The following is a 144,179-nucleotide window of genomic DNA, read 5'->3' on the forward strand; positions in this document are numbered from 1 at the left end:
TAAAAACCTCCCTGGAAACTTCACTTACACACCAAGGTGTGGCATGGATACACCTAAGTAATTGACAATGAGGATTCACCACAGGAAGGGAAAGCAGACCCTGAATAGCATAGGAGGAGGCTATGGAGACTTGATGGATGAGACAAATAAGGGCTTTTCCAGCTCCTCAGCTTCCAGTGCCTGGTCTCTGATACATGAAGAGTCTACACATCACCTTACATCTCTGTGTGTCCTCTGTTTTGAAATTTGTCTGAGACCAGCTTTACTCAGTTGAGGACACAGGGTGCTCCTTTGTCATCTTTCCTCTCAGCCATCCACTGTCTCTCCTGGATGAAATAAAGGCTTACCCCTCACCTGATCTAACTCTGACGATCTTACTATCAAAGTTCTCTAAGTCAGAAAAGAACTATGGACATTAAATAAAAAGGACAATATTGGTGTCTCATTAATCAAGACAGTACACATTATTTATTTATTATTGTCATGGTTTTGTTTTGTTTTTTGAGGTATAATCTCACAAATTAGCAAGGTTTGTCATTGAACTCTTGATCCTTTTGCTTCGGTATCCCAAGTCCTGGGAGTTCAGCGGTGCGGTACCACACATGCCTAGAGTAGTATACCTGTAGTTCAGTTTCTCTTTCTATGTTTACTCATTATTTGTTAAATTCATATTATATTCACGATGTCCTTGGTAATCAGTAACCACTAATGATTATAATCATGCCATCCTAAAGGGAACTGATATGTTTAGACCCTTATGGCCATAAGAAAAAAAATTAAAGTTAATGTATTATTCATATATTTCAGTTCACATAATAGATGTGGAGGTGAACAAAGGAATTAAATTTCAGAAACATCAAAGTAAGATATAATTTTGTTGGGAGCTAAGCAAGAATGCTTTGAAGTTGTAAAACAAATGCTAACCTTAGTTTTCCTTGTTGCTGTAACAAAGCACTCTAATAAAGGCAACTTAAGGCTTATAGTTCACACTGTGGGGAAGTTAAGGCAGAGGGATTTAAATCAACTGTTACATGACATCCTCAGTTAAAAGCAAAGAGCAACGAAACCAGCATCCCCAATATAGGGAATGGTGCCACCCACATTAGGTAAATCTTCTCACCTCAGTTAACACAATCAAAACAATCCTTACACACATACCAACAAGGCTAACCTAGTTGAGATTTGTTTTTATTGTGATTTCCTTCTGGAGTGATTTTACATTGTCTCAAGCTTACAAAAGTAACCAGCACAGGACACAATGTACATTTTTTAACTGCTAAAGGGAAACATGTTTGCTTTTTAAAAACCTATTGAGTGGTTTTGCATTTTCATAATATTTATATCCTACTGGATACATTTAAAAAATCAGTTTGATAGTTTTATATATGCATACTAGTATTTATAATATATCCTGAAATATTTTTATTTGTGATTGCGGAAACTATTTCAGATACTGATTTAAAACTGATTAAGACAACTTTTTTTTTTTTTTTTGGTTCTTTTTTTCGGAGCTGGGGACCGAACCCAGGGCCTTGCGCTTCCTAGGCAAGCGCTCTACCACTGAGCTAAATCCCCAACCCCAAGACAACTTTTTTTTAAAAAGAATTTTCTTGGGGTTTCGTTGGGTAGAGCTCAACAGCTAAGAGCACCCAGCACCTCCATGGTGGCTTACTTTCCAGGAGATCAGATGCTCTCTTCTGGTCACCTAAGGTACCACAGGTGTGTGGTACACATATGTAGACAAAACACTCATACACAGAAAAAAGCATTTTAAATATTTAAACACAGATTTTGGGGGATACCAGAAAAGTTTGAAACCCCTATGTAAGTGGAGCTCTGTGGGTCTGGTGTGCTCCTTGGAGCCACATCTCTCCAGTTCACTGGGCTGGAGTTTTGTGTTGTTTCTCGTGCCTCCTCCTCCATTATGAAGTGGCTACTAGTTATAAATACTTGAGTGGGAAGATGTGGTCTCCTCTGGTCATTAATGTTTCACGAACACCCACCATGCTGCTGGCTGGAGTTGGTAGCACTCAACCAGCTGAATGGATGCTTGGGCTCTCTCTGTGTGTTCCACACACTGTGCTGAGGGCTATTCAGACTAATTCTCACTGCTACCCAGCAGGCTGTTCAACGGATATACACATTTCAGAGCCAGGAGAAACAAAGTGAGGAAAGCCTGTTTAACCCTCCAGAGCTCAGTAATCAAATACCAGACTGGGGTCCCAGCATCTGGTGAGGTTTCTTACGTGCCATAAATCACTGATTCTGTGGCTCAAGCCAGAGCCTTTGGGTTCTGAAGCTCCAAAGCCAATGAGCTAGGGCAGCAGCCCATAAATTCCACCTCTCCACAGCCACCTTAGTTTTCTGCCATGTGTTTCTCCTCCCGAGTGGGTCTCCATCTCCCTCCCTGTTTAATATTTAAGTTACACACATTCTGAGATATCAGAGACCCGTGTCACTGACCTACTTTTCCCATCTACACATCTTTTATCACGGGGGTGGGGGGGATGGTGGGAAGCGCAGGGGGGCGGGTGTCTCTCTCTAAAGAGAAGAGAATTGGAGAATCAGGGAGGAGCGCACACCGCAAGGCTGCTCCTAGCAGGCTCCTGCTGACACCAGGCAAGCATTAATAAAACAAGGCCAGACCCCTCTGCTGAGAGCCTGTGACAGTCACAGGGATGTTAAGTGGCTAAGAACCTTCTGGCTAAGAACAGCTCTGACCCCTCTGACCCCACAGAAGGGCCTCAGAAAGCACTCCCCCTCCTTTTGTGTGTGTGTGGGGTGGTGGTGGTGGTGGTGTGTGGTGTGTGTGTGTGTGTGTGTGTGTGTGTGTGTGGGGTGTGTGTGTGTGTGTGTGTGTGTGTGTGTGTGTGTGTGTGTGTGTGTTTCTCTACTGTCTATCACAGGAACATTCCTTTTTTTTCTTTTTCTTTTTCTTTTTTTTCGGAGCTGGGGACCGAACCCAGGGCCTTGCGCTTGCTAGGCAAGCGCTCTACCACTGAGCTAAATCCCCAACCCCCACAGGAACATTCCTAACGGACGATATTATGCAGAGAAGATCGGTTGCAGAAGGTGGGCTGCTCAGGTGCACTGCCACACTTAACTAGCTCGTTCACTCCCCAGACATAGCACGGAGAGCAGAAAGCTCCTTTAACAAGGCATCATGGACACTTTGCCACACACTCGCCTAGTTCCAGGCTCTCCTGCCTACCCACAGGTGCTCTCAGAGCCTGCAGTCAGTCCCAAGCAGGCTGCTCTCAACTCTGAGAGTCTTCACTCCCCTGTTTCATCTTTGTCCTTCTCTCCCGTTGTTTGTTTCCTTCTCACCCGAAGGTGTCCAGCCTCCTAGGTGCATTCTGACCCTGGATCAGTCTATAGAGTGGGAAAGGGGATCGTGGTGAGATGCGACTGTCTGCCCTGGTTTTCCTGGGGCACACTCCCGCAGCCTCCATTCATGTCTTCTTGGGCCACTTTATGAACATGACAGCTCAGAGACCCACACAATTTCTTCTTAACACTCTGGCCACGCCTGAGCATAGAAGAAAGCCGGAGTGCCTGCACACCCTTGGCCTTGATTCTTGTCAGGACCTTTGACTCCTTGCACTGGGCTCCTGCGGCTGTGTTCTAGAGCCCCTGCGGCTTCCTTCTCAACTCCCCTTCGCCCTCCTCCCCTGCAGACATCCCCAGAGTCCAATTGGGTGGGCGCGTGACGGCAGCCCAGGCTGGGGACCAGAGGCGGCTCTGGGTGGGCGGAGGCCAGTGTCCCAGCTCTCCCCTCCGCCCCCTCTCAGTGCTATCCGTGACGTCAGAGCCGGACTGGGTAAACTGAGCAGGGCTCTGGGGCGCTGGGGCGGAGAAGGCGACCTGGAGCAGCGGGGACGCACGGACAGAGACCCAGGCTGTGTGGCGCTATAACCGCGCAGTCACAGGCGAGCCAGAGGTACGCGAGGTTTGGGAGGACAGAGACCCCTTGGGGATCCTCTAAGGCAGCGGGCGGGCTTCGGGGATCCCGGGATTCAGGGCGCGGCTGGGAGGGGCAATGTCCTCGGGTCCCAGGTTTGGTCCCCGACGGCAATGGAGGCGCGCTTGTGGGGACGCTGGAACGCTATTCCGGCGCCTGAGGGGAGCGTGACACTCTCTGTCGTCCCGGGCCACCTCTGGTGGACAAGACTCCTTGTGCTCCGGGTGGCGCGGGACTCCTGGCCGTCCCAGCCACTGACCGCACCCGCTCCCTCAGTGCAGCAGAGCCATGGCCCTGAGCGATCTGGTGCTGCTGCGATGGCTGCGGGACAGCCGCCACTCGCGCAAACTGATCCTGTTCATCGTGTTCCTTGCGCTGCTGCTGGACAACATGCTGCTCACCGTCGTGGGTACGTATGGCTCGGGAGTGCCAGCCTTCCCATCCGATCACCGTCTGGTCACTGGGTCACTAGCACCTCATCCTTAGCACCAGCCACAGGTCCTCAGGAGCCCGTCCCTGGCATTGGGTCCCCGCCCAACACCTTGTGCTCATCTAGAGTCCAGGTGCCAGTATCTCCTGCCCACCATCAGGACCACATAAAACCTGTCCTCCGCACCCCACTTACCCTACTTTATCTGAACAGCTCTGTCCGCCCAAAAAGTTGAAGAACCGCGCTGTACAGAGAACAAAACAAAAACCCATCTTTGAACACAAGCCTGCCTTGCCCCTACTCCTGGGAGCTGCAACTTGTGGGTTCGTTTTCCTGGAGGTCAGGTCAAACCCCATGACATCCGATAAGCCCCAGAAGTCGTGTTTCCTCCCGATAATTGCCTGCTCCCCTTTATCCACTTTCACTGAGATGAAAAAGATTTCTGTCAGAATGGACCAGTGTGCTGAGTTGCTGCTGTCCTTTAGGACTTTAAATCTCCCAAAAAAAAGTTAGACCAAATGGCTCAAAACAGGCCCCTTAGTCCCACAAACTGAAAGGTATTTCATGTGCTCTTTTTGGAAACCAGTTTTCCATGAACAACCACACACACACACACACACACACACACACACACACACACACACACAGATACTGGTTTTCCTCAGACCCCCAAAGTGGTGAGTCACTTCCTCCTCCTCACTTGCAGCGTCTGAGAGCCTCTTACTGTTGTTTTGAGCACTGGAGAATCAGCTGTGGGGCTCACGGGCAGCTGGGGGCCCCAGTTGGCCTTCCTGTTTCTCGTGTGCCCAATCGTCTATAATATTGCCACTTTGCTGTGATAGAAGTCTACGGGATCCCATGAAATCTGCAGGACACATTCACATAGAGTTGCTCTGTTGAGAATGTCCAGTTTGTCACAGGCTGCGAGGGTTGGATTTTTTCTGTTTTTCCCCCCAAAGAGCATAGTGGAACTTAGATGTCAGTTTCCTTGCTTTTATCCATTTAGAAGGCAGTTGAGCCTCTCCGACCCTGGGTCAGCACTGACTTACTTCAGGCAGTGTTTTGACTTGTATAGTATTCCTCTGAGAGAATGCTCTAATGAGAAACCATATAAATGACAGACATCTCTGTGGCCAGTCACATGGGCACAGCTGCTACTCCATGGGCATGGTAGGCAGGACCTTGGCCTCCTCCCCCCACCCCTCTCTCTCTCCCTCCCTCACTCCCCCCCCCAACCCTCCCCCTCTCACACACACAGCAGTGTGAAACTGTTGCAGCATGTTTCAGCTTCTGGGTCTCATTTGGTTTTTCACATAACCTTACTTTTGATGGCATTCCTCTTCTCTCCCTGCCCTTGTCCCCAGTTCCCATCATCCCCAGCTATCTGTACAGCATTAAGCATGAGAAAAACTCTACGGAAATCCAGACCACCAGACCAGAGCTCGTGGTCTCCACCTCCGAAAGCATCTTCTCTTACTATAACAACTCTACTGTGTTGATCACCGGGAATGCCACTGGGACTCTTCCAGGAGGGCAGTCACACAAGGCTACCAGCACACAGCACACTGTGGCTAACACCACTGTCCCTTCGGACTGTCCCAGTGAAGACAGAGACCTTCTGAATGAGAATGTGCAAGTTGGGCTGCTGTTTGCCTCCAAAGCCACTGTCCAGCTCCTCACTAACCCATTCATAGGACTTCTGACCAACAGGTAGGCTATGTGCCTCCTCAGATGGAGAGTTCACACCCCCATATGCTGATGTCTGCTCATCTGTCTTAGTGTGGAGAATTGGTGGGCAGTTGGCCAGGGAAACCAGTCACCTGAGCCTGATATCTTCATCCTCAGTAACAGATTTGCACATTTAATCCATCTGTCTTTCCCTCTATTGTTCTAACAGTCTAAGATAGGAAACATGACAGGAGAAGGAAGAAAGCATAGGTTCTTCTAAATGTATGGCTTATACGTATTTGAAATGGTCACTCTTGGGTAACAGAAGCTCTTCAGTGATCCCAGCCATCAAGATCGGGTAGCTTTCTACCTTAGCTATTGCTTAGAGAAAATTAAGGTTAGGGCTGGGGCTGTGTGTGTGTGTGTGTGTGTGTGTGTGTGTGTGTTTCTTTATATATGTGTGTATATGTGTGTGTGTATATGTGTATGTGTTTGTGAGTGCATGTGTGTATGTGTGTATGTGTGTGTATATGTGTGTATGTGTGTATGTATGTGTATATGTGTGGGTGTATATACGTGTGTGTGTGTGTGTGTGTGTGTGTGTATGTGTGTGCTCGCTTGGCATATATGAAGATGCCCTGGGTTCAGTATTCAATGCCACAGAAACTGGGCACTACGATTATAATCTCAGCACTCAGGAGAGAGAGGCAGGAAGATAATAAATTCCAGGTCATCTTTGCTACATAGCGTGGGCTACAATGTGACCCCCATCTCAAAACAAAAAAGCATAAACAAACACACATCAGACAAGAAAAAGTAAGTAAAAGGGAAGATACTTTGTTTAGGACTAGCATGATGAAGGTCCCAAGTATGGACAGAGTGTGGGAGAGATCACTGCCGAGTGGATTCAACTCTGAGCTGATGTGGAGATTCAGGGCTAGGACCTCTCCCCACTCTTGGTCACTCCATTTTTTTCCCACATGCTCCAAGGGAAGAGAATGGAGACTGTTGTCTGAGAGCTCAAGAGGCTGACCTTAGTTTGAGTTAAGCTAGAGGCTGTGAATTGCTTGGCATCGTTGTCTCTATTGCTGGCTGCTGTCCAGCAGGTGATCTCCAGCAAAGGTGGCCTGGGTCTGTCTTGTGCTTGAAGACTCCAGGCCCAGGGTACTGGGTTTATGGGCAATTCCTGAAGATGTCAGCTGTGAGGAGTGCGAGCTAGTAGAGTTAGGTCGTAATTCCACCATTTAGAAGACTGATCCAGGAGGAGATGAAGACAAGTCAAGGATACACAGGAAATAGTAGTCCAGGCTAAGCTACATAAGCAAGATCGTCTCTTTTTTAAAATGGTAGACAGGGGAGTGGCCATCATTTCAGACCCATAGCTGTAACACAAACCAGGAAAGGCAAGGAGAAGAGCTTGGAAAATGAGGTGATGCTAAGAGCAGGGCCAGGGATATGGTCGGAAGGGGTCCCAAGGTGAAGCTATGAGGTCCCAAGGCTAGGCCAGAGACAACTGGGTTTCACTGTGGGGCCAGTGAGTTATTTCAGATCCCAGAGCCACAATGAAGAGTCTGAAAGCCCAGCGGTATGGAGCAGGTGTGGCTAGATAGTTTGTGGGATACTTTGTAAGTGGAAAGTGTGGGCCACTTGCTGAAATGTTACAAAATATCTAAGATATGAACTGTAGCATGACGCTAAGCAAGGCACAGAGACAGAAGAGCCCTGTGCTTTTCCAGGGTTCAGAGATCGTGCACTAAGGAGCCCTAGGGTGACCTCAGAACAATCAGGGAGGGTATAGGAAGTCTAGTGACCCCCCCCAAACACCAGCTGCTCTTGGGCATGTAGGCGGGTGCTGGTCTACTCACAGGAAGGCACAGGGTGCTCACTCCCTGTGGACTGGGTACTTCCACTGAGCCTGTGTTAACAACAGGCTTCAGACAGTCCTTCTGTCTTCTGAGCAATATTGCATGGCTTCCATACAAAGCGTGGTAAGCAAATGAACCAGGCATGGCTGATTGTGCACCCACAGAGAAGCCCCATTATGGAGGTGACATTCTGCTGCTCCTCTGTTCTCCAGCACAAAACCAAACAGAGCTCAGGAGTCAGAGGCTTGTTTCTTTTCCTTTTTCAAGAACGAGAGCACTTCTTTAAATGCATCTGGTATAATTACGGAAAAACGGCTTGGGGTTTTGTGCTCTGACAGAGAAAACAGCTCGAATGCTATATGGGAAAATTGAGGACATTATCGTAATAATGCCTTGCCAATCACTTGGGCGCGAATGTGACTAGTCACTGGGTAATACTTAGCCAACTTGCTGAAATGAGGTGACTATTCCAACCTTCCAAATGGGAGCCACAGACAAGCCGCTCTTTCAAAATTCCAATCTTGTTTTTAATGTTTTACTTGCATCTCTAAGAAGCAGCTTGTTAATCAGCGAGACCTTTCCCTCTTAAATATTCCCTAGGGCTGTACAGCTGAGGCTTTTTAGGCTTGTGACTCTCCCTCCCACCAAAAAAAAAAAAAAAATCCTAATTTTGCTTTGGAGATTGTGAACTGTAGCCTATTATCTTAGGGTGAGAGGTCCAGTTTGGAAATTAACTAGAACAAAACCCCCGTTTGCCCTAGCTATGCATTACATTTAAAGAGCGATTATTTATTTATTTGTTTTTGTTTCTGGTGTTGCCTGGGGAACATGGAAATGCAAACATTTTTAATATTGACTCGGGGCAGTCAGGTGAACTCTGTTCTCCCTTCGAAATGATTGCGGTTTGTACATTTTTTGAGTGCTGTCTAAGCCCAGGAGGTGCAGATTTAGAGACTTGCTGCTCCTCAGGTCACCCTCACAGGTTCTGCTCTCCTCCATGGTTCTGACTAACAAAGAAGGGCAAGTTCATTTGGTGACTCTCCCAGTCTCCCTGGAAGGCTTGCTGCAAACAGTTTTGATGTAATTTGTTCAGATTTCAGTTACCAGCAAGAGGAATGAGTCACATTTTGGGCCCTATAAACAAATGTGTCTAAACCTGCATTTTTAATATTGACAGACATGTTTCTGACTAAATGTCATCAGTAACTGGCCTTTTGTGTTGTAAGCACCCACGCCTAAATGGCATTGAATGGCAGCTGCTAGATTCCTGGTTAGAAGGCCATTAGAACAGTTTGCAGGCTTTATCGGAAGCCTTTGTGCTCCTCCTAGGATTTTAGAGGTAAGGGGGCTTATGACACAGCAGGGAACAGCACTCACACACAACCATGGCATGAACAGCGTGCTGGTCAGGCACAGAGAGGTTTCGTTTCTAAGATGCCCTTTCTTCCCTTCAATTCTTTCCTGCTTGCTATGATACAGTGTGTAGTTTTAGCTACTAAAAAGACAGAACACGGGTATAAAAGTGTTGCTCTTAATCAGTAAAGGCTCTTTTTTTTTTTTTTACATCTGTGAGTGGAGAACTTAAAAACTAAGACAACCTGAGTCTTTTCCACCTAGGCCTTCCCCAGCTCTGAAAAATAGCCCCCTTTCAGCTTCCAGTGGTCCAGGCTTAGACATTCTTAAAGATGTGGGGACCCTCTCCAGCCTGGCTGGTAGGAGCCCTCCTCTTTAATACCTACCTGTGTTAGCTTAAGAGGGACCCACTGTGAGCCCAGGTACCATGTTGCACAGAGTCCACTCACACTTCTGTACTCATGATCAAAATGCAGCAAGCACAGTGGCTTTTATGTGCTGAGACCAGATAACAGGCTGCTTGTCTATTGCTTGAAGTTGTGGGATTACTGTCTCATACTGAACTTTAAGAACACTTTAAGAACCATTTTGGGCAAGCCTTGGCTACACTTTTTTTTCTCTTTTTGCTTATACTTTGGGCTATTGTATATTCGCCGCCACTTTGTGACAGGATAGTAAAGGAAGGATGCTTCATTTTGGAACATGTACGTGCTTTTGCATATCCGGTAACATTGTCCAGCATCTCAGGGGCTTGGTCCATTTCTCTCATGGAGGCTTATCTGACTTATTTTATAATTCTAGTTGAACTGTTCGTCCCACAGTAGTAGCTGTGTATCAAAGGAGACAGCAGGATTCTTTGAGTGAGTTCTGTCATTGTTTGCACTGAGTAATTACGCATGTGTGCACATGACAAACAGCATGAAAACATTACATTTCCCTCACAAATCAGGAAAGGTATGTTTTTTGTTTGCCTCTCTCTCTCTCTCTCTCTCTCTCTCTCTCTCTCTCTCTCTCTCTCTCTCTCTCTCTCTCTCCTCCCCTCTCCTTTTATGAGAGAATGTTTAAGTTCAGATGCTAAGCACAAGTGGCCACTCAGCTTCATCCTCAGTCCAAGTGTACATGGTCTGACTTCACATGTTCAGCATCCAGTTTAAATAGTAGTTGCATCTTTAGAACCAAGCACTGTTTCAAGCCAGCAGATGGCCTGGGAGCAGCAACTCCGTGCCTGGGAGGGGCTCCCTTCACTTCCTTCTCAGCCTGTCATTGTCTGGGTGGTCTGCTTTTTATCAAGCTAGGATTTCCATAGTTACCTAGTATATTTGAAAGCGGTTGCTTTTCCTCCCAGATCTTAGCTAACCCTGAATGACAAGCAGGAAGCCACGGGGCATAAGAGGCTTCTGAAATCTTCTCGTTTCTCTCTCTCTCTCTCTCTCTCTCTCTCTCTCTCTCTCTCTCTCTCTCTCTCTCTCTCTCTCTCTCTCTCTCTCTCTGCCACTAGCTTCAGCCACTTGGGCTGAAGTAGGCTTTGTAGAAATCGCTGACCTTTTCAGCTCATCTGCAGACAGGGAAACCAGCTGTTTTGGAAAGGGATCTCCCATCCTAGACATCACTGGCGTGGGTCACACAGAAACCAGAAGGAGCCAGGAATTAGAGCATTCTCCCGTGAGCACAGAGACTCACGCACAGGCAGCGTGTGTGGTGTCCACATGGGTCCTTGCACACATCTAGCCCAAACTCCAGCTGATGCAAGGGCTAGACTTAAGAATTACATTTCATTTCCTAAATACTGAGTAAACTTCCCGTTTATAGCAGAGTGAATTTGAGATATTCCTGTTTCTTGACATTAATTTCCTGTTGCGCCTGTTAGGGGTGTGCAGAGATTGTTATAAGGGAGGCTGCGCTGCTGCTGGTGACAGATTGAACTCTATGGGATTCTTATTTATATCTCTCCTCTATGTCATTTACAGTGACTGAGGGGACCACACTATCATCTCAGCGAACCGAGTAGTTTTTCTGGTAAAAAAAAAAAAAAAAAAAAAAAAGGAGTTGAGTAGCATTACGGAATACACATCAATTGTCAGAGGGATGTGCTCATTACTTTCTGTCACTTTGACACAAACTGGGGTTACCTTGGAAAGGGGAACCTAGGTAGAATTGTCTCCATCAAAGCAGTCTGTGATCATCTCTGTGGGGGTATTTTCTTAATAAATGATCAATGTGGGAGGACCCAGCTTATGATGGTCCTGGGTTGGATATGAAAGCAGGCTGAGCAAGCCAAGGACAGCAAATCAGTGAGCAATGTTCCTTCATGGTTTCTGTCTCTGTTCCTGCTTGAGTGCCTGCCCTGACTTCTGTCCATGATGGAAGATTAATGAGACCTGTAAGCCAAATGAGCCCTCCCTTCCCCACTCTGCTTTTCATCATGGTGTCACATGCCCCTAGAAAGCAAACTGGGGCGTTGGGGTTTCTCTATTCAACAGCTCTGACAGCCAGGATCACATATAAATGAGTTCTGAGGGAATCAATATATGGTTTTTAGTCACATTCAAATTGGATTAATTGTTCCCTGGTGCTGTGTAGAGGATGACTGTGGTACGGTGTGACTCACAAGGGGTTGATAGGGGGCCTCTAGGCTTGCTGAATCAGATCTAGTCCTGCTAGCGATACCTTAATTGGGATGGCATTGAGTTGAGACAAGAGAGCCAACTCAGCCAGTTGTGACTAATGTCACTTGAGTCCCTATCTATATCAGAGACGTTGTGGGGAAGGAGGAAGGATCTTGTGTCACCTTCTCTGCTCAGTGCTATGAATTCAGAACAGCTCTTCCCCTGAGGGCGGGCGTGTGTGTGGACAGAAGGCCGAGAAAGTCTGAGGGCAGAGGCCCACGAGGTGCTCATTCAATCATTCAATCTTCTTGAACTTGGGACTGAGCACCAGTAAAGAATGTTGCCAAGGCGACCAGTTGGCCACTCTGCCAGCAGCCTGGCCAGTGTAGAGTGTGGAGCACACGTGTATTGGGCAAAGAAAAGAGAGCACCCCAGCTCAGGCATGTACACAGCTTTTGGAGTGTACAACTGGCTTTTGTGGTTCCTTGCTGCTTGACCATTCTGTCACCCACTACTGCTTAGCTAAAATCCCAGAGGAATTTTAAATGGACAGTAGCTGCAATGTTGCTGAAAGCAAGCAAACAAACATAACAACACAGTAGCTCCAAGCTTGGAGAAAAGACTAAGGTATAGGCACGCAGCCCTGAGTGAGGTTTGTTATGAGACCCTCTACCTGCCATCCAGGCAGCCATTGAGAGTCACTGTCCCTCGGACTCCAGTGCACAGCAGTGAGGCTGTCAGCAGCAGTGGGATGAGTGCAGACAACATCACTCTGTATTGTCCCAGCATCCTGGGCAAGAGCTGCCCAGACATTTACTCAGGAAGAGTTGGGATTTTTGACTTGGACACACAAAAGAATTTCAGAATGAGCTGGTATACATCAGAACTGGGATTTATTAAGAAGAATTCGTAACATAGATTTAAGCTCAATAGAAAGAGAGGTGGTCAGGGAAAAGATAAGATACACCTAAGTAGGGGGTGATAAGTTGGTTCTTCAGGTACCCTGGCTAGGGTAAGAGCTCACCAGTGTTGCACAAGAAGGTGAGATGTTTATACTGGGAACGTAAGTTTATCACCTTTCATGTGTGTGAGGTTCCTAGACAATGTCAGGCCTATGTCTGGAAAACAAGTAAGACCACTGCTGCTTTTGAATTCTTGTTTGAGATTCCTTTGTATAGAAAGAACATTTTCTCTATGAGAGCAACCTTCAGGGCAATTGTGGTGGAAGTGACTCTCAGCTGGTGAGAGACTTCAACTGGACTTGCAACTGGACTCTGCAATTAAGGGTTTCTTTCCCTTCTCAAGTCTGTGTCATCTCCCCGGTCTTCCTATCTTGCCTGTGTATACCCACCATGTCAGTGTAGGCCTGTTTCTTAGCTTCTCTGAACTGGTGTTGGCTATCTAAGAAGTACACATATAAATCAGCTACTTGAATGCACCAAGAACTTCAGGCCACCAGGTTTGTAGTTCCCTGGGTGCAGTCACCAGAAGAAGGATCTCACAGGTTCCCATCCCCTGAAAGGTGACCTGGGTGGCTGGATAGACTGTGTAGTCTGGTGTGATAGCACTCGTGGTCTAATGGCCACAGAAAAGGCTGTTGTTTTCTCAGGTTTTGACCTGATATTACCGAGAACAACTACTGCAATCAGCAGAGGCCACAGATGTCTTAAGTGGTTGCAGGGATGCTTATGGGGACACACGGGCTCCATAAAAAGGGCAGGTAGATCCTAGGAGCTCACTGGAAGACCAGGTTAACAGAGATGTGGAGAATTAACTTTTGCGAGAGACTCTGTCTCAGGGGAATATGATAGAACAGGATGCATGACATCTTCCTCTGGGCCCTCTGTGGACACACACATGCACACACCACACACACACACACACACACACACACACACACACACACACACACACGTGAGGGAGCAATTGAAGCATTTGAAGCTTTTTTTTATTTTTCACGTTCCCTGGTAGACATTTACACATAGATATCTTTCTATATTCAGGCTCAAGGTGTAGCCTTTGTCTCTCTTTGGAGACCAAAGGAGACTTGCCTGGGGCTCAGGGGGTTGGGAAGGGTAGGTGTCTAACCAGACTCATGCCATCCTGATACAACATGTCCTGGTACCAGAATCCTCAGTGGACACTGGTCCTACAAAGCCACTTGGACTTAGACTTTTGGTCTAAGGCACAAGACCTTCTAGGCTGGCTTCAGCATGGTCAACAGGAAGGTACGCTTTAACCTTTTGATTTCTAACTTGTCTTAGAAATGGTGCTGCTGTGTTTCTTGCTCGGTGACTCACTTGGTGGCCTTTTATCAAAGCTATTTGACTGCAATTGTCCCTTTGGGGAAGTTCTAGCAAATACTACAATAATGATAATAACAATATCGGCAGAAATGGGGCCTTTGTCTTTTAAGATTTACGTTTGGGGTTACTTGCCAATATTGTGTTAACATTTATTCCAAAGAAATTTCCATTCAGAGTGGCGGCCCGTAAGTGTATTCATCCTCTAAGATGGTCAAACACAAAAAGGTCACGTAGGAAGCACTGAGTATATGAATTTTCAAGCAGGTCGACAGAACACTCATCCAGCTGATCCCACATGGATAACGGCTGGTAAATCAATATAAAGCCTTAGAAAAACAGCCGGCCACCACCAGACTCTCTTTGTGTCTGTCTTCCAGAATTGGCTATCCAATTCCCATGTTTGCCGGCTTCTGCATCATGTTTATCTCAACAGTTAGTAAGTATCTGCTGTTCACCCTCTGCGTGCGGGTCTTGGAAGGAGCCCTGTCTCCAGTGAGCTGGGAGTCAGGCTAGACCTGGGGGAAGAGGGGGTTGTGCTGGCAATAGTACAGGAAGGGTGGGGGGAGCTTCAGGGATCAGCCCATAACTTTAAGTATGGATACACTCATGGTTTAAGGGAGGGTTCCAGAATCACACAGCTGGGGCATCCCTGTCCTGTGGGCAGGGACACGGCCTTGATATGAGGGCCTGGGCCTGCTCTCTTGGCAGTGTTTGCCTTCTCCAGCAGCTATGCCTTCCTGCTGATCGCCAGGTCCCTTCAGGGAATTGGCTCCTCCTGCTCATCCGTGGCTGGTAGGCATGAGGACATCAGTGGGTGGGAGCACAGCTGGGCACTTGTGTGGACTGGTGGTCGATGGGGGGGATGGAAAGAAGGGGTAGGGGACGGAGGGAGATTTTTGCAGACTGTGCTCACCCTTCCTGTTGGGTTCTACTTTACTTCATATTTCAGTTAGTTTGGCTGGCTCGGGAAGATAGTTAGCCTGCTTGGGGCATAGGGGAGGATATCTTGGATGGCGTTCTTGAGGCTCCCCAGAGCATGGGCACTAACTGGATCTTCTTCTGTTGAGGGATGGGTATGCTGGCCAGCGTGTACACAGATGATGAGGAGAGGGGGAACGCCATGGGCATTGCTTTGGGTGGCCTGGCCATGGGAGTCTTAGGTACGTACTAGTCACTGTGCAGGTGAGACCTGGCTGGCATTGGGTTACAATGGTCCTTGCCCATTAGTCCTGGCCACACTGTGCCCATGTCCACGTTCCTGTGAACACACACTCAGCCCTCCTCTCTGTGGTTTTTGTCCCCATGGAGCCTTTGGGAAATGGTGGGCAGAGTCCCCTGCAGGGAGGATCTAGTCTCCAAACTTCCTAGGCTCCAGTGTAAAACACTGGAATGGGTAGAATGATCTGCCAGACCTCTTCCTCTAAAAATTCTGAGTTATAATAGACAAGTGTATAGCTTTCTGTATCTGCCATGACACCTGTCCTAGTTGACATCCCAGGCCGGGGACAGGGACTTTTCCCGAAGGAGATTTGGGTCTCTTGTCCCATCTTTCACATTTTCCTTTGTTCTGGAGTCAATGGTTCCTATGTCTGCTGGTAGCCAAGAAATGGATCTGTAGACCCTCCTGTACAGAACGCAGCTGTTTGGCTTCAGGCCCTTGGTCTTTGAGGATACTTTTGTGTGCTCTGCCCATGTCTTAGCTGAAAACATCCCTCAGGAGAAGCTCAGCATGATATTAAGATGAATGTAGGGTGGGTACCCCAGATCTTTTAGGGAACAAAACTTAAGAATCAAGTGATTGATCTCCTATGGGGAGAGGCACCCATCTAATGTGGGTGTCTTGCTGATCTTTCTCTTCCTGCAGTGGGACCCCCCTTCGGGAGTGTGCTCTATGAGTTTGTGGGGAAGACAGCTCCCTTCCTGGTGCTAGCTGCCTTGGTGCTCTTGGATGGGGGTAAGTGGCTATGGCCTTGGCCTCCACAGGGGCATGTGCTTGACCATATCTGCTCCCAAGAAGGATCATCTGTGTTTCTCCCTTGTAGCTATTCAGCTCTTTGTGCTCCAGCCGTCCCGAGTACAGCCAGAGGTAAGCAGCTGGGAGGTGAGGGTCCAAGATTGGTCCAGGTAACTCTTTCTAACCCATTTTTTACCTGGCAGAGTCAGAAGGGGACACCTCTAACGACCTTGCTGAAGGATCCATACATCCTCATCGCTGCAGGTGGGGCTCCTGAGTCCTGGAAGTGAAGGGAAATTCTAAGGGGATGGGTGGAAATCCATGGTCAGAGACCTGGGATGTCCTGCACCATTCTCTTTTGTTTCTTGACCTTGCATTAAAGGCCATCACTGCTTGGCCTTGAACTTTCTGGAAGGGCTTGATAGCCTCACATCAGGTATCTCAGGTGGGTGTAGGAGTAGGAACTGAGAAACGAGACCTAGAAGACATCTCTACTTGCAGAGTGAGAAGTCATGACTTTGGATCTGGGGTCTAGATAGAGTAAAAGAAAACTCTGGGGTTCCATGGTTCTGTCCCAGAGGACACAGTTCACTTCTCTGTTGGGCCTGGCCCTCTTTTCCCAGTGCCTAGACACAAGGCTGAGAGTAGTAAGTAGCTGTGTTGCCAGGCAGGGAAAAGTCCTGGCTGCCTGTCATGGGGCCAAGCCTACAGTGTAGCTCAACCTTGGAAGGGAAGATTTATCTAAGCAGTGCTCCCAGACTACGGGAAAGCTGTAAAAGTATTTGAGGCAACTGGGTCTTGTCTTCTGTGCATTTATATTCAGCCCTTTTCAATGCTCCAAGTTTGCGGCTGCTGATGCAGCTCAGTGGATAGAGCTTGCCTACCCCACACAAAACCTGGGTTCGTTCCCGAACACCACATAAACTGAGATTCGTGATCCACACCTGTAATCCCAGTATAAGGTCATCCTTGACTATGTAGAAAAAAAAAGCCTAGGCTACACAACACTGTATCTAAAATAAAATAAATCAAAGCTCTGGGCTGTTCTTGTTGAATCCTTCTGCTGTGGGATTTAGCCCGGGCAGCACACAGGCTAAGGTGTGGGGAGCTAGTGCCCCATCCTCTTTATGCACTGGACTCTATAGATGCAAGGAAAAGTCTAGAACCAAGGTGAGGTGGAAAATAGGAGTGTAGGAGCGTGGTGTCCTAGAGTTGTGACTCCCTGAACTCTGAGCACTTATGGGTGCAACTTAGGCCCTTCCTGCTTCTTGGAACCTTCCTGATGTGAAGAAAATCAAAGAGGCACCCAATGCTATTAGAACAGCCACAGTTTCTGGGTCACTGGTAGTGGTGGAGGGAGTTAGGAGTAAGGCGAGTGGGAAGAGGGTCTAATCGTTCCTATGTTCTGCCGTTAAATGTCACCAGGAATGAAGTGCATACACTGTCGTCATCATCATCATAGCTTTCTTTGAATTTGTTCTAGAAAATTGCAGGCTCCATAGAGCCTAGCACAGGAAGTTCCTAGAATGATGGAGGGCCGTTCTGTGTATCCACTTTTCAGATGGCTCTATATTTACAAAGAGCTTGGTTAGCAGATCAACGATGAAGACTTGTATGGATACTCAATGCACATGGCTAGAAAAACACCTGCCCTAGCACGTTTGTACACAGTTCACCATGGCACCTTAGGAACCTTAAAAAAATATCCATCCACTGCACAATAAAGCCCACCTATAAGAGTTTCAGGGTATCCTGAGTTGCATGTGGTCTGATGGCTGCTGGCTGCTGGCTGCTGGCTGCTGGCTGCTGGCTGCTGGCTGCTGGCTGCTGGCTGCTGGCTGGCTTGCTGGCTGCCACATGTAGCCTTCTTCCTTAGTGAACTGGAATGGTTTTTTCTTCATTTGTAAGGTGGATAGGATTAAGCCAAAAGAGATTGATAGCGCCCTCCAGTAACTGACTGGATGACTTGAGACTGATCTTGTATAAAGCCAAAGTAACACTCCTTGCCATCCAAGTACCCTGACAGTCTTCCTTCTACACAGGCTCCATCTGCTTTGCAAACATGGGGATAGCCATGCTGGAGCCCGCCCTGCCCATCTGGATGATGGAGACCATGTGTTCCCGAAAGTGGCAGCTGGGTAAGGACTGGGGTCCCCTCTGTGTGTCTGCCCACAAAACCACCCACAGCAAGGTGATGAAGAGACCACTTCTGTTTGCCTCTTCATGGAGTCCGTGCCTGAAGTGGACTTGGAGTCAGTTTCAGCTCCAGGTTTTCTTTCTTTTTTTTTAAAATCATTCCTGACAGTCGCTTCAAGCGAAAGGGGAAAGTAAAATTAGATCTTGTGGAGGGAGGGGAAATACATTGATCTTGCTACAAGGCATTGTTAGAATTGTTACATTTCATTGTTACTGTTAACCTCTTAGGCTCTGCTTTATAAACTATGTTATCGTTGGTACAAGGGTATAGAGTTTGGTGCTATCTCCAGCCTTCTGCATCCACTGAGATCTTGGAATGTATCTTCCACATTCACCAGGAGAATCACACTGCCATTCTTCACTGGGCTGGCATTTATTGATATTTCTGTGATTGCAGATATTGCCCTCAAGCTGAACTCTGTTTTGAATGATGACTGATTACCTCTTTTCCTTGAGTTGCCATTGTCTTTCTCGTTTCTCATTTTCCTGTGTAGCATTGTGAATATATTCCTTGGGTCTCTGGCAGAGATGTATGGTGCTCCAGGTGGTGCTCCTGTCTGTCGTCTGTCATCTGAACTGAATTTTTTTTTTTTTTTTTGCTCATTGTGGACATTTGTCCTAACTCTCCAGTCTAAACATGGCACATTCTAGGTCTCCTCCCCATCATCTGGGCATCTTCTTTGACTCTCTCCCTTTGCCCTTCTTCCCTGTGCAGATATTTGAACACATGTGTGCATGTGAAGGCAAGAGGTCAATGCCATGGTGATAAAGCTTCTCACTAAGCCCAGAGCTCATTGGGTCAGTTAGGCTGGCTCTGCCCTCCCAGTGCTAGGGTTACAGGTGTAGCCCACCATGCTCGACTTCATATGTGGTTACTGAATTCAGCCCCTCATGCTTGTGCCCCAAGCACCCTATGGCTTGATCCATGATCCCATCCCAGTGATACGTATTTTTCAAGCAGTCCCTATTGAAGGATGTGATAGTTCATTTTGCCACTGATCTGGACAAAATGTGCATGCCTTCCCCTCATGTTTAGACAGATATCTGTAGAGTGCATTCCCAAAGCCAAGCTACTGTTTTAATACCTGGTAGGTTTTTTTTTTTTCAGAATCAAATAGGTAAGCATGGAGCCTCTTTTATTATTATTATTATTATTATTATTATTATTATTATTATTATTAACTTGAGTATTTCTTATTTACATTTCGAGTGTTATTCCCTTTCCTGGTTTCCGGGCAAACATCCCCTTAATCCCTCTCCCTCCCCTCCGTTATGGGTGTTCCCCTCCCCATCCTCCCCCCATTGCCGCCCTCTCCCCAACAATCTAGTTCACTGGGGTTCAGTCTTAGCAGGACCCAGGGCTTCCCCTTCCACTGGTGCTCTTACTAAGCTATTCATTGCTACCTATGAGGTCAGAGTCCAGGGTCAGTCCATGTATAGTCTTTAGGTAATGGCTTAGTCCCTGGAAGCTCTGATTGCTTGGCATTGTTGTTCATATGGGGTCTCGAGCCCCTTCAAGCTCTTCCAGTTCTTTCTCTGATTCCTTCAACGGGGGTCCTATTCTCAGTTCAGTGGTTTGCTGCTGGCATTTGCCTATGTATTTGCTGTATTCTGGCTGTGTCTCTCAGGAGCGAGCTACATCCGGCTCCTGTCGGCCTGCACTTCTTTGCTTCATCCATCTTGTCTAATTGGATGGCTGTATATGTATGGGCCACATGGGGGGGCAGGCTCTGAATGGGTGTGGAGCCTCTTTTCATTGATTTAATTTGTGCGTGCGTGTGTGTGTGTGTGTGTGTGTGTGTGTGTGTGTGTGTGTGTGTGACAGAGAGAGAGACAGAGATAGAGAGAGACAGAGATAGGGAGAAACAGAGAGAGACAGAGACAGAGAGACAGAGAGACAGAGACAGAGGGAGAAGGAGAAACAGAGGGAGAGGGAGAGAGAGTTCTTACTAGGTAACACAAGCTGGCTTCAAATTCTTGATCCTCCTGCCTCCTGCTGAGTACCAGGATCACAGGAGTATACCACATTTGGCTCCTGTGAAATTCCTGCTAATATTCCCTATTAATTTTTGTATTGAATTGTTTACACTTTTCTTACTGATAGTGTTCTTTGTATATCAAGTATTGATCTCATATGGGAAGTTTTGCAAATAGTGCCCTCACTTTGCTGTGTCCTTTTACTTTACAGATGATGTTTCATCTCTCAGGACGTTTAAAATGCTGCTTGTCAGATTTAGCATGCTTCCATTTGTATGCTGTTGCCTACCTCAGAGAGGTGGCTTCTTTGCCAAGATCATTTAGAAATTAAGTAGCCAGTTTTCCTTTAATGAATTTATGTTTTTTTCCCTTAGAATGTTAGGTTTGCATGGAATTAATTTCACTGTGATTTTTAGACAGGGTTGTGGCGGCTTTTTTCTACGTGGCCAGCCATCACCCAGGGCCATGTCTCTAGGGATGTCTCTGAGACTCCCATCTCCATTGTCTCTGAATGGCCTTGTGTTCTTGGGCCCCTTTCTGGATTCTCTCTTCTCTTTCACAGATCTGCCATTGTCCCTGCATCATGATCCCTTCTCCAATCACTGCAACTTTACAGTATTCTGGAAAGCTTGTCCCCATACATATACAGTTTGTTTAATAATTTATTATCATTTGCCTCAGGACACTTGTCTCAATAAAGTACACTGCAGCCCCTTCAGGTTCTGCACTGATTGCTTGTGTCTGTTCATCAAGCAGTCCCTAAAAGTCTTCAAACAACCCACAGTGGGGTAAGGGTACAGAGGGACTTGTAGCAGGTGGGAGGTTTCTTTTTGGGGAAAGGAGACCTGGATTCTGCTCATGATGAAGGTTGCATAGCCTTGGGAATATACTGAAGGCCACCCAACTAGAAACACGAGACACAGACAGCACGTGGTTTTAGTGGAGGGATTCTTGGAGTTAAACTCAGGGTGTTTCTTACATAGAAGCTGTAGTTCTGACCTTCCTGGTCAGGACAGAAGAGAAAGTCCAAGGGAGCTTCTGTGCTCCTGGAGAAAGCCACTGTGAGGTGTTCTTTTACCCACTTTATAGTGAACAGGCAAAAGACGGTGACACTCCTGCCTCCTGTGGAGAATACAGCTGACCCTTTGGGGAAGTTCTGGCTTCTCCTTTTTGGCACCTTGCATCTCAGGTGTCCTCAGAAACACTTGTCCCACGTGGTCAAGCCCCACGCATTTCCTTCCCGGCTCATCTTGGAAGCTTTCCAATGATGCCAGTGTCTCCATTTATCTGCCTTATGACCCTAATCGAATGTGTCCTGGCCATGTGTTGGGCACTCAGGTGGTTCTGCACATGGCCTCTCCAGACAGAGCCTCAGGCTTCCTTTTTAAAAAGTCTTTAAGGTCAGCCAGGAGCCCCAGGGCCACATCAGATAGAGCTCAGGCTCCCTTGATGTCAGTGAAAGATCGTTTCAGGCGGGCTTGTCATTTGCCTAGTGTTTAGCTGACCCACACTGCACATTTCTGCCTAAGGCTTTGCCTGCCATTCACATCAAAGGTAGGTTTGTCTGTCTGGAGGGAATTTAATTTTACCTCTTGACTCAGCTTCAGTACTAGAAAAACAGATCCTGTTAGTGGTTTCCATAGCTCCTGCAACCACCATGACCTTGAACAAGGTACCATGGATGAGCCAGTGGCCCTTGTCCTGGAGCTGCCTCAAAAATCTGGCCTCTGGTGGCCAAGGATTTGTGCTATTTCCATGTCATCTTTGGAGAAAGACTTTGTCTTAGTTAAGGCTTCATTGCTGAGAAGGGACAAAGTGACCAAGGTAACTCTTATAAAAAAGAACATTTAATTGGGACTGGCTTGTAGTTTCAGTGGTTTAGTCCATTATCATCATAGAAGGAAGCATGGCAACAGGAGGAGCCTAGAGTTCTACATCTTGATCCGAAGGCAACCAGGAGAGGCTACCTATTCTGCACTGGGTGGGCCTTAATCATAGGACCCCAAAAATTCACCCCTACGGTGATATGCATCCTCCAACAAGGCCACACCTCCCAATAGTGCCACTCCTTGGGCCAAGCATATTCTAATCACCACAGACTGGAAGTCAGAGCCAAGCAGTCCTTTCAGCTATGTGAGTGACATGTGATTGCTTTCATGAAAAGGCTTTGCCTGTTGCTTTAGGGAAGGAAGAGAGGGCAGATGCTTCTGTTCCAGAGGCATTGCTTTGCATCTGTTCCCAGCACCTCCTCTATCACACGTCGAACGGGTCTTGAGTTGAGCTATAGAGGAATCTATCTGTTGTGTCCTTTTCACATCAAATTCAAAGGCAAATGATTCTCTCGGACAGCTTCGTGCTTAGGGACAGAGTCTAAGGCGAGGCCCGTAACCACCAAAGGGAAACAGGCCCTGGTTAACAGAAAGACAAGGCTGGAGCTGAACTCTTCTTGCTGGTTATTCTGACATGTCTGTTTGAATACGATATGACGGTACAGAAGGGAGGAAGTGACATGGCTTTGCCAGGCAGGGAGCCCATCCTCTCCTAGTCAGTTGTGACTTCATGGGACATCCTATGCTAGCCTGGCAAAAAGATAAGGGACACATGGATTGCTGACCGCTGGTGTTTCTCAGATGCCAGGACTTGAGCCAGCAGGCTTCTCTTAGGTCTGGGCAACAAGGGCTGACTGTCTCACTCCAGTTCCAGGAACAATCAGACAAGGATCACCTCTCAGTCCCTACTACTGGCTCCTCAGACCAAATGTCCAGCATCAACTTCTGTGGTGCCTCCTGGTATCACAAGCCCGTCCCTGTTTTGCTGCTCAGGGGGGAGGTGGGCCAGTCCCTGTGGTGAATTTTTCTGGTGTGATGGGAGATGGGAGCATGTGGGGACTCCTGTCAGAGTGACATGCATGACATTGGATGCTGTGTATAGGCCAGGAGAAACCAATACTTTCCATTCAGGTGAGGAGAGTCCTGGAATGAGTTACTGTCACTTTTGCTGATGATAGAAAAGCCACCTGCCACCCATGATGTCCTGGTGGAAACCCTGCTTTTGAGGAACAATGGTCTCTCCAGACGCCTAGAGCAGACTCACCACGCTGCCCCTTCCTTTGTCTACAGAGTAGTGGGATTACAGGCATTCACCACCACATCCACCTCAAACCCTTTTCTTTTGGTGTTCAGCCATGCTTTGGGGCACCTCCTGCTTGCCACAATGGAGCTAGGCTATGGAGAAGCTGAGGTGGGTCCTGCTTGCTGGCTACTTATTGTATGTGGTGTGGAGAAGGCCAGGAGGTCAGGGCAGAGATGGGGACACTGGATTTGCATGGAACCATGTCCCTGAAATCAGTCTGGAAAAGCTGTTCTCAGCCATATGATACAATGTGTCATCGGAGCCTCACATCCACTCAGTGTGCAGAATGAGAGCAATGGCTTTTCACGGTGCTTTAAAGGGGCTGGAATCTTGCTACATTTAGCTAGCAAGTTTTAAATTCAAGTAAACACCTCGTTTCATGCTTTCTAATCTGGTGCATTTTTACTTGAAAATCATGATGGAATTTGCCAGGGTAGAGGCTTTGCTCCCATGGGCTACCATGTCACCAAGTTTCTCAGGCCTGTGTGAGAATGGCACCCCCTTTCAGGTTGAGAAGGTAAGACTGCTCACTGGCTTTTGAAGAGTCTGTGTGTGTGTTCTACTTGGGGTTCTAGATGGAGGCAGGATATAGCAGAATCCTTGGATCCTAGCTGGGCCCTCTGAGATACTTTCTTTGGCTTCTTCAAGGGCTGTCTGTGGGCCAAGGTCAAGTGGATTATTTGGTTGGCTGGTGTAGTCAGCAATGATATTCATGAGGGTTTTGGTTTTGCTCTTTAATATTTAACATTTCATATTCATGGAATATTACTCAAAAATTTCATGCAAAAATCTGTTTTATCTTTTCTACAGAATATTTCCTGTAACATTGGGACTGCAGTCCTTCAGGGCAGTGGTGTTAGGTGGCAGCTATCTTGTCATATGGGATGTGGTCCTCGGTCGCCATAGAACCTTTCAGTTTTGTTTCTATGACCCGGAGGCCATACGTCGGTGGCTGTTTGCCCTGCTGCTATTTTTCTCACAGTTCGTGTTTATATCTCCATGGCCCTTGATTCCCCCCTGATAGTGCCAAAAGAGTCAACACTATTTCTATTTCCCAATCCAACCTTGATCTGCAGGGCACAGGCCACGTTTGAATACCATCTGCTTTGGAGAGTATGACCAGCTGTAGGTTCAGGGTTCTCGGAATGGTATCTTATGTTCTCAGCAAGCCACGTCACAAATCAAACACCACCTGATTCTTTCCTCCAGCAACACTGTGATGAGAGGACCCATGCTGTCATTCTTTGCTGCAGGCTGGCGTTGTACTGGGCATACGGCTGTCAGTAAATGTTTGCTAGATCAGATTATACCGAATGATTGTTTGGCCTCTGCCTATTGCTAGGTGTGCTGGGAATAACCCTAGTTCTGGCATGATTCTGTTTTGTGTTTTGATCATAGAACCCATTAACATGAAATCCCCCTTATATTAGATGCTTGTGGTTCTGATGGCTTCTTCCACGGTTGATGGGCTTAGTGTCTCATTTTTTTTTTTAAATCTTTATTAACTTGAGTATTTCTTATTTACATTTCGATTGTTATTCCCCTTTCCGGTTTCCGGGCCAACATCCTCCTAGCCCCTCCCCCTCCCCTTCTATATGGGTGTTCCCCTCCCCATCCTCCCCCCATTGCCGCCCTCCCCCCAACAATCACGTTCACTGGGAGTTCAGTCTTGGCAGGACCAAGGGCTTCCCCTTCCACTGGTGCTCTTACTAGGCTATTCAACTACCTATGAGGTTGGAGCCCAGGGTCAGTCCATGTATAGTCTTTGGGTAGTGGCTTAGTCCCTGGAAGCTCTGGTTGCTTGGCATTGTTGTACATATGGGGTCTCAAGCCCCTTCAAGCTCTTCCAGTCCTTTCTCTGACTCCTTCAATGGAGGTCCCGTTCTCAGTTCAGTGGTTTGCTGCTGGCATTCGACTCTGTATTTGCTGTATTCTGGCTGTGTCTCTCAGGAGAGATCTACATCCGGCTCCTGTCGGTCTGCACTTCTTTGCTTCATCCATCTTATCTAATTGGGTGACTGTATATGTATGGGCTACATGTGGGGCAGGCTCTGAATGGGTGTTTCTTCTGCCTCTGTTCTAAACTTTGCCTTCCTATTCCCTGCCAAGGGTATTCTTGTTCCCCTTTTAAATAAGGAGTGAAGCATTCACATTTTGGTCATCCTTCTTGAGTTTCATGTGTTCTGTGCATCTAGGGTAATTCAAGCATTTGGGCTAATAGCCACTTATCAATGAGTGCATACCATGTGTGTTTTTCTGTGATTGGGTTACCTCACTCAGGATGATATTTTCCAGTTCCATCCACTTGCCTATGAATTTCATAAAGTCATTGTTTTATAGCAGAGTAGTATTCCATTGTGTAGATATACCACATTTTCTGTATCCATTCCTCTGTTTAAGGGCATCTGGGTTCTTTCCAGCTTCTGGCTATTATAAATAAGGCTGCTATGAACATAGTGGAGCACGTGTCTTTGTTATATGTTGGGGCATCTTTTGGGTATATGCCCAAGAGAGGTATAACTGGGTCCTCAGGTAGTTCAATGTCCAATTTTCTGAGGAACCTCCAGACTGATTTCCAGAATGGTTGTACCAGTCTGCAATCCAAAAAGATAAAACCATGCTTGTCTAGTCCAGCACTTGTTGAGCATCCACCATGCATCGCTAGTATACACAGAGCTGGTAGAGAACAACATGGCTCTTAATATTTGAGAGCAAAGCTTGGAATCGAGTCAAGTGCATCTAATTTCAAGGAAAAAATTTACTGAAATTGCGAAATTGAAAAATAGACTTTTGTCAAGAGATCATCCCAGCTTAGACATATAGATGCATTACCCCTGTGTACACATATAGCTTGCCCCGATGGGCCTTTTGTTCAGTGCTGGCCATGTTCAAGCAACTTCTGTCCTTGCCAGCTGAAAGTGGTTCCTACTGCCTCTTCTCCTCTTGGAGAGCCATTAATTCCTGGACATGAAATATCCATCAGTTGTAATTTTACCATGAAGAATGAAGAAGTAGTTTTCTTTTCTTTTTTTTTTTAAGGACAGGAAGATGCTCACAGTTAATTGAGAAAAGCAGGGTATGGAGCAGTAGGCGTAATGCAGTCCAGCTTGTATGACAAAGGCTTGTGTGCAAACTTACAAGGAAAAGTAACTGTGGGCCCTAGATAGTTTCAGTGGCATTTCTTTCTTTGGGTTCCAGTTTCTCCTCATTCTTTGTTTCAACAGCCGTGCCGTGTGCTGAAAGTTGCACACGTGATGGGGACACATGTAAATGCCCAGAGCACACGGGTGATCATTGCTCGGCTGCCATAGTTGGGGGCTGTTTGTCTGGGTCCACATGCAATGGTGCCGTCAGACGCAGATGGGAGATGCAGCCACTGATAGAGAAATGGTTTCCATTTCTGGAACATCTAGGCAGCTTTCTGGGACGGATAAGCCATGTGGGGTCCAGACTGAAACCGGATATTAGCTGCTCGGGTGCAGGCCCCAGACTTCCTTTCATCTTTTTGAATCAGCACCGTGGTGTCTGCGATTATTAGTTTTTCTGTCGTGCGGCTCCCACAGCACTGATAAGGTGTCCTTTTCATAAACCCACAGGCGTTGCTTTCCTCCCGGCGAGCATCTCTTATCTCATTGGAACCAATATTTTTGGGATACTTGCACACAAAATGGGAAGGTAAGATTAAACAGAAGCATTCGATTGTTATGAGACTGATGTGGTTCTCTGAAGAAAGTCAGTGTTTTTTTTTTGTCTTAGCTGTTACAAGTAACTGTTGTGGTTTTCACTGAAGATGTGTCTTGGGAAACACGGTGTAAGTGTTTGTTAACTGATGAGCCCTTTCTTTGATAGGTGGCTATGTGCTCTTCTGGGAATGGTAATTGTTGGAATCAGCATTTTATGCGTGAGTAAAAGATTGCACCTGACAGGCAGTTGTGGGGTGAGAGAGCATGTGGGACTGAAGCTCTTGTCTTGGGTGAGACTCAACAGGCCATATTTTTAACAGTTCGAGTTTCTTAATATTTGGTTTTATTGTGTCCTTCATTTTACTCCAGTTTTTAAAAGTCATTTTAAACATTTCTGGACTCAAGTGGGTATATTTAAGATGTTTTATTAAGTAGTTTACCAAGTTATTTTTCTCACTGTTATTTCTAAAAGTTTTACTTTAAAAACTTTTTTTCTTAAGGCCTCATTATGGAACTCGGGCTGACCTAGAACTCACAATTCTCTTTGCCTCTTTCTCGCAAGTGCATGAACTATGAAACATTATAGTGCCTTAAAAACTTAATGGCAACTATGCTGAAAAGCAGCAAAATGTTACCCCAGAATATACATTGTTTCTTGGCCAATGTCTCCTCAAATATGGCTGCCAAAGCTGAGGGTGGATGAAGCAGTCTTTATGGCAGGGAGCCATTTAATTAAGTACTCACAGCAGCCAGAGTTTACATCACAGGCTTTAACATACATTTACTGACTGGCTACCCTGAACATCAAACCCAGGGTCTCATGTATGGCAGGCAAGTACTTGCCACTGAATTACACTCTCAGTCTAGGTTTTGGCCTTTAAAGATTAGGGGGGCAACCCTTCCTGTCTCTGCTCCCATTTCTTTCAAAGGAGAACAAATCGATTAGGCCCAGATAAAAGATATTTTAAAGCTTTTCAAAGATGATTTTTTTTAGGGTCTGCATCTTTTATTTTAGCACATTAACTTCCTCTTACAGATCCCCTTTGCAAAAAATATCTATGGACTCATCGCTCCCAACTTTGGAGTTGGTTTTGCAATTGGTAAGTCACAGGGGCCTGGTACCTCAATCTGGAACTGCCCTCTCTCTGGTGGAGATTCTCTTTGTGAAGAGGGAACAGACTATAGATAGGTACAGAGACCAGATTTCCACAAGCTGCCATGGAGGCCGCCATGAGAACAGCCCAGGGACACCCCATAGTCCAAGTCCACGAAGATGCTTGCTGAAAATCAGGTCCTGCTGACTACACTACCAAGCTTCAGCAAACACACAGCTTCCTCATACATAGCACATTTGATGGATTGAGCAGACCTTTCCAAGTGAGACTGGGGACAGACTTCCCACGGTTTTTTGTTTTGTTTAGTTTTTTTGGGTTTTGATGAGGCTTGGTAAAGAACACACGGCCGGTGAGGTACCATGCTGTGCACTCATGCCTTGACGGGATTTTCACAGGCAAAGGAAAATAAAACATTAGAGAAAATTCTGTACTGAGGCTAGGCTTTTGTCTCTCACTTAGAAATACTGATTGATCGTGACGAAAGGAAAGGCCAAATCCATTACACCATATTATGAGGAAATTAGTCTTTGAGTAGTATAGCAGAAAGAATGGATGGACCCTCCAGGGGAGGTTAGGTGGCCCTGGCATCTGATGTCTCCTCATGGACCTTCACAATACCAGTCCTGTGTGATTCCTTCTTCAACTGTCTGCTTCATATCCACCTCTTACATTTCACTCCATCTATTCTTTCTCTGCAGAAGGCTGCACAAACCAGAGGATTAGCCAATACTAGAAAAAAAAGCCATTTCTCCTACTGCTGCTATGTACCAATGGTTTACTATGTTCAGCCACCAAAACCACTTTCAAATCACTCCATTTAGACAGGGCAAACAGTGCTCAGGCAAGACCATGCTCATTCAATTGGGATTCGCACCCAGAACACATGTGTTCTTTCTGGTCCTTGTCCTTTCCTAGTCGAGGCACCACAGCTTGTCATACTGATCTTAGCTGTCAGTTCAGCTAACTAGTGAGCCACACTCTTCAGGTTTTAGTTTTCTGAGCAGGAATAGACACCCTTACCCTTCTTTGAATTTGAATACTCTGGCCCTCTTAGGCACTTTTCTGCTTAGTAACTCTCATGGTCTACATCCTGATGTTGGGGTGAGTGGGAAAGAGGGTGGCTGAGATGTGTGTGTGTGCGTGTGCTAAGTGGCAAGGGAAAAGCAATCAAGTAAACAGTGGATTAAGAAGGCATCACCTAGTAGGCCAGGTTCCAGTGGCCCGTAGTCTACTAGATCTGAAGAATGGTAGGTGAGTTGCCAGAGGATTGGGTACCATTTTGTTCCCTTACCCCAAAGATAGGACAAGGTGAGGCCAGGCAACCTACACATGGTGGTCTAACAAGGACTCAAGAGTCCTGAATTCAGGGCCTGTCTGAATCCTTCTGCTGACTATCCACAATGAAAGGTTTGCTGTTGGGAGTTTTGTTAGGGAAGGACAGAGGGAAAGAGCTGGCAGTGTACTGAGTTTAGGACAGAGTCGCTGACATCCAGCCTACGTCTGGTTCATACCACTTTTCCACACACTGACCCTTGACTATTCACAGGGATGGTGGACTCCTCTATGATGCCTATCATGGGCTACCTGGTTGACCTGCGGCATGTGTCTGTCTATGGGAGTGTTTATGCCATTGCAGACGTGGCCTTTTGTATGGGCTATGCTATCGGTAAGAATGCTGGCTTTCAAGAAAACCTTTACCTTAATGAAGTACAGATAAAACCTCCTAGGAATACAGAATCTTTACATTTTCTGGCGATAAGATGTTTGGAGAAAGGGCTGATTTTCTGTTTCCCCAAAGGTCCCTCTGCTGGTGGTGCCATCGCAAAGGCAATTGGCTTTCCTTGGCTTATGACAATTATTGGGATAATTGATATCGCTTTTGCTCCACTCTGCTTTTTCCTTCGAAGTCCACCTGCTAAGGAGGAAAAAATGGTAAGAACACCTCTTTTTTTTATCTTTTTTCATATGGCCATCTGGATATTTCCTGCATAGTTCAGCTCTTCAATAGAAACCGCCAAACAAAAGCAGCAATATGTCCTTTTTAGTCACTAACACAAGACAGCAACTTCTTATTGTTACTTACACAGCCATTTCTTTCAAGCCTCACATTCATAAATTTGAAGAATAAAATTATTCTTGTACATAGATTGTATAACTCTTGTCAATCAAAGAGAACCCTGGAACAATTCAATCTAATTGTCTATGATTCTGGAAAGTTGTCCTGACTCCCAGTGCCAGTTCCCAGGATATGGTGCCAGTTACTTCTAGCCTCACATTGTTCAGTGATAGCTTCTGTCTTGGTCCTACAGACCTAAGATTCTGGAGATACTTGTAAGGGTCTTTGTGAAAGATCATATTTACACCCTGGGGCACACCGGTGTGCAAATAGAACTATTTATTTTCATGTCTAGAAACACAGCTGTAGGTAAGCTATAAAGAGTAAAGTGCTTCGTTTTTGAACACGTTCAAATCATTGGCTCTAAATTTGAAGTGAGAGCTGTATGAGTCCTGTGCCCTTTTTAGGTGTTTACCTTACTCAACAAAAGAGCTCCCTGCTTCTGCTTGTAGTCTGTCCTGGTAGCAGTGCCCCAGACTGAAAGATCAGGTGCTGATATTGTTTAGCTGAAAGGAGACAGTCTGGACTGAGAATGGAGAACCCAGGGGATGTGGTCGTCTTGTGTTCAGGGACAGATCTGAGAGCTTCTTTGTTATGTTCTGTTGGAGTAGATCAGAAGTGATTTCTGAAGGGTTTTCCATCTTCTGATAATGTGGCTTGTGTGCACCAGTCAAAGCTCTCCGCTTTCATTTCCTGCCTTCTTTTTACCTTTAAAAATGTTTTATTTTGAAACAAGTTCTCATTAAGTTGCCCAGGTGGGCCTTGTATTTACTCTGTAAGAAGCCAGACAGGCCTTGAAGTTAAGATCTTCCTCCTTCAGCCTCAGAAGCAGCAGGCATTACAGGCTTGTGCCACAAGCCCAGCACAATGGTGCTTTCTGACACTGAGCAGGTCTTAATACTTGATCATTTCTTGAACTGCTCTTTGATGGTTTTCCCGTAAAGTGAATTTAAACACAGGACCAAAATTTAGATTGTATAACTTAGGTTTGGCTGAAGCACTTTACATTCACCTACCCATTTACTGCAATTTAGAAACACATTGATCTCTGGCCATTGACTTTGTGCCCTGAACTATACAGGATAATGACTAGAGACTTCAGAGTTTCTCATGGTTGGGCTCCTAGGAAAGGAGGCAGGTGGTTGGAAGTCCTTGGCTGGAAGCACCTCTCCTTCCTCCTCTGACTTCCTGCTTTAACCTGGTTGTGTGCATCCTGGCTGCACTACTGTTTGGCTGACCCGGGCCCACATCCTTCAGAGGAGGATAGAAGACTCTCAGCACAGCACTGGAAAGTTGTCCTTCTGTGGCCATATTATCAATAATTTGATTAAGACTGAATGAAGGTTATTCCCAAACCTTTTTGACCAAAGAAATTGAATTAGCAGTAAATGTTTCTGCCACCCAGGAGACCGTTACAGACTCTTAGGGATGGTGAACGGCTGGCATGGGCCTGGGGGCAGCTACACTGTCTCCCCACAGAGGACTATGCAATTCTGTTTTCTCCATTGCACTGGGAAAAGATAACACTTCACAGGAGTACTGTGAGAGTTAAAACAGACTCCAAGCAGCAACTCGTAATGATTCGCCCACATCCTTCCTGCTTTTTCTTAAGTACTGGACTAGTCTGTCCATCCAGTAGGCCCCAAGCATCTCCACTCTTTAAGGCAAGAGATTCCTTTTGCTAAGCAGACTCTGCTGGGTGGGCATTGCTCACCCAGACAGCGGATGCTAGTGGCTGTTGTGTTATCTATCTGCTGGGTGGTAGCATCGGGTAGTAGAGGAAATGAAAGTTTTCAGATGACTAGCTGAGGAGATGGTGGAGGTAGGAAGCTGTTTTGAAAAATGAGGGTAGAAAACCAGCCTTTCTTCGTCATTTAAGCCACTGCTTTAGCTCATTAAAAAAAAAAAAATCAAGTAACCCAAAAGATGAATGAAGTGGAGGAAACTGTGGAAGGCAAAGAATGACAGGTTTCCAGAAAGCCACTTCACTATGAAATCCTTAAATTAGTAAATCTTGAGATGTGCATTTCTCTGCCTATAATTGATGCCCATAATTGGAGAAATGCCATTTAAGCTGGCATAGTGGTGACGTCCAAGGTGTTGCCCAGCAGCTGATGCCTGTTTACTGTGCAAGCAGAACAGAGATTTGTGTGGAAGCCAACGGCCTCTCATGATAAAGGTGCATGTGGCAGGATGTGTGCAGTAAGGATCGATCAGCACACATGTGAGAAACCTCAGAACATACAAGAGCTGAGGTGGGAGTTCATCAGCCACCATGTGTGGAGACATGTGGGACAGCAGAGGATTCTTTAAGTCATTCCTGGTGAGAGGGTCCTCACCCTGCTGCTGTGTGAAGGAGACTGGCCTACGCTTTCACAGCTGGCAGTGGCTGTTTGTGACCTTTGCAACAGTGTTTTCTGGATTTTTAAGTCACAGCTGGCTGTAAACTGCTTGTGAGCACTACAGCTTTTCTTCCGGTCAGATTTCCTTTTCAAATAATGTTACTGATAAAGGCAAAGGAAAGATTCCCAGTGTAAGGCATATCGACACTGCCATTTGAGGAACAATGCTCCCTAAGACAATGAATGACACAGCACCCTGACCTCTCAAAACATGCAGGTGAGAACAGAAGCATTCTAAGATAGGTTTTGCTTTTTCTTTCTCTTTTTTTTCTTTTTTTTTTTTTCGGGGCTGGGGATCGAACCCAGGACCTTGCACTTCCTAGGCAAGCGCTCTACCACTGAGCCAAATCCCCAACCCCAGGTTTTGCTTTTTAAAGGTTTAGATAATTATGTTTTTAAAGCTAGGGCATGCTTCTTGGTTTTATTCTGTAAGTATCTGTTATCAAGGCAGGGAAGGAGGTGATCTGTGGATAGCAGACTCCTATAAGTGTGGCTATATAAAGTCCTTTCTATCTTAGACCCCAGTTCAGTGATGAGATAGTTCAATAAAGAAAGAATTTGTCACAAGAGGAGCCACATTCAGATACCAGCACCCATGTAAACTTCAAGCAGGTTTGGTGGTCACCTGTAATCCCAGCAAGCAAGGGAGGGACAGAGCAAGCTGACTGGCTATACTAGACAAATTGGCAAGCTCTGGGTTCAAATGAAAGACCCTTCAATACCTCAATATATAACGTATTGGTCAACCTCTGACCTGTACACACACACACACTTACACACACACACGTGCATGTCCACCCCTTCATCACACATAAAACACATTTTAAAAGGACTTGTACTCTTGGGTGCCGTGGCTGGGTAAAGATGGAGCGGCTAGCGACAGATGAGAACATACGTGAGGTGAGCGCTATAATCTACCTGTAGACACCTGTCCCCTTTCTGGGTACCTACGTAGTAGATTGCTGGTTTTGTGGGTGTTTTTTCTAGTTAACAAGAGCAGAGCTTTTCTACTAGGATGCATGTCTTCTCACGTCTGAGATTGCCGAGCCTACTCTCTGTGCATTTACTGTCTCACCAACCCAGCACTGATTTATTATTACTATTATTGTTGTTATTGTTATTATTATTTTACTTTCTGAGATCATCTGGTCAGGTGGTTTTACTAGCCTGGAGACTCCAGCTTTGCTCTGTGTCCTGTGATGAGAGCTAGGTATTTAGCAGGGGACTGGCTGTGACTTTGGGGCCAGTGCCTCCTCTTTTCAGTTCTGCTCTACAGCTGTATACAGAGAGAACATAAATCCCTGCCTGCTTCATGAGCCTTATCTGCTGTGCTGTATGTCTCTTTTCATGGCATACCGTCTGACTTAACCATTTATAACTTTTTTAAAAAGTAAAACTGCCTAGTAAAGCTTTTGGGAGAGGACAGAGAGCTGGGTTGTAGAAGCCATGAACTATCTTATGGGAGAAAGCTGCCTGAAACACTCAGACTATTGACTGTATTGAAGAATTTTGATCACTCTTGTCTTTATGATAGAGATAATCAGTTGAAATGAACTCTGTAGTGCAAGGTTCTGCGGGCGCTCGTGCTGTGTGTGTGTGTGTGTGTGTGTGTGTGTGTGCACACGCGCGCATGCAGCCCAGCAGTTAAAATTAGCTATAGAAGTGTTAATGGTAGATGGAGAGATGAAGGTGGTTATAAGGCAATGACCACCCCTCAAAGTGGCCTTGCTGCCTGTGGGCCAAGTACAGGTCAAGGCTCATGCCTGTCCCTGGCTTTGGTAGTGCTGTCCATCTGCCATCTCCATTGCCTCCTAATATGACTCTGGCAGCTGGGTTGGTTTAGTGTTTACCTGCTGCTCACCTTCATCTATGATCCACTTGTTCAAACCTGTCTTCTTCAAACCCTCCCATCTTTCTGGGTTCACTTAAGCTCTCATTTCATCTGCAGACTTTTGCTAACCCTTAAACTCAACTGAGTCTTCCACCTGTGGCCCTGGGGGACCACACCTTTGGAGTTAAAACTTGCAGGTATAGGACCTTCAGGATAAGATCATGTACATAGCAAGTGCCCAAGAAACCCATGGTTGATGGCTGCTCTAGTCTCACATAATGTAACGTTAACTAAGGCAGTGTTTCTGGAAGTTGTTGATAGCACCGTCACTGGGATTTCACTTTTAACCTGCTCTACTCTACCCCTAGCCCATCTCCACGGTGTCCTCTGGGCACATTTCCTTAAGAATCACTAATCTGGGGAGATTACCTTTAGCTACCAATGGCAAATCTCTGTATATCACAGGGAGAATGGTTCAAGTGTATAATCTGTTGCCTCAACTATTTTACTAATCAAACCTTTTAAGTACAACTATCAATTCACTCAACAAGCAGCATAATTGGAAAGGAGTTTGAAGCTGGCAGTTTGAGATGACATCCTGACTTGGGTCACAGAGTTCTTGGGTCACATAGCAGATCATTTGAGAATCTCTTGGAAATGATAAAAGGGTTGAGTCCTATCACATCTGGAGGACAAGAGCTGAGAATAAGTAGCAGACATCAAGACAGCCAGCCACAGGCAGTATCAGAACATTTTAATTTGCTCAGATTTGCAGACTGCACAGAGAGGGAAAAAGTCTTGCTGGGAATGGTTCCTATGAAGGAGAAAAACTGCAAGGCATACCTGATTCTTTTGGCTTGCACATGCCTCACACTGCACTTCTCCACCCGCTGTGAGATGTGCAGAAAGGAGAGTCTGTCCTGAGGCTGCCTGGATTTCCTCCTCTGCACATGATGGCTGCACCGTTGCTCTCTACTGGCTCTGTAGACTCAGCCAGTATGAATCCAAAACAACCAAGTATCTGTGCTAATTTGTAGATCTTTATCACCCCCTAGCTACACTGAACATTTACAGTATGTTCAGTGCTGCAAGTGACCTAAAGCTGATTTGAAATATACCTGGATATACGTTCTATGCCAACAGAATATTCTACTTGAAGGACTTAACCACCTGCAGGTCAGGGAATATATCCCTTGGTTCTGTTTTCTTTTTAAATTCTTATTTCCCTACCCGTGTCTGTGTTGGACTGTCAAGTTCCTTAGAACTGGAGTTACCTGATGGTTGTGAGCTGCTATATGGATGTTGAGAATTGAACCTGGGTCCTTTGGAAGGGGAGCCAAAGCTCTTAACTGCTGATTCAGGTTCACAGCTCTCCTTGATTAAGTTCTTTAAGCCTCTACCCGGTCTCTCAAAACGCCATCTAGACTCACTTTGAAAGCTAAAGCTTTAGTGACTTGCAGCCACGTTCCTGAGGGGTCAGCTGAACTTCCAGACGACTGGAGGGTTGGACGCTGTCAGCAGGAACAACTGCAAGTACTTCTTAAAGATGCTCTGAAATGAAAGCATCATTTTTGATGCTTTTTCTTTTGCAGTTACTTATTTCTTGTTTAATTTTCAGAAAGAGAAGAGGGCAGAGGAACTTTATGCATGTACTTGTGCTAAAGTAGGATCTAGAGAGATGTCTGAAATTCACATTTGTGAACAAAGCCCCGGGATGTTTGACCTAACAAACTAAGGGGCCATGGCAGAATGTGATCTTAACATACTGTAAAACAGTCTGTGTAGATGGCTAGCACCAGAGCAAGGTCCATGACTGGAATTAATGGTGGATTCTAGTTCAGACGCCCCTATACTTCCAACAAGAGCTCCCTTCAAACACCTTCATGAAGTCCCCTGTCGTGGTACTCTATAAAACGGAAGTTTGACGCAATGAGGTCCTCAGTTCCACCCCGTACAAAACTCTCAGGTTAACTTCTGTAAAACCTAACCTACCTTTGGATCATGGACCTCGGCTTCTATCTCCAACAAGGACAATGAAAACATCCTAGATGTTTCACTTCTTGCCTATTGCCTGAAACTTTTCACCGCATGACAGACCTTCAAGGTCAAGGGATGGCAACTGCTAGGAATGACTGTTTAATAGACTATACAGCTTTCAGAGAAGTGATCCGTAAAAGCAGCAGGTGAAAGCCATCTTATCTTTATAAAACAAGAAGTTAATGTGCTTGCATTTTGCTTTCAGGCTATCCTCATGGACCACAACTGTCCCATTAAAACAAAGATGTACACTCAGAATAATGTCCAGTCATATCCCATCGGTGATGATGAAGAATCTGAAAGTGACTGAGACCCTCTAACGTCGCCAAATGTTTAACTGTGTAGAAGTGTTTCCAGTGAGATGACTTATGCAGAGCTGTCTTAGTCCCACCATCCATTGCTGGCAAAGAGTAAAAACAACCAAAGGTGATACTTTCTTTTCCATGGTTATGATTGACTGCCAACAGCCTTATAAAGAAAAAGCAGCTTTTCTAGGGGTTTGTATAAATAGTGTTGAAAACTTTATTTTATGTATTTGATTTTATTAATATTATACAATATATTTTGACGAAATAGGTATACTGTAAATGTATAAATATTTGAATCCAAATTAAATATAATTTTTAAACTTACATTCATTAACACTTGGACAAAAAAATCTTATTTTTTTTCTGAATACTGGTAATGAGTGTTTAAAGCACACATTATCTTGAGACTCTCCAACAAAAAACTAGCAGTCTGAGAAACAGAACCATGTAAGACAGCGCGTTATGTACCAACACTGAATGTGTTGTTATTTAACTTGTAACTAGTACCAATGTGTTTAGGAATTTACAACTCGTCATCTTAAGTGCAGAGGGAAGAGACTTTATCAGCCATCTTTCAGACTTATTCATAAACCTTTGCTGGCACTAGTTTTCTGTTGTAACCACCCACCTGAATGGTTGTAAATGATTTTCTGGGTTATGTCATCGGCAGCAGTCACTAAAGCCGACAAGGGGTGAAACATGAATGTTCTGAAGGCAGAGGAGAGAATCCAAATGCTGCTTTCTTTTATATAAATGCTTGATGGTCTTCTTGGGTGAGAACAAAACGTTATGCACTTTAAACAGTCAAGGTTAAGTATGATGTGGTTTATCAAATCCGGCTCATGTTCTAGAAAACAAGGCTATCAAGCTGCTATAATGTGAAAAATCAAACTATCACATCTCCCACCTGCTTCAGGTCATCTGAGTGTTTTTTCTAGAGATTTGTTAATTTTGAGTTGCTGTTATTTTTTAGACTCCTAAAAGGTTGTTCATATCAATGTAGAAATGAGTTTCACGCAAAGATGGATGCAATGAAACTGCCCGTGTCTAGCACAGTAATGTTCAAGGTAATGGAGTGGTCGGGACACCTTCCCTTTCTGAAGCAGAGAAAACCATCTACAAGCGTGTGTGTGTTACTGCATCATCTGTGCGCTGGTAGAACAATGTTCCTAAGCACGACAACACTGATCGATCTTTTCAGTATGCCAGCTAATACTGCTAGTGAACACTATCTATAATTGCTTTGTATGAGATTACAATCTTCTGGAATACAAACACAGTATGGGATCTGTCTTAAATAGTATCAATTCTGCAGTTCTGTAATCAAAAAAAAAAAACTGTCAATTTTGTTAAGCTGAACTGTGTGATGTTGGACATGAAGAGAACTTTAGGATAACAACCCCTCACATCTTATTGGCTATTACACATCCTTCAGAAGGGTGGCAGACATTTCGTTTGCTTTATGGAGCTCTCTGTGGGACCTTGGTGATCTGAAGTCTGGTATGTTTGGGGGCTATCGGGTTCCTACTCACTAAACCCTTGGGCAGTCGCAGGTCTGCAACTCTGAGAGATGGCTGCTCTCACATGGCTGAAAGGCAGGCTTAACCCTTCCCAGGACGCCTTTAGATGTGATATAAGAGAGGGCTTGTAGTTGTCCCTGCCCATAATACCACATACAAGAACTGACTCCTGTCATTTCTGCTTTTGAGGCTTCAGCTTCAGTAAAAACGACCAGCAAAGGCATACCTGTTACTGCTCTCCAGGGAAGAGAAAAAAGAAAAATTGCACAACTATTTGGAGAGGAAAGGACAAGTTGTTTGTGAGGGGAAAGGAAAGACGATTAATATCCTGGGTACACAAGACTGAAAATAGTGATAAAAAATACTGTGCATGTACCAGAACAAAGAACTTACAGCTGTCTCAATGTTTATGTTTAAAGTAGAGGTGGCTTTTGTTTGTACTTGGTAATTCAGACACAAAAATCTTAGTGAGGTAGTAATACTCAACTCCCGCTTGGCTGCTAAGTGTATCTGTGCTGGTTGCACTTTAGTGAGATTACTTAATAAATCTTCTTCAACACTGCCGTGCCTGCCTGTATTCTTTTATAAACCATTTCATCAACACTGTGGCTAGAATAAAATATGTAACGCTGTTTTGGCTGTAGATATTTAATCAAAAAGCATTCTCTGTGTTTGCAGGCATCAAGCAAGTCACTTCAGGCTAGGGTGAACCGTCCTCTTTGGCCTCCCATTGCTTCCTTTAAATGAAATATAAGACTTGTTATACCCTATCAGTGTAGAAAGACAGTGACTTGCCCTGGACTTTAACTCAGATGAATTGTTCTAATTGCTGTGAACAGGTAACCGTCTGATGAAGAGAACGGTAATACTTAGCCACAGGACAGAACAGGCTCTGAAAGACCTAGAAATAAGGATCGTTTTGAATGTGATATGCATGGCAGTTTCCAGGATTAGGGTGGCCTGCTGGTTTACTCAGACCTTAAGGAACATTAAGGGATCAAAAAGGATGAAAGTAACCCCCCTTTCCACCCTTGTTTGCTAAAGAAAGCCATCACTTCAATTTAAAAGTCAAAGTAATACATTTCTTTAAAAATTGAAGCAATTTCAAAACTTTAGGGGACTTAAAAATTTAAACTCTGTCTTATTAGAACCAAATATGTTTAAAATGCTTAATATTTTTAAGTTAGACTTTACTCTCAAAGTTTTAGGCTGTTCTTAGAATGAGAAAGTATCTACACTGTAAGTTCTAGCATTACTGAACAAAGTCGGATGCTAAGAAATACAGTAAGTACAGCTAGGCATGGTGGGAAATGCCTTTAACCCCAGCACTCCAGAAGAGAGGCAGGCAGAGCTCTATTGAGTTCGAGGCCGGAGAGATTCTGTCTCAAAAAAAGCAACACAATAAATAATTTAAAAAAAATAGCATATTATGATTGCAAAATAATACTAAAATGTTATTCATTTTGCCTAACCCAGTCTTTCAACTTAATACCAATGAAAAGAGTACACTTTAAATAGTTTAATTTTTCTTTTCTGAGACAGGTCTCACAATGAGTAATAATCTATTATTACTATATAGCAGTAGAAGAAAATGCATATATCTGTTTCAAACAGTAAGGAATCAACAGTAAAATCTGAATGCTTTCACATATTTGTTTAGTAAAAGTGGACTGTTAGCTTGTCTGCATGGCCAAATTATACGAGGTAATAATGCCAGAGAAGAACCAGTCACCTGTTTTAAATGTCATCAAATGAAGATATTCTTATTTTTCGTGGTAGTCTTTATTATTATTTTAGCTATTGATAACATAGCATGGCAGCAAGATTACATGAGTAATGTAATATAACACAATCTTTTAAATTGAAGCCTTACACCTTACTATGCTTAAGGGTATTTGGAGCTCCCAACTGTGATGCCTCTCCTGTCTCTCCCAATAGAAAAATATTGCACTACATCAAAGGTATATTTTACAAACATAATCAGCAGCACTGTTGAGCTTTCCATGATTGTGGTTCCACGGAGATAAATACCTTAAAGCATGAGTAGATTCTCAGAACGAAAGCTTTGCATTACTTCTATAGCTCTTTCAAACGCATCAGTGCAGGAGCATGCTTGGGCACCACTAAAACTTCCATGGCGTGATCCGTGAACACACCAGCCACTTACAGCCGTGCGCCTTCAGGGTAGCAATGGCAGGCTTACAAAATGGCAGGTTACTGTTTACAAGATGAAGTATGCCTATACTTTGGGCAGACCATTTGTTTCAAGCATATAAAATGTGGAACACTTTAGCTTCTGGGATTTGTAGTGGGAAGTCCTTCTCTGTGGTGTTCTTTTAAGTTGTGAACATGCTTAAATAAACAGTAAGAGTGGGGGTGGGGTGGGGTTACACAGATGTAGCCTTGCTGTAAGCCTGACAAAGGTAGGTCTGCGCCCCAATATTTCACTTAATAATGAGAGTGAGAGTTAGCTATTAAGTTTAAGATTGAAATAACTTTTTTTATACTCAACAATGTTTTCTCATATAAGTAATACCTCTTATTTTTACAGCATTTTACTGTTCAAAGCGCCTTTGCAGTTATGCTCCTGTTTTCCTCATAACAGTCCTGTGAGGAAGAATGAGTACCTTTGGAGCTGGGGAAGCTGCATGACCCTTTGTGACCTGCCTATGGCTGCACAGATCACTAAAGAGCTTGACCTTAAACTCCTGCTGGAGTCTGGGCTACAGACTGGGTCAGTGTATTATACTATGCATTTTTCTGCAGCCAAAGAGCTGTTTCATATATTTTTAAATTTAGTTGGTTTATGTTAAAGTAGTACCTGTAGTTACCTGTAAAGGGGGAAGACACTCTTCTATTCTATAGGTATAACAAGCTTAGACTTTTAAGATATAGCAATTCAGGCCGAGCTCATCTATTTGTCTCGGTGGTTTGTTACCAGCATCCACTAGATGGTCCAATAGCACACAGGCCTTCCCTTTAGCAAACTATGCACACTGTCTGTTTTTACTTTTCTTTACAATGAATGAAGATGGTCTGAACTACTGAAGTACTCAGAATGACCGACATTCCGTTAAGGCCACAAGACACCAGTAGTGATGTAGTAAACATAATCTGTGTAGTTGCCCTCCACATCATACAAACAAAGCCAGTTATGAATACAGTCATCTTCAGAATAAGTCCTGTGAGATTTTAAATGTCCTTGCACATGCTTTATCTCCTATGGGAGAACCAAAGGTGAAAAGTCATTATGAGTGTCCACAACCTCCACTTAAAAGGAAAGCATCAACATCTGAAAGGTATTTCAAAATTCTACTGGTTACTGTTCTTCAGTAATAAAATCTTGTTATCCTCTCTACAAAATTCTTGACCAACTGGACTTTGCATTTATTCTCTATTCAATGCAACCTCTTCTAGTTAATCACTGTAATTTTACTACACTTTCACTGCATAAAAGCTTTAAAAATATCACAGAAGCATAAGAAGCAAGCAATATATGTAAAAAAATTAAACTATATAAGCATAACAGATTAAAGCTGTGGGGTAAGCTTTCATTTACATTTGGCAATAACAAAAGCAAAATAAAACAAAAGTCCCCCAAGCCCCATTAACAAAAGCATCAGGAACTACAGCTGACAAACCTCAAAACAGAGAAGGGAGAAGACTCAAACCTGTCCCCTCAATGATTACTGTGGTCAATTGAGGCATGCAACAAATCTGTTGTTATAACCGTGATGAAAATGAAAGAGAATATTTCAGGAATCTGGACAGGATCTTATTCAACACTAATTAAAAACCCGGAGGAAAGAAAAAAGTGACAGTGAGACATCACACATACACAAACACAAAGTTAGCTTACATAATTAGAAAAGGTTAAAAATAAATTAATAAAACCCAATTCCCAGTATAAATCCAAAAAACTCATAGCTATAAGCACAACCCGAAACAACCAATTTGATGAGCTGGTCATGTTTCTGCTGAAAACTGCCTTTTCTTTCTCATACAAGCAAGTAACTACAGAACAGGCCAAAGTGCACCATGAGAGAACTGAACGTGACTGTACCCGTGGCACTTTAGATACATCTTGTCCCCAACCACGTGAAAGCTGAAATGGCCTGTTGGTTACACTGACTCAGATGGGCCGAACAAGTCATCAGAGATGTTGCTGAATGGCTGAGAGTCTATCAACTGGCTTATCTCACTGTCGAGGTCTTCTTCTGTGTCTTCTGTGTATTTGTTCATCTTTTTCGAATGCTGGTCTAGGGACAGGTTTTCTAAGGTTTCAATATCTTCAATGCCTGCTTTGTAGTGGATCATCAGAAGTGTCAGAGCTTGTAGTCTTTCTCCTGATTTAGCCAAAGAAGCGGAAAGAACTGATTTCTTCCTTGTATCATTTGTTTCTTTTTCTTCTCTAACGAGGGAATTGTTGTGTTCCAGCTCTTGATCGATTTCATTCTGCAGCTTATCCAACATGAACTCTAGCTTCTGAATCCTCTCTTCGGTGGGCAAGCCTCTGTATAGATCACGGCCAATTTCTTTAACTGCAATAAAAACACTGTCATCCAGCCCTCCTTCCTTTCTCGTTAACTTTATTCCTGCACTGTTTCCTCGTTTGGAAGGACTGTTTGGACCACAGACCTCTGTGTCACTGCCTTCATTGTCTGACGTATTGGGTGTGTGTTTTGGTGATGGTTCTACAAGATCTGTTCCTGGTTCAGCAAGGCGGGTTTTAGAGACTTGACGCAGATTCAGTAAGCGAGAGCTAGTGTTAATGATATGCCTTGTCAACCCTGTTGTTTTATTGACTGACTTGTTAGCTTCCATCTCCACACGAGGAGGAAGGCCCAAGAGTGGGTCCTGTCCTTCCAGCCTGAGGCTTTTCAGGGTCCGGTCTACTCGCCTCTCAGTCGCTCCACAAAGAGGCGTCTCAGCTAGACACTTTTCCTGACATTTTTTATGACAGACATAAGCACAGAACATACATTGGGAAGCAGCTTTTGTCCACACCTTTTTCTTACAGTAATCACACCAAGTTGGGTTTTGGAACTGAGTATCTTGAAAACTATGTTTATTTTCTGACAAACTCATCTGTCCCACAAAATGGTCCTCTTTAGGGAGTGTAGAAACTTCCTCAACCACATGGAGTTCTCTTTCTTTCTCTACACTAGGAACTATCTGGTGGTCTGGTTCTCCTTCCTTCAAATACTTGAAATGAATAGTAATGTCACCAAAACAAAACTTGTCATTGAAGCCCTTCTGCATACTCAGATTACGCAGTGCAGTTCTCGTGACCATGGCCTTAGGTGCAGGAGGCTCCAGTCTGAACTTTGAAAGGTATTCCATGTTTGATGTAGCTAGGCATCCTAAAGCCACCTCCTCCAGTTTTAAACTAGCATGCCCCAAACAGATGAGACCTCCTAACTTGAACGGATCCCTGCACCACAGTGCAATGTTCAGGTACCTGTGGCAGGCTTCTATGTCGAACACACAAGATGCTCTGGCTCTTGACCACTTTCCTACCTTATTACGATACAGAACCTCTGACGATTCCCACATCTGATGGTCATCTGAAGGGTCTTTAGTGGGAGCAGAACTCTCTGAAGGAGCATCTTTCACTACTTCCTGCTTTGCTGGAGGCTGCTTACCTGCTGCCACATCTTCTCCGTGATCCACACTCTTCACTTGCTTCTCAGCGGGTTTATCTGCAGGAGGAGGAGGGAGCAGCACCTTCTCTGGCTTTTCTGTGGTTTCCGGGTCTGCCTGAGCTGAGGTGTCAGTGGGAGGCAGAGGCACTCTCCCCTGTGGTCGTGGGGGCACAGGTGGTTTGAAAGTGGGTACTTGGGGTTTGGACACTTGTGCTGCTTCTGTGGCCTCTGAAGTTTTTAGAGTTGATGGTTTATTTCCTTCTTTGGATGGAAGTTTTTGTGGTGGTGGGTGGATTCCTGAAATTAATTTACGATTTAAAACTGGGGATATAGCGCCAAGGGGTTTAATAGAAAGTGTTGTTGGAGTACGTTTGGGACTGTGACTCAACGGTTGTGTCTCCTCTTTCAACTCTGTTTGTACTCTGACATCACCTGCCAAGTCTTCAAATTCGGAATCTAGATCTCTAGTCTCACTATCCACTGGCAATCCAGCAGCTTCCTCTTCATAACCTGGCTGGCAGGAGCTTGACAAAAAGTTTTCTTCCAGCTGGCCCAGACTATCTTGCAGCATGGCCCCTTGGTTACTCTGCCCAACAGGCCTCTGGTAGTACACCAGCACGCGGTCGCCGGCCTGCTTGATGAGTTTTAACACTTGCAGTGTCGATGTGATTTTCACACCTGGTTAAGATTCAAAAGGGGCACAACGTAAACTACAGCAATGAAACTCGTCTATTGTCATCACCTCATGATTATTTAATTAAAAAAAGAGTAATAGGAAGCCTCAAAAAATATTTAAATTTCAAATTAATCAGCGCATGGTACCCTGGAAATACTGCTACAAAACCCTGAGCAGCTTCTAATTCTAATGGCCTCCCACTCCCTCTTGACATAAACAACCTCATGTCCAGCAAGTACGGAAGTGAGCAGAGACTATTTAAACAGGTTCATGAATGGATAAACCATTCTGAATGGTGGAAAGCTGACATTTTACTGAATGAAGGAAGTTCTCAAAAAAGTCCAGTGCTGGCAAACAACTGATTTACATTTAGAAACCAATGTCAGACCCTTTCACAGATCCTGTTTATAAATGATCAACTGTTTTAAGAATGAAAAGTGTAAGAGGTAAGTTGCTTTAAAGTTACAAATTGATTACAATACACATTGTCTTGTCCTGACTGTAAATCAACTTGCTACCTCTTAATGCAATTCTGGAGACAGCTGACTTCTTGTTCCCACAGGTGTCAGTCATAACTTTCTCTGTTCCTTTGATCTTTGATGTTCTGATCTTCCTCCTGACCACTGGTCTTTAACTTCAGTCACAAAATACCTTTAACCATCTCTCATCAGACCTTTGCAGCTTTGATGCCCACATTTTCCAGTTTCAGCTCAAAACATCAGTGGAATTCTGAGCTTCTTCATAGGGATCTTCCTGACTGATGTGGCTTAACAACTTCTACTGCTTCTGTCTAAGAGTACTATGACCCAGGAGCACAGTAGCATGACATATACACTGATAAAATATCATCTGCTGAGCTCTAATACATGGGCAAAAGCCTCACCCCAACTCTACCTCTTTATTTGTGCTTTGGGAAACTTGCCCTCATCTCAGGTACTCTGGAGGTGGTCATGATAACTAGCATCTGTGGGGATCTGGATTTTTCTTTCAGAATATTTTAAACATGCTCAGAGATTTAGAAAACAGCAAAATTAACTTTATTATTGAAACTGAACATATTTTGCCAATCTTCTTTCTACTACTACCAATCTATTACTAAAACTTTTGTAAATCCAAATGAACTATTACTATAATTTAAGAAATACCTATGAACATAAGGAAAATTTATTTAAAAAATGAATTACTAAAAATATATCATAGGACTTGAATTTATGTCCCAGAGTTGGGACAAGGGATATATTTATTTATATAGGAGGAGGGCATGAGGAAACAAAGCTTTCTGTGGTGCTGAGAAGACAGCTTTAGCAGTTAGGAGCACTGCTTCTCTTTTAGAGAATGGGATTCTATTTCTAGCATCCACATGGTGGCTCATAGTCCTGTGTACCTCCTGTTCCAGGAAAGGTTATTGCTTCTGGCCTCTGCAGACACTGCGTGCATGTGGTACATGCAAACTCATGGAAAGAAAACATGCATACTTAAGTTTTTCTGTTATATTTGAAACTTTTAACAACAAATGTCTACAATATCTGAATTTTTAATCAATAAAACTTGGTGGTACTTTTATAAACATTGGATATCTTTTTTTTTTTTTTTTCGGAGCTGGGGACCGAACCCAGGGCCTTGCGCTTGCTAGGTAAGCGCTCTACCACTGAGCTAAATCCCCAACCCCAACATTGGATATCTTGAACAGGTTGACTTTTGCTTTTTTCTCTATAAAGATTTGTATAATTTGGACTTTTATTTATTTTGCATATTAGGTATTTGCTACTTATATAACTGAAAACAGAACTTAAAAGTCATATTAAAAGTCAAAATAATAATAAAAAAATAACTTACATGTAAGACCAAAATAGGCTATGTACTACTGCAAAAACATTTATACTGAACCATGGTTTGGGTGAAGAAGACAAACTTTTTATATTTATATACAGAGGTGTGTAATGGATGAGGTTTACTTTAATTCCTCCTCTGTGTTCATGAACCAGGAAAACTAGCATGACCTGGGGAACTTGTTAGAAATGCAGGGTCTTGGCTGGTGGTGGTGGTCTACAGAGTGCGTTCCAGAACAGCTAGGGCTACACAGAGAAACCCTGTCTTGATAAAATCAAAATAAATAAATGAATAAATAAAAGTAAATAATAAAGACTCCACCCCAGTTTTTCCGAATCAGAATGAGTTTTGAACATTATTGCAGGGTAAATATGGAATGTGTGGTCCTTTGTATACCACAATCAGAGAGATTTCCACATGAAATGCTAATTTAACTCCAGGTGCTTAACTAAATTGTTTTTATTATCTTAATATCAAGATGGATTTGAACCAAAAGCAGAGTCTAATATATCCAGCGACAACTCCTTTTTTGGAAACTGCTTTACCTTACTTTCTCAGCTGTAAAAGAATACACTATACTATTCTGAAAAGATTAAGATTAATTATAGCCAATTTCATGTGTTCTTGGGTTACTACTGTACTGCTGTGTACAGTGGATTCCTGTTATTATATGCATATACTCAAGCAGATAACTCAGTTTTATTTTTATTATTTACAACAAACAATCCAGTTTAGGAAGGTATGCCGTATTCACCACACCATAGAGATTGGGGTTGGATTCGGAATAACAGCATACTGACAAACCACAGGTCTTTCATATAATATGAAGCCTCAGAATAGGATTAGGTGGATCCTCCCTCTCAGGCAAGGAATATTCATCTCCTGTTCATTTCTAGTGCTACAAAATGATGAGAGTAGTGCTAACACAAGCAGCACATTTAGGGTCATGGGTAATGGACATACAGGAAGGAACTATTATCTGGCTCTTAATTTTGTATTTAAAATACATAGAGGAGAAGGTGGGAAGGGAAAGGAAATTAGAAAATTCTGGTAAAGTGGTTTAAAGCTGAAATATATTTAAAGACCAGGGCTAAACTGGCACTTGTTTTTTACAAACATGTTAAGGCCTCTTTTACAATTTTCTTTAGAATCAAAGATTTTTCCATTATAAAACTAACAGACGCTTGTTTCAGAAATAGGGAAAAGAGAGAGGGAAAAAAAAAACCCTCTTCAACCAATTTTGTAGTTCCTCTGTACACATAAGTTATGCTGCACAGCATGTAATTACCTCCAATAGCAATGAGCCGATCTCCCCGCTGAAGATCTGCAATGGCAGCAGGTGAGTTTGGGGCCACGGTTTCAATTATGACATGCCCAGCATAGCCATCAGTTGACTGAACAAGACGAAGTGTAAGTCCGACACTTTGTAAATTCCCTTTTATTAATTCAACCTTTGATAAAGGATTAAAAACAAAGAAAACATTGAGATAAAGTAATACACAAGAACACGAATACATGACTTTTAAATCACTGTGACTATAATATAATTACAGACATATGAGAAATGAAGCCATTACTAACAATATAAATGAACATACTTTCAGATTATGATGACTTAAATGTAGTCATAAAAACATCAAAAAAGGTATCTGCCTATGCTCCTGTCCTATGCTGTGTGTGTGGCGCATACCCATGAACATGCAGGCAACACCAACTGGACATGTGCTATTCTTTACAAGGAAGAGGAAGAGGAGCTGATGACGCAGTAAGGAGAGAAGCGTGCTCTGGGGGCAGTCTGGCTGAGGAGCTATGGCTGCTGGGGGAAGAGAGAGTTACTTCTCTCTGGGTATGTGGCCACCATTGGAAGTCTGCCCATGCTCCAGGGGATAGCCCGGGCCCACATTTATGTAAGCACTAGTTAGACTCAGTGAGCTATGGAAGATTGGGAAAGATGACATGAAATTGGGAGCAAGGATGTGCTGGGGAGGGTCTGGGAGACTAGAGGGAGTGGGGAGAGGATGTGATCAAAAGTAAAGTACAAGTATAAAATTTTCAAAGAATCAAGTCTATCAAGAAATTAGAGAACATGAGAATGTGAGAGGTAAGGGAGTATGAAGGTCCTGGGGAAGTGAGGGAGAGGGTCAAAATATACACATCAAACATAAAAATATATACATACATGTATGAAAACATTAAATACAGTGCATTCAACATGGTTTTTAAAGGGATCACAGCTATAGTACGAATTTTGGAATTAAAGAAACAAATTAAAAGAAAACCATTCCTAATCATTCTATCTAGAACTACTGTTATAATTTGCATTTGCTTATACTTTAATATGAAATTAAGAATTGAGGGGCCTGAAGATGGCTCAGTGGTTAAGAGCACTGACTGCTCTTTCAGAGGTTCTGAGTTCAATTCCCAGCAACCAGATGGTGGCTCACAACCATCTGTAAGGGGATCAATGCAGGCTGCTTCCCTAGAGGACCATGGTTTGACTCCTCATACCCATACGGTGGCTCACAATTGTCTGTAACTAGTCTCAGGAGACCTAATGTCCCCTTCTGGTCTCTGCAGACAATGTAGAAATGTTGTATACAGACCTATATGCAGGCAAAAACACCTACACACATAAAATAAAACCTTTAAAGATACTTAAAGCTGGGCATGATGATGCACACCTTTAGTCCCAGTGCTGGGAGGCAGAGGCAGGTGGACCTCTCTGATTTTGAGGCCAGCCTAGTGTAAACAGTGAGCTCCAGCACAGCTAGGGCTACATAGAGATAGCCTGTTTCAGGAGGGGGGGATGAAGAAACTTAAAAGATATTAAAAAAAAACCCAAACACTGCATCTGTGCTGATGGTATGCATAGTTACTTTCTCATCATTATTCCTTAAACAACACACTATAATGATCACTTTAACATATAAAAGTTAAAGTATATGAAGGAATATGTATAGCTTGAACACCTAGAGGGGTGAGAAGTTAGAGGCAAAAACTAATTTGCTGCGGAGTGATGAGTGTATTGGATTTCCTTTTCTGTGAGGATTATAAAGGGAGTTTACAAATATATTTTACTAAGACTTATTGATAAATGAAATGCCATTTATCTCATTTAGAGCATTTTGTTAACTAAACCTGTCACTTATTCAATTTGTCAGGAATAAATACAGCAGATTAACACTTATGAATTAAAATAACAGCAATATTCAACTTGTTCCCATTCAACTTGTTTATTAAAAAATAAAAAGGAAGAGCGCATAAGGCGCCACACCCTTCCAGATGGCAGTCCCTCAAGTGTGCTCAGTTAGAAATCAGAATGCTTGTGTTGTTCTTTAGCTAGCGTCTCTCACTCCTGCTTTTTAAGGATATGTTTCTAAAATTTCTGCTAATATACAAGCATTTCTGTTTTTAGAGCTTTAACATATAAAGTCTGCTCAGTTAGACATTCACTTTTCCTAGCTGGTGACTGGTAGCTGGTAAAATAGACCTTATTAAAACTGATCTTTAGTTTTTGTGCTGATAGGTTTTGTAAAGTTTTGGAAATTTTTTTATTTTTGAGATAGGATCTCTTACAACACAAGCTGATCAAACCATATAGAGACAGCAGGCCAAGAACACCTGACTACAGGTATGCACATACTAGCTAATGGTAGTTCTTTATTAAGAGATAAAAACATGCTTACCTAAATCAGATATTAATCCCAAATACAGAAAAAGACAAATCAAGTAAACCAAACTATTAATCTGTAATATTCAAACATGGATAAAGAGATTAATCCCACATCAGTAATATAACTGTACATTACAGTTCTAACTGTATATAATATAAAAGTATAACAATCATAAATGGAATTTGAGACTGGTTACCATTCAGGAATCAATTAGTTTACTACAGTAACAAAATAATGGGAAAAGCCATAAATACTTAAACAACTACAAAAGAAATCCCAGCTCTCTCACTCTCTTCTCTCTGTTTCCACGTGTTCCAGGCCAACCTTTCTCTTCCCTCTTCTTTGTCCCCTCTTCTCTGCCCTCATGGCTCTGCTTGTCTGTCTGTCTGTCCTCACAGGTCCTCATGCTCCTCCCTTCCTCCAAATAAACCTCCCTTATATAAAAAAAAAAAAGTAAAGAAAGAAAAGAAACCCCACTTACTCCAACATCTACTCATAATAAAAACTCCCAGCCAGCTAGAACTACAAGAGAACCTCATTATGAGAAACTATAAGAATCTATCAACAACACCAAGCTCAGAGACGGGAGAATTCACATTTCCTGCCTGAATGACAAAACAATCCTATGACCCTCAACACAGTGTGGGAGAGCTGCACATCACAAAGAGAAAGGGGAATGCACATCTTGAGGAGGAAAAAGAGAAACTTGTCATGTGCAGGTAGCAAGGTCTTACACATGAATAATTCCTCAAATGTACCAATTCCTCAATTGTACCCAATTCACAGAGCACTATTTTGGATGAGCCCTAGGTTTTTAATTTACTTCTTTAATTTATACTGGATTAAATCAGATATAGCTTTAAAAAAAAATACTGTACCCAAGGCAAAAAATCCACAAAAATACATTCCAAGTATTTATTTTATTACTTTGAAAATAATTGAACTGAACTTCCAAATTTCTAAGAATTTATTTTAACTTATGTGTGCATAAGACATCTACATGTGGTTAACATACATATTTCATACTCGCTCACATGCACGCACCTGTGAGGCTGAGAGTGAGCTCAACTATGGTGCTCACTCTGTAAACACAATCACCTGAGTTCAGTCCCCAAAACATTACCCCCCCAAAAAAAGAAGAAAGAAAGAAAGAAAGAAAGAGCGAACAAACGAACAAGATGAAGCATGGTGGTGTGGCTTGTGATTCCAGTCCCGGGGAGGCAAGGGACATTCTAACCCAATTGGTGAGTTTTAGGACAGACAAGGGATGGACAAGAGATAAAACTATAAATAAGGCAGCAAGGCAGTTAGCTCACCATCCCTTTGGACTGTGCAAGTTTGCCTTTTACTTTTCTCTTAGAAAACTATGACAGCCTAGTTTCCTCTGCCCCAAGCAAGTACCAGGACACACGCAGCAGGAGGTGATAAGTGAGGCCCCACAGCCTGTCCTGACTAGAATGCTGTATCATGGAATTTGTCTGGAAATTTTGGGTCAAACCCCTCAACATCAATTCTGTGATGACAGAAGACATAAAAACTCTAGGGCCTCGGGCCTCAAATGTCTGTCAGAGTTGGCAGCATGAAAGCCAAAACCTAAACAGTGGTTCCTTGCTTTAGAGACTAAGCTGCACCTCAACAATGAAGCAGATGTGGCACAGACATGTGCGGGTGACAGGGATGGGAAGGCAGGGGAGGAAGGACTGCCTCTGGGTGGGTGGTCTAGGGAAGGCATCACACGAGGCACAACACTTGGCTATTCATGTTGTAAAAGCATAAGCAGCTGGAACGGCTAGGACTGCTACTGAGGATTACAGCTGATGGCATTACTGGAGGGAAGAGACGGTGACAGAGGTGCAATGTGAAATGAGAATCGTCCAGCTGACATCAGCTGACTTAACTAAAACTATAATCCTGACTATAAGAGTTGGACTAGAGAACAGCTGTAGCACACTTCATGGACATTCTGTTTATCTAAGACCAGATCCTATAATATATTATCATTTAATAAATATATGGAATATACAAAATATACCTATTTACTCTAAGCATGTTTTTGAATATTAATTTATGATTTTTTAAAATAAAAATAAACGTTCTCTATATGCCTACTGTGGATACTAGTGCTTTCCAACCCTCCGTACCTGGGGAGTCATCACATGTGAATTAAAAGGAGCCAGAACCAGACTAGATTGGCAAGTAACGGGCATTGGTCTGGGTATTAGCAGCCGTGGAGGGTTAGAAATCTGCCCAGCTTGGGTTTGCAGTTTGTTAATAAACTTAACAGGTCCTTCTATCAGTTATTTGTGAACAGATGAGGCTTTCCTCCTTAAAATACTACTGTGGCTTCTAACTGAATCACATTTCTTGTATCTCTTACATCTGTGCACTGGGGGTACAGAACATGAACACAAACAAGAACATGCTTCTTTATGATCTGTACTGACAGTTAGTGTGTTCATCAATTATGGTTGTGACTTTTAAAAGCCGTGGATGATTAAAAAAATCATCAATCATGTAGATCTTTCAGCAGGCATGCTGCTTTCTATATGGATAGACAGTAAGCAGGTAGTTCTTAGCCTGGAAGCAATCTGAGCTCTCTAATCATAACCAAGTTGAACCGACAATTCAGTAAAATAGTTACACTTCTAACACGTTTATCTGCCAAGTACGTACGTGTTGCAAACAGTTAAAATTTATGTAATATAAAAGTATTCTAGTTTTTAAAATCTTAAATTATACTTTTACTGCATTTATTCATATGTGTGTGGAGGAAATACACAGGTGGAAGTCTCCCTCACTTCTACAAGGAGAGTTGGTTCTCTGCACCACGTAGGTTCTGGGATCAAACTTGGATTTTAGTCACAAATCCATCTTGTCTGCCCTCATCTTAGAAATCCTGACCTCTCAATTATAATTCACAGCTTGGAGATGAGTATTTAATATACTAATGATAACTGTCTGAGTCTGATATCCAGAATTAAATTACCCATGGAAGCTTCAAAACCTGTCATTACAGTTTAACCTATTTATAAATTTTTATGTCCTGTCTCAATGATGGTGATAATCTGTCTCCTCTCTCCTGACCTCCCTTTCTAAGAGTTAGAGTCTCAGTCTCTCATTCTCGATGTCTCTGTCACACACACACACACACACACACACACACACACACACATCATGGTGCTTAAGTGGGTAGATCTGTACAGGATCAAGAATGAATTCTAAATTAAGTTTTTGCACACGGACTCTACAGGCACATATTTTCCTTACAGGAATGATGCTTACCTATTTAGCAGTTAACTTCCAGTGAACAGGTGAAAACCTACCAAATAGTTATGGCATATTGAAAAAAAATTTTTGAAGGACAATTGTTAGCTGGGATACTTTTGTACACAGTGGGGTTTGAATTTCTGTCTCTACATATTAGTTTTACCAAATTTGAAAAGTGATTTAGCCCTAGAGGACTTTTTTTTTTCCCTTCCTCCCTTCAGCAGGGTGTCACTATATTGCCCTGGCTGCCCAGGAACTCACTTATGTAAACCAAGCTGCCTACACAGAGATCTACCTGCTTCTGCCTCCAGTGCTAGGACTAAATGCATATGCTATCACATTTGGCTTGTAAGATTTATTTATAAAGAGAATATATTAGTTCATATTTGTTACAGCCAAAAAATGCCTGGAGCAGAATGTTTGTGAAGAAAAGAGTTTACTTAGATGTTTTGGAGGTTCGCTGGTACAGCTCAGCCCTCCTGAGGATCTCATAATAAGTAGCCTTGCTTACTTTCTATAGTGCGGAGGGTATAAAAGAAAGTACACAGTATTGCAGGAAGGCAGAGGGACTCAGCTGGGCTCCTTCATAATATCCTTTAGAAAGCTCCAGGGTTCCTATGAGAGCTACTTTAACTTTTCTGAGAATAGCTCTGTGACTCAAGGACTTCCCTCAAGGCTTCAATGGCTTTATGGATCTACCATCTTCTATATTGCCAAAATGGGACAAGTTTTCAACACATTAACCTTTAGGAGAAACAAACCATATCCAAGTTGCAGAGAAGAGACCACTATCTTAGCACACTGGGTAGTTGTCATGATTAAATGAAACTGGGCATAAATGTCAAATATAAATTAGGCACCTCCAAAATCTTTCCTCAGAAAGACTTCCTTTTGATTGAAAATCAAGGCCTCTCAAAACAGAACCCTAGCTTGGCCATCAGATAACTTAGTTTCTAAAGTAACTGAATGATAAATTAGGACTGCATCTTTCAGTTACAGAGACAACAAAGGCATAGACATACACAGAAAACAAAAATTTCATTATATAAATGCAAATGACTTAAGAGATCTAAGGAATAAAAAATGGTCCTCTGCTTAGATTCAAGGATGTTAAAATAATTCCATCAATACACTTACGTTTTCTTCTTTTTAAATTTGATTAAAGCCTTTGTTAATGCTTTGATTCGAAACAAATCTAAGTCTAATATAACCATTCTAGTGAAATAAAAGGTAAGGAAAGTAGGCAAAGGCTGAGGTTGTTATGGAAACAACAGCAAAGAACACTGTCGTCCTTTTAAATTCTTGTCAAAGAAAAACAGCTCTTAATTGGAGTCACCAAATTAACCTCCCTTCACCTTCACATAGTAACAATGAACTTCTGCAAAGTGATGCATACATTACAAAGTCTGTGGGAGAGCATAGAGAAAGATATTTTTAAATATACTTTTCTAAAAATAGCTTTTTATCTTGAAATAATTTCAGTAATAACAGAAGAGTTACAACTTTTCCTACTTATCCCGAGCATATTTCCTGACTACTTTCCTCCTGCATATTTTCTCCTGGTTCTTTTTTTTTTTTTTTTTTTTTCCGGAGCTGGGGACCGAACCCAGGGCCTTGCGCTTCCTAGGTAAGCGCTCTACCACTGAGCTAAATCCCCAGCCCCTGCATATTTTCTCCTGAATCATCTGAAAATAAGGCACAGACACGAGTCCCCTTTTCACTAGCTATCTACATATTCCCTAACAGAGTCATTCTCTCAAATAAACCATCCTCCTTATAGTAAACCTGCTTATCTGCTTATGTTAGAGCGACCACTTGGCTTTCTTATCTTTTGTTTGTTTTGTTTTTTGAGAGAGGGCTTCTATGTGTAGCCCTAGCTTGTCCTGGAACTCACTTTGTAGACCAGGCTATCCCTGAACTCAGGCATCCAACTGGCTCTGCCTACTGAGTGCTGGGATTAAAGGTATGCGCCACCACACCCTGCGTGGCTTTCTCATCTTTAAAAATAGTTTTTAAAATTTAAATTCATGTTTAACATTTTATTTTATGAATATTTTGCCTGCATATATGTATGTGAGCAATGTATATATCTGTTGCCTTCAGAAAGCAGAACAGGGTGTCTGACATACATAGCTGGAACTGGAAATGGAGTTACGGATAGTTTTAAGCCATCATATGGCTATCAGGTGGTGGGAACTGAACCCAGATTCTCTCCAAAAATAGCAAGTGCTCTTAACCACTGAGTCATCTCTCCAGCCCTAGGTCTCATATCTCAAAAACAGACAAAAGCACCCCTGTTGCAGTAAATATTAAAAAAAACAAAAACAAACAAACAAACAAAAAAAAGGTAACCTTTTATCCCACGCTACTGCCGGGACCAGTGGGGCCGTATGGCACCATGGGGTACTTTAATCTCAGCAGCTCCATGCTGACCCCAAGTACTCTCAGACTCAGGTGGTTCGAGAGCCTTCTGCCATGCTCGTCTCTTGAGTTAGTTCCAGCACCCTGGGACCATATGGAACTAACCATAATTTGTCTCTGGTTAGTATCTCTCCTGGCAGCTCTCTGCTAGCCTCACACTCTCTGGTTCCAGCTACCCAGTGAAATCAAGACTCAACAACTGCAGCCCACCAATCAGATTTATATGTTAGATTCTCAATCCACAATACATCCACACAGTAAACTCACAACAAACTGATAAGGATATAAGCCGCCCACCTACTGACCTACAGAGATCCATCCCTTAAGAAATATACATAACTACCCAGGGCCATTCAAGACCACCCAGATCTGGGTCGTCCTTCTCCATCTCCATCTTGATTCTCTTCTCCTCCTTCTCGTCCCCTTACAAAAGCTTTGTCCCCCCCTTATTTTTTTACTGTCCAATCATGGCCTTGACCTAACTTGTGCCAGCCCTCACCTGCACATAGACATCAACCGACACTTTACCCTTTCTGTCTAATTAAAAACAAAAACAAAACAAAAAAAAAAGCTTTTCTCTCAAATGTAAGCTGAGCACAACTATTATCATTTGTAATTTATAAAGCATAAAATACACCTAACACCCAGTCCAACATTTTATCAGTTAAACAGAACATTTAGTTATCTATTCTAGCTTAAGAAAGGCTTAACATCTATGTTATGTCCTGGCTAGCTTGTATACACTCTGATAATTATCCAAATAAATATGTCTTCTCAAAGTTAAACAGCCTGGGTAGGCTATGAGACTATAACTAGTTTCAACCCTGTCAGAAATCTGAGAATGACCAATATTGTCTGATAATATAGAAAGCCTAACACAGCTTCCCGAACTGAGGCAGGTTGAAGAGACAATTGTCTACTTGCACAGTCCCCAGTTAGCAACACGTGAGAGCAAGTCTTCAGCCTTGGGCCTGGGATCACCTGACAGACTTTTGAAAAGCAGAATTATGAAGGGCTGATCATTCTGGCTCAGCAGAAATTATCAGTCAACTATTCTGCAATGTGTCCTTTTCTGGACAGTATTTTGTCTGTAGATAAAATAGGCAATTTCTGCAAAGTGGCTACCTGAGGTAGTGATGTTCAATTTCTTCATTGAATTCACCAAATGGGAGCTGTTAGGAGCAGACAGCTATCAACAAATGATTAAAAAAAATAATAAATGTCACTTTTTGTGAATTTCTGATGTTGCTGAAAACCATCTAACTATGTAAGCAATCTGAACTGTTAATTATATTAATAAATTATCTTGAAAGCACTCTAACAATAAATTTTCAGCCATGAATTTGCTATCTGATCCTTAACTCTTATGGTTAATCATCTCGGATTAGTTTTCTAATAGCAGTAAAGGACTGGGTATAAGCCTTGTATTCTTCAATGTGTTGTATAGACACAATGCCTATAAGAAAATAACAGTATCAATCCCACTTTATATCAATAAGAAATTTGTACCAATGAAAACCACTTTCTGTCATGCCCAGGAAACATTTGGCTTGCCCTCCTGACCTTGTAATAGGAAGAACTAGAAGGCATGGCTGAGGGACTAAGGGAGAGGCTTCCACAGCCTCAGCCTTTGCCTGCTTTTCTTTCCTTTTATTTCACTAGAATGGTTATATAAAACTTAAATTTATTTCAGATCAAAGCATCAACAAAGGCTTTAATCAAATGTAAAAAGAAGAAAACTTCATTATTGATTATTCAGATGGCGTTATTTTAACAGCCTTTTGATCTAGGCAGACCATTGTTTACTTCTCTTCTCTAGGAGATGAAGTTCACCATCACACAACTAGAGTGGAAGAATTTGGACTTGAACCCAGGCACACTGGATACCATCAGTGGAGAAGATATAATAGGTGAAATTATGTTCTCTGAAGATGCTGTATCCATGTTACATATCCCACAGAGGACTTGCTTGACTAACCTAACTATGGAGATGAAATGCCGCAGGTGTTTAACTAAAAATCCATGGATGTTACAAGCCCCTTTCAGCCAACTGTCTTAATGTCTATATCTGGCTTAATAGTCTCCCAATTTTACAAAATTACACCAATTTTAAACTTCTCAGAATGTTTACATTTAGTAGAGCTCTAGCCTCAACCAACCCAAAAGCCAAGTATACTATAACACCAAAAATCTACAGAGGAAATTTCCCCCCAACTTGTTGTGGTCTACTTGCCTGGTGTTTCCTACCAATGTAAATGGTATCTATGCTAACTTATGACTTTCCTTTTTCATCCTGGAGCTGTAAAAGTTTGTGTAACCACTTCCAAAACAAAATACATTCAGAGTAACTTGAACCCATGTTTCCTGGTCATGGTCATTCATATTTGATCCAGAATAACCTGAAGCAGAGTGGTTATAGCAAAACAGAGCAGCAGCCAAGAGACACTCAATCTGGGTTTGTAGAATGCCTCTGGTACCTGCTAATTGGGCATTATTTTATCTTTTTGTACCTTGTTTTCTTTATATACATAATGATGATGATATGCCTATTCTTACGGGATTAACAAGAATTATATGGTTAATGTATGTTCCATGGCAGCCACCCATGATAATACCTTGTGAGTGTTGATTACCTTTGACTGAGAACATGTGGGCAGTGAGGTGGATTCCACCTACTGCACAAGGCCTGGCAGTATCTTCAACACATTCCTGAATCATCTGTGATCAGCTCTGCATTCAGCATCTGTGCATGTCTGAGAGTGAGTTCTCTCTCTAGTGAAGGACGATTTTATGAGAAGGTATTAGTACACTTTGAAAAGATGAGTTCCTGAAACAGTGTGGGTTAAACTCATCATTTCTCTTGGGTCACAGTGAAGTAAATGCCTTACGAAATAGAACCTAAAGTGACACTTATGCTTTGTGACTATTAGCTCCTTAATTTTCTCCAAGCAGCTCTTCTTCGCACGTGTTTTATGTGTATGTTTGTATATGTGCAGGCTAGAGGTCACGTGGGTGTCTTCAGTTGATTTTCATTTTCACCTACTTTCTGAGACAGGTTATCTCACTGAACTTGGATTTCACCATTTGTTCAGAGATAGGATGCTAGTGAGCTTTAGGGGGTCAGTCTGTCAACACCACTCCCCAACAACTGCTGCTGAGGTTACAGATTTCTACCACCACTGTTGGCTTTTACACACTCAGTTCTTGCTTACGTGGCAAGCACTTTACCCACTGAATCATTTCCCAAGGCCCTTCAACAGCCCTTAAAAACAAACAAACAAGCAAGCAAACAGACAAACTAGAGTTGGGGATGCAGATCACTGTTAGAACTTATTAGCATGTGCAAGGTCCTGGGTTTGATCTCTAGCACTGCCAAAATACAAAATGAATTTCAATTCTTATCAGTATATTATGAAATCACAATTTCTCCTATCCTATTTGAACCTTAAATAGAGGGCATAGGGTACAAATAAACTGTTGAATTTAAGAGTTCACTGAAAGGTGAAATAATAGGGCTGAATATATAAAAACAAAATAAACAGCAAATCAAAAGAAAACCTCATCTCTGGACTGACCTTTGTCAGTCCCTACCAGTTCACAACTAAGTTGTCCAGAATATCTGCTTTTTCTTCTACCTCCTCAAAGCTGTTCCTTCTAGCTTCCTTTCTCTAAAACTCTCCCATTTCCAGGGCTATCCAGAGCAATGCTGGTCCCATTTTTCATGTCCATTATCACCAACCTCATAGATGCTCATTCCCTCTATGTCAAGTTTTTCCATTGCTAGATCACATTCTTGACTCTACTACTCAGATTCAACAAACACATAACTGATGACCTACTTCATGCCAAGTGCTGCGTCAGACATTCATAAATACAGAGGCCCTGACCTCTCATCAGATTGTGTGCAGTGTCAGTTTGATTTACAGAATAATTAAGTACTTTATAGATGAGATGGATTTAGACCTTGACATGGTCATGCTGCCAAAAAGGCCACTCTTCATCTTCCCGAAAGAGAGATTCTGAGCTGGGCTGTGGTAGTACACAGCTTTGATCCTGTTTGAGGCTAGCCTGGTCTACAGAGTGAGTTCTAGGACAGCTGAGGCTACAGAGAAAAACCCACAGAGATTCTGATTAAAAATGTTTTATTCTAAAAGCCTCCATACTTTCTACTGTCTTGATTCTATATAAAGATCTTATTCTAGTTTTGAATAACTTTCCTGCATTACCATAATCTTTTAGTGAACTTGGACAGCTCACTCTACCCACTCAGTATACTCAGATACTCAGAGAGAGAGGGGTCTTATGTCTTCCACCCTGAAGTGCTCTCTATAGTCTCTCTCTCAAACCCCTAAGGACACTGTGATGCTTCTTCCACTTGTCACCTTTTTAACACATTATTTTCTAGCTTTCCACAAAGAATGTTACTTTCCTTTATCAGAAGCTCAGGGCACTTCTGCTCTGAAACCGACATGATCAGAGCTACTAACAGTAATACACGATGCACACAGAAATGCTGACCTCTCGTTCTTGTCAAGAAGGATCACAGCGGGCTGGAGAGATGGCTCAGTGGTTAAGAGCACCTGACTACTCTTCCAGAGGTCCTGAGTTCAATTCCCAGCAACCACATGGTGGCTCACAACCATCTGTAAAGAGATCTGATGCCCTCTTCTGGTGTGTCTGAAGACAGCTACAGTGTACTTATATATAATAAATGAATAAATCTTAAAAAAAAAAAAAAGAAGGATCACAGCATGGATCACACCTCATATTGTGTCTCAGTGTCCTAGATTCCTCATTCTTAGTATACTAGACTACTTTGATTTAAAGTAAACTATTCTAATATAAATTCTTACTTGTTCTCAGAATTTCACAATCATACCAGAGTATAAAAAGCCAAGACAGTTATTTTTAACTAAGATGAACTTTTAAGAGTGGAAATGTTATACAGAATTTACTATTAGAGCATTTGCCTTATTTAAGAAACCAATTATAAATTACATATGGTTAAAATTTCATCAAGTCCCTACTGTATTCTCAAATGTTATCAAGCTGAACTAAACCAAAGTTTTCATAAAAGACTGACATTTTCAAATAAAGCTTTATTTGCTTTAATCTTTCTCTTCCTTTTGATAAGATTAAGACTGCAAATGGCAAATGGTTAAATAGGCACACCAAAATTCGACCTGCCAGGCATGTGGCCTTAAGTAAACACACCAAAATGCCAAGTCCTAGGCATCTGGTCTAATGTACTTAGAAGTCAAATGTTCTTACTTAAAATTAAAGTTTTTCAGAAAGCCCTTTAAAATCATTTGTAGGGACTGTCAGTAATATGTAAAGAAATTTGGAAATATAGATTTTTACTCATTATTACCCAACAAGGCTTCTAAAATTGTCCAAAACTAAGACAAAATAAAGATAGTTCGATTTTAAATCACATCAAGATGTTTATTTTAGCTATGCTGAACTATACTTATGAGGCATTCTTTTGATGCTTTTAGTCCTGCCAGAAAGAAAATGCATCACGGGGTACTACAATTGTAAACTCAGATTCTCACACTGAAAAAACAGCTCCTTACAGAAGCAACATTAATTAATAAATCTCATTTGGAAGATTTCCTCATCCTAAATATTTTTATTTTTTTTAAAGAAATGGAATATATCCAGGGAAGAAAAAAGGAAATCAAGGCATGACTAAAAGTCATGCTGAAATCATGGCAGTCTGGAAGAAAAATTGGGAAAGTACTTGGAGACTGATGTCTAGATAGTTAGACTTAGTCTTACCAGAATACTTACTGAATGCAGAACCAAGCCTATCAAGGTACTTACTATAACAGAAGATTCTGCTGGAAACAACATAGGTCAAATTATACAATTATACAAATGTAACTAAAACTCCAGCTGTGACACCTACTTAACACATGAGTCTGTCAGATAGGAAAGGTCCCAGAAGTGACTACTGTAGGTAGCTGACATTGATATGGCAGGTGAAAAATTCTGAAATATCGAAAGCAAGAGAGAATGGGAGTAACTTGCTGGTAAGAGAAAAACTGAATTCCAAACAAGAGAAAACTCAGATACCAGCAAAAGTAAGAGGTCACTATCAACCTTAGACTAAAGGATAGACTTAAGTGGTTATTGGGGCTGAACATCAAGTGGAAACAAGAATAGAGTCTTGTCTTGTGAGGAGAGTGGGCCAAATATGATGGCAAGGATCAGTCATGGAAAGGTCACATCTGTAACAACAAGCAGGAAATAGAGAGCTCAATGCATATGGCCTGTAGTTTTTGAAACCTAAAAGCCCACCACAGGACTCCAGTGAGACATCGCTTCCAAAATGCCACACCGACTAATCATCCCCATGTATTCCACCAACTTGGGACCAAGTATTCAGACATACATATCTGTCAGGGGGCATTTAAAAAAAAAACGATAAACCAGCTGGTAGGAGGAAGAATACCCTGGTTTCTTTCTCCAGTCCACTCTCATTTCCCATGAGTGTATCACATCCATCAACTACAGCTGAAAACTACTGACACTGAGAACCTGGAATAACAGCGGACACCCCAGGAATGGAACAGGAAAGAAGTTCATGAATATATCTGAACAATGGCAAACTGTAGATTAATGTCTTTATGCAAGAAGGCAAGTATAGGATACAATGAGACCTGTCATTGGATGAGAAGGAAGGACAGGATAGGTGGGAAAAAAGTTTTAAAAAGAGAAGGAATTGGGAGAACATGGCAGCAGATGTTAAGATTCTTCTCTGCTCATAGATACAGGTTGTTATGAATATTTTTAAGGGATGGGTGTGTACAAGATTTTGTGCTGTCTAGATGAGCAAATTATATCTTATCAATTGGATCAGAGGTTACTGTGTGGTGTGCTCTCTCATGTGGCAAGAGAAGATGCGGTGGCCAGATGCACCAAGCCTGCTACAGAATTGGGATGTGTGAGCCTGGCGTGGTAACAACCCCTCCAAGGGAACTGTGAGTGAAAGCAAAGCAGCGTGGCAAGATGCCAAACTGGAACGGACCGTAGACCGCCTGGGTCAGAGAGTACTTAGGGGAGAATGGTGGAGCCACTGATATAAATTAGCGCTAGTTGCTAGTCCCTATGGCCAGATGGAGCTGGAACTAGTGAGAGAGTGACCGGCCAGGTCAGAGAGAGCGAGCCCAGGGCAGAAGCGCAGAGCGGTATGCGCAGGAACCTGTGGCGCAGGGTTTTTCTACTGAAACAGGCTAAGCCCTGGCACAAGCAGAGGTCTGGAGAATATAGATGTACATGGAGAAACAAGCTGAGTTAGCACATGTCACAGTTTTCAAGAAAGAACTTTAGGACAATTTAGGAAGGATATACAATTATCAGAGATGTATAGTACATAGTAAGGCCAATCAGAAGTACTGAATGCTAGCGTGACTGGGGCTGAGAATGGGAGAGGACATGAAGGCACCAAGCTTACCAGGTCCCTTTCCTGGCCATATAAAGCCGCCTGTCTTGATCTTTGGGGAAGTAAGGAATCACTCAGAGATTTGATCAAGCAACAGGGCATGATAATTTTTGTCAATCAGACCTTAAAGATCACCAGCCACTTACTCCTCCTCTTACAGCCTCCTCTTTCCTTCCAGAACATTCAGCCACTAAACTGCAAAATAGTCTAAGAAACTTATTAATACCTGTGTAGCTGACAGCAGCAGATTTCTCAACCATTAATCATTAGTGGTATGAGACTTCTCTTCTCCGTGCCTCACTATCTTGTCAGTCGGTAATGCTAATCTTTCCCCCCTCCGTTTATCTTTATATAGCTATTTCACGAGGGAAGAGTTGTGGCTAGAGTAGGAACTGCAGAGAGCAACATCAAGATTAGCCTACAAAAGAGGACAGTGGCAGATGACAGGAAACATTTCCCCATGTGGGCTACATGCAAGCAACAGAGTAGGTACAAAAGCAGCCTAGGACTGACAAGGGCTAGGAGACAGTACTAGTGAGTAACCTACAATGGGTCCTCAGTCTGCTGGTGAGTGCTTTGTGTATATGCTGTTTCCAGCTCATTAGCACACACCCACTTCAGGAGTGCCTCCCCTATTGCCTCTATTTCTATTAACTTAAAAAGAAACTGTCAAACACATTTATTTTCTTATGAACTAGCCATCTAAAATACATTCACAATTCTATTTTTCAGCTGGTAAAGTGCCTACTGTGAAAACAAGGGAGAGTCTGAATTTGACACCTATTTCACACATAAAAAAACAAAAACAACAACCAAAAAACCACCACCCCTGGGCATGGTGGCACACACGTTGTAATTCCAGTGCTGGAGATCTCTGGAGTTCAATGCTCATTGGCCAATGGGTTAGTTTAGCCTATTCAGTGAGTTCCAGGCCAGTGAGAGATCTCATCTGAACAAAAAGAAGTTTTGTTCTGTTTTTCTTCTGGAATAATAGAGGGTTTTCCCCCCCCCCAGCCCTAGCATAATAATAGAGATTGACATTTAGCCTCTACAAGCATATGCATATACACACATGTACACACACATGTACACATACACACACACACACACACACAGAGTTACTCATACTATATGACTCAATTCTGCCAATATAATTTGCCTTCTTAGGAATTATTAAATTCACAAAATTTCAATTTATTGGTTGACACTGTTGTTGACATTTTTAACACCTGGTTAAATTACTCTTTCTTGACAACTACCTGTGACATATGCTAGGATCTAAAATAATAATTCAAAATTAAATATCTTACTAACCTTTGCTATAAAATATTAAATCTGTCCAATCTCTTACCTTTGAAGATAAAATAAAGAAAACTGAAGATGCTAGCAGCAATGGTAAATTATGAACAACTCAAAGTGAAGCCAAATTTAACCAGACAAAACAATAATCTTTTTTAGAGTTATGTATTTTGGCACAACCTCTAAACCCAGATATTATTTCATTCCTTAGAGAAGCTACTTCAAATTGATTGAAAATGTAAACTTTAAGGTGGTACAGGAATAACAACCAGGAGGAAAGAGAAGAGGGGAAAGGGGGGAGGAAAGGGGGAAAGGAGGAAGGGAGGGAGGGAGAGGGGGAGAGAGAGAGAGAGAGAGAGAGAGAGCGCACGCAGACAGATGGACGAACAGACAGAAGAGACCTCTATGCCTACTTACCTTGGCCTAGAGAGATAGCTAATTAGATAACTGTACACGCATAAGGACCTAAGTTCATGTTCCCAGCATCCACATAAATGCTGTGCATAGCTGGCTGGGAGTGATGCACACCTTCAATCCCAGACACTTGGGAGGCAGGGGCAGGCAGATCTCTGAGATCAAGCCAGCCTAGTCTATATTAATGGGTTCCAAGCTAGACAAGGGTGACACAGTGAAAGTGTCTCAAGGAAGAAAAAAGGCAACTTAAAGAAATGGTGGGGGGGCTGGGGATTTAGCTCAGTGGTAGAGCGCTTACCTAGGAAGCGCAAGGCCCTGGGTTCGGTCCCCAGCTCCGAAAAAAAGAACCAAAAAAAAAAGAAATGGTGGGCACAGCAATGCTAATCTCTAACCCCAGTGCAAGGGGTGGGAGGTGGGGCAGGATAGAACCCAGAAAGTCAGGTCCCTTAGAGTCCCTGACCTGCTAGCATTGCCAAAACAGGAACACCAGGTTTAATAAGATTCCCTGTCTCAAAACGTCAGAGAAAGACACATTATATTGACACACACACACAGACACATCGAGGACACTCTTAAAACCCCTCTTCTACCACATTCACAATCTTCAACAACTCTTGTTTCTTTCTCATAACCAAGCTCTGTGAGTCAGACCATCCTCCTCTGTTAGTTTAATTTCATTTTTATTTCTCACTCAGGTCAAAATTATTCTATTTCTCCAAGAAAAATTTATGCTACCAATTTTTAAATTGAAGGATGTACCCAACAGTAAGATCTAAGAGCATCATTTTTATTTTGCTTTCTTCATAGTAGCAGCTGTCAAGTTGCAGAGATAGCTACCCTCACTCTTCAGGTTCACTGGCAGCTTCCTCTCCTTTACCCCAGTGTTCTTCCACACCACACATCTAGTTGACACTAGTCCCACAGGGACAGTATCCCTCTGTCTTGAACTGCTTCTCCAGCATCAGAATCCGGGCCCAGAAAAAGTAACTCTTGATAAAATCCTGCTGAGTAAGTAAAGCAAACACTGTGAAGCATCTGAAGCACTCAGGAAAATTAATCCCTCCTAGGGGCTGGGACGATAGCTCAGTCAGTAAAGTGTTTGCCTTTTCAGCATGAGGAATCTAAGTTAGACTTCCCAGAACCCATGTTGTTTTGTTTTGTAAGTCAACCATGGTGGCACTAGAAAGGAGAATAGACAGGTGGATTTCTCGGCTGGCTGGCCAGCCAATCTAACCTACTTGGTGAGCTCCAGCCCAGTGAGAGACCATCTGAGAAAAGAAAGGGTAGATGGCATCTGAGGAATTACATGGAGCTCTGGCTTTTACATGTGGACCCACACATGTGCACCTGTATACATGCACAAATTATAACCTCTGATTCCTTAACTGGAACAATGTTGACATTTTATAAAGAAGACAGAACAGACTGCTTCTTATGCAGTCTGCTCATTACCAGTTCCAGGTGATCTATTTTATTATTGATGCTGCTCTGTTAGCAAAAAAGATAGTAACTGTTTATTTATGACCAACAATAAACCTAGAAATAAAGAAATACTAATAAAGGCATACTTAAGGAATAAATCTTACATAAATGTAAAACTATGCATTTTACCGTCTTAATAGAACTCCTTTGTTTTTCTTCCCAAACACCACTGCTTAGCTCAAGTGTGCAATGAACATTTGCTTCTCTCTCATAGGATCCAAAAATGAGTAACCTGTAGAAAAAAAGAGAACAGGAAGGGTACTATACAAATTATATGCAATAAATACTTCCCTCTGATAATTATAAGAAGTAAACACATTATATTTTAATAGCAACAACAACAAAAACCATTTGTTACACCCTCTAGTGGAAAAGCCAAGTAAGGCTCAAGTTAGAGGTTTCTTAGGCAGCCGGTTTTCTTAGCTGAGTTAAATAAACTAAAACATATATTTGTGAGGTAAAACAATTATCTCTATCCAGTAGTAATCAAGAAGGAGATTTTAGGGATTGGGTGGATTGGTGGGGGAGCACCTTTATAGAAAGGGGAGGGTGGATGGGATAAGGGATTTCCAGAGGGGGAACCGGGAAAGGGGATAACATTTGAAATGTAAATAAAGAAAACATCCAATTAAAAAAAGGAGACTTTCAAAATACTGCTGAATTCAAAACCAAACCAAGCTGCAGAGTGATCCATACAGGTATACCATTTCTGTAAAATGTAATATGCAGGATACTGCCATTGAATATGACCACACATAATGACTTCAGCACCTAATGTGGGCCTAATTAAATTTTTATTTTCCTATTGTGTTTTCATCTCTGGAAACTGCAGAAAAAAAATCATTACTTACTTTTCTGGGAGACTGAAAGTTAGAAAACAATATACATAAAGTACTTATGAGTACAGTGGTAAATAAAACAACAAATGTTCAATATTTGCTATTTCTTTCCTTTAAAAATGTGTATGAATGGTTTGCCTGTATGTCTGTCTGTATAACATGTGCATGTCTGGTGCCAAGAGGGTATCAGATCCTTTGGAAATGTAGCTATGGGTGTTGGGAATCAAACCTCTGGAAGAACAGCCAGTACTCTTAACCATTGAGCCATCTCTCCAGACTGTCTTTCCTTATGTTGAAAACAACCATAACAGAATAAAAGAAACACTTAATCCATGCTTAATATTCAATTCCATAAAAAAAAATAAAACCACCAGGTCTAATTCTGAAATGACATAAAAATTCTTATTATTGAAGAAAAGAAAGGGAATTAACTATGTGTCCAACTTCTACATTACCCACCCTCATAATGAGACTGAAACCTGTCGATTTGTCTCTAGAATAAGCTAAGGAATAGTTTTGGCTTTTACCAGCCTATTAGGTGTCACTCTATTACTTTATCACTATTTAAAGAGCACAAGTAGCAATGAAATAATTAAAGAAAAATAGAAAAATGCACCATAGAAATTTGAGAACATTATGTCCTAAGTTTGGAGACTCTGATCCCCAGATCATATTCACATCTTACAAACTGGGATCATAAACTGAGATTCTTGAATAACTTATGAGGGTAGAGAAAGTCCCTAAATTTAAATATTAAAGAATCTTTACAAAGACTTTAAACTAGTGCCTAATAACCTATCACCAGAAAGAAGACAGGTTAAACACATTAAGAAAATCTATAGCTTTAAAATACTGTTTTTAGAATAGTAAGAATTCTCATTCACTAAAGCACTACTGCCCTCATCTGTTCAGGGACTGAACTGCCTCAGGCTTCCCCAGCAAGGGAAGAATTCTGTACTAGCTGCAGACCCAGACTCCAGGCAGGCATCAGATCCGGAGTCAAAAATCAGAAAGCAGAGCTCTTAGGAATTCTTCCTGAAATCATTCTACATTTTTAATAGTGACTTCAAAATGTTTTTAAAATAACACAATGTATAACAAAAAATTAACTCAAAACAGTCACATTATTAAATGTGAGATATGAAAAAAAACTTACAAAACAAAGAAAAAACTAAATCTTGCCCTAGACTAAATTGTACTTTATTATTATACAAAGGGTTAAATACCAAAAGAAAAATTAGACTTATAAAATTAGAGCCACAAAAACTTGGCTCTAATTTTATCTCTGCTAATAATGCTAATAATTAGATAAAACAAGTAAAATCCCCCAAAGAATGAATTATTTTTATTTCAAAGTGTACCATCACATAAATGAGACATTTCTCAGAATGAAAGAAAATATTTTCAAATGTATTTGATAAAAGCCAATTATTTAGGAGGAAGAAAAAGATACAATATAACAATAAAACATAAAATAACACAATTTTAAAATAGACAAAAAGGAACAGACTGGAGAGATGGATCAGAAATTAAGGCCATTTACTGCTCTTGCAGAAGACCTGGGTTTGGTTCCCAACATTCACACAGAGGCTTAAAACTATCTGTAACTCCAACTGCAAAGGATCAAGTCCCCTCTGACTTCCAGGGCACCACATGCCCATGGCTGCACTTGTTATTAACCACAAGACTAACACAAACCCAAGCCACTTCAAGCCCACTCACTAGATTGCATAACCTTTAAAAAAGAACCTTTTAAGGGCTACAGAGAAATTGAGATTTGCAGTCATTACTATTAAAATGTAAAATGGTAGTCACTTTGGAGAATATTTGTCAATTGGTTAAAAAGTTAAAATATAAAGTATGTCTTAGCAATTCTGCTCCAGACAGGTGTTATTTGACAACAAAATGAAGTACTTACAAAAACACTCTGCAATATGGGCGAACTATGAAAAGTCACAAAAAGCCAGTCACAGATGAACATATAACCCCACTCGCATTTTTAGAATAAGTAAATTTGTAGACAAAAAGTAGAATCATTATAGGAGGCATTGTTTTAAATTGGTTCCTTTTCTGGACCCCAACAGAATAGACTATTAAACAAAAATGGAGTCATTCTTGTTAAATGCCTCATCATCCAGGCTAGAGAGACAGACCATGGTAAGCTGCTTGCTAAAGCATGAGAACTTGAGTTGCATTCCCATCACTCACATAGAAAGTCAGGGTTGAAGGCCTGTGCCTATATCACTCATGCTCGGGTGGGAGAAGGGGAGAGAGGTGGAACCTTGGGGTTCACTGGTTAAATAAGTTGGAGTAACAGAGGAAGATGCCCAACATCTACCCAACCTCTCCCCCTTAACACAATGCCACTTAATCAATGTGAAACCTCAAGGAAGGAAATAAATGCCCAAAATAGACCAATCTGTCCTGAAAACAGATTTCAACCTATCTTTGTCAGCATAAGCAAACCCGTTCTGCTTTAATCTTCATAGAAGAGTAACCTGGAGCTGGAGAAATGTTCAGGGGTTAACAGTACTTGCTGCTCTTCCAGAGGACCCAAGTTCATTTTCCAGTACCCGTATCAAGTAACTCCAGCTCCAGCAGATCTAATGCTCTCTTTGGGTCTCCATAAAGAAGTACCAATTCTTTTGTCTCTCCTTCTTTCCTCTCCTCTCCCTCCTTCTCTCTCTCTCCCTCCCTCTTACACACACACACACACACACACACACACACACACACACACACACACACACACAGAGGAAACCTTAAAAAGTAACCTGATGTTAACTCATCAGCTTTTTTCAGTATTGATGTTTGTTTCAATTTTACAAAACCCACTGTTTGGCTCTGTTAATGTCTGGTGAGCATGCTCATGGATTTTATGGAATGGGAGTTAATGAATTGCAAATTAAAGCTAGCTGAATCTTCAACTATAACTACACTTGGCATACTTCTGTTTTCTGACAAGTTGTTACTTGGGTTAGGAAAGAGTATAGTAGAGGAGAATGAAGATGGACTGCTTAAGTGCATGAGGTTATGGGAGAATGAACATGCAACTGCCAGGGGTGGTGGCAAGGGGGAACCTCTAGAAAGTCCCAAAGATCTGGAATGGGGAGGGTCCCAGGGCTCAGTGTGAGTGACCTTAGCCAAAATGCCCAACAGTGGGGAAAGGGAACTTGAAGAGACCGCCTCCAGAAGTCAGACAGAACCCCCAGTGGAGGGATGGGGGCACCAACCCACCTACAAAACTTTCCACCCCAAATTGCTCCTGTCTAAAAGAAATGGAAGGACAAAAATGGAGCAGAGATTGAACAAATGACCGACAGGATTACTGATGCCATGCTATGCTTGCACACACGCCTAGCATGACTATCCTCAAGAGTACCAGCAGCTGACTGAGATAGATCCAGATACTAACAGCCACCCACTGGACTTAAGTCAGGGACCCCCTATGGAAGAGTTGGGGGAAGGAGTAAAAGAACTGAAGGGGATGGCAGTATCATAGGAAGACCAACAATATCAACTAACCTGGACCCCTGGGAGCTCCCAGAGACGAAGCCACCAACCAAAGAGATGGTCCATGGACCCTGGCACACATGTAGCAGGGGACTGATTTGTCTGGCCTCAGTGGGAGAGAATGGGCCCAATCCCACAGACTTGATGGATCAGGGAGGAGGGAATGCCTGGGGGCGGGGGAGGGGTGTGCTTTTAGAGACAAAGGGAAGAGGAGAGAGGGGAAAGAACTCTTCGAGGGGAGCACTGGGAGGAGGGGCAACATTTGAGATGAAAATAAAATAATTTTAAATGTATACTAACTGAAGCTATAATGATGGATGTAAATATGCTAAGGGTCTGAACTGTATACTCTGAATGATAAATTACATGTGATCTGGATTATATCTCAATAAAGCTGTTTTTAAGAAAATAAATTATAACAATAACTTTTCTGAGACAGGATCATAAGATGTGTCAAATGTTGAAAAGATATGCTCCATTAGTATTGAGACAGGATAAAGTTCAATAAAATATAAAGTAATCATTATCTGATATAGATAAAAGACTAATTTAAAAGTACAGAGCTAAATAAATGTCAAATAAAAATCATTGAAATATTAAAAGATATTATCATAAGCATTTAACGTCATTCATAAAAATAAAAAAATTTAACCATAAAAGGTGCTATTTTTCTATTTAATACTCTTGGAAGAGTCACAAACACAAAATAGAATTTTAACACTTAAACCAACACTACTTGTAAACGGACTTTGAAATTCTATGAGGAACTAAATAAACATTTTACCATAACTATATACATAATACTATCTGTGGTGGTTTGATAACGTTTGGCCCATGGAAGTGGTACTACTAGGAAGTGTAGCCTTGTTAGTAGAAGTGTGTAACTGTGGAGGCAGGGCCTTGAGATCTCATATTTATGCTCAAGTGTGATCCAGACCCTCCTCCTAGCTGCCTGCTGAAGACAAGTCTATTCCGGGCTACCTTTGGATTAAGATGTAGAACTCTTGGGTCCTCCAGCACATGTCTGCCTACATGATGCCATGCTTCTCACCATGATCAGGTATTCTATCAGCGCAACAGGAAACCTAATTCAGAAACTGGTACCAGGAAGTGGAGCTGTTGCTGTGGTGATAAATTGGACTACGTGGTCCACAGGCATTTGTAACTGGTTTAAAGAAGGAATCTGGAGGGGTTAGAAATACCTTAAGAATTCAATAAGCAGAGTTAAATGGGCCATTCTGATAGGAATCTGGAAGACCAGAATACTGAGGAAAATGTAGACATAGAGGCCCAGATCATAAGATTTCATTCAGAAGGGAACGAGGACATAATCAGCAACCAGGTTAGAGGCCTTAGGTCTTAGGGTCTGGTAAAGAGTGAGGTTGCATTCTGAGAACCTGAGCCAGGCTGAATTAAAAAGCAATGAACTATTTTGTTTGGCAGAAGAGATGTCAAGACAGAAGAGCATTCAGTTTGTGTCATGGTTATTACTTTCTGCTCTCATCCAAGTTTATATTGATTAAAAAAAAAGGAAAAAGTGAAGCAGAACAGTATTTTTTTTTAAAAAAAATGTAATTTAGTAAAGAATACAGTGAGTAAATTTAAAGTTATAGACAAGGCAGGTTCAAAACCAGCCTTACTAGCACCATTAAAGAGAAACATTGCTCTGAACTGGGACAAGAGGAAAGGTGTCCACCCATCAAAGGCTGTCAATATTAGTTATTGTGAAAAGAATTTAAGGGGATATACTGCTAAAGGGGTTCTCTGCTTAAGGAGCTGTTTCCCCAGATCAGACACAAAGGCAATTGGAACTGTGGTCCAAGGGGACCAAGCTTCACCCCAGCTGGATGTAAAACCTGGCAGTGTGTGACGCACATGAAAGCTGTAAGATTAAGGGGAGTAGGGAGGTATAGAACTTGTACCAAGGGTCCAGAGACTTGCAGAGGCCAGGCAACATGTGGCAGTTAGAGTATCTGCCAAGAGGATATTGCCTGAAGGTATGAAGGGGAAGCCTAGATTATAACTCCAGAATATTGGAAATGCCAGAGCCATAGTCATTTGCTAAGAAAAGCTGCAGGCAAGGAGTAGCACTGACCAAAGAGGGAAATTATATGTGTACAGGTAGCAGAACTCAAACGGAGCTGTCCAAGCCCTTTGGAGCCCAGAGAGAATAAGGAATGATCCAACCAAAGCAAGAAATACCTAGCATATGTCTAGAGCCTGCAATTTGATGAATTAGTGTGGCCTTTTCATATTTTCTCCCTTTTGTGCGTGCTGCACATGTGTAAGCATGCAGGTGCTTATACTCAGGAACACACACACGACATGGATGTATCCTCTACTGTTCTCTGTCTCTGTCTCTCCCTCAACAGAATCTCTTCAGCTTCAGCTAAGTTGAGGAGCCAGCAAACTCTTGGGATCTGCTTGTCTCCACCCTACATGTGATGCCGGGTTTTAAGTTCATGAAGCTATGCCCAGCTTTTATGTGGTTGCTGAGGATTAAAATTCAGATCTTTTTGCTTGATTAGTAATTTCCCAGAAGAGAATTTGACTTTGGACATGTTAACAGTGTTCCAAGTGTTAAAAAGACTAGTGGGACTTTTGAAGTTGGACTGAATACACTTGCACAGATGACCAGAAACCTATGTAGATCAGAAGTGGAAGATTACAGCTTAAAAGTGTTGTGCTTGAATGGCAAGCTGACTGATAGATTTGTGATTACTAATCTCTATTGTTAAATTTGACAAGATTTAGAATCATCGTGGAGACAAACCTCTGGTCACCCCTATGTGGGAGTTCCTAAGTTAGGTTAACTGACAAGGGGAGACCTACCCTAAATATGGGCATCACCGAATAGATCAAAGGTCCTGGACAAGAAGAAAGGGAGCTGAGAAGTTTTGTTCCTTTCTCTGCATGTCCCTCCTGTCGATGCAACACGATTAGTAACTTCACACGCCCACCACCAAGCCATACTCCCTCACTGTAATGTACTGTACCTTCAACTGTGAACCAAAATACTCTCTTCCTTCCCTAAGTTGCTTCTGTCAGGCACCTACCACAGCAACAAGAAAGGTAAGTGGTACAGATAGTAAGGAACTGTAACTGTTGGGGAAGAGTAGAAGTCATGAGGCTACAATTACAAGAAATAAATGGGAGAAAGGGAGGTGACTTGGGGTTGAGCGTGTCAATGCCTGTGGATTTCTGTGTATTATACTTAATACTGAAAACAAAACAAAACAAGAACTTTTAAAGATGTATTTTTACATCTCTATTAAACAAAACAACACCCTAAAAGCTGCAGAGAAAATACAGGGTTAGGACAGAATCAAGGTGACGCAGTGAAGATGTGACCTGAATCAGCATCGTCCACCTACAGTGAGCACAGACTACCCTGAGGTTCTGCTTTGGAGCACAGAACCCAAGTAACAAAACCTTACGACCTCCACTTTATTGGTCATGTTCTTAACTTGTTTTTCAAAGTGTAACTGGTTGATAAAATCAACCCCTCACTATATCCATTACAATACCCAAGTCTTTCACAGAACAGTATGATAAATCTCCCTTAGAATTTAGGGCCAAAATTATTTTCTATTCAACATGTATAATTTATCAAAAAATAATGAAATCTTGGAAAAATGATGACTACCTGGACTTTGTAACTTTATAATATATGCATACTTTAAAGCATGCTATAAGATAAACACATTGTCAGTTAAAAAATTAGTTAAATTTAAAAAATAAGTGTAAACTAAGAAATTCATTAAGTTTTGTTTGGTGTGGAAAAATTGATCTCTACAGTGTTTTTTGAGTTATTTCTCTTCTTACTATAACAACACTTGAGTTTTACAACCATCTGTGACTCTAGTTTCATAGGGATTGGATGCTCTCTTCTGACTTCTACAGGCGCCAGGCACATACATAGTGCACATACATACTGCAAGCAAAACACTCATACACATGAAAAATAAATATATCTTAAAAAGTCATTTATTTCGGGCTGGAGAGATGGCTCAGTGGTTAGGAGCACTGACTGCTCTTCCCTAGGTCCTGAGTTCAAATCCCAGCAACCACATGGTGGCTCACAACCATCTGCAATGATATCCGATGACCTCATCTGGTGTGTCTGAAGAAGGCGACAGTGTACTCACATACATAAAATAAATAAATCTTTAAAAAAAAAAAAGTCATTTATTTCATTGGGAAAAGACACTATCAAAATCTTTTTAACATTAGTTTGATTAAAAAAATCTCCATGCATGCTTTTAAATCTGAAATTACTTCAGAACAGCAAAAAATGTTTAAGAACTATTCACACACAACTTTTTCATTATTTCAAAATGAACAGTTTAAAAAAAATACACAGGCAGTGGTGAGCTGCCTGGTAAGAGTGCTGGAAACAAATCTCAGAGGGGCACTAGGAAAGAAGAAAGTCCTTAGCTTCAGAGCCGTCTCTTCAGTCTTAACTTTTGGTTTTTTTTTTTTTTTCAACTTGATGCAAGGTCAGATTTCTAAAAGTATAGTAATAGTTATAAAAATATGCTAAAGTCATAACAGTAAATTATTTACATGACATTAATATAGACATGTTTTTAAAATATTCAAAAAAAGTGTGAGTGTGAGAGTGAGTGTGTGTGTGTGTGTGTGAGTGTGTGAGTGAGTGTGTGTGCGCACAGTATAACTCCAGCAAACTTCAGTTCATCACAGCCAGCCAGTTCAGAACTTTACTTATGTGCATGTGGTCTACAGAAACTTTTAGTTGTCTTTCATTCTTTTAAAACTGTTGAAGAGTCTATTCCATTCATTACAAACTTTTTTACATTACTAAATAATTATGGTAAAAACTATCTTGAAAGATGTTAGGCCTTTATATTATTTCCAAAATGTAAAATTATACATTTCTAGGCCTTCTAAAGGGCATTTTTATTGTTCTTCTCTTTTTACCCTTCTGGTGTCACTCTCTGTCTAAATTCCTAGCCCCGTACCTACTGTATCTGTTTTATTTTACACAATGGCTCCTCTAATGATATAGCAGCATATTTGGCCTTTTTTTTTTTTTCAATAAGTCTCTTGTCAAGACTTTCTGACAGAATGAAGCATAACCATCAGTTACCACAAGACTTTAAAAAATGAATTAGAAATATCAGTATACTCATAATTATTTGCAAAGACTCAAATGTATTAGGTACAAAATATAACCCCACTACTCAAGTATTTATCTATATCATGAGTTAGGAATGAAGATTAAAAGTTATAAGAAGTTAGTGGTATAATCAACTGTCACCAAGAAACGTAGTCTGAGGACAGTGTACTGCATTTGGAACACGAAGCAGATAATAAGGTGGTGGTATTAAGTACTAGGACAGGCTGGTTTCAAAAAGCATGAGGCAGGATGGTCAAGAAGGCAGATGGATGGAGCTTGTCCTTTAAGATGTCTAGGCAGAGAAGTGGCAGGCTATGGTCCAAATCCAGGCAATTGCCGCTTTATGTGGGCTATCAATGATTTTACATTTTTAAATGGTTAAAAAATAATTGAAATACCACTTCATTACACATAAAACTTAACTGAAAGTGACCAAGTTCAAGGTCAAAGCTAAGTCAGTTCATTTAAGCATTGCCTGTGACTGGCTCTGCAGTACACAGCAGAGTTGGGAAGAGGCAGACACCAGGGGAAATCACCAGGTCAGTCCATATTCACTACCTGGCTTTTTGGAGGGTATCTTGTCAAACACTCTCTTCTTAAAGGAAGGCCTGTGTAACTGACACACTATGAGTTAAGGCATGAACAGAAGGCAGTGAAAAAGAAGCTGGATAAAAAGACACTCATAGGTCAGAGGAAGCTCTGGATGCCATCCTGGGAGCAAAAGGAAGCCACTGAGCTTTATGCAGAAGAGTGACAACTAAATTGCATTTTAAAGGTTGTTCTGACTGTTAATTTAGGCAAGAAATGAACACAGCTTGGACTACAGTGGTAAAATAGTGAGCTAGGAAAGACTACTTACAAACACAGTGTTCATAGTCTGTTTAGTCAGTGAGAATTTTTAATAATCATAACTCACAAAACTACTATGTTCGGAGTGCTCTCTAATAGGCAAAGTTAAGATAAAAATGTCAGCACAGCACTATTCATCTAAAAAATTGGGAATTATTGCAAAAATAAATGCTTCCAAGTGACTTTCTAAATATGATAAAAGACTGTTTTCATTAAATTTATGTATAAAGTATTTATAGGTAAAATAATGCAACATAAACTAACATTAAAGCAGAATAAACATAAACAGTCCTTAATATATTTCTATCATACCTTCTTGACCACATAAAGTAAAGAGGAAACAAAGAACGTACCTGCTACATTCTAGCAATGTAACTTTAAGCCGGCCCTCAGTAAGTGCCCATTGTTGAATATGGATAAGATCTTCATCTTCTTCAAATCCTTGCAAGGCTTGGTATGGAAAAAACGGCTTAAACCTGATAAAAGTAAAGATAAGTCTAAATTTCTGAATAATGATCATAGTTTAGAGCTACCTGAATACCTACCTGTTTAACAAAAGACTCAAAATATTTAACTATGTGTTTCCTCTACAAAACCAAACCATAGTACACTGGAAGGTAATGGTGTCTTCTCTGGACACCTTTATTGACAAGCCCAGAACACTTAGATACAGAAAGGGGGAACCCAGAGGCATCCAGGAGCCCCTCAAGTTTGGATGAAGACAGATTTATTTATTTATTTTTTTTTTGGACCAGATGAGAAGCACCTGTACCTGATCAAAATTTAGACTCCACTGCCAGTGGGCACAAAATGATTAGGACATAATAATAACATAAACAGTAGCAAACTACTACTGAAGATATTTGTTAGCAATGGGAATTGCTTTACATGAGTTTTCTTAATGTTCACACTCCAGACTGGTGCTGCTGTGTACTTCCCCTTCTCCAGATAGCGAAGTTTACAAAGGTTACTAAACGTTTGTTGATTCAACTTTACACAGCAATGGTCCAAGCAGAATTCAAGCTATACTGACTTCACCACTGCCCAAACTATTTAACAGCTCAACTATCTATGACTTATTGGCACACCGTGGTTATTATTAAAATAGCCCTTTTCTTATGGATATGCCTATGCTGAGTTATAAACTGTAGGAGTATAAAAAGAGCAAAACTTTAACTCAATCACAACTGCTACCCCTCCACTAAAGCAAAAGACAGAGAATATGAGAGAACTCGGGCTTGAAGCTCTGTGATTCTCAATCTACATGAGCCATGACATTTGCCTGTGCAGAAAAATTTATGGTTTAAAAATTACAAAACAAATATTTGGGTGTAGTGACACAAATCTATGATCCCAGCCACTAATGAGGTTAAGGCCTCTTGATAATTTGAACCCAGGGATTTAAAACCAGCCTAGGTAACATATCATTGATTCTAAGGATGATTTTGAGACTGAGATTCTAGATTTCACAAAGGCCATCCATCACAGTTCATCTTTCTAATCATACACTCTCTTAATATAACAAGCCTTTCTGTCTAGGAGGTCACTGCATGCTCCTGAGGGTAGTGTGCATAGGACTTCAGACCTCCGGTTCTAACTGAAGCTTAACTTTCTGGGCTCCTTAAGAGAGCAGTTCTCATCATTCTTTTTTCTACTTGGCTTTAGCTCTCAGATCACAGCAAACTAAGCACACTGGTTTCTTTCCTCTTTATCTAGTAGTCATTTAAAACACTGGCCACGAAAGTCTCTGTAGGCCTCATCTCACAACACCCGTGCCTCTCATAAACCAGCCAAGGCGCCACACATCCAGTACTTCAGCACTGTTGAGCAGACTTACAAAAATCAAACACTAAAAATTAAACATGTGGAAGATAACAGAAGTATACTACAGTTTATTCTGAAGGATGTTGATACAGGAGGGAAAGTCCTGTTTTACAGAAAATGTGAATAACGGAAAATCTACTAGAAAAGGAAAAGTGGGAACAGACAATGCTCGATGTTTTCTCCTGACTTTAAACTCGTATAGAAAGCAGAAATTCCCCCAGAATTGCCATAATATACTGATTTGCTTCTGAAGCCATTTAACTCAGACATGTTCTAAATTTTTGGAGATTAAAGAAAGATCAGAAACTGTATTTATGATATTAAAACAACATTTATTATATCTGAAAGCTTTAAAAATATAAGTCTTATAAGTTTCTGAAGAACATATAAGAATCTATTAACTAAAAAATTATAAATATTATCTCTAGAAACTTCAGCATTAGTACTGTAAGTTACTTAGCTAAATAACATTTAGCTAACAATCAATTCTTGTTAAAACATGTCACAATTCTCAGAGGAGCACCAGTTAAACAGTATATGATATATAATCTAACCTGAATTTATTAATGCCTACAGTGTTTTGCAAACAATGTTTATGCACAAAATACATCAAAACTAAAAAAAAAAAGTATGTATTCTATTTAAGTTGAATATACTCAACAGGATTAAGCTGTTATCCACAAACCAGTCAAAAGAATCCACATATTCATACCCCAAAACCGTTTGGGTAAATCAAAACCAAGCATGTATGAAAATGTCATTTAAAAAATCCTGTCTCAAAAATAAACAAAGCAGTTACAAGCACTGGGGTAGGAAAAAACAGTAAAAACAGTATCCAACAATTACTATAATGTATTAACCTAAAATTTGTTTCTACCCAAAAAAATTATAAAAGCTCAAATATGAAAACATGATCCACATAGCATGAAAATGAAAATATAATAATAATAAAATCAAACTGCTTGAGAGTGAACAGACTATAGATGTAATCAACATAAAGCAGTGATTATAATAGATTGGAAAAAGTCAAAAGGATGGTAAGAAAGGGCATTAGTTAAGTCTTCTTTCTTATAAGGTTAAACAGTAGATAACATTATAGTTATTACATTGCTCAGCAACATGGACGCAACAGCATAATTAAGCATACAGTTAACGCTTACCTTGTATTATAACTTACTTTCTATGGTAACTCTATGAGATGGATAAATATATAATTAGCACTCATTGTATAGATGAGGAAATTGAGACACAAATCGGTTAAGTAACCTGCTCAAGGGAAATACACACAGCTATAAAGTGGTGGAGCCAAAATCTAGGTCTGGCTTTAGAATCTATTGCCTTAACCACCTAAAAGCTGTTAAAGAGAAACTGTTACAAATGGTCACTTCTACACCGTGAGACTTAGGGCAGCCAAGTAATTTTTATAAAACCTTTCTGTTTATGCTGTGGCTCAATAATAAAAGTCATGGGTTAAATTCTCAGCACCTAATTAAATCCTTCTGCTCTATTTTTAACTTTCATGCATTAACTAAAATAAAGAGAGATAGGACCAAATGTTATAGGATATAAAACTGCTAGAATAGACTTAATTAGAAAATCTCTATTAATTCTAAAAAGACACGTAGCAGTCTGTGACTCAACAATCCTGCCCAAGCAGGATCTAATAGAAATGTGCATCAAGAAAAGATGGGTGTAACACTAAGCAGTTGTCCATTATTATCCCACTGAGGCATGTTTGTAGAGTGGAATAGTCTACAGAAAATAAAATTACAGCCATATGCATAAACATTTAATCAAAAAAGCTAGACCAAGAAAATAGTAAGCACTTATAATATGATTCAAATTATAAAGCTAAAAGATAGGACAAGTGGTGTTAAAAATCAAAAATCAGGAGAATAGTTACTTTTAGGCCAAGCAGGACGACACATATATATGACATGTTTCTCTCTGTGTGTGCACTTACTTGTGTGTTCTTCTGTGCAGGTACATATACGTGTGGACATTGTGGATGACAGAGCATCCCTGGGTGTCATCCTCAGTGAGGTTATCCACTTCCTCTGAGGGAGTGTCTCCCACCGCCTTAGCATTACCAAGTATGTTTCACTGGCTGGACAGCCCCAATGATCCTCCCATCCCACCTCCTATCCCAGCACTGAGATTACAAGCACACCATCATCCCCAGCACTGTTATGTGCTAAGTTTAGGGGAACTGAATTCAGGCCCTCACTCTGGTTTTATAACTGCTCATCTTGTCAATATTCTGAGTTAAACTGTCACAATCACAAATTTTTCATGTAGCGAGTTAAATCTTCAATTAATGTTTAAGGACAAGAAAGAAGTTGTATTCTTAAATGTGTTACTTTAGTAAATTAAGTATATATTAAAATGTATAATTAAAATTTTATACCTACAGAAGAAGCTAAACCTCCTTCTCTTATTGGATTGTAGCATTAAAATGTGTTTTTACTCTAAGATGTCTTTTCAAGATTGTTCTGTAACACACCCTGAATGCCAGCTGGTGACATCTCCATCACATGGCAGCAGTACAACTGTTTGCAAACACGGTGGTCCTTAGAGAAGGGTTTACTACAAACCCAGTATAAAAATATGCTGAGGTCTAGAGCTACTTGACTTCAATCAGCTTGTGTGTTCTTTCCTGGATGATAAATTTACTAGAGTTTCCAGCCTAGTAAAAGGCAAACTAACAATTAGTTTTTAAAAGGACACAGACCTTTAATGCAGAGCAAGAATTCTACCTCTAGAAATACACAGGCAAGGTGGATGGAGGACTTGCCAAGGAGGCAAAGTATTATGAAAAAAACAATATTTAAAGCAATATAAATAAATAGCACTCTCAACTCCATTATGTAACAAAGCGTATTATTTCAGTCAGGTTTTTCATCTATTTCTTATTTAAAAGTCAGAGAGGTTGTATTCTCTGTCTATGAGATGAGGTTTTTTTTGTTTTGTTTTTTTTATTTTTTATATTTATTTATTTATTTATTTATTTATTTGGTTCTTTTTTTCGGAGCTGGGAACCGAACCCAGGGTCTTGCGCTTCCTAGGTAAGCGCTCTACCACTGAGCTAAATCCCCAGCCCCGTTTTTTTTTTTTGTTTTTTTTTTTTAAATGCTAGCACTTTCTAAACTGCAAGGTATCATAGACGTTAACTGCTAAACATAGAATTCTTCAAGTGTTTATGTCACCTCTGAAGTACCTGTCCTCACCCTTTAAAAGTCTATCCATATTTATAAAGGACACATGCTCTGCCTTCTACACCCATATACTGAGATCTCTCTCTCTCTGCCTTCTACACCCATATACTGAGATCTCAGTGCATAACTGTAAGAAACATAACATTTTAAGAGCAACATCTTCTTATTAAATGATAACGAAAAATACCGTGAACACTATCAGTCAACAAACAGGAGAGATGTTTAAACCTTAAACATTATCTGTGGTAACCTCCTTGTTTCCTCAGGGAAGCAAAGGCAATGAGAAACAAAGTGGCTGCCTACACAACTAGCTCATTAGAACTATAATCACAACAACTAGGCCTGTCCCACTTCTTATCCAGCTAGCATTTATGTGGGAGGAATTGTTCTAGGAGTTTTGTCTATGTTATTAACTTATTTAACTCTTAAACACACATGTGACAGCATTTCTCCCTTTTATTTTTAACAGGTTAAAAACAGCATGTATTATATGTAACACAATTCAAAGAGTATCATGAAAATAACAAAACACTTCCAAATATTTATTCTATACAACACTGTATGTGAAAGATAAATGTACAAATATCTTGTAATATAAAGGAGAAAATTAGAAACTAAAGAGAACAGAGACACAGCCAATTAGAACAGAGGCACACTCACACCCAAGGCCAGTGCTCCTTTCAAAATAAAGTGTATTTGAACCTGATGACCTTGCCCACCTTAGGTGGTATTGGCAAAAGCTGTTAGACTAGTGTGATAACAAAATAATATGTACTCTACCATTAATGTACTCTTACAGTAGGTATCTGGGAAGTAGAGGGAAAGAATCAAGAAGGAACAAAAGAGAAGGAGAAAACTTAGACATAACTCGTGTTAATGACTTCATGTCCGTTTCATTGAATGGAGAATAATTCTCTACTCATAGCTGCCCCTACCCCCCCCCCCCGCTGATGCATTCCATATCCATTTTAATGCCCACAATTTCTATCTTTGTAGAACTCTGAATTCCTTCTCCAACATTTTCTATGATTTCCCCATAACTTTCTGATTTTTGTTTTTTGAATAAGGCAATTTAAAGTAGTATTGTTTACTTGGTCTCAGACTTTGGCTCTAGTACTTACTAGATTTGAGACCTTTTAGGCAAGTTACTTCAGCTTTTAAGAGGCCCAGTTTCTTCATTTGAAAGGACAGCAATAGTGTCCATCTTGCACACGTGTTTTACGAATTAAATGAGTAGTTTCTCATAAAGGGATATACTCTAGAAATAGGCCATATCAAACTTTGTGTACATATTAAGGCTGGCCTTCTACAGATATCTCAGAGAGCAAACATCTCCTCATCCTCCACAATAAAGCATTTCAGAACCTCCATTGATTCAAATGTTACATTCATGGCTAGTTCTCTCTTCCCTCAGCTTTAGATTTCAGGTGGCCCTGAGTTCAGTGTCTGGAACTGTTTTAAAACTATATACCTTGCATGGTTCTATTAACAATTACAAGAGAACAAAACAATAGCCAGTATCCCTCCCCATTTTAGTACTCCTAGCCATTAAATGTTATAGTTTTTATAAATCACACTATATTTTCACATGTATCCTGACAACTCATAACAATGTATGGAACTTACTTAATAAACCTCATTTTCTACAGGTGGAGACTAAAGATGAGACACTCAAATATCTTGTTTGCTGTTACACAATAAATGGCAAAATTAAATATGCATCAGATCCACTCTCATTCCTGTATGTCTTGCAATATCAATATGGACTAGCAGTTCTAAATAGCAACTGCAAATGTCTATATCCAATATTCATCAAAGGTGACTCAGAAAGGAACAAACAAGAAAAATAGTTCCTTTACATATAGTGAAAATAAACATCAGGTTAAACTAGTGGTTTGCAAACACTCTCTTCTTAGGATCCTCACATATGTTTTTCAATTACTGAGGACTCCAAAGAGCTGTTGTTTCTAGGGATGGTGTCCATTAATTCCCCATGAGAAATTAAGCTTGCATTCTATTAACTGACAGTAATGACATCATAATATATCGTGTGACTTCTTGAACCCCCACTGTAAAGGACTAAATGGGAAAGGCAAATTACATTTTTATACTTTACATTATTATGAGTATAATTTTGACTTGATAGGGCCCCCTTATAAGGATCTAAGAGAGTCAGCCAAAAGGGTGCCTCAACTTCATTTTAAAAAGAATTAAAGATTATAACTCTGTGTGTTAGAGTCTGTGTACAGGTATACACGACTGTGGCAACCAGAGGTCAATGTTAGGTGTCTTCTATCAAACCCCACCTTACTTTTTCAGTCGTTTCATTTTATTTTATGTGTATGGATATTTTGTCTTCATGTAGGTCTATCAGGCATTTGCCTAATGCCTGTTGAGACCAGCGAGGGCCTGGATCAGATGCACTGGAACTAGAATTACAGACAGTTGTGAGCCACTATGGGTGCTGAGAATCAAACCATGGTCCTCTGAAAAACAATGTTCTTAACTGCTGAGTCATCAATGAGTTGCAGATCTACTGAGTGAGAGACACTGTCTGAAAAGATAAGGTGGAGGGACTCACCAGATCTGGAACTCATTGACTCAGTAAGGGTAAGCTAACTAATGAAGATCCCCTTTTCCCAGTCCTGTCCACACACCCCATGGTCAGAACTGGAATTACAAGTACTTGAATACTTCAGCTTTTACATGGATGTCAGGGATCCCAACTCAAGTCCTCATGCTTGCACTAGACAGGTACTTAACCTCATTACATTGTTTCTCACTACTAGATTTAAAAACAAAACAAAACAAAAAATACTTCAAAGAGGGGACTATTTTGATTTAGTCCTTCTACCACAAATTACTTCTGGACTGTACAGTACCCCTGAAAAGGTACTAAATTTTATTGAATAAACCGAACTCTTGTGGAATGGGGGAGAGAAAACAACCTAAAGTAATGTTATCACCTCCCAACTGTGGAAAGGCAGGGGCTATAACGTATGACTATATAAAGTTTGTCTGGGCACATCAAGACAGAAAATAAGCCATTACTCCACTGGAAGGCAGAGAGATTTGAATAGAGCAAGGAGGAAGAAATTATACGCAAAGGTTCTAACTGTCTAGCTTTTCAGTTGTTCTCTCTTAAGTAAAAGCAAAATGCTTTCTGAAGTATAACTGATTTTAACATTACCTATACTTCTGTCTGTTTATCTCTATGTCTGTTTAAAAGAATCACATTCAAGTAGTAAGTAATAAAACAATACTTATAAGATTAAGGACTATGCCCGTCTATCCTTTGAGAAATCTACATGAAGTCTATTCTAAGAGAAGTTCAGCCTACAGAACAGGGAAGCAATTGCTAAATCATATATTCACATAATTCTTTTCCTCTCTCAACCTTAAAATCTAGATTTTCTTTTAATTGGTGTCAGAAACTATAAGCAGCATGGTTTGTCCTAGAATAAACTAAACCAGAACACAAATTCCATATCTGTTAATGCTACTATTTCAGAGAGAAAGGCTGTTTCTTTTCAAGAAAAACCTTAAGAACACAGATATTTCCTAAGTTCCAACAATTATTACCACAGACTCTGGTTCAATAACTTCTCATAATCCCAAAGACTCTCAGATTCAAGTTCAAACCCTAATTCTTAAAATTATTAAAAAGTTCAAGTTTTGAGTGATTTACTTAATTGTTTTTTTCAGATTTTAAAGTATTTAGATATTTTAGTAATTTACTTTTAAAAAGGTATAATGTAGATATGCTGTGCTTAGTAAAGTTTATTACAAATTATGATCATCAATTTTTTCTCTTTATTCATCCCCAAATATCTGAACTTTATACTCCTTATCACCCCAACATTAGTAAACAAAAGGAAATACTTTACTGCACATATTTAGCTTAGTTCCTCCATATCAAAAGTTTGCTACTATGACCTGCTTAAAAATAAAAAAGTTGCCAGGTAGTGATGGAGCGCGCCTTTAGTCCCAGCGCTTGGGAAGCAGGAATAGGCAGATCTGAGTTTAAGCCTGATCTAGAGTTCTAGACAGTCAGGGCTACAGACAAACCCTGTCTCAAAAAAAGAATAAATAATCTTTCCAAATACTGAAGTGCTAAACCTTACAGAAGAGTTCTATCTGTCAACAACAGTAAGAACAAGAGACTTTCAGTGCCTTCTAAAAATCATTTTCATTCAATTGTGTAAGAATACCTTACTCTAGCAAATCACAGAGAACTGGAAGACCTGAAAGAGTTAACTTACTTTACCAAATGACTAAGGTAAGACTATATGTAGCCAGCAACTATAATCATCCTTCATACTGAGTGTTACTGTAACTAATCTGTATGACAAACTCCTACAGGGAACAGGAGAGGGAAATGGTTTAGTGAGTAAAACACTTCCACGCAAGGGTGAGGACCCAAGTTTTGTTCTCCAGCCCTCATGTAAAGCTGGATACAGTAGCACTTGTCTATAATTCCATGTTCCTATGGTGAGATGGGAGGCACAGACAAAAGAATCCTTGAAGCTGGCAGGCCAGCTAGCTTGACAAATAAGAGACTACCTCAAAACAAAGTGGAAGGTGAATAATAGTATGGACATTGTCCTTTGACCTTCAACACACGCACGCACGCACACACACACACGCACGCACAAGTGGGGGGCAACTTTAAAAAACACATTTGTGAAACAGACAAAACATTAGCCTACAACACAAACACTAGACTTGTAATTTGCTATATACTTTTATCTACACGCCTAAGTTGTCTAAGAACAGAGCATAAGTTAATTTTCAAGATAGAGATTTCTGGTCCTTAATACTGCAGAGTTGGTGCCAGTGTCTCTGTCTCTGATGAAAAGATCAGCTCATTCATGCTCCCTATGGTTTGCTTGTTTTTGAACATGGACTCATGTGGCTTAGACTCACAATGTAGCTGAGGATGGCTTCCTCCTCCTCCATCTCCCAAGTCCTAGGATTACAAATGTGTAAGGCAGAGTTACTACTGCTATAAAAAACTTTCCAGCAAAAACTTGTAGTCACATAACTGTAGGTCATAGAGGTAATTACAGATTTGACCCTAGGAGCAGCATCCTTCCTTTAATATCATTCCTAAGCCACAATTGCCCATTCAACTAGTCAACAGCAATGACTCTAGTAAATAAGTTAAGAACTTGTGGTGCTTTCAGTGAGAATGGACTCCATAGGCTCATATTTTGAATACTTGGTTTCCAGTTAGTAGAATTATTTGGGAAAGAACAGGAAGTCTGATCTTGTTGGAGTAAATGTGTTCTTGGGCCATGTGGTTGTGTACCTGGTCATGAAACAACATGAGCTCTCAGCTACTGCTTCAATGCCATGTGTGCCATGCTCCCTGACATGATGGTCATGGACTCTAACCCTCTGAAACTGTAAGCCTCTGGATATGCTGTCTTATCATAGCAATAGAAGAGCAATGAAGACAGTATTTCATGCAAAAGGATAAGCCTCCTGGCTCACTTTTACTACAGCAGCCACAGTATTTTTAAGTACACAAGAACTAATTATGTTGGGGAGAGAGAGGTTTTCCAGCTATATTGCTAAAGCAAATCAGAGCCCAGCTATTTCAATATCCCACTCACCATAGAATCAGCTTTACTCTTCCCACATGAAGAATTTCTGGTGCCAATGCGCTGACCACAGAAGAAAGCGAAATGTGTTCTAAAACATTCTGCTGATTTCGCAAAAATTGACAATTACGTGCTAGACTAATGAAAATAAATTTTGTTATTCTATATCAGTTCAAGGAAAGAATGATCTACAGTTAATCAATATTGACATTTTTAGGAATGTAAAATTAAAAACCAAGGCTTTTGGAATGTAGAGAAGGCTGCAAAAACACCCATATTTGTCTTTTCATTGTGTAGAAAAGAGGAACTAGTACCCAGTATAGGACTAGGATTGACACCAAGTCCTTGTAACAGACTGATGTCTGTAGAACAGTGCAGGGAGAGGAGGCACATGTCTTGAGAAACTATACAAAAATATCTGTTTATAAATCAGTCAACAATAATCTTTAACCATTAAGAAAAAAGTAAGTTAGAGATGAAATGATTGCTCAGTTGGTGCAAGCATGGGGAAATGAGTTTGATCCCCTGGAACCACAGATAAGACACCATGGGCCTGTAATCCTGGAGCTAGAAGGCAGAGACAAGACAGCCCCCAGAGCTGGTGGCCAGCCAATCTAGCTGTGTCACAAGTTTTAAGTTCAGCAAGAGAACTCGTCTCTAAGAATAAAGTGGAGAGCAACTGAGTCAGAAACCCAACACCAAACTCTAGACTGCTCATGCACAGGCATATGAACGCACATGTGCATGCATGTGTAGACAGACACACATACACCCTCCTTAAAAGGGGGTGGGGTTAAATATACTCCATATATTCTGTTTAAGAACTCCAAAGAAAAACAAAGACATTCTAGGAGAGATCATGTCTTCCCCTCTTCCAAAGAGCTGAAACAGAAGTGTAATGTTTAATCTATGTCCAACAGAAAGGATGATGAAGTTCAGGTTGTCTGAGGAAATTACTAAGGCCAGGTGTATAGGAAGAATATGTCATCTACATGAGCAAACACAGCAAGAAAAGCCTAATGGCATAACTGTCCACGTGGTCATCACCAAGCTAAAGCTGGATAAATGCCAAGGGGGTTGGGGGGAGATCCTGGAGAGGAAAGCCAAGTCTCAATAAGCAGGAAAGAAGGGCAAATACAAGGAAACATCTAAGGAGATGCAGGAACATTAGAAGCTCATTAAAGACTGCTTAAGTTATTTTATTTTATTTTTTTTATAAAGGGATAAGGAGGAAGAATTGGATCCACACATACTGTGGGAGGGATACCTAGTTAGTTGCAAATACACCTGGGAGTGACATTTCTACCTCACTTTGCTATTAAGGAAGCAACAGGAGAGGGCAGGTGTAGAGAGGAAGGTGGAGAAAGAACTGAGAGGCATCTACACTCAGTGCACGAAACAACTGCACCTTGGATTATTTACATATACTCCTGGGAATAGCAGGGATAGGTTTTTAACTACTCAACACTATCTGGATACCCGTAAAAGACTGGCAAAATACTGTAAAAAAAAAAAAAATTCAGCACTTACCCAATGAGATTTGTAGAATAAAGTTAATGGCATCATATTTGTGTTGAACTATCATTGCATCAGATGCCTCAAACAAGCTAGAGAAATCTCACCAAGAGGTAAGAGAGAGACAGAGAAAGATAGTGGGTGTGGGGGAGGAGTGGAGGAAAGAGAAAGGGAGAGGGGGAGAGACAGCACTGTGTTCTACAGAAGTCTGTTTAGAAATGCCTGAGCCACACACTCTTGGGAGCATTACAAAAGGTAAGCTAGACTGTGAAGTGTCAGCTCTGTGCCAGCTTATTAGTATTAGTTGAGTTTATGGCAACAAAATCATCTTCTGTCAGCGTTTACTTTTCAGCCTGACGTCTTAAAACCCTACATATGTTTCAAGGTAATTAATTTCATGAACTTAAACAAAAATTTATTCTTCTATTTTTCTGTAGAAATTATCCACAGCCCTCATTAGCTTTCCATAAAACAAAACTAAAAAGACCCTTTAAAAATCTGAGAAGCATTTTGTTTTGTTTTGTAGAAAGCTAGAATCATTATTTTTTTCTTTGTTTTTTGAGGGTAAAGATCTGAACAAAGCCAGGCAGTGACTAGTTCAGAATTTTCAGGTGCAGAGAGTTCCATCACCTTCTTTTAAAATTTAAGAATACAAAGGTATCGAAGCTTACAGGTCTGAAAGCAGCACAGGCCTCGCAGCCCTCTGTGCTTGGAGTAATGACTGTTTATTGCTACCGGAACTGCATGTGACCTGGGATTCCTGGAGGCTTCCTATTACTTCGTTTGTTTATTTGGGACTCTGAGAAAGCCATCAATCCCTTCTAAACCTGAGTTTCTGTGTCCATAAAAACAAGATGTCTCTCTTGCTTGGGAGAGAGATAGCAAGTGTGTGGACTGCTTAGAGTGCCTGCGGACACCTATAGGAAAGTTATTTTATTGTCCAGCTTATCTAATAAACTGCTAGTTAATACTTCACATCAATACTAAATGTCAGATCCAAACACTCCTCCAATATGATATGCTTTATTTCAGGAATAAACTGTGGTTCTCTGACAAAGCCAAATACACACACACATACATTACTGATTAAAGCTTAACTTCTTCCTCATACACTTTTACCCTCAGATTTCTAAAGCAGATTTATCAATGCATTTCTATAACAATAGCATCTTCAGGAAACCCAATGTACCAGAAGTAAAACTATCATTAAACCAGAGAACACTTAACTCTAGTGTTACTCTTTGCAGTGGATTTGTGGAAGTGAGTAGTACTGAGGCCTATATATAATGTTTTTCCCTAGACATACTATACTATATATAAGTAAGTAATCATCTGATTGCTTAAGCAGAGATATTGATCTGTTTGTGTTCCTCACAAACTGAAGTCTTAGGTATATCAAAATGTCACTATTTATTAATTTAATTATTTGTTTGTCCTAGAAAACAAACAGTGTGGCAGCATGAATTCCTTATGACTATTTTTACCACCACCATACCCAGTAAAAACCTAGATATACGCAGTATGCAATCAGCACTTACTGAAAAATAAATGACTTTCTAAAACGGCTTCGTGATTCATCTCTGAGAAAATGATCTTGAAATTCCATTTACAAAGAGACATGAAAACATATTTCCTCTAAGCCTTAATGTAAGAAAAAAGCACAGCAGATAAAATCAGCTATTATATTACATCATTACTTGAGAATAGCTAGAATGACACACCAATGCCATTGTTTCTAGCATATGGATGTATGAACAGTTAGTTACATTCCTAGTAATATTAGTAAGTAAAGTGAACCATTACTACTGCCACTAAAGATTTTAGTACTCACCTTAAAGAGAACATACAATTTTAAGGTTATCTATGTACACACAAAAAAGTAAGAAAGAGTTAAGTACAATACATCTCCCAAACAGTTGTGTCAGTTTTGTTTTGTTTGTGTGTGTGGTGAGAGAGAGAGAGAGAAAGAGAGAGAGAGAGAGAGAGAGAGAGAGAGAGAGAGAGAGAGAGTGTGTGTGTGTGAATTTACTTTGGAAGTTTCTAAGAGAATATTACTTAAAAATCATCTTTGCCTCAAATAATCAGGAAAAAACTTTTAAATATAACTGACATTAAGAACAAATGCTCTTCTTCGTCTCATCAGACCAAGAAATAAATTATGTATAAACTACATTATAAAGTAGGAGGCTTGACAGACCAAGCCTAATTTAGTTCTTGGAAATCAATGGTGTGCACATTAATATAATGGTGCTATTGTCCTGTCCCTCAACCTTAGCAGGATAATACAGTGTGGTCTTTGCTTTCAAGTCACGGAGAATATATAAAAATTCCTACGAACACATTTTCAGGATGTTTACAGTAATAAAAAGACAGAAAAAACAATTAGTTACAACAAAAACTAATGCTCAAAAATTATTCTACACCCATAAATACCTATAAATGATTTCCCTACATGTTCCATATTCAATAAACTCAAATACAATGCCAATCAAGTGACTGTTTCCTCTTTTGTACCCAAGAATTGTTAATTACTGACCAAATCCACTCAAACAAACTGTTTTCCAAACAAAAGGCAGACCCTACCATTTTCAACTACCACTCAACAAGCCAAGTGGAAATATTTCAAGATTTTTATTTTTAAGTTGTGGCAGGATGACTTTTTAAAATTCAACATTATATAGATTCTATTATAAATAAATTTGCTCAATGGCAGTTCTTTCAAAAATATAAAGTTTAAAAAGAGTAAAACAATCACCGGCCATTAAGTCATCAGCAACCACTCCAGGCCTCAAATGCACATGATTCCAAGTCAATCAGGGACCAGTTCAATGAGGCAGATGGGTAGGACTCTCAAGTACAGGATAAGCCTTACGGTTTTACCCCAAAGCTGCCACTACAGTTTCTTTTGTTTGTTGTCACGTATAATGCAAATATGGAAATAAAATTCAGAAGCCAGAAATTGACTTCAAGTAAAATCTCTCACCTTTTAGCATTGGGAAACCAGTACAGGTCAAATAAACAGCGCTTGCAATCTGAATTTGCCCTTCCCACGAGTAACCAGTGCTACAGGACAACACCCTAAAACAGGGGGAGTTATCTTAAACAACCCTTTTACCAAGTCTTCTAAGATCATTGGAAAACACAGATATCTGCACTACAATTCACAGCAGTAGCAAAATTACATTTATAAATTAGCAATGAAAATAAATTTATGGTTGGGGTCACTACAACATGAGGAACTGTATTAAAGGGTTACAGCCTCAGGAAATTGAGGACCATTGCTTTAAAAGCGGATACATTAATAAGAATCTCAAATATGTGACTCCTAAACCCTAGATATCCCTGCCCTGCCACCCCACAACTATAACTCAGACTTCACAGTGAAGAGAGACTCTCCATGTATGAGAGATTGGTGCAGTGATAAAGACTAATTTGAAAGTTTTAAAAATATTTCTATCGGGCTGGAGAGATGGCTCAGCAGTTAAGAGCACCCGACTGCTCTTCCAGAGGTCATGAGTTCAATTCCCAGCAACCACATGGTGGCTCACAACCATCTGTAAGGAGATCCGATGCCCTCTTCTGGTGTATCTGAAGACAGCTACAGTGTACTTATATATATAATAAATAAAATAAATCTTTAAAAAAAAAATTTCTATGTTATGCACAATTTTTAAATACACATTTTACGGGGGGAAAAAGATGAAAGCAATGAGGCTAAGTAAAGGAACTCCTAACTTCAGTACAACAGAGAACATTTCTTCAACATATTACAATTCATTCTTAAAATCTAGTGTTTTATAAATGAGTGCTTTAGTTGTTAAATTTAAGCATTTATCATGAGTCCTTAGGAAGCTTGACTATTTCTAGGACAAAGTCTAGGACCTGGCAGTTAGTTGTAAAAGCCTACTTCATTTTAGCAATATGAAAAGGGAATACAGGAGTTTAGAAAGAGGCGACAACAGTTGTCACCAACAAGACAATTGTTACATAACGATTAAAGCAGCAAAGAGCCCAGAGACTTAGTATAATTTTCTTTTACTATTTTAGCTCTTACTAAGAAGATTAGATGTTCAAGTGGATAAACACAATCTGGAGGACTGAAAAAGAAATGTTGAACAGAGTTGTTACCCAAAAAGGTTTAGCCTTAAAAAAAAAAGATCCTCTTCAATTTTCCAGTTTAAGTCAGGAAGTTTTATAGCTACAGTTTACTCAGAGTTCTAGGTTAATTTGGAATGATATCTAACTTACTGTTGTAATACTTTGAAAAAAATCATTTAGTAACCAGAAAAAGGTGGGGGTGGATTTGCTAGGGGTGAAACCAGTATCAGACTGCTTTCTTAGCAGGCTCCAGGTTCTATCAGAGCACCATCGGTGGTGATGTTAACAATTATCAACAACTTTGTGCTCCCAGAGTAGACAGCCTCCCCCATTTCCTAGTCTGTACTGCTTTAGGAGACATTATAATTTTTTTTTTGCATTACTAATAATCAAGATAATTAAATGGAATCATTCTCATGCACTTAAGGGACTTCATTCTGGCTTTGGGGTTAAAGGTTTGGGCTGTGTAAGATGTTATTTTTAATTCTAAAAGCTAAAGAAACTTTTTTGTGTAGTTTTCATCAGAAGATTCATTTCTTCATCAGAATGATTTATAAGGGTTTTTTTTTTTTGCAAACAGGAAAGCAAAAATTTAAATCAATAAGCATTTATGGATGGATAAATCCCAGTCCAAAAATAAAAAAAAATGGAGTTGAAATAAATTCCTTCAGTTACAAAAAAATTAAAAAGGCAGCCTCACTTTACCCAAGCTGAGTTTCACCACTTGACTGCTTGAGTGACTTAAGCAGGTTATTTAACAACCATGTGCTTCATTCCTTCAACAATAAAACAGGATTGATACTAGCTGCTTTCTCTTTGTGAGAATGATGATATGTCTGAGATGCATTATAAAATCCATTCTCTTGTCTGAAGTCAGGCCCACACTATCACCCGTGTAGCACACCTCTGGAGAAGGAGATGAGCAAACAAGACATGCTAGCACTTCCTCAGCCAGTGTTTCCATCCCCACATTTCTAGTTTCCATTTACTAACCCAAAAGCAGCTTTCTAGTAATTTCAACCTTCTATCAACTCCACCTGAGTTTAAATGTTATTAAGTAGATAATAATCAATTCTCACTAAACTCTGAACTTAATGAAGGTGGAGGCAGTATTTATTTCTGATTAGTATTGAGTCTTGAGCACTGAGGATAGTGAATATAATAAATGTATAAAAACTCTACATATTGAGTGATGCACTCTGCAGTGGTTTCTGATTGATCAAGAGCTGTGATTATCAAAATTTGTAACAACCTTTGTTTATTATGATGTTCTGACCAACACACTGCTATAAATACATCATTGCTTAAAATCTACAACTCGAATGTAGTCCTGTGAAAGTAGGTTTCATAGACTGCATTTGCTTTGCAGAACTAGAAATCCTGCAGAGTGAAGGATGGAAAATGGAAATATGTGCCCCGCACAGCAGTTCTCTTGCACCCCAAAGTTTAAACTGTTGTTTATTCTATCAGTCCAACAAAACGTAACTGGTAAAGTCCAAGATCCACAAATCAAAACTCTGCCCCAAATCTGCACTGCTTCTGCTTTATGTGCCTTGAGACTGTGGGAGAAAAGAATTCCCAGGGATATTCAATCTCCACTAAGGAGCAATAGCATTGCAAGGCAATACTAGACTATAATTTCTCATTAACCAACAAAATCCAAAATGTTCTATTTAATGAACACAAAGTTAAAGGAGGATAGAAAGAGAGGTTGGTCGTTTTAAAAGAAACATGAGCCTCTCTACTCCAACAAGCCTTCCAAGTCCCACATATAAAACCTCTAATCCTCCAAAATACTCATTTCCCCTTCCACTTCCATGTCAGCAAAAGGAAACTCATGCATTAATCGAAAGTAGGTCACCAGATACTGAGGAACTTTAATAAAACTCCAAATCACTGTCTTTAAAATACTGCCCCCAAGGTGACTGGGAGCACTGGGTTAAGGAACAGCCACAGGGAGTAGACACCTGAGAAGTAGAGTCTGGGTCTGTCTGTGCGGAATCTACTTCCCAAGGGCAGATGACAGTTAGCACAAATTCACAGAGAAGACCACCAGGCACGGGACTCAACTTCTCCAAGTCACATCCCTCTACAACAACCCCTGCCTCTGCCCGGAGGGCTGCCAAGGCCCGTGCCACAGAGCACACCCGGGGCTGTAATAATAACCCCTGCCTCGGCCCGGCACACTCGGGCTGTGAGTACGCCCTTCAAGTCTGCAGTATGTCCACGAACAACTTCTCCACGTGGTGCAGCAGACGCTGCAAAGGCACGCACACGGCCGCTGGCCCCAGGTTGCAGCAACCACTCACAAGTGTGTCTCAACAGGTTCAGGAGAGGCACTGACTGACTGGCCAGGGACAAGGAGGTCAGGCCTCCAGCTCAGCACCGGAAGTGCCCACTACCTGCTTTTCTTTACCTGGGGGCCTCCCGCCCAGGTGGAAGCAAACTGCAGGCCAGCGTCCTGCTGGGAATCTGCCTTGGCCCTTCCCTGGCTACCCTCCCCGAACAGCCTCCGCTTCCCTGACCCCGCGTCTCACCTGATCTTGTAACTGGGCAGGGTGTGCTTGCGCTTGATGATCTTCTTCAGCTGGTTGACGATGATGGAGGTGAGCTGGGGCATGGGCCGCCCCTCGAACTGGGAGCGCACCTCGAAGTCAATCAGCGGGTCCTCCACGAAGGAGAAGAACCAGTGGGTGAAGGGCACGCGGGTGAGGACGAAGCGCAGCCTACCCACCACGCGCGACAGCTTCACGAACAGGTAGGCGGACTTGCCGAACACTAGATCCACGTCGATGGCCAGGTGGAAGCCGCCGTTGTACTCCACCTCCGCCTCAAAGGCCAGCTCCTCCGGGCAGGTGGCGGGCAGAGCGTCCCCGTCGGGTTCGTCGGGCTCGCCGGTGCCCGAAGCCACCACGGGCCGCACCAGCCGGATGGTCTTGATGTAGGGCACGGTGTCACCCAGGAACACGTCGCGCAGGCTCAGCCCCTCCAGCAGGCGGCCGGCCGTCTTGGTCTGCAGCAGCTCCTCGAACTCCACCTTGATCTTCTTGGTGACCCAGCGGCGGGCGAGCGCGGTGTCCCGCAGCTCCCGGAACAGGAACAGGATGGTGGCGTTGAGGAAGTAGCAGGTCTCCAGCGTCGGCGGGGCCGGGCTGTCGGGGGTCGGTGTCGTGCTGGCGCCGGCCTCGGAGGACCCAGCAGCGGGCTCCTCGGCGCCGCCGCCATAGAGGTACTCCCTGAGGGGCAGGCCCGGCACCGGCTTAAGGTAGCGGAAGCCGTCGCCCGCGCGGGCTGCCTCGTCTGCCCGCGGTTCGGGCTGTCTGCGGTAGAGCAGCAGGAACTGTGTGAGCAGCGTGAGGAACGAGCCCAGCACGGCCGACGCCAAGATCATGAGCAGCAGCCCCATCCCGCCGCCCCCGCCGCCCCTCGGCCTGCTCCCGCGCTCTCCGCGCCGCCCTCCTCCTCCTCACGCCGTCGCCCCCGCCGCCTCCATCTTGAGGACATCGGTCGCAGATGAGCAGCTCCCTGGGCCCGAACCGAGCGTCCGCAGCCCGATGCTGCCTTGCGGCGCCTTAGTCCGCCGCGGCCCCGCGCCTCCTCAGACTCTTCCCCCGGGGGCGGCCCGAGCGGCCGACGGGCGGCGGGCGAGGGCGGGAACGGCGCCTCCCCGCAGAGCCTGAGCTCATTGGACGAGCGGAGCGTGACGTCAGAGCGTGCGCGTCCCCGGCGCCAGGCTCCGGGGCGCGCGTGGACGTGGGTCCTCCCGGGCCTCTAGGCGCGCTTCCAACGCCGCTCCCCCACGCCTGCATTCCGTCGCCGGCGGCGCGGCGGTCGGTGGGTCCGTCGTCTCAGGAGCTCGGGAGGTAATGGAGGGAGACCTGGAGAAGTCGGGCGGACCGGGCTCGGTGCGGCCGTCCGTTATTCCGCACCCATCCCCGGAGCCAGCCATGGGCCCTGCCCCGTTACCTCTGCGGCGACCGCCCTGCATCCCGCAGTGTGTTGCTGCCGTCTCTGCAGGGCAGCGCCGCAGAGTCCGAGCTCAGGAGGTTGGGACACTGCCCAAGCCGGCCAGAGGACAGACTGCATCAGGGACCGCCATCGCTATCCCGCACCGACCGACAGACCTTGTCCACAGATTGGGCCCGGGGAAGGGACGGAGCGTAACCGCGAGAAGGGGACTAACTTTCCCACCTTGGGGAATTTCAATTTAAATGAGAAAGAAGTTTATATGAGGTCTGGGAGGAGTGGGTGGGCTGAAGTGAATTTGCCAGTACGTTGAAAGGCGCCTTAGCAACTCCATTCAAATTGTCTGTTCACGCCCCCCTCCTCCCTTCTTTCCTCGCTGAGGGCATTATCACAGAGTCCATTCCTCAGGCAGTTGCTTCTATTGCCCACCCATTTCACAGAATACTAGTAGCATAGTAAGGAAATTGCTTAGGGTCACATCGTGGGACCCTGAGTTCTTGGTTTCTACTTGACATAAAATAACATGGAGAATGCTGGAGTTGGGTTTTTTTTTTTTTTTTTAGAAACTGATCAGGGATCAGACCCTAGGTAGGTTATAAAGGAGAGTTGGAGACAGGGAAAAGCAGAAGATTTTGCACAGCAGGGTACGATAAAGCCTTTGTGTTCCCTGGCAACAGTGTTTCCTCCGGTGCTTTCTGACTACTCAGTTGTTACATCATAGCTTATATCCCTCTTCCCAGACATAGCCTTTCTATCCCTAGGGAGGTTAGTTATTCCACTACAAAAACTCTCGCAGATTCAGTCTGGCTCTTGAGACATCAGTGCAGGGATTCTTTCTAGTCTTGACTGGCTGACTGGAGCCTTAAACCAGAGTTCTGACCCAGCTGAGCCAGGTATAGAACTTCGGAATCAAATTGATCTTATCTCTGAGATCAGAATGACTTTTAAGACAGCAAGGCAGCTGTGAGAACAGATGTTTGCTGAGCACCTAGCTAACATTTCTAGAAATTTCAGATAACGTCTGTGCTCATGGTTATCCTTCCTCTGTGTTGCTTTCTCAAATATATATATATATATATATATATATATATACATATGTATATGTATATATATATATATGTATGTATATTTTTTTAAACCCAAGTGAGAGCTATAAACCTTTCCTCAGTTTTCACCAGAAATGTTGTACCACTGTCCCAAACATTGCACAAGGGGCAGGGGTTGGGAGTTCTTCACATCACTAAAGTATTAAATCTGGCTGGAGAGATGGCTCTATAAATAGTATGGTTGCCATTCAAATGTGGAGTTGAGGTTGGTTTCCCAGCATCCACTTACAAAGCTGGGTATAGTAGCATAATCCTATTATCCCAGCACTTGGGCAACAGACACAGGAGGTTCCTGGCATTTACTGTGCTCCAGTTTCAACAAGAGATGTAGATTCAAGAACTAAAGTGTGTAGTTGAGAAAGACACCTGATGACAACACCAGGCCTCTACAGACACACACATGTGTATATGATCATACTGCATGCACACATGCACAGAATCGAACCCAAAAAAACCTTTGTGTTGATCTATTGTGGCTTTTAAATCATCCTACACCTAGTACTTTCTTTCTAGCAAGGTTGGTGAGCCCCACGGGATGAACCTTCAACCCCACTCCATCTCTTCATCTTACTTTCTAGGACAGAGTTCTTGGAATCCCTTATCAGATTAGTAGTCACTCAAATCTCCTGTAACTGTCATCTTCAAAGGGCACAGTCCAATCTACAAAGGAGTTCAGCAAACCTTGAGGGAAGAATAGAAAAAAAAAATCCAGAAGAAAGGCTAACATGGTAATCACCAGTAAAAACAATACAGATATGATTGTTTGATTCTAAAATGACTACCACAGGCTCATGTTTTGAACAGTGGATCCCCAGGTTCATAAACTATTATTTTGAAGACTTAGAGTTTTTAGGAGATCAGCCTGGTTTGTAGATCATTAGGGTAGGACCCTGATTTCTGTCTAGTCTCTGTGCTTCCTGCCAGTTACCATAAGACTAAACCATGCTCACCCCTACTCTTAAGGACTGAGCCGCTCTGCATTCTCAGCCATTCCCTCTCCACCATGATGGATAGTGACCCTCTGAAACAGTAACGAAAGTAAATCTTTACTCCTCTGTTGGGTGTTTTGCCATAGTTGCCATAATAGTAACTAACACAGCAAAGCACTGATAAGTCAGGCCTAATGTTAAATACTTTTATCATTTTAAAATAAAAAGTTTACAAATAAAATGTTTTTGTAGTCAAATATATTTGATATTTAGCTAGTAGTGCTCACAATAACTTGGGCATGTTATGCACTTTTATGAAATAATGCCGCATCAATTAAAGCTTGGTGCTTTTCATGATATTCTTAGAAGAATATAAATCCAGCAACCTGCATCTTAATAGTAATGTTGGTTCATAGGAGCTCAGAAGTCCGAGGACCACTGTCCTTGACTCTTAAGAGTCAGATTCTAGATAGAAATGAAGGAGATGCACTGCTGACTGGCTGATGTGTTTCCAATGGCATCATTGAAATTAAACTGTTCCGTGGTGATACAGATCAAGTGGGAATAGACCACCAATGTCTGATTTGACTTAAGGCTCCCTCCATGAGAAGGAACCTATACTTGACCCTGCTTGGGTAACCAAAAAACATAGACGAGATAGCCCAGAGACCTAGGCTAAAAACAATACCACTGGTCTTAAGGGAAAAAAGTGTCAACAATTAACTCCTAATGATACTCCGCTATACTCATACATAGATCAGTGTCTTATTCAGTCACCATCAGAAAAGCTTTCTCCAGCAGAGGAAGAAATCCACAGCCAGACGTTAGAGTCTAAATGGGATGTCTTACCCTCAGAGTTCAGGGAAACCTACTGAGGAAGGGGCAGAAAGTGTGTACAAGCTCAAGAGAATGGAGGATACAGGGAGAGCAATGCTCTCTGAGTTTCTAAGCAAAGCACATTAAGATTTCACACAGATTGAATTAGCAAACACAGGGCCCTCGTGGGTCTGAGCTAGGCCCTCCACATATATATTACAGCTTGTAGCTTAGTGTTTTTATGTGACTATGTAGTGTGAGTGAGTGGGTCTCTGGTGCTTGTGCCTGCCCTTTTCCTTCTGTTTAGTTGCCTTGTCTGACTTTGATATGACGGTTTTTGCTTTATCTTATATTTTACTTAGTCACATTTGGTTATCTTAGAAGCCTGTTCTTTTCTAATGAAAGATAGAAAGGAGGTGTATCCAGAAGGCAGGGTTGGTGGGGAAGAACTGGGAGGACTAGAGGAAGGGAAAACTATAATCAAATACGTTGTATGAGAAAATAATCTGTTTTCAATAAAAGGAAAAAAAGGAAAGAAAAATTAAGCTGCTCCAGTCGCTTTCCTGGGAAATATCTATTTCAGAGGTAAAGACAATTGGACAGGTTTTCTATTAAGACCTACAATATCACCAACCAAAAGAGGTGGGGCTTTCTAGTATCGTTATACTCTAAATCCTTTATATTGAGCTCAAATTAGGAGAAACTCAAAGCCTGTGAAATTTGGCAGTGGGGGTAGGGTAGGTCATATAAAAAGCCAATTGGTGAAAATTTTGTAAAGTAATGCATTCTTGTCAACTAGATTGACTGAGAAACACCTAGGGAAGCCTAGGGAGTGTCTTTGAAGGCGTTTGCAGAAATGATTTAGGGCCTGAGGACTCTGGCATAAGGAGTGGGGGTTTATGGGTTCATAATATGATGGCATTATTGTAAGGTGGTGAAGGAAGCAGGAAGGGAAGACCTGCCTGAAGGAATTGGGTCAGTAGGGGAGCATCCTTGGGGATAGGTCCTGGCCTCTTCTTACATTCTTCTTCCCAATTTCTGTTGGTTGGGAGGGATATAAGCTTACCTCTGCTATGCCACACCCTTCCTGACACCTCTGCTAAAATTAATCCTCCGTTTAGGTTGCTTAATCTGGTCTTTGTCACAAACTTAGAAAAATAATATAGTAGCAAAATTGAGGACAAAACAAAGTTTAGAATGTTTGCTAAGAAATGATACATTGAATCATTTTGTGAACTGTGAAAATAAAAATCCAATATACAGCTGTAACACATGAGGGAAACAGAGTCCCTGCCCTAGGGATGGCAGGCCCAGGCAGACAGACACACAGGTAACTAGTGATAAGAAAACCACTGCTCTAGCACAGGCATAATGGAGGTGTTGCAGTAGCAGAGTCTTCTGGTTCAGGGGCAGAGAGCAGAAACTGCCTGTGGCTATGGGCACTGCCCTGTGATTCCTGGTAATGGCATTGGAATATGTCCCTGTTCTCAGCTGCAAGATGTTCCCTTCAGCCTTGCATAGAACCCTAGGTTTGAGAGGATTGTTTCTGCCTCATTTCTTCCACCCTTGTCCTTACCTTGTTATCTTGTCAACTGTACCCATCTGCTCTTAGTTTCTATGCCCGCCCTGGACTTGGGCAAAGAGCTTAGAAAACATTAGCTCTGGACCCAAATCTACAGAGTCCTACATCTGTGGCCCTCTAACTCAATCTTAAATGTTAGGAGGAAATCATTGATTGCCCACACTAAATTATTTGTGCCCCTGGGCTTGCCAATGCAGGGTGAGGCAACTTCTCTCATGACGGACTAAGCAAATGGTGGTTTGCAGGGTGTGATGGTTCAACCTTTAATCCCAACACTCAGGAGGCATAGTCACCTAGAGCACTGTTAGTTCAAGGCTATCCCATTCTACAAATCGAGTTCCAGGACATCCAGGCTCTGTTACACAAAGAAACCGTTTCTCAAAGTCACCCCTCCAAAACAGAAAAAGAAAATGATGAACCATTATAGTTTGATAGGGAAGGAGAAACGAATTTTCCTGGGGAATATGGGGGCTTTGGGGCAAACGTCATTTCTGTTGGTACTTGGAGTTTTCAGAAAGAAGCAAAACCTCCCAGTGTAACTTAGGGAAATTGGGCAGGATGACTGGAAGAGGGTGGAATGAGTAAAAACTGGGGCTGGCCAGATTTAAAGAAGACAAAGGCCAGGTAGGAAAGTGTTGAGAACCAAGTTAGGGAGTGATGGAGCATAAGGAAGAGGCCAGTTCTATTTTGCCCACCTGTGGTGTTGAAAGGGGTTTAAGCAAGAGCATAACAACACATTTTCTTTCATCCCCCACCAGCAAAATGTCTACCCCAGAGCAGTCCAACCAACTGTCATCACAAGCCCTGTTCTGTTTCTATACACTAATGGCCCTTACACAGGTTACAGCCCTCACCACATCTCCCACACCTTTCTCCATTCTCCTAGTCGGCATCTCTTCTCATTTCCCACAAAGTGCCCTTAAATCTTGACCAGGCTTTCACTCACCTCTCACTGTCTTTTACCCCACCATGTTCAAGGGTAGACATAGCTTTCATTTCAGGGAAGTAAAAGAGACCTGTTGGCTAACCAACTATACCAAAGCCACTGTGAATAAAACTTCCATTTTGAATAGGAATAAGTTTTTAAGTTTCCAAGACTTCCCTTGGTAACCGACATTCTAGTTGGCAAGTTGAGACATGAATGCCAGCCAAGTTGCCCTGCCATAGTTAAGTAACATAATCAATGTTCTGTGGCCCTAGTGGATCTTTTTGTCATCTGCTTAAATACTAAAAATGAACATTTAAAGACACAGCTTTCCAATCTGTACTGTTGTTCCTGATTGGTCAGTTTTTTGCTGCCTGATTCAAATAAAGATCTTGCTTTGCTGGACTCTTGTGACTGCTTGGGTTGTTATGGATTTTTGGACCCTGACACTTTCCTGGCAACAACTCACTAATGGAATCCTCTCTTCTGTGGCAACAACAGTCATGATAAAAATATAGATGCAGGATAGACAGATGCTCAATTGGTAATGTCTTGCCTTGTAACGCCTAGAACATAGATTGAAAAAAAAAGTTGGTTGTGGTCCCAGCACTGAGGAGGTAAACACAGATCCCTGGGGCTCACTGAACAGTCTAGTCTACTTGGCCAGCTGCAGGCCAGTAAAAGATCTTGTCTCAAAATTAAAAGGGCAGTGAGAAGGCTCATTTGTGGAAGGAAAGAACCAACTTGCATTTTGTTTTGTTTCTAATTTTTTAAGAAGGATTTCTTGTAGCCCTGGCTGTCCTGAAACTTACTCTGTAGACCAGGTTGGCTTCAAACTACTGCCTGCCTCTGCCTCCTGAATACTGGGATTAGAGTCAAGTGTCACCACATGATAGGCATGAGAGAACTGACTCCCAGGTCTGACAAGCTGTCCTCTGACCTCTACACTCCTACTGCGGCACCTACACCTCCCCAAGCACCCCCAGCCCCCAGACACATAAACAGTTTTTAAAAACTTGAGGGTCCCTGAAGAATGAAACCCAGGGTGTCTTCTGGCCTCCATACATATGTACCCACATGTGCACCTGCATGTAGATGAACATGCCCATGTACCACCCAGCAACCCCCAATACAGCACACAAAACAAACACAAAAAAGCAAAGCTATGCTCCCGCTGTGGATCCTGCTTCTGCAGGTCCATCTTCTCACCTCCAGCACACATACCACTTCCTCCGTGCTTACAAAATACAACACCCCCAGCCCCCAAAACTCTACCTTCAACTCTCCAACTCCCTTCTTTGTCTCTCTTACCTACAGTCAAGTCTTAAAAGTATCAGCCAGTTCACCCTGACTGCTACTTCCCTTCCTTCCTCCACCCCATGTGCCAGCCATCCGCAATTGACACCATCCACAGTCACCAGGCTGAAGAGAGTCTCAGTGAGCAATTACCTAGATCAGGTTGCCCTGCAGTTGTGTTGTTGGAGGTGGAGGGAGGGAGGTGTTTGTTTCTTTTTATTTTTTAAAGATTTATTTATGTATATGAGTACACTGTCTTCAGACACACCAGAAGAGGGCCTCGGATCCCATTACAGATGGTTGCGAGCCACCGTGTGGTTGCTGGGAATTGAACTCAGGACCTCTGGAAGAACAGTCAGTTCTCTTAGTCTCTCCAGCCGGAGGTGTTTCTTAATTATTGATGTAAGACATCCCAGCCCACTGTATGAAGTAGCATGTCCCTGGTTTGGGGCTTTTCTAACCCACTCTTTTATTTTGAATAATAACATGGAGGCCTTTCTGTGTATTAAAAGTTTCGAGCACTATAGCAGGGCAGGTACTCAGATATTCTAACCCAGCAATGGTGGCCTGGCCTGGCCTGCTTCCCAGCCACGTGGCCTGTTACCTGCCATCTTAGTGTTGCCCTGGCACCACCTCCTTGATCCAAGTCCTGATGGTGACTCTATGGTCCCCACCAGAGACCTTCTCCCTCCCCTTCTCTTCCTCCCACCCTCCCACCCGGGAGCCTTGTCTTTTCCTCCCCTCCACAGCTATTGGCTGTTCGGCCCTTTATTTAACAAACCAGAAGGTGATGGAGAATAATGTTTTACAAATTAGTGAGTCAGGACTCATAAAGACATAATAATGACAACACTGAAGTCTGACTGCAAATGGATCTCTGGGTATAGAAATCAGCATTTTAATACAGTGCACAAGAACACTCACAGATTAGGCCAAGCAGCAGCAAGCTAGGAAGCAGGGATCCATCATTCTCTTAGCTCTTGATGGTGATGTGATGGGACCAATTGCTGCCCTGCCTGGATTTTCTCAAAACGACGGACTGTGATTTGGAATTTTAAGCCAAACCAGTCCTCCTTCCCCTGAAATGTTTTTCATCAGGGTGGTTTTTCATAGCAACAGAAATGAAACTGGGACACCCCGCCTCCAGGAACCCATTCTTGGAGACTCCTTTGTAGCTGCTTCCCTCCGAGTTCTGGGGACCCTCTGACAGTATGGACCATTCGTTCCCTTTTTCCTGAACTCTCTCCTTCCCACACAGCGCAGAATACCAACTAAGGTCAGATGTCAGACATACTTCCTCTACTTGGTTATTAACAATGAAACTGCCCCTTTACAAGTTGTTGATCATTTCTGTCTAGAGATAGTAAGAGAAAGCAGTCTTTTTTGAACAGAGTCCTGAATGTGAGGTGCTCAACTTTCCAGTGTGCTCTGAGGGATTTCTTGGAGTAAACTCCTAGTGGTAAAATCATATATATACATACATACATACATACATACATACATACATACATACATACATACATACACACACACACACACACACACACACACACACATATATATATATATACATATATATATATATATATTCTGGGCAAATTAGGATAAGTTTGTCACCTTCAATAGTTTTATGGATGGAAATAAAGGTGATTTGGTCCCCCCTTCTCTGGAAGCCACAGGATGCTTCAAGGAGCCTTGGAGGAACAGAATGAATTGTTTCCTCTTTCTTAGTGGAAATGAAAACCTGCTTCTGACCAACAATAGCACTAAATTCTGTCTGATTTTCACTTTAATTACTGCACTACCCAAATTCCAAACTTCTTATCTTTCATTTGAGGCTGTGGACTCTTTCATTACTGTTCAGAAACATAAATGATCACTGAGTTGTGAGACTTCTAGAGTCAATTTGAATGTCGTCTACTTCAGACACCTCTAAGCAGATCCCCTTTAAATAGACGAGGGCTTTAACTAGCTTTCGTATGTTTCTTCAAATGCTCTCCAAGCAGGTCCATTTCTGTCCACATCCTGGAGCTGCACCAGTCTGAGCCATTACATCTTGCTCCTAAATTTTTACTGATTCTTCTAATTGGCCCAGTCACCTCCAGTGTTCCTCTCATCATCTCCAGCTTTGTTGCCAAGCAAAAGTGCGGTCCGGAAATCTTGGTCCCAACAGACTGCTACTTACATGGCTGGTCAGGCAGAAGTTGATTGGGGCCACTTGTGTACCTTATATAAATAGGCTAATTCCTAAGCACATTAGGAACTGCGAAAGGAACACACATAAAGGGGAGAAATTCTGAGAATTACACAGAATAATACTGGACTTTACTAAAATTTGCCTGGTTGGAACTGACAGGTTGTTTGGTTTGTCTCTTTTCCCTAAAGGTGCCTAACCTCCCGGCCCATGTCCTCTCACAGTGTCCACCTCTGACAGTAGCAGGACTAACCATCAGACCTTTCTGGAATTTATGTCTGGTGGACAAGATGGAGGAGTTCCCCTAGGGGCAGGAGCAGTGTGCATCCAGGAATGAATGCCTATGCTAGCAGGCTGGGGAGAGACAGAGCACCGTCATTATCTCTGGTGTGTGCAAATGTGTGTGCGTATGTGTAAGAGGGAGACAGAAGCAGAAAGATGTGGAGTCCCAGAGCATGAGTGAAATTCCTCTTTTCCTCTCTTGCCTGAGGAAGCCTACAAAGGAACTCCCTGGAAAGTCAGGGTGGCCACTGAGGTGTCTACTTGCATTGTAAACAAACACTACTGAGCCTCCAAGACTCAGATGAACAGAGTCTTTGAGGCAATTTGAAGGTGAAGAGATGAACACCTCTTGCTGCCCCTTGCTCAGCAACACACATCCAGGCAAGATGGTCCAGCATCTCAGCAGCTCCAGCTGACTCTGCACTTGCGAAGCAGTCCAGCCACACTTGACAAGAAAAGCACTTGGCAGTGAAGAACTTGAGTCCTTAACTTCCTGACCTATTGATAAATGTTTCAGATGAGTACCTTAACAAGCAACTTAATAAAAAACACACATCAAAATGAAACCAAACTAGGGGTTGGGGATTTAGCTCAGTGATAGAGCGCTTGCCTAGCAATCGCAAGACCCTGGGTTCGGTCCCCAGCTCCGAGAAAAAAAAAAAAAAAAAAAGAAACCAAACTATCTCCAGAAAACACCAATTCTGTGTATCTGTGTGTTGTGTGTGCGTGTGATGGGGTGTGTGTGTTGTATGTGTGTGATGGTGTGTGTGTGTGTTGTGTGTATGTGATGGTGTGTGTGATGGTGTGTGTGTGTGTTCACACACACATGTGTCCACAAACATACTCCTCCCACAGGTCGGGTGAGTGTGTGGGTGTCAGAGGACTTTGGATGTTACCCCTGTCCTTCCTCCTTGTTTCCCACAGGTCAGGTGAGTGTATGGGTGTCAGAGGACTTTGGATGTTACCCCTGTCCTTCCTCCTTGTTCACCACAGGTCAGGTGAGTGTGTGGGTGTCAGAGGACTTTGGATGTTACCCCTGTCCTTCCTCCTTGTTCACCACAGGTCAGGTGAGTGTGTGGGTGTCAGAGGACTTTGGATGTTACCCCTGTCCTTCCTCCTTGTTCACCACAGGTCAGGTGAGTGTGTGGGTGTCAGAGGACTTTGGATGTTACCCCTGTCCTTCCTCCTTGTTCACCACAGGTCAGGTGAGTGTGTGGGTGTCAGAGGACTTTGGATGTTACCCCTGTCCTTCCTCCTTGTTTCCCACAGGTCAGGTGAGTGTATGGGTGTCAGAGGACTTTGGATGTTACCCCTGTCCTTCCTCCTTGTTCACCACAGGTCAGGTGAGTGTGTGGGTGTCAGAGGACTTTGGATGTTACCCCTGTCCTTCCTCCTTGTTCACCACAGGTCAGGTGAGTGTGTGGGTGTCAGAGGACTTTGGATGTTACCCCTGTCCTTCCTCCTTGTTCACCACAGGTCAGGTGAGTGTGTGGGTGTCAGAGGACTTTGGATGTTACCCCTGTCCTTCCTCCTTGTTCACCACAGGTCAGGTGAGTGTGTGGGTGTCAGAGGACTTTGGATGTTACCCCTGTCCTTCCTCCTTGTTTCCCACAGGTCAGGTGAGTGTGTGGGTGTCAGAGGACTTTGGATGTTACCCCTGTCCTTCCTCCTTGTTTGAGGCAGAGTCACTTAATTACTCACTGCTGTGTACACCAGGTTGGCTGGTCTGCAAGCTTCCAGGGATTCTCCTGCCTCCACCTTCTGTCTCCCTGTAGTAATTGTGGTATTACAGACACGCACTAAGGAATACAGGTTTTCTATGTGGGTTCCGGTGGTTTTGACTGAATTTGTCGCACATGTGTCACACTTTGCCCACTGAGCTTTCTCCCTTACCCAGTAATTATATTTTTTTGAGACTGAGTCTTCCACTGAGACCTGGAGATCACCTACTAGGCTAGGGCAGCCCTAGGGATCTACCTGTCTCTGGCTCCCCTACACTAGAGTTACATCGCACACACACACACACACACACACACACACACACACACACACACACACGCACGTGCACACACACACGCTATACTAAAATTAGGCTGGTTGGAACTGACAGGTTGTTTGCTTTGTCTCTCTTTTCCCTACACAGATGAGTACCTTAACAAGCAACTTAATACACACCCTACACATATGCTCACTGAGGACTTGAACTCAGGATCTCATGCTTGTACAGTGAGCACTTTACCAACTGATTCTCTCCCATTCCAAACTTTTCCCTTAAAGTCAAGGAGAAAAATCAAGATAGACAACTCATAAATACCTACAAAGAGCTTTTTAAAAATAAAGACCTATTTGTAGGTACATGACAACAGGTTAAGCTCTCATTACACAATGGAGTGAATGTGGTATAGAATTCTCATTTTACAGAGTGGCTCACGGCTTGCATAAGTCAAACAACTAAGCGGTGGGAGGAGCATCCCAAGCTGCCCTCTGCCTGCCCACAGACCCTGGCCTGGCCCTCAGTGCAGCATGTCTGTTCCTCATCCCCTTGTATCTCATTTTTGAAGGAACAAGATAATCAACATTACCAAACTCACTGGGACCACTGGGCAGTCAAGTCTCCCCTGCCCATTCTTCCCATTCACCTTAAGAGACAAAATAAATCATATTACCATGTGTGAAGAGTTAATAAGCATGCATGGAGATGCCAGGCCAGAAGACATCATAAAGCAGTGTTTGCTGGCCTATGTCTCCTGCAGAGTAGAAAACCAACTGCTAAACTTCAGAGAACCTCTAATCACAACATGTTGGCTTTCTTCACTTCTGACCAGCATACCTTGCAGGTTACTTTGAGTTAAAAAAAAAGTACTTAAGGATCTTGAATCCTAAGTTGAGAAAATGTGTTGTGGTGTTGCAAAAATATTAACAGCAGCTCTGTCTTACCAATATCTTCCTTATGGATGAGATTTCTAAACAGTTTTGTTGAGGCATTTTTTACGTATCATAAAACGCACCCATTTAATGTGTACAGTTCATTAGTATTTAATATATTCAGAGTTGTATCCCCACGGTCTAAATTTAGAAACACATTTAACACCCTTAAAAGAAACCCAGATACATTTTCGCTTCTTAGTTTCTCCCAACCCAGAAAGTACTTCACAACTTTCTGTCTGTGTGCATTTCTGAATCTGGATGCTTCATGTAAAAAGCACCATCTATGTGGTTGGTTGTGACTGTCTTCTTGGGCTTAGCTCAGTGTCTTCAAGGTTCACCATGTTGCACATGTATCTGATTCCTTTTATGGTCAATAATACTCTACCATATGTGAATGTACAATTTTGTATGCACGCATTGAAGGAGAATTAGGTTCATGAGACCAATCTTTACCCAGGATCCTTATGACCATTTATTTTTAAAATGAAGAATAAAAGATTTCATTATCCTTTCCCCACTGATTCCCTTTACTGTGTGTGAGAAAGAGAGAGAGAGAGAGAGAGAGAGAGAGAGAGAGAGAAACAGAGAGAGAGGAGTAGTTTCCTGATGAAGCTATCTTCTCATTCCCTGTCTTTGAGGAGGCTATTCCCCCACCCCACCCCACCACCCACACCCACACCCACACCCACACCCAACCTCCCTCACCCCCACCCCTCCAACCTCCCCACCTCCCCTCACCCCTTCTATCCCCCATCTGCCACTCCCCACCCCCACCCCTCCAGGCATTCTGAGGATCTGATCCTTCTGTGTGTGCCTTTGCTCTTACCTTTGTCCCTCCACAGGACCCTCTTGTTTACTAATATGCTTGTCACTTCAACTAGACTGTGCTCCTCGGGTCAGGGTCAATAAACTTATCTGCTCTAGGCCCTGTACATTCAGCCTGGGACACAGAAGACAGTACCTCCAAACAAATGAACAAGCAAGCAAGGACAAAAATAATGTTGCATGTGTAATCTGGACACTTTGTTATATGTGACCTACAGAAAGAAGATACTCTCAAAATTTTTAAAATATTAATCATAAAGGTACTTTAGCAGGTAAATTTTCTTTTAAAATCTTAAGAATTGGCGAGCATTGGCAGGCACTGGTCTATCAAGAACAGCTTTGTGTAGCTTAGTACATGCATCTTTAAAAGAAACCTATTCTATGACCCGAATTTCTGGAATGTTTGGATTCACTGGACAGATAAACCCATGTTGAAACTTTTCCCCTGCAATTCTGTAGGAATCAATCTAGCATTCTCCAGATGTTTCTGGTATCCTCTACACAAAGTCATTCTCCTGACGCCACACTGGGCACTTTATGCCCTCTGCTATCTCTGGGTCATTTGCTGAAGATACTTGAGAGTTCTGGAGCTTTTACCCACACTGTCTCTCTCTGGCTTTGACCAAAATATCTTTGGGCTAAAAAGAGACCTGGCACTGGCCTGAAGAAGATTGATCCTGCCGGTTTTAGATCAGGTGACTTTTTATAGGCATCCCCATGTCAGCGTGGGAGTAATTACGAGTGTCCCCAGGCTGGTGGGTGTTGGGGCTTGTCCACAAAAGTGCTTAGTGAAGCAGACTTTTCTCGGCTGTGTTTTTCAACTGACCTCAACATCCATGGCAATGAGTGACACCTGTCTTTTCCTGTCTGTCTTTTTGATAATTGCTACCACACTTTATACACAGTTGGTTCATCCCAATGAGCAGGCTTGCAGTGCCCGGTGAAAGTTAGGCAACCTCTGCTTGCTTTGCAAAGGACCTTCAGAGGCTACTAAAAAACCGCCACAGATGGCTTTGTCTAAGAGAGTTCAGAGATCATACACTAAGCTTGTATGAATAGTGCTTAGTCTGAGAAAACAATAGCTCCTTTCTCTCTACTTTAGCCATATACCTTTCTTATCTTTTTTTTTTAAGACAGGGTTTCATATATCCTACTCTGGCCTCAAGCTTGCTGTCCGCAATGATGGCTAGGAACTCCTGAACCTCCAGAGTGCGGTGATGGGGAAGGAAGCCTTCCCCAAGTGACTGTCTGAGCCAAGGGCAAATACTGATATGGAGCAGCCACAAGCCAAGGGATGCTGGTGTCAACCAACGGTGAAGGAAGCAGAGAAGGAGTAGTTCCCCTAGAGGCTTGGGAGGGATCCTGACTGCTGACACCCTGACCTCAAAGTTTCTGTTGTCCTGAGCAGTGTGATTGGTAGCAATTGGTTTTGACAGCTACAGAAAGGCATATGGCAAGAAGAGGCACACACCCAAGCTGATGAGAAAAATGGCGGGTGGGGAAGGGTGACTTATGGAAGGACTGAGAAGGTTGTGATGGATTTCAAAAATGGAAGATCCTCTGGCTGCATGGGAAAGTCTCATGTGGCCATCCCTCTGTGTCCAAAGAATTCTGCCTGCTTCCTTTACTGACAGGACAAGGGTTAAATGAGATAAAAAACTGTGGCCAAAAATACAGAAACAACGCAAGTGGGGAGGGGCTCGTTTGGTTATGGCTAGGGAGGGATCAGGCCATCACAGCAGATAAGGACAGGACAACTGCTGTCCTCCCATGGCAGCAGGAGCACAAGGGGGCAGCTGCTCACATCACAGAGCATTAGGAAGCAAACAGCTGCAGAACTAGGGCCAGCCCTATAACCCCCAAAGGCCTGCTTTTGGTCCCATCAGCTATGTCCCATCTCCTAAAGGCTCCTTAGACCCCAGAATAGAACTGAGATCTGGGGGAGAGAAGCATTCAAAACCTGAGCAGTTTCAAACCACAACAACTTATTAGGGAGGAGACCTTACACCTAGACAATGAGGGAAAGGTTGTGATGGTTGATAGTGGTTGCTGAACTGCCCCTCCTCTTGTTATCCTTCTCCCTCCATCAGCAAGCTGCTGCTCTACAGTTCATCAGTCAGCCCAACCTTCAACCAGACCTGCCTTCACATATCACTTCCAGGGCCTTGTGGATCATCAATAGGGAGGGAGGAAGAGAGGACAGGGAGAAGCTAATCAGTAGGTTAGTTTGGGAACAATTAAGTACCCAAGGAACAAGTTCTTGTGTCTGAAGGTTTTGTCATGGGTATTGGGTTGGGGGGTGGGTGGGTGGGGGACTCTTCATATTCCTGGTTTCTTCTTGAATGCTAAAGATGGTTCTGAAGGGCAGCCAGCCTGCTGCTAAGTACCCTCTAGTATCCAGCTTGACAAGTTAGGGAAAATCTAACCTTCTCGAATCTTCATTCTTGAATTAGCTAAAGTCCTTGGCATTCTAACCTCTGTCTACTTGAGTCCTTCTTTCTGGTCTAACATTAACACTATCTTGGGTAAAGAGCAGCAGAAAGGGGCCATTTAGATTCTCCTCCTGCTTGAAACATGAAGTTAATCAGCTGAAAAACTGTTGATTGTTGCCTATGCTGTCTTCTCCCAAGAACAACTCATGTGTGCCACTATTGATGTAATGTTTGCCTTGTTTTTTTAGGACTTAGATTTAGGATCACTATTTTTTCACACTTGTTTTTCCTCAGCTTCTTGTGGGCCAGTGGCCCCCAAATACTGGAAATTTACCTTTGACTGTAATGTTTTTGATTGACAAATCATCAAAGCAAATAGAAATACAGTTCAGTTGTGGGTGTGTGCACTGGCTGGTTTTGTGTGTCAACTTGAGACAAACTGGAGTTATCACAGAGAAAGGAGCCTCAGTCGAGGAAATGCCTCCATGAGACCCAGCTGTAAGGCATTTTCTCAACTAGTGATCAAGTTGGGAGGAGCCAGCCCATTGTGGGTGGTACCATTCCTGAGCATAGTCTTGGATTCTATGAGAGCAAGCTGAGCAAGCCAGGGGAAGCAAGCCAGCAAGAAACATCCCTCCATGGCCTCTGCATCAGCTCCTGCTTCCTGACCTGCTCGAGTTCTAGTCTTGACTTCCCTTGGTGATGAACAATGTGGAAGTGTGAGCTTGCTTCTTGGTCATGATGTCTGTGAGAAATAGAAACCCTGACTAAGACAGTGTGACACAATAGGAGACTAGAGAGGGATCTGATATTTCTCAGTGTTTATTCACTAGCCAAGGAGAATCTGCTGAGTGTGTACCAAGTGCTAGGGAGGTAGCAAGTGAGATGAGTCAACTGTACATTGTATTTCCCCCATGGATCTTATAACCTTAGACAAGGCAAGGAGAGTGGAAAGGAAATGACATAAATGAATGCATAATTGCAAGCTATAAAAGGTCATGGCAGACGGGAGTCTGGGCCAGATGAGAGCAAATACCATAGACAACAGCCCCAGGGGCAGGAAGGCTTCTCAAAGAAGGCATGATTGCCTGAGATCTGAAGGGTGAGTGGGTGTTTTACTGGGTGAAGAAGGTGGGAGTTAGGAAGGAGATGTCCCAATCAAAGGAACACTGCATAAAGGTATTCATTATGCATTCAGGCAGATGGTTCCACTAGTAAGAACTTGCCCCTGAAGACCCTGAAGGAGTTGTGAAGGATGGGACAGCAGACAGTTTCTAGACAATTTGAAGTGGTCCTGGAATCCTTGGACCAGCAGTGAACCAAGAGCTCTCTCTGATCAGCCTCATTCATGCGTGAAGAGACTATCTAAGGAGCCAAACAACTGGAAACTAGTAGGTTTTGTCAGAAGGAAAAGTAATTCTCCTATCGTTTCACCCTGTCACTGAGGATGTAGGCAGGACTCTTTGTGCACAGACGTGCTGCTGAGATTTTTCCACTTGTCTTCTGTCCATCTGAAACCCATGCTAAGGTTGGCCAGTCATCCCAGAAGGCCATCTGAAGGAAGAAGCTTGTCACGTAAGCACAAGAATCATTGTGGATAAAGGTAGAGAGACCAAGAGTAGGAGTCAGTTGACTTTTCCCCAAGACATCATCTTGGCCATTCTGAATGAACCACTCTTTCCCCTATGTTCAGGGAGCCTAGGGGCTCATGTCCCAATCTGATGATGTGTGACCTTTCCTAGGAAGATGGGAGCACATGTCTAATTACCCCATACAAGAAGCTGATGACTGAGCAAACAAATGACTCCACCCAAGTCTAGGTCAGAGAACTTTGTTACAGGCACATGGGTAACTTGAGGGCAGGTGTGTCACCTTAAGATCTACAACAGCATTCTAACCGACTCACAAAATTACACCTGTGAAGTTCCTTGTTCAACTTGCAGGCAGCTCCACTGAAGAGGGCTGTCCTCCTGCCTGTCTATTTGCCACTTTTATGTATAGTTTATAAAGTCTTGGGGAGGGGCTTCTTGAGTCTTATAACCTCCCGAATACCCTGATCCTTGTGGGTCTTTAGCTTTCAAGGTCTTAGGAGCCCTCCTTCTCCCTCCAGGAGGGAATGTTTCAATCTAGAGGAAATAGCCATTCAACTCATCGCAGCCTGCTCAGTTAAACACTAGTTACCTGTCTGCCTCCCCAACAGGTGCAGGGTTCTTTCGGGACCTGTGTTACTCAGTTCATTTTGTGCCTAGCATCTGGCACGCACATCTCAAGTGTTCAACAAATGCTTATTAAAGCAGTAAGCATGTAGATCTTTTATGGTGTATGTGTGTGTTGTGTGCACATTCACATGCTAGTGTGTGTACTGATGTGCTTGTATAACTATGTGTGGAGGTCAGAAGTTTATGTTTTTGAGACCGAGTCTGTCACTGACTCAGAGCTTTTCTATTTGACTAGACTGGCTGACCAGTGATTTCTGGAGAGCACCTATGTTCATGCCTCCGCCCCCACATTCCTTGTCCCTGCTCAACCAGCACTGGAGTTATATAAATGCTAAAACACTTGTCTTTTACATGGGTGTTCTAGAGGATCTATTTCTGTTTTTTTGAGACAGGCTTTCACTATTTTGCCCTGGCTGGCCTGGAATTTACCCTGTAGACCAGGCTGGCTTCAAATTCACAGAGATCTGCTTGCCTTTCCCTCCTACGTGCTGGTATCAGGGGCATGTGCCCCATACTTTGCATAAGGATGCAAGGGATCTGAACTCATAGCCTCATGCTTGTGGGGCAAACAATTTACCCACTGAACCATCTGCCCAGCCCCAGACACCTTATTAATTTGCTTTCTATTTTAATCTCCAGACTTTTGGATCCTGAACCAAGCTGCCTTAAACAGATAAATGGAGTTATAAGATTACAGGTTATTTTCCCACTACTTTGTGCATGGTACAGTCCAGTAGTGACTTATTGAATAAGTCCAACTTCCCCAAATTCTTTGTTAGACAATAGCCAGCATTCCTTAGGAACTAGAGAAGCCACTTCCTCTCTACTAAAGGAGCCGTTTCTCTTACCATTGACAGAAGGGACATATATTGTGGTGGCTATTAGCATACCAAAGTATTGCTGGCCACCAAGATCCCTCAGTATCACAAGTACCTAGCTCTCTTCACCTCCTTCACAACCCTAGGGTCTCCAGCTCAAGGGCTTTCCTCCCTGCAGACACTCAGCCTTTTAACCCTGCTATTTCTCTACTTTTTGTCTTTTACTCTCCCCATCTTCATCTTTCCATCTCCCAGTTGGTTGGTTCCTGACCTGGGGAACAAGAAACTGAGGTGCATATTTTATATAGCAAAGCAGACCAGGCCTCCAGGTTCTCCCAGCATCCCTCAGTCCCTATTTGGCACACTCTACCCTCTATTCTAAACTTTCCAGCCCTGGAGCTGGGCTGCCCTTCCTTTGGAGGGTCTTCCCTATATAATCCAGACATTTTGTGCTCTCCCCCCCTCCCTCCCTCCCTTCTCCTCTCTTTCCCTCCCTCCCTCTCCTGTTTTCTCTCTCCCCAACCTCCATGGTGACTTCCCTGGCCTTTGTCCTTGGGACCAGTGAGCCCTCCCAAGAGGGACCCTGGGAGGAGGGGGACAGGGAAGGGGAGCAGCAATTGGGATATAAAAATAATTAATAACTAAAAATAGAGCTGCTTACAAATAAATATACACTTAACATAATCTAATCTGGATCAAACACTGGCAGAAAAATAACCTCGCTCCCCTCCTTTCAGTGTCTGCCCTTACCCTGATCCTCTCACAGCCAGGTCTAGTCCACTGGCGGTGTCCAGTAACTACTTCCCTTTCTTTGCTCTGGACTCCTCCAGATGCCTCTGACAGTTCTCTCTCTCTCTCTCTCTCTCTCTCTCTCTCTCTCTCTCTCTCTCTCTTTCGGAGCTGGGGACCGAACCTAGGGCCTTGTGCTTGCTAGGCAAGCGCCCTACCACTGAGCTAAATCCCCAACCCGACAGTTCTCATATGTACAAGAAGAGCCATTTAAATATACAGTTTGTACAGTCACTATAAGTGTCTCCCTGCTAATATTTTTGGAACTTACTTACCTGTGACACTATTTCATTCTTAATGCTTTTCCTTTGGGAAGAGCGCAGCACTGAGGGGCAGCATTCAGACCTCCCCAAGGTAGTTATTTCAGTGAAACGGTCTCAAATTACCATTCTCTCTGTATATACAAACACCTGTTGTGGTAAATATTTAAAAAGTCTGAACTTTTTATCCCGCACTAGTGCCTGCACCAGCACCATAGGGCCACATGGCACCGCGGGGTATCTTTATCTCATCAGCGGGCTGTTCCAGCGAGTCACCACTTCACGCTGGCCCCCTGGTACTCTCTGACCCGGGTGGTTGCAGAACTAACAGTAATTCATCTGAGTGGCTCCACACTGCACCCAAGTGCTCTCAGACCCAGTCGGTCCGAGAGCTGTTCTAGCATGGCACCCTTGCCATGCTGATCCCTAGAGTTAGTTCTGTCACCGGAGGGCCTTGTGGAACTAACCTCAAATCAGGGCTCTAGAAGTTCAAAAGCAGCTAGCCTATCTCGGCTCCCTGCCTCGGACTTTGCCCACAACCCCTTTCATTAAAGGAGGGCATGACTTTTACCGTTGGAACCAACACTCATAGGTTAGGGTCCTGGTTCTCTCTTCTTCCTCTTCCTCCTCCTCCTCCTCTTCCACCTCATTATTATTATTGCTATTATTAGTATCTAGAAGACGAGGTTGCAACTCTTTCGGCAAATGCGGTTGAGGTCCCATATCTCCCTTGCACAATGAATCCTGTCATGAAGAGAGCTCCAGGGTGAGAGAGAATGACAGCTAGCCAGTACCTGCCTGTAGCATTTTGATAAACAAACATCATATTTATCAGAAGGGCTCCCACATGCTTTCTTGCCTGTAAGTGCAGGACATTCTCCCTAGTTTTCTCTGTTTGAGATGAATCTTTAGGGCCATTAAAAGAAAAAAAAATATGTTTGTACTCTGATCCCTTGTTACCTAGACTAATTTACTGCACCAGGAGGTCTTGTGGTTGTTAATAATATACAAATAGAAATCAAGGGAAGACATTGTCTCTGTTAATTGACTTTGGTGATACTAATCTAAGACTTGCTGGCTTTTCATGTTACCCAGCAGTTATTTATGCCAAGTTGAAACAAGTGACTTGGAAGGGAACAGAAAAGGCATTAGAGCTGGGGCTTGAAATCGTCACTGGGGTTTAAGACACACCCCATATTCCCTCAGCTCTCTTTATGAACATGGAGACAAAGGTCGCAGAGACAGGAGATAAGGAGAGACTCAGCCATTGGCAGAATAGACGTAACAAGGTCGGTTAGAAACAGTCATTGACAGAATAGCCCTCACGGGCTCTCAGGGGAGGCCATGCTTGGGATGCCACACTCCCTGCCCCAGAACAGTTGCAACAAGGTTGGTTAGAAACAATATCATTACATTCTGTACTGGTCGCCACACTCACTCATCTCAAGAAAGAAAATATGCAAGGCGGGACACACCTTTAATCTCAGCACAATGGAGGCGGAGGCAGGCAGATCTCTGTGAGTTCCAGGCCAGTCTCATTTACATAACTTCAAGGCCATGTAGAGACTCTATCTCAACAAACCATCACCACCACCAACAACAAAAGGCAAATTTATCCCTTAAACATTGTCCACTGACATCCAAGGGTTTCACCTTGTTCTCCTTGATCTCTGCCCATAGAGAGAGCCTTGGCTTCTGCCATTTCAGTAACAATGAGTGGTAGAATTTGGTGATGGGCTTTCTCAGGCCAGCCCTGACCTGACCAAATCAAATGGATTTGGCTTGGATTCTTCTCCACTCCCTCTCACCGGTAACCATTACAAGTCTGGGGCCTGAAGATAAAAGTTTGTGACTGATTTGTACACCTCAGCCTTTCAGGCTTTGGCCCAACCTTTATTTCCCCTGACTATCCTTGGGCCATGTAAATAACCTTTGACCCTTCCTTGAAGATGTCAATCAAAAGCCCCCAGGAACTGTGCAGAGACAACGGGTAGAGGGTCCTCCACATTGCCTATTCCATAGCTTCTGGTCTCAGTTGTTAGGTTTCAAGAAATCCTTTTCCCAAAACGCTGGTATTTAGACAAAAGCCAGCATTCCCTTGGGGACTTGAGAAGACAGTTCCTACTTACTAGAAGTAGTCATTCTCGGCCACTTGGCCTGGCAGGGCAGACTACACCTGAGATGACCCCTGCCCTGTGCCACCTGGCACAGGTGGGGCTTAGTACTCCTGAGATGACCCCTGTAGTGGTATGGGCAGGGGAGAGATCCCCCTTCTTCCTCTTCCCCCCAGCTCCAGTCCTGCAGCAGATGGGAGAGCTGGCCCTGCCTCTGCCTCTCACCTGGTGCAGCACTCAGGAGAGCAGACCCTGCACCTCACCCGGGCAGCACAATAGAGCTGGTCCTGCTGGTGTGGGCACCGGTGAGGTGAGCCAGTCCAAAGGGCATGAGAGCAGGAAAGCTGGCTCTGCTCCTAGCTGGCTGTGCATCTGGTAAGCCAGCCAGGGCAGTGTTGGAGAGCTTGCCCTGGTGGTGTGGGTGCAGAAGAGCTACCACCCAGGTCCAGATCCACGGCTTTGTGTTGGCCACCCCAACATCTACCCCATCTATGAACTGCTTGAGCACGTGAAGGGGCCAGTCCTGCAGATCCTAAGCTGCAGGATCCTGTGACAACATTAGGATGTCTGAGAGAAGCCGCAGTGAGGATCCAGTATTGATGGTGGAGCAGAAGCCAGAGGCCTAGAACCAGATCAATGACTGATTGTAACGAACATTTACAAGTAAAGAAGTATGGACAAAAGGGTATACTGTGGGACACACTGTGACACATTGCAGCTTCCACAATGAGATTTTTTTTCCTCTTGGGTGGGAGGTTGCAAGGGTGGGTACAAAAGGAGGGAAGATGAGTGGAATTGGGGCGCACGATGTGAAACTCGAAGAGTTAATTAAAAGATTTTTAAAAAGTAATTTTTGGCCAGGTGGTGGAGCATGCCTTTAATCCCAGCTCTTGGGAGGGAGAGGCAGGCAGATCTCTGTGAGTTCAAAGCCAGCCTGGTGTACAGAGGGAGTTCCAGGACAGTCAGGCCTACACTGAGAAACAAACAAAGGAGTCATTCTCCTTATCTCTGGCAAAAGGGACATATTGCTTTTCCATTAGCCAATGCCTGTGATGGCTACTAGTACACCAAGGTCTACACTAGCCTCTAGGCTTCCTCAGTTCCTACTCACAAGTCCCTGTTAGAGAATCATCCTGATTGGCCTACCCCATCCCTACCCTAAACTTCCTCAGCCCCTGAACTTCACTTCCCTTGCCCTAGTTTCTCTGATTCTTACATAACTCAGCCATTTTGCCTCCCCTGTCTTCTCTCCCCCTCTTGCCCAGCCTTCCAAATCTCTTCTCCCGCCCAGATTTAATCTACTGGCCGGTTCAGTCTGGACTCTTCTGGATGCCTCTGGCTGTGCTTTCCCTCCTCAAATATCTTTTTCTTGTCCTCACCTTCATTCCTCGGATCTTTCCATTGTTTGAATTTTTGTGTCTTTCCAAGATGTTTCTATCTCTTCCCAAACTCCCTTCGCACCTCTCCTCTCCTGTCTCTTCAGTGACAGGAGATCAAAATCAGGCCTCAGGCACTCCAGGCAACTGATCCACCTTTGAGTTACAGCCTAGTTCCCCTGGTTCTCTTTAACTGCTCTGCCTCTGGGACTTCTCCTCTGTATCATGGCCCCTTGAAGTCCTCTTCCTTCCTTCCTTGCCTTTCTGTGAGGAAAGAGAATACAGGCATGGTGACGCATACCTAGGATTCCAGTACCTGAAGGGTTTTGATGTCATGGTCCATGTCAGCTACAAGGTCAGCTCGGGCTATGTGAAACATCTCAATACATAAGTAAATAAATAGAATGAGAGAAGGGGACCCTGGGCCCAGAGGGTGAAGCTCGAGATTTATTTTACGTTCTGTGAAGTGGAGGTGACAGGTTCGTACCTTGGAAAGCGAGAGACAACTCTACGGCAAGCTAGTAAATGTGGATTCTAAAGCAGTGCTTTCCCCTACAGTCTGTGACCTCAGCTCACCGGGGTGTGCCCACCAGAATTGGAGCAAAGGGGGATGAAGCAGAAAAGCACAGCACACATAGTGTGTAGCTGGAGCGCTTACCTGCTAGTCTCTCCTTTGTGTCTCTCACACAGATGTGGATAAAATGGTCGTCCCTGCTGGTTTGGGCAGCCTCAAAGGACCTTCTGCCGTGGGCCAAAGGAAATGTTCCAAAAGTCTTTCTATGAGAGTTGATGGGCTGAAGTGTTTATCATGAACGTTTACGTTCAGCTTTGAGGCCGCAATCTCTGAGACTTAGTAAGGTCCCCCAAACTCTTATTCTGAAAAGTTCACAGGCCTCAGGTGGGTGGGCAGGTGGGTGGGGGCCTTGATATCACACCAAAGACAGCCTGGGAACTAACATTTTTGTTAGACTCATGTAACACTTCAAAACTATTTAAAAATAATTTCTGTCATTTGTAAAAGGAAATTGGATGTGGGGGTGGGGAGTCTAGATTTTTTATTCCTTTCCATGATTTGGAGATCTGATCACACATGTAGCTGTCAACAACCTCTAATTGACCTGTATCCTTATTCATCTGCTGTCTCAGTGCTAGAGACTGCTGCTTTGCCCTGGACTGCCAACCACCTAATTGTACTTGCCCTTGGGGGTTGGAGATGCGGTGAATCAATGGCTCAGACTCTAGGAGCAGGTGAGAACACCTTAGCAAACAAAAGACGATCCTCATGGATACCCATTTATACCCCCAACCTAGGTCCCATTGGTTCCAAGTAAGCTTGTCTTCACGAGGCAGTTTCCAATTGCCTGTCATTGTCTGCTTCAATCTTTTAGGCCCTCAGGCGGTCTTCAATCAGGTCCTCTTGCTAAAGTTGCCTCCAAGGCTAGGCAGGCCCCTGATGTTTATTCAGAGGCAGCTACTGCTTCCTCAGTGAGGCCTGATGTTCATCCTGTAAGAGACCACTGAAGTTGTCACCTACTCCTTGACCTAGAGACCTTCCCCACCAAACACCATTTTGTTTCAAAGAGCTACAAAGCTGGACTGTCCTCATGAGTTCCTCTGATATAAGCACTCATTTGTTAGTAGAGGCATGAGACCAAGGTCACAGGGGTCACCTGTGACAAAGGTGAGAAACGAGTCAAGGTCTCCATGCCTTTCGATCAGAACCAACAGTATCCGGAGAGGAAATAAAGGCGGTGTGAGGAAATAGACTTCATTTGCTTGAAAGGTCATTCATTACCAGCCCTAATTCTCCTCCTCAAGTCTCAGTCAGGGCAGATGTTTACTGGGGGAAAAGTGAGATTCCATCCTGAGTGGTGGCCAGTTGTCGTTCACAGAATTTGAATGTATGTATTCTCTGTTATTTCTCCTGTGCTGTTGCCTGCCCAGAGTAGCTTCTATGGGAGAAAGACGTCTGCTGGGCCTAGGGGACTCACTGAAGGACGCATTTATGAAAGACTCATTTTCTATTTGTTTCCACAATAGTTGAAGCTTAGAGAAAATGGGTCTGGGGGCTGGAGAGATAGTTCAGCAGCCAAGAGCACTGACTGCTGTTCCAATGCTCCTGAGTTCAATTCCCAGCAACCACATGGTGGCTCACAACCATCTGTAATGGGATCCAATGCCCTCTTCTGGTGTGTCTGAAAATAGCTATAGTGTACTCATTCATATAAGAAAAATAAATAAATCTTTAAAAAAAAAAGAGGAAATGGGTTTACAATGGTCACAAGCAATGCCAGCATTCGTAGCCATAAGTCGTATCTTGACTGTACCAGATAGAGGTGTAGGTAGCTCCAGTGGGGCTTTTCCCAGAGAGGTGAGGAGCCAACTGGGAGCTAGGAGCTATGCTCACTGTCTTTGATTATTTTAATTATAGATCAAAGAAACAAACCTTTGCATAGGGCTGGGGATATAGCTCTGTTGGTAAAGTGCTTACCTAGCATGCAATCTGCATGAAACAGGCATGGTGGCCAACCTTGTTATTCTAGTACTCTGGAGATAGAGAGGCAAGCATCAGAGATTCAAAGTTATACAAGTTCAAGGGTCACAGTGAGTGTCTTAGTTATTTTTCTTTTTTTTTTTTTTCTTTTTTTCAGAGCTGGGAACCGAACCCAGGGCCTTGTGCTTGCTAGGCAAGCACTCTACCGCTGAGCTAAATCCCCAACCCCCTTAGTTACTTTTCTATTGCTGTGCTAACATACCATAAGCAAGGCCACTTAAAGAAGAAACATTTATTGGGGCTTATAGTTTCAGACAGTGAGTCCATCATAGCAAGGGGCAGGGAGGGTGGCAAGTAGGCCAGCACGGTGCCGGAACATTAGCTGAGAGCTTATAGCCTGATCCACAAGCCTGAGTGAGGCAAGAGAACTAACTGGGAATGTCAGTGTCAGTCAAAGCCTACCCCAGTAACACACCTCCTCCAACAAGACCATACCTCCTAATCCTTCCCAAACAGTTCTACCAACTGGGTGGATTACTAAGATCCTATCTCAAAAACAAATAATACTTAACACATACTAAAAATAGTCAAGCAAGGAAGAAGAGATAGCATAAGGAACCTCCATGCAGCCAATACTCACAGCCATCAAGGCTTTGCCAAGATACACACTTCCTCCCTTGTATATACTCTATGTACAGAAAAGTGAGTCAACCTGAGGGGACTAGAGTGATGGCTTTTAAAAATATAATGTCAAAATAAAATTTAAAAAGCTACAAAAATGATACAAAGAATTCTCATATCTTTTAGAGTAAAACTCCTCAAAATGTTAACATTTTTAATCACATTTGTTATCTTGTATTTTATAGACACATAATTGTGACTTTTTTCTAAACATACAGAGCTATTATTATTCTGGACACCTTGTAGGTCAGTGACTTCTGAGAAAGGTTTTCATTCAAGTTGACTTGAGTTGTAGAGTACTTTCCAAACTAGAAGGTTCTCTGGTGCTGTTTGCCAAAGGCAATCGGTGTTCTTACTTATTTTTATCTTGCCTATTCTTGAACTTAATGTAAATGGAATCATCCCCCACTTTATTTTTTGCTGAATTCTTTTAAAGCAAATCCCAGATTTTAGATTCTCTCATCTCTTGTGTATCCTGTATCGCTATAAGTTATGGGCATTTTCTTACATAATCATGGTTTTGTGATTATATAAATAGTCTTCCTCAGGGAGTACTTCCTTCTTTCAGAGGAACACCAGCTCAAGGAAGGGGAACTACTTGCCTAAGGTCCCCCAGGAAATGTCTTGAGGGAGCAGGCTGGGTCTGCAGAACTGTGTGGTCTGTTCACTGTCCCTGTCTCTGTGGGGGTTCCCGGTTCAGGCTCCCAGCATGGTTTCTGCTGCTGAGGAACAGGAAAGACCCCATCTAGTTTGCTGCACCCCTTGGAGTGCTCTTGCTCAGTCAAACGTTTTTTTTTGGATGATGCTGCTGGAAGCTTCTGGATTGCCTTTCTACAGACAGAAGAAAGGCCACCCTCAGTTCTCAGTGGCCAAACAGATGGAGATCTGCACACCAGTTTTTTGAAGACTGCTAGTTGCCCGCTGAGACAATGCATCTGAACACAGATCTGACAGACTCAGTTAATATTTCAGATCATATTTGCAGATGAGTTCTAATAATACAGAAGTCCTATATTTGAACAAAAAAAGAGGAAAGTAAAACCTCCAACTGAGCCACTCCTGGGGGAAACAGGAAGAAAAACTTAAAAGAGTGGATTGCTCCTTGGAAGCCCAGCCTTCCCAGCATAGAGAACTCTCTAGGAACCGTTAACTTTCAAGACGCTCATCAATCTCGCCCGATTATGGCTCTCTTGTCTCGTGAGCTGTAAGGGCCATGCAGCTGCTAGATAACTCAAAACACTTAAATGTACTCAGAAATCAAACCTTATACCTGCCCCAGGGGATAGTGAGCCATCTTTATCGCTTGTTCCTAAAACAGCACTAGACAGGGTTGTTTGGATGGGAATGGATTTTCAGTGACATATATATTTTCTAGATACTTAGAAATAACTGTTCTGTTCAGCGTAATGGGTATTGTGACTACTGCAAGGTTTTCAAGCTGTTTTCCCCCACCCTAAACAAAGAGCTAAAAGGGAGGACCTTGGGCTGGCGAGTGTGTGTGTGTGTGTGTGTGTGTTGTGTGTGTGTGTGTGTGTGTGTGTGTGTGTGTGAGCCAGCTAAGTGCTTGATTTATAAGCACAAGGACCTGAGCCTAGAACTCATGTTTAGTTTAAAAGGGGGAATGTGATGAGGTGTACTTGTAATCCTAGAACTGGAGAGGGAGAGAAAGACAGATTCCCTGGGGCTCACCAGCCAGCCAGCCAGCCAGTGTAGGCTAGGCAACAACATTCAGGCCAATTAGAGGTTCTGTCTCAAGGAAAACCACAAATGAACACCTGAAGAAGGGCACTGGTTTATCTTCTGGCCTCCACATGCATGCACCCATACCCATGTGCATACGTGTCTGCCTTCCCTCTCCACAAACAAAGAGAAGATGTGGGGTCTAATCCCCGTGGGGGAGGGGAGACTGCGGTGTGGGGTTGGGGTGAGGGGGCTGAGACTCCAGCCCTAAGACATGAGATTTCATTGCACCCCATTGCCTCCCTCATGAGGCAGGAAGTGTTCCCCAACTTCGCAAATGAAAAGCATGAAACTCATGGGAAGTCACTTCTCAAGGTCACCAGGTAGAGAGGCAGAACAGTGTGTCTCACCATTCTCTCTACCGGGGTTCTGTTGCCCTGTATCCCAGTTTCTTGGCTGTGACTCAGTTGCAGTTCTCTACTTTAGCCTATCACAGCCCTCTCCCTTGTAGCCACTAGAATTCTGTCTTCACTAAAGGCAAGATAGGCTTGCCCGTCTCTGGTAGAGGAGCCAGCAATGCACCCGCCTTGGCCCACCCAGCACCAAAGAGACAGAAGGTGGCTCTGGCCCCCCAGAAAGGACTCATGGTACCCTGTGATGTGTGTAGCATATGATGGCATTCAGAGACACAGGGGCCCAGAGAACTGGAGAGTGGCCTTTCTATTGTATTTCATTTCACAAACACAGCAAAAACAAATCCTGCTAATAGGATTGCAGACTCTGCAGGCCTAGGCAAGTGATTCTAAGGAAATGGAAAGAATCTCGACACACCTGGAGATTGATTGCAGGGCTGAGACAATGACAGACACCCAGAAATTAATCAGGAGAGCTGCCTGCCACTAAATAGAGGGGTGGAGGCAGGACACAAGGCTTTTGATTCGGGGCCTGATTCTTCTGCGAACTCATAGATCCCAAGAAGGAGGAAGTGTCTAGGCAGCTCTGCATGATTTTCAACCACACCAGACTTTCCCCAAAGACAGGGAGTTTGGCTGACTGCAAGGAGGAGCTTCTCCCTGTGCAAGTGTCATCACTGTGGCCCCGTGGCCCATGTGACTCCCTGGACTTTCTGGTCCCTCTTTCTAATCTTGGGTTGGCCTGCCAGCTGCTCTAACAGAGCCAGTCTTTATACTGCTCTCTGGATGCTCTGGTGATTTGCCATCCAGGGCCTCTGATCTTTCCCTTTTGCCACAGCCTACTGTGGTAAGGAAGCTGCAATTGAACAAACTGGGGACCAATTGGACTTGACAGATGCCCGGAGGGAAAGAAGGTAGTGTAGGCTGCCTGTGCCTCACAAGCTCTGGATCTTTGAGGTTCCCACATTTCTATACAAAGAGATCTGTTATGAGAAGCCCACCAGAGATGACCACTCAGATGGTTATACCTAACTGAAAGTTTTTTTCTTTCACCCAGCCGGGACTACACTCAGGTATTTGGGACCCAAGCTGAGTATTTAGGGTAAGAGGGTTTTTGAAGACAAAAACCACATACTGGCATCTCTCTTGGCAGCTGAGGGGGCAAGGTTTTGTGCAAGCAAGCAGTTTAACAGAAGCTAAGGTAAGTTAGCTGTGGCATCTTAACCTTAGGTTCCTAGAATTGGGTGATTTTCTGTGGGTTTCTCCATCAAGGAGAACAAATTCTAGTTGAACCTGAAATGGCCTCAGCAATAACATAAGATGGAGGAGCCTCCTCACTGTCTTGCCCTGTCACAGATCCACAGATATAAAATCCTCAGGAGACATCCAGAGTCATCATGAACTTGCCTTTGATCTTCCAGCCTATATTATGATGGAATTTTCTGGAATGGTCTATGCTTGTACAGAAATTTCCCATCTATTTGGGTAGTTGCTATCAGCCCCAGCTCTCTCATTCCCTCCCTGTCCTGCCTCTGGAAACCCTTCTCTCATGACATCTCCACATCCTGCTCTGTTTGCCCCTTGAAATAGCAAGTAAAGGTTGCTAGCCTGCACCTATCTTCTCTTGTGAAGGGTTTACTCTTAGAAAACAGGAGGCTGACCCAGCACTTATAGTCTGAAGCAGATTTTAACCTTGGCTTTTTTTAAATCAACATAACAAAGCCAAGATGCTTTAGTGTTTTTCTGATTGCTCATCTGTTGGCATCTACTTTAAAACTTTTAAATTCATTTTCATGTGTTCTGTGGGTGTTCTGTTTGCATGCATGTCCATATACCACACTAGTACCTGCTGTCTATAGAGGACAGAAGAATGTATTCGATCTCCTGGAACTGGAGTAACATATAGTTGTTAGTTGCCCATGTGGGTTCTGGGATTCAAGTGCAGGTCTTCCAGAAGAGCAGCCAATATTCTTAGACTCTGAGCCATCTCTCCAGCCCTAGCATCTATTTTTTTTTAAACTCATCTCAGTGTCATGAACAACAACAACAAAAAAAAAAACAAACAAATAAACAAAAAGCAGTGCCCAATGTAAGGTGCATGGGATGCAGACAACTCTTAGGAGTGGTGAGTGCCTGAGTGCCAGATCAATTTCTGACCTTGCTATCCTGTTGCAGATGCACCTGTTTGAGTTTCAGTCTTCCGGAGCCTCAAAACAATCGTGGAGAACAATTGGTTTCATTTGTTTTCAGTTTAAGACCTAGCAGGAACTTCTGTGTGGTGCCCCCTGTTGGTGGAAAGGAGCTACTGCTTCCTTAGCATCATCCCTGTCTCTTCTCCACAGCAAAAGGCAGAAATAAAGGTAGAGCCCAAACCTTTTAAAACGTCCATTCCAAGCCAATGAAAGTGATGTGTTTGGAGGAGAACTGAGTTCCCCCTGGAGAAGTAGACAGTAGTGGCTCTGTGGAGAGGTGGACTGGGCATATGCAAATGTACAGAGAAGCCCCAGTCAGACTCTGGGCTCACAAGGTGATAGCCTAGTGGTACTGAGCTTAGCTCAGGGTGTGTTTGTAGTCCTGATATTTTCCCCTGCAGACCACTGTGCAACCAACCTGCCAAGTTTATGTTCTGGGCCAACTGTCTGGGTGTGAGGAGAGCAGAGGGAGGCTCGTCTCTAGGTCAGCATTGGAACTGTAGAGAAGCTGTCATCGGAGATGAGTAGGAGTTAGCAGGAGCATGGGAGGCTGACTGGACCATTTCTACTTCACCACACAATGCTGAGAGCTCAGGAGGGTTTGTTGTTATTCATTTGCAAAGAGTGAGAACCTCTTAGAATTATGAAAGTAATTAAGAGGCAACATGGCATGCAGATGCAGGGATTCTGATGGTTAGATTACAACACCTGCCCTTTCTCTGGGGGAGCTGCACACATGCATGAGCAGAACCCAGGCAGGGATATAAGACCCCATACACTCATGCCATGCTAATGCTGTGGACTGGCTCATGAGTGGGCACCTGGCTAGAGCTGAACCATCCAGAGTTGTTCCCGATCGAAGTTTCAGGTTGGAGCAATCTGGAGGTAAGAGGAGCAAAGGGATGAGGTAAGAGCTTTGGGCTGGAAACTGGGCTAGAGTGGAATCTCCAGGCAGAGGCAGTAGGATCCTTAGTCCTATTCCTTCATGGCCCAGCTGCTACTCAAATTCCCGTGTTTGGGTGAGATGCCTTTCGTCTGAGCTTGTTTAAATTGCATTTGTATTACTTCAGATTAAAGTATGCTTTGTTCACCAGCTTTCCACTGTTGTGAAAAAAAACTCCCAGAAAGTTAACCTGAAGGAGAAAACCCTTACCTTGGCTCAGGGTTGCACAGGCTTCAGTCTCTGGTTCCTTAACCCCATTGTTTTGGGCTTGGGTGAGGCAGAATCACAGTGAAGAGGACATGGTGGAGTAAAGCTATTCATCTCGTGATGACTGAAAGGATGGGGAGGGGTGGAGAACTGGGTTGTGAACCCTCCCAGGGGCATACCCCAGTGACTCATCTTATTCCAACTCCAGTAGCACCCTCAGCTTTCTACATATGAACTTTTGATATGGGGACTTAAGATCCAACCACAGAGGCTGGAGATATGACTCAGTGTTTAAGAGCCATTGTTCCCTTCCAGAGGACCCAGGTTAGACTCCTGGCATCCACATGAACTCACAACCATCTGTGACTGCAGTTCCAGGGGGTCCAATGTCCTCTTCTCCCCTTTTCCACAGGCACTAGGCATGAAGGTAGAAGAAACTCCTATACACATTAAACAGCAACAACCAAACCACACTGTGTTGACTGTGCATACTGTGCAGAGAAACAAACCTTTCCTAAGTACCCAACAGACCAGGCACTAATGCCCTTCAAACCTGCCTGCCTCCACCTGTGCCTTAAGAAAGACCTTTGCAGGGGCTGGGGATTTAGCTCAGTGGTAGAGCGCTTACCTAGGAAGCGCAAGGCCCTGGGTTCGGTCCCCAGCTCCGAAAAAAAGAACCAAAAAAAAAAAAAAAAAAAAAAAAAAAAAGAAAGACCTTTGCAGTCTGGAGAGATGGCTCAGAGGTTAAGAGCACTGACTTCTCTTCCAGAGGTCCTGAGTTCAATTTCCAGCAACCACATGGTGGCTCACAACCATCAGAAATGGGATCTGATGCCCTTTCCTGGTGTGTCTGGAGACAGCTACAATATACTCAAAAATAAATAAATCTTGAAAGAAAGAAAGAAAGAAAGGAGGAAAGAAAGGAAGGAAGAAAGAAAGAAATAAAGAAAGAAAGAAAGAGAGATCTTTGCCTGGGAAGGCAACATTGTTGCAGAGGATTCAGCTACTTTTAAGTATGTATATAGATCACACAGAAGCAAATGAACTAAGTATAACTTTGGGATATTTCATAGCCACTTTTTCCTGAAGACTTCCAAGTTGCAGCCTTTGCTCTGCTGCCCTTCATCTGACTTTGACATGCCTGTGCTGGCTTGGGGAGCACTAGGCTGGGATGGGGGACACTGAGTTGGGATAGAGGAGTGCTGGGGTCCCTTTCTAGTCACATGATGTCAGGTAAACCACTGAGCCTGTCTGAGGGTTTATCTTGTCATCTATGAAATAGGGAGAATGCTAATACTGGATACATGGACTTATTGGAAACAAAGTTTTAAATTCAAGTTCTATGACTGTTGCAGAGTGAAAGCAGACCACATGGACTGACAGCTCTTCAATCATCAGATTCCGTTCAATGCCATTTAATAAGTATTTGCTGAGTGGTCACCACATGCCAGTTCTGTTTGAGGATCTTGTCATGATCAAGACAGACAAGATTTGTTCTAAGCGATCAATGTATCTATGGGACGGCAGAACACCAACAATTTAGAAAACTTTGAATGGAGAGATTCCCAACAAAGGAGAAAAAAACAAACAAACAAAAAAAAAACCAAAAAAACAGGACAGAGCGAGTGGTCTGTGTACTTGAAACAGGGACAAAATGTGGGGCTCTAGGTGTCCATAAATATAATCCTGTGGAAACCAGATTTGTTATGTGTCATCTTGCCAAGCCCCAAGAGTCACAGTATTTCTAAGTATCTCTTTCCAAATTCCATTTTGTCCAGCCCTACCAACCAGCACCCTCATTCCAGCACCCTCATCCCTGCACCCTAACCCAACACAGCACCCTCACCCCAGCACCTTCACCCCAGCACACTTATCCCAGCACAGCACCCTCATCCCAGCACCCTCATCCCAGCACTTCACCCTCATCCCAGCACCCTCATCCCAGCACCCTCATCCCAGCACCCTCATCCCAGCACCCTCATCCCAGCACCCTCATCCCAGCACCCTCATCCCTGCACCCTCATCCCTGCACCTTCACCCCAGCACACGTATCCCAGCACAGCACCCTCATCCCAGCACTTCACCCCAGCACAGCACCCTCATCCCAGCACCCTCATCCCTGCACCCTCATCCCAGCACAGCACCCTCATCCCAGCACAGCACCCTCATCCCAGCACCCTCATCCCAGCACAGCATCCTCATCCCTGCACAGCACCCTCATCCCTGCACAGCACCCTCATCCCAGCACAGCACCCTCATCCCTGCACAGCACCCTCATCCCTGCACAGCACCCTCATCCCTGCACAGCACCCTCATCCCAGCACAGCACCCTCATCCCAGCACCCTCATCCCTGCACCCTCATCCCAGCACCTTCACCCCAGCATACTTATCCCAGCACCCTCATCCCTGCACCCTCACCCCAGCACCCTCATCCCTGCACCCTCATCCCAGTGCCTGCAGCCCCACTGTTCAGCATTTCAGCCTTTATGATGTACTTTTTGTGCATTTCATTTGGCATTCCCTGAGGCTGATGGTGCAGGTGCATCAGTTCTGTCCCAGACAATGAAGAGTTAAGTGATTTGATTGGTGTAGCTCTGGCCCCAGATCCTGAATCAGGGTTTCTAAGACCACATTGAGTGTGTCTTTTAGGAGGGCCACATAGCTGATGTGTTTATCATTTGTGATCTCACTCCCTTGTCAGCAGTAGTCCCATGTATTCCTGTGAATCTAAGGTCAGCATCCATTTAACTGTAGATACCTTGCAAACTGACAGGGTATAAGTTTAGGCTCACTGGCCTTAGGCCACAGGCATGCAAGTTCTCCAAAGGGAACAGCATTAGTAGCCCTCACTCACCACTCCCTCCTTGTGTGAGCACCAGCACATTCTGCAAGAGAGATGCAAAGCTTCAGGCAGATAACTCTCTGTGACCACTGGATGTCAGCACTGACCAGTGCTTGATAACTGAAGCACTTGGTGAGATGGGCAGGGCCCACTGCACCAGAGTTTCAAGTGGATCCGAGATGAACATTGACCAGAGGCAAAGAGCACACTAGCTACATTTTCTCAATAAACCGTCTGGTTCCATCTCTGCAAGCTACTGTCCTTCCTTCTAGCTCTTCTGGACCTGATCTTTAAAAGAATATGTTATGGTTTGAATATAAGCCATCACACAGAGGCTTGTGTGTTGAAAGCTTGGTCCGCAGGTTGTGGTGGTATTTTAGGAATTTGTGAAACAGTCAGGAGGTTGACCTGTTAGAAGTAGGTCACTGGGATTTTGAAGGTCATTCCAGACTTAACTATTTCTTTATCTGTTGTCTTCTAGGAGACAAAGAATCTCCTTTGCCCCATGTTTCCACTGATATGATGTTCTGCCCAAACACATGAAACGAAGCAACCAGGATGGAATGCTCTGGAACTGTTAACCAAGATAATTTTACCCCTCCCACAGCCTTTCCTCATATATTCTGAAATTGCACATTTATTCAGATGCTCCTGGCATGTGAGCCTTGCCCCTTGCCTCTCCAGGCCTCCTCCTCTTCTGAGAGCTTTTTGTTTTTGTTTTGTACTTAGGGTAGCCTTCCAGACCAGCAATCTGGTACACACGTCACAAGGGGTCTCAGTCTTCATCGACTGAGACTAAGCAATATGGTGTACACATCAACTGTCAGCTGTGGGGACTATTTACTTGGTGAATTCCAATTTAGCCATCCTAGGACCTGGAAATGTCTCCAGCACGGACCTGGATGGCTCCTTCAAACTGCCAGTGGATCACACCGTGCAATTCCCCAGCAGGAGAAGGCCTTCTCTTCTCACAGCTAGTAACGGGGCGAAAGCCCCCATTTCCTCTTCTGTCGAATGTTGAGATGGATCCTAGGGGCTTTCAGAGATACCCTTCTTCAGTGCACTTTGTTTCTCTGGTAAGTTGGTCTTAGGGCATGACCTGAGTAGCCATATTACCTGGCTCCCCTCATGATGAGGGAGGTGGCAGAGCCTCAGCTTTCCTAGACAGTTGGTTAAAAGTTTAGACCTTAAGTTGTCTATAAATATGGGCAGATTTATAGAGAGGTCAGGCAATCTTCAAAATTCACAGCCATCTTCAGATAAACCCCTGGGTCCTGGCAAAAGGATTTCATAGGAACATACATATGATAACAGTTATGTGGGTTAGTTTGTGAGCCAGGTAGATCAGAGGGAGACAGGAATGAGGTCAATGGGTTGTGAAAGAGTTGTAACACAACACTTCCTGGGTGTGCACATGTGTTTGAGAGATGGGGAGGGGGAAGGGAGAAGAGGAGGGAGAGAGGAAAGGAGGAGAAGGAGGAGAAGGAAGAGGGGAGAAGAGGGGAGAGGAGGGGAGAGGGGAGAGAAGGGAAAGGGGAGGAGATCGGGGCAGGGGGAGAGGAGAGAAGGGAGGAGAGAGGGGAGAGGGAGAGAGACAGCTTTTTTCTGGCCCCTAACTTTCTCTGCCAACCTTTTCACTCAGACCTATCCCTTAAAGCTCTATTCTCATGTCTTTCCCACTTCTAGGTCAACTTCCTACCTGCTGAGACTTCCAGCCTCCCTTGCCTGGCTGCAGCTTCTCCCCACCCCCCCCAGCCCTGCTGTTGCTTTGTTTCTCACACAGACTCACACTTGCCTAGGTCTCAAACTGACACATTTTTACCCACTTCTGCTCATATCCAACTAGAACACCTTTGACAAAATGGCTTTGTTGATATAGAGGACATACATGATACAATGTATCTATTCACAGTGTGGTATTTGACTTTCGTTAAGTCACTAAGTCAATTTGATTTCTTTCTTTTTTGTTTTTTTTGCTTCTTTGTTTTGTTTTTATGTTTTTCAAGATAGAGTTTGTGTAGCCCTGGGTGTCCTGTGGCTCACTCTGTAAACCAAAATGATTTCAAATTCAGAGATTCACCTACTTCTGTCCCCTGAGTGCTGGGATCAAAGGAGTGTGCTACTACTGCCAGGCAAATTATTTATTTTCAAGGCAAGGTATTTTTATGTAGTCTGTGCTGGTCTCTAATCTGGGATCTTCCTGTCATAGCTTCCTGACAAGTGTGTATCACCACATCTTGATAAGAATGGAAGCAACGTTAACTAAGAGACAAATTACTTAGATGTCAACATTGAGTTGCTAATATTAAAAAAATACTTTCTAAGTTAGTATTTCCAGCCATACAGAAAGGACAAAAGAGATCTGCTAGATATTCATGCTCCTGCCATTCAGCTGGAATTATAGAGATCCTGGAAGCCTTTTGTAAGCCTCTCTGTATTTTGTTTCTCTTATCACTGTAACTATGAGAGGAGGGGTTTCTTACTAGTTCAGAGTTAGAGGAGGTCCAGTCCACAGAGGTTGGGAAGGCAGAGTTCATGGTGACAGACATGTGACTAGGATGACCCACATCCCCAGAGACAGGAAATAGAGCCCAGCTGTAAACCCTAAGGCCCGCTTACCCCCTCCGGCAAGGCTTCACCTCCTTAGGTTCCATACTCATTTTAAATAGAGCACCAGCTAAGGCCCAAATGTACAAATGTATGAGCCCACAGGGGACAGTTCATACTCAAATCATAGTGCATTCTCCTACTCAAAGGTAAATCGTGAAGGTGATGTTTCTCATTCCCAGGAATGTCTTGGTGCTGGCTCTGTCTGTACAAGTAAGCTCCTCTAGATAACACTGTCCATCGTTGTGTGCTACAAATCTGTATGTAAGTTCCCATATGAGTTGACAGATGGCCGAGCCTGTCAGCCCTAGGGAGGTGGACAATGGGTATTGTTTCAAGTCTGACGCCAGTCTGAGCTACACAGTGATGAGTTCTAGGCTAGTTTAGGCTTCAGAGTGAGACAGTTTCAAAAAGTAGAAAGAAAGAATGGAAAGAAGAAACATCAGGTAGAGGCATTTCAATGTATCCTTCTTTCTCCACTCAACCCAATGATGTTGAAGTTGAATTTTACCAATACTCTCAGCAGCTCTGCTTCAGTATTCCTATGCAGCTGAAATCCTTTTGCAAGGTGTAAGAAGCACAGGGAGAGACCCCCTTTTTAGCCATTTCCATTTTTAGAGATGTAGGATAGCCTGATGGTCAAAGCCACCGGAGCCAGATTCTGTGGCTTTGGGTCTCCAGTCTGCTATCTATTACCCGGGAAGATTTAGATCACTTACTTAACTTCATGCCTCTGTTTCCTTGTATGCAACACAAAGCAATATGGCCTCATGCTTTCCTTGTAGAGTTCTTGCAAAAGCCTGAGTATGGGGGCTGAAGAGATGGCTCAGCATTTAAGGGTGCTTGTGTCACAGTAGCAAGGATTGGGGTTCAGATCCCAGAATCCAGGTAACCACCTGGGTGTCCCACAAAAATTCATCCCTAGCTCCTAGGGAATCTCACACCCTTTTTTGGCCTCTGTGTACCCCTGCATACACATGCCTGTACTCACACTGACGCAAACAGAAAAAATGACTCATACACACACACACACGCACACACACACACACACACACACACACACACACACACACACGCACGCACACACAAATAGATAAAAATCTCTTTAAAAAACCCTGAGGGTGGGTGGGTTACAGTGCAGCCGAGTGAAGTTTGCTAAGCAGATGGCATGAAACCCAATTGGCCCTGCCTCAAAGAGAAGGCAGCTGTATAGACACTCATGTTGGAGCAAACTGGAAGGCTGGCATCTAGAGAGCTAATTGTCCACTTGTTCTACACCATCTTCTGTGCTGTCTCCTGGCACAGCAGTGAAGAGAGGTCCCCCAGTTCCTATCACTGCATTTGACCTGGCCATTTCCCCATGTCACCCTTGTTCTTGCTCCCACCACACACACAGACGCAGTGACCTGTGACACCAAGGAGCACCCCTAAGGTGTTGTAACCCCACCTCCCCACCCCCACCCCCACACATTACAAATCTGGAGGTTGTCAGCTATTTTTGGTTTCTTCAACTCCTTCTAATCTTTTCCAGTCTAAGTTTGTCTTGCTTAAAGGCAGGAATGGAGTCCCAGTGTCTAGAAAGGGCTAGAGGTAGCTCCTGGGCTCAGGAAACAAAGCCACCGAATGTGTAAGGGTGTGTCTATCTCGTCCCTTTGTGTTTTTTGTTTTCGTTTGTTTGTTTGTTTTAAGATTTATTTATTCTATATAAGTACAAGTATATAAGTCTTCAGACACACCAGAAGAGGGCATCAGATCTCATTACATATGGTTGTGAGCCACCATGTGGTTGCTGGGATTTGAACTCAGGGCCTCTGGAAGAGCAGTCAATGTTCTTAACCATTTAGCCATCTCTCCAGTTCCCCCCTCCCCCTTTTAAAAGATATGTGTTTGTGGTTTTGGTTTTTTAGGACTTTTGTTGAGCAGTTAGTCTGTATTTACCAGGGCGGGGAGATGGCATGGTGAGTAAAGTCCCTTCCATTTGAGCATCAAGGTCTGACTTTGGATCCCTAGCACTGGTGTAAAAGCTAACTAGGTACAAAGCTGCATGGTGGTGGCACATGCCTTTAGTCCCAGTACTCAAGATATAGAGACAGGTTGATCTGAGTTCAAGGCCAGCCTAGTCTATAAAACCAGTTGGAGAATAGCCAGGGCCACAGAGAAAAATCCTGTCTCAAAACAAAACAAAACAAACAAAACAAAACAAGAAATGACCACCACCATCACCACCAACAAAAATCTAGGTGTAATTCTTAACTCTGGTGCTGAAGGATCAGAGAAAGAAGCCTCACCAAAGCTCAGTGGCTTATGTATGTAGTGTGGCCAGTCAATGAGTTCTGGGTTCAGTGAGAGACTCTTCCCCCAAAAGGATAACCTGAAGAACAGTAGCAAAGACATTTGGTATCAACTTCAATACGCATTTGCACACATGATATATATATATATATATATATATATATATATAATGAAGAAGTATAAGATATATGCATTATCACACACACACACACACACACACACACACACACACACACACACACTCGAGAACATGGGCACAGGCACACATCCATTTCCTAAATTCCCTTAACAGTTGGATGTCAAGCGCAGACTGGGTGGTAGGGAGGCATAGGGGTGAGCGGTGAGCATAGAGGTGGAGGGGGGTGAGAAGGGAGGAGGTGAGTGGTGAGCATGGAGGAGTGTGTGTGTGGTGAACATGGAGGCAGAGGACAACCCACTTGCCACTTGACAAGTTTTATCTCGTCTTACCATGAAGTTGGAGTTTTCCTGAGGAAGCCATGTCAAGGTAGACAGAGTCTCTCCTTTAGGAGATGACCCATGACTACTCTCTCATGTGGCTATTTTCTTCTCAAGTAATCCGCAAATAGTAGAACAGCCTGTCATAATTGATTCCAGAATCAGAGTTTGGAGAAAGACAGTGTCTGACATTTCATCTTTCTTAGGGCTTCAACGTTATTCTCCCTAAGGAAAGAAGGAAGGAAGGAAGGAAGGAAGGAAGGAAGGAAGGAAGAAAGGAAGGAAGAAGCTGCCTGTGTATATGTATGTACATGTTTTAAGAAACCAAAAACCTGGGCTTTGCAAAGATGGTTTAATAGTAGACGTTTAGGCAAAAATAGTACATTAAGCACTTTCCTCATTGCTGTGATGGAATATCTGGTGGAACAACTTAAAGAGGAAAGGTTTGGCATCACCCACAGCTAAAGAAGCCTTTGCTCAGAGCTTCAGAAGTTTTGGGCAGGGACGGCACGATCAAGGTTATGAAATCAGGAGCATGTGCATGGGGTCCCTTGCATCTTGGTGGAAAGCAAGGAACAGAGAATGTAGACCAGGACCAGAAAGAGGTATAGCCCTCAATGCTCTGTCAACTAGCTACTTCTGCCAGCATGGGTCCAAAGATTCTACAACCTCTCCAAAGAGTGCAATCATCTGAGGTTAGATGTTCAAACACACGAGCCTATGCAGTACACTCCAAACAATCGGTGGGTCTCACAAGCCTCTTGTCAACTTTGATCAATTAGTAGTAGAAGGCTAGAGTGTTTCGGTGAGGAGGATTCTGCGAGTGAGTACAACACCAGAGGGGAAGAGCTGTAATTGATTAGTGATGTCTATCACAGCCCTCTGTGTGGAAGAGAGAGAGCAGCAAAGGCAACCACTCCTGTGTAAATTAGACTAAGTTTTCTCTTATAGCATTTGATAGTTGTGAAAGATATTTTAATGAGAATATTTTTATTTAACTGTTCTGCCAACTGGGTAGACGCAGTAGGCCTAATATGTTTTCCCACTAGTAAATTGGTCTGTTACATGTTTATAGGTACTGTAGCAGGCTGTGTGGGACCCCCTCCCCAAGAATATGACCATTAGTTTCTTTTCTGCTCTTGTATGCTGCTCCTCGAGTGAGAAGTGTTCTAGTTTCTCTTCCCTTCAATATGGTTATTCTTAGTGACTTGCTTAGCCCATGAGATGCACCTGATGCACCATGATACCCACAAACTTTCAGAAGGTCTTCACCAGCTTTCATTTTCTGCCTACATCTTCCTGAAACCTTTGGACTTGGAGCTCTGATCTGCCACCTAGGAAACCACCTTCCCAGAGAAGACTTGAGGCTAGAGGAAGAATGCAGCTGATTCCAGTCAAGAATCTCTCCCACCGAGGTCTAGCTATGTGCGGAACTTCCAGGACCCTCCTTCCCGGGTCCTTTGCCAGTTGCAAACCCCACCACATCACTGACAAAAGATGGTGTGGAACATTTTGACTCACACAATAATCAAGGGCAAAGCCTGCTGTTGGGAATGACTAAGTTTAGGGCTGTTTGCCACGTAGTAATGTTAAGTAACAAGAAGACTGACCTGGGTTTTGGTAGGGGTAAGTAAGACCTGCTTTTGATCCACATAGGTCAAAGTCTTTTGGGAGAGATGCACACGTGAACCTACAAGCCAAAATGTGGTGAAACCAAGCATGCCAGATTTAATGGGGACCCAAAAGGCAGACGATGTCCCCACCTAATAGGGTAGGGAGGCAAACCAGCAGGGGCTAATCTGTCTTTTGACTTCAATGATTTGGGATCTGTTGAATGGGACAAAGAAGTCATTTTTTAAAAAAGAAACATTTAAAATAGGAGAGACGATATTCTCGCCTCAAGCCTACATTAGATGACTTGCCCCTTCTGGCCATATCTGATAGGTCTGGTTGTGGGTAAGTACTCAAGTTGAGCCAATCAAATTTTCCTCCAATTGAACTGAGATTTAGAGGTGTCATTGGAACCGAGTCATGATGGCAGGAGCCTTCTAGTGCTGGGTGTCTCAGCTTTGGGCTTTGGCACTGTGGACATCTGGGCTTGTCCATTCTTTACAGGGATAGAAAGAGTAGCCTTGTATGCTTCACAGAATGTTTACAGCATCTCTAGGGCTCCACCCAGTGAACACTTGCAGCATCCTACCACAAGGTGTCAGTGTTCCCTGCCTGAGGGTGGGAAATCGCCTCTAATTGAGAACTACTCCAGAAGGACAGAATCCCAGGGCAACTTTCTCTTGTTCTCATTGAAATGCAGTAAGCTCTTCTACCTGACAGTTGTCTCAGAACCTCCAGGAGTCCGAGCCAGTATCTATATCTTGCAACCTAAAGAATCCGGGCTGGAGATTTAGCTCAGTGGTAGAGCGCTTACCTAGGAAGCACAAGGCCCTGGGTTCGGTCCCCAGCTCCGAAAAAAAGAACCAAAAAAAAAAAAAAAAAAAAAAAAAAAAAAAAAAAGAATCCTAGAGTGCATGGTACAGCGAGTTACACAGCTAAGGATAGGAAGTTTGAGGAGCAAAAGCTATGGGTGCAGGAAACAGTACCTCAGAAGCAACCATGTGTGTCTGGAGCTTCATTCAGAAGGTGATGGCAGGCGTCGTACTGCAAGGACCAGCCACACTTTGCAGGCCACACTAAAATATGCAGACCCGGGGAATGTGCCTCTGGAAAGGAGGATGATGCTTTCCATGGGTCTCTGACCCTCTGTTGTGGTCTCAGGACCGAATAAATGTCTTCCTGGCTACTCCTTGTGACTCCAAAGATTGGAATTCCAGAGAAGGTTGATCCCTCTTGAGAGGTTGGTTGTTTCTAGAGTTTAGGCCTATTTCATAGACAAAAGCAAAGAATTTAAGGTGCTTTTAGAGTTATGCTGGATCTCAGGTGAGGACAGGTGGCTTGAGTCAGATGAAAACTCATTATTGCCCACTGCGCTGATGTGAAGGTGTGTGTGTGTGGTTCTTCCAGTCAGACGGTTTCAGGGAACAGGTATGTGCTGAGGAAGCTCTACGTGCTTGTGAGAGACCCCTTTTCTCTGCCTTTCAAACTTGGCTTCTCTTAGCTTCTATTCCCACTACTCTTGCTACTGCCCAGGAACAGAATTTTCCTTTCATCTCAAGCTGAACTTCTGCAGGAGATGGTCAGATTGGCTCAGATTCTGATATAGGGCAGAGTTTTGGGTCTTGAGCAGATAGGAAGCCTGTCTTGAGTTTTGAATCCATCCCCAGGTGAGCGAGGGTGGTGGATCCCCATGGTGGATCTTTGTGGAGAGAGGGTCTCAGAAGAAACTTCCAAGCTGCCTCAGAAAGGGATGTCTGGTCCCACTAGAAATGTTGGCGTTAGAGCTGAATGGTGCTGCTGGTGACAATTACCAGCTGGTCATAGACCTTGAAGTCTCAGCGTCCAACCAACTGGCCAAATCCAGTAGCTCAGGACTGGGCGCACCCAGGGGAGGCCACTTCTGAGGAACTGGCTTCCAGAAGCAAGTTCCCTTGGGAAACTCTGCAGGCAGCTTAAACCTCAAGAAAGCTACTCATTAAGATCGTGGGGAGCTGTTAATTGCCCTGTCCAGCCAAGACACAGTGTGGCCGCGCCAGCCTGCTGAACAATAATGAAGTCTGTGGAAGCTGCAGACCCAGCCCTGGCTGCCTGGGCTCCCTCCTGCCTTCTCTTCATTCTCTCACCACAGACACTGTGCCCCCTGCTGTCCTGCTGCCCAGAGACCCTCACTTCAGCCTTCAAACAGAACTGCTCCCCTAGGGACCTGTCCCCCGCGGCAATCATAGTCTCCAAAAGAACACGCAGGGATGCTGAAGGCCGGCAAAAGCTTGTTTAGCCGCGTTGTCAGTGTCTTCATCTCGAAGTTATGTTTACAAAGGGATAAAGATTAACGGAGAGTGATTACTCGCCCCTCCTTAGAGAAGTACGAAAGTCCAAGAAATTCATCCTGTCTTGGATAAAGCTGTGCTTTTTGGTTGTTAGGCAACAGTCCCCTCTGCCCCCCTCCCTCCCCGCGCGCCTTGTGGTCCTACACTGAAGCAAGGCAGTTGCAATTTCTAGGACGGTGCAGGGAGGTAGAATGACCGTGAGATGGGGGAACTGGAAGGTCTATAGTCTAGTCTCAGCTCCGGAGCTTACTGACCAGTTCTTTGGGTGTGGAAGTGACAAACTATTAGGTCCCAGAGACCTTCTAACAAGAACATCCCAGGGAAAAATAAAAAGAACCTTCAACCTTTTTGAGAGCATTTGGCATGTGAAACCCCTTGGCACTTGTCACATCCTGTGGGTGAAGGGGGAGTGGTGGTGGGTTGGTGGGGTGAGGGGGTGGAGGGAACGAGGGGGACACTTCCTCCCTCTCCTGTCATTCAGGAAGCTGGATCAGAGGAAGCTGTCTGTCTACACTCAACCACCAGGGGGCAGCATGCAACCTATACTCAGGTAAGGGTCTGGGATTTCCAATCAGGTGACCCAGTTGGTAGAGGTTATTCAGGGTGGCAGCTGCTGAATTACCAGTGCCAGGTTGAGGAGTGCCTGTATGTCCAACTGCCATGTCTCAACCGAGACTGTGCAGGGAGGTAGAATGACCCGTGGGATAACAAACGACTGTGTTACTACTGTTAGCGTCAGTGGCCTTGCCTAGTCTCTCTGCTGTCTGTTGAATTTCATGAACCCAGGACCCTCTACTAGATTGTTGGCGAACTAATTAACCCACAGTCTGTCCCCTGTGAACCCAAAGTTGCCGTAGAGATGTTACTTCACCTGTGAATCCTGCTCCATAGGACAAGGTTGAGGAGTACTCTGAAATCAAACTCGATGAGAGTGCCTCTGCCAGTACTGCCCCCTGCCGCCAATCTTAAGGACATGCGTTCAGTCCTCGGATCCACATACTAGGAGAGAAGTGACTACTGGAGGTGTCCTCTGACCTGTGATGTAGTGTAGGTAAGCACGTTCATGCGCGCGCACACACACACACACACACACACACACACACCCGCGTGAACACACAACTAAATAATTAATTTTTTTCATTTGATTACTATGAGTGTGGGTGTTTGCTTGCATGTCCGTCTATGTCTGTGCACAGTGTGCTTGTAACACTCATGGAAGCTAGAAGAGAGTCTCTGATCCCTTGGGACTGGAGTTACAGATGGTTGTGAGCCATGTGGGTTCTGAGAAAAAGCTGTCAGTGTTTTAACCACTAAAACATCACTCCAGCCCCCTAGGAAATGTGAATTTTTTTTTTTTAAAGAGGAGATGGCTGTATGAGAGTGCACACATACCGGTGCTCTGTATGTTTGTGGGTATGTGTACACATCTGTGTGGGTACATGTGTACATGCATGCACATGTGAGAGGAGGGCAGAAGTTGTCTTCTTCAATTACTTCCCTTCCTCTTCCTTTCTTCCTCCTTCTCTTTTCCTCTCCTCCTCCTCCTTTTCTTTGGCTAGACTAGAAGAAGCTTTGTTCAGAAGCTCTGTGAATCTTCCTGTCTCTGCCTTCAATCACTGGGATTACAGCATTCACCTCCCCACCTGGTTTTTGGGTGTTTTGTTGTTTTGTTTTGTTTGGGGATACTGACTCAGTACCTCATGCTTATGCAGCAAGCACTTACTTCACTGGCTTCAAAGTGAGGCTACTTCAAATAACCGCATTGTGGTAACAAGAATGGTTCATCTCTCTCATTTCTGGGCAAGCTTCTACCTCTGCAGGAGGCGGTTGACTTTCCACTCCATCATCTTCTCGAAGCATGGCCTCTCTAAAGAACTAAATAAAACCTGGTGCCTGTAGAACTTGCCTGTAGCTGTCCACTAGCCAAAGTTCAAAAGCCAGAGAGATGGGCCTGTGACACCTTCTCTCCATGCACAGTGAAACTACAACTGGAGTGGAGTTGAGGGGCTTCCTGTGGCCTTGCAGTGACTTAGCAGCAGCTTAGGATTGACCCCTCATTCCTCGGGTGAGGAAGGAGTGCTGATGTAGTTAAGCTTGAAGATCACGAACAATCTAGACCCAAGTAAGCACAGGCTTTCCTTGTCTTCCCTCTCCCTCCTCCCCTTCCTCCTCCCCTCCCTCCTTTCCTCCTTTCTCACTCTTTCCTTACTTTTTTCTTTGTTTCTTTTTGAGGTGTCATGTAACCCAGGCTAGCCTCAAACTGACTGTAGCCAAGGATTACCTTAAACTCATGATCCTCCTGCATCTGTCTCTTATGTGCTGGGATTGCAGGCACATGCCTCTACATGTGGTCATAGTTTATAGTTTTGAATGTCGTTGATATTGATGGCATTAGGAAAGCATGCATCATTTCTGTAGACATTCGAGGCCATATTCCCTGTGTCAGAGTTTCTTTCAGGCAACAGAAAGATAAAGTAGGTCCCAGGGCTTCCCCCCTTCCTCATACTCCCCCGCTCAAGTTTTTCATTATTGCTAAAAGGAGAGCTCTGAAGAGTGGCCTGAAAGTACTTTGTGCTAGGCCTTCTCCTTTTCCTTGCTTGGCTCCGTTTCGTTGTCTGCCCCAATCAGCTTCTTTCTGCCATAGGGCATGTTTCTGGCAGCATCTTCACGCCTTGGGAAGGACTTCATCCAAACATAAAGCCAGAGGCAGTGAGTTTGAGACCAACCTGGGTCGACAGAGTAAGTTCCAGCACAGCCAGGGCTATGTGGAGAGACTCTGTCCCATTATCAAATAACTAAACAAAGCAACAAACAAGAACACAGAAAACAAAACCAAGGCAAAGCCCCTCCCCTCCACCTCCAAATGAAAAGTACTGAGGAAGGGTTCCGAGTGTCCCTCGTCTTGGCTGACCCAGTGCTCCCACCTGGATGTGTTGTATGGGGCAGAGTCAATGTCAGGGGTCCTTTCAGATTCACCCTAGGAGCAGAGGAGTGGCTATCTGAGGAGGAAGTGTGCTTCGTTCCCCGGGAGCTTGTGCACGTTCCTCACTTCTGCAGCTGTAACTGTGACGACTCCCATGGTAGCTGCGACTGTGATGACTCCTACAGCTGCAATAAATTCAAGGCTCATCAGAGGACAGAAGGTGGTAGTCACAGGATTTGACCTTGGGTCTCTCAAGTCCAAGCCTAGCATGTGCTCTGATTTCCTCTACTACCTGGGAACAGCTGCTGCATGGACTACAGAAGGTTCTGTCACGATGACTCTTGGTTCCATAGCCTTTTCTGAAGTGGCCACACACAAATAAGAGTCCTTCAACAGCTCTGCTCTTGTGTGTTGCTTACAGACCAAGAGAGCGACTGAC

General features: G+C 43.2%; 2 protein-coding genes across 4 annotated transcripts; one reads left to right on the forward strand and one right to left on the reverse strand.

The window, feature by feature from the left end:
- The first annotated feature begins 3,852 nt into the window (after positions 1-3,852).
- On the forward strand, positions 3,853-39,021 carry Slc18a2 (solute carrier family 18 member A2). 2 transcript variants are annotated; one of them, NM_013031.3, is given in 16 exon segments: positions 3,853-3,940; positions 4,238-4,370; positions 5,756-6,101; positions 14,567-14,625; positions 14,898-14,981; positions 15,257-15,349; positions 16,054-16,143; positions 16,232-16,275; positions 16,347-16,407; positions 18,186-18,281; positions 27,045-27,123; positions 27,298-27,349; positions 28,168-28,231; positions 29,793-29,912; positions 30,045-30,178; positions 36,838-39,021. In NM_013031.3, coding segments are annotated over 15 exon segments (1,548 nt in total). In that variant the 5' UTR covers positions 3,853-3,940; positions 4,238-4,249; the 3' UTR covers positions 36,943-39,021.
- A 74-nt stretch (positions 39,022-39,095) lies between these two features.
- On the reverse strand, positions 39,096-96,857 carry Pdzd8 (PDZ domain containing 8). 2 transcript variants are annotated; one of them, NM_001107446.1, is made up of 5 exons: positions 95,752-96,857; positions 77,310-77,432; positions 66,745-66,847; positions 47,900-48,062; positions 39,096-44,783 (listed from the first exon to the last, which is right to left on the reverse strand). In NM_001107446.1, exons 1-5 carry the CDS (start codon positions 96,618-96,620, stop codon positions 42,583-42,585), a joined length of 3,459 nt encoding a protein of 1,152 aa, NP_001100916.1. In that variant the 5' UTR covers positions 96,621-96,857; the 3' UTR covers positions 39,096-42,582. The 2 variants fall into 2 exon arrangements, with proteins under 2 accessions (NP_001100916.1, XP_087408491.1); XM_087552365.1 differs by lacking the exons at positions 39,096-44,783; positions 47,900-48,062 and adding an exon at positions 65,797-66,134 and having other exon boundaries at positions 95,752-96,814.
- Between the last annotated feature and the right edge of the window lie 47,322 nt (positions 96,858-144,179).

This window comes from Rattus norvegicus, chromosome 1 (assembly GCF_021556685.1).
Source record: "Rattus norvegicus strain SHRSP/BbbUtx chromosome 1, alternate assembly SHRSP_T2T, whole genome shotgun sequence".
In the NCBI taxonomy this organism is placed as follows: domain Eukaryota; kingdom Metazoa; phylum Chordata; class Mammalia; order Rodentia; family Muridae; genus Rattus; species Rattus norvegicus.

Bases quoted from the DNA above. Each gene is read 5' to 3' on its own strand.
- Pdzd8 (NM_001107446.1), bottom strand. From the start codon at position 96,620: ATGGGGCTGCTGCTCATGATCTTGGCGTCGGCCGTGCTGGGCTCGTTC. The intron at 77,433-95,751 runs GTGAGACGCGGG...TACTTTTATCAG, and splicing joins CTGCCCAGTTACAAGATCAG to GTTTAAGCCGTTTTTTCCAT. The intron at 66,848-77,309 runs GTACGTTCTTTG...TTTTTTCTACAG, and splicing joins ACATTGCTAGAATGTAGCAG to GTTACTCATTTTTGGATCCT.